The 144,179-nt window shown below is 44.0% G+C and overlaps 2 protein-coding genes across 10 annotated transcripts in view; one reads left to right on the top strand and one right to left on the bottom strand.

Annotated features, from left to right (window-relative positions):
* ECT2L (epithelial cell transforming 2 like) overlaps positions 1–47,220 on the top strand; it is a 65,599-nt gene extending 18,379 nt beyond the window's left edge. Inside the window, exons 10-23 of one of the 4 annotated variants that reach the window (XM_066605497.1) lie at positions 3,489–3,617; positions 15,165–15,257; positions 16,364–16,549; positions 16,664–16,767; positions 17,224–17,346; positions 22,075–22,164; positions 23,813–24,027; positions 25,353–25,500; positions 25,844–25,917; positions 27,875–28,031; positions 28,852–28,917; positions 44,780–44,868; positions 46,693–46,865; positions 46,983–47,220. In XM_066605497.1, coding sequence (XP_066461594.1) covers positions 3,489–3,617; positions 15,165–15,257; positions 16,364–16,549; positions 16,664–16,767; positions 17,224–17,346; positions 22,075–22,164; positions 23,813–24,027; positions 25,353–25,500; positions 25,844–25,917; positions 27,875–28,031; positions 28,852–28,917; positions 44,780–44,868; positions 46,693–46,865; positions 46,983–47,113 — 1,778 coding nt within the window. In that variant the 3' untranslated portion in view covers positions 47,114–47,220. Of the gene's footprint in view, positions 1–3,488; positions 3,618–15,164; positions 15,258–16,363; positions 16,550–16,663; positions 16,768–17,223; positions 17,347–22,074; positions 22,165–23,812; positions 24,028–25,352; positions 25,501–25,843; positions 25,918–27,874; positions 28,032–28,851; positions 28,918–41,586; positions 42,668–44,779; positions 44,869–46,692; positions 46,866–46,982 lie in introns of those variants that run through there. The other 3 variants (XM_066605498.1, XM_066605500.1, XM_066605501.1) reach the window with 3 other exon arrangements.
* Positions 47,221–54,358: 7,138 nt separating this feature from the next.
* REPS1 (RALBP1 associated Eps domain containing 1) lies at positions 54,359–128,843 on the bottom strand. Of its 6 annotated transcripts, none has more exons than XM_066605491.1 (21): positions 128,330–128,843; positions 120,746–120,869; positions 118,672–118,868; positions 117,728–117,881; positions 116,117–116,241; positions 99,816–99,869; positions 98,452–98,614; positions 91,969–92,032; positions 90,937–91,091; positions 87,324–87,442; positions 84,066–84,146; positions 82,550–82,637; positions 80,964–81,056; positions 78,179–78,254; positions 68,041–68,159; positions 66,263–66,327; positions 63,416–63,592; positions 60,539–60,628; positions 57,687–57,835; positions 56,143–56,248; positions 54,359–55,455 (listed from the first exon to the last, which is right to left on the bottom strand). In XM_066605491.1, exons 1-21 carry the CDS (start codon positions 128,480–128,482, stop codon positions 55,387–55,389), a joined length of 2,421 nt encoding a protein of 806 aa, XP_066461588.1. In that variant the 5' UTR covers positions 128,483–128,843; the 3' UTR covers positions 54,359–55,386. The 6 variants fall into 6 exon arrangements, with proteins under 6 accessions (XP_066461588.1, XP_066461590.1, XP_066461592.1 ...); XM_066605493.1 differs by having other exon boundaries at positions 116,180–116,241; XM_066605495.1 differs by lacking the exon at positions 99,816–99,869 and having other exon boundaries at positions 116,180–116,241.
* Positions 128,844–144,179: the final 15,336 nt, after the last annotated feature.

The following is a 144,179-nucleotide window of genomic DNA, read 5'->3' as shown; positions in this document are numbered from 1 at the left end:
TTTCAGGTGTGAGTGGCCCAATGCAAATGAATGGGCTATTGGCATTGTGTGTAGGAAATTGCACACATGAGCGAAATGGCGCACATGACCGCATGTGAGACTGGCCTCAGTAGACTAGGAATCCTCAAATGAGGTCAACAATTAACCATGTACCACAAAATGACTTTTGTTAAGACATAACCTTTAGGCGGAGTTCACATGAGCGAGTTTCTTTGCATACCGTTCACACAGAAATTCCACAGCAGTAACAGTAGCAGAAAAACGGATGAAAGTTTGAAAATCTCGTCCACAAACTGCAGAAATAACCCGCACAAAACCTGTGTGGAAATTGACAGCATGTCAATTATATTGCCGTTTCCACTGCAGAATTCTCAATGAAGGGCTGAATTTCACACAGGGATTTGCGATAAAACCCACTTCAAAACATGCATGCACGGTGCTAATTTGGAGGCACGCTTTCCGCAGCTGACCTGCAGCGGAATGCGCTCTGCAGACATTCCGCTGGAAATCAGCCCAGCCTAAGGCTGCCTGCACACGGACAGGTCGGATTCCCGCAGTGGAAACCAACCCTGTACCCTGACGGTGACCTCCACATACCCTGTCCAGCATCTTCTATTCTGTTCTGAGGATATGCCGGACAGGGCTCTGACACACATGCACAGTTAAGAGTAGTCCGCGCAGTCTGTAGGCGATGATGTGAATCCCACGACCTTTCTGCAATGATGATTATGGAAGGGCTGCGGGACGGACAGCTTCCATTGACTTCAATGGAAGCCGTACATGCAGAGCCCACATAAAATCACAGCATACTGCGATTTCTGCAAGTGTAAAATCGCAATCGATTTCCGCTTGTGGACATGAAATTGCATATTGCCAATGCATGCTATTGGCGGTATCTTCTGCTGAATCTGGAGGCAGATGCCCGTCTCGGCTTACGCAATGTAAATTCGCCTGTTCGCAGGCGGCCTAACTATATTATCTCTAAAAAAGAAAAAAAACAACTATTATATAAATCTTACAGACCTCCAGATAGAAGGGTTAATGGTGAGCTTAAGTATCACCCTATGACACTCTCTACTAAGAGACTGACTATACACAATTGGATTGCCTCCCTAACCAGAGTGATCCCAATATGAACCTTACTAACCGGTATTAGTGTAGTATGTCTCCACCGGAAGTATGGGTTGGACGGACTTACCTACAGGTAACGCCCAGATCACGCCCAGTTTCACGCCCCAGTGTAGACATACTACAGTATTGCTGCCTTACTAACAGAGCAGACAGCAGGGAGGGGGGGCTGTAGGAGATTTCTCTCTCCACTCTCCCTTTTCCCCCGCCCCTCTCCATTCACTTTAGCAGCGGCCTTTCAGTACTGAACGGCTACTGCTTACATTGAACAATCATCGTTCAGGATTTTCTGCAGCTTAAAATCAGTTCAGAACTGAACGGCCACTGCTAAAGTGAATGGAGAGGGGTAGAGGGAAGGGAGAGCAGAGAGAGAAATCTCCTACAGCTGCCCCTCCCTACAGCTCCCTCTGTGAAGTTGCCGGGCTCTCGCGATATAATCACAGAGAGCCTGGCGTGTCGCCATGGCAACAGGACGTCAGAGCCTATGATCGCTGTATAAGTAGCCCTGCCATGCCTTATCACAGCGATCATCAGTACAGTGTTGTAAGTCCCTCAGAGGGACACAAGTTGTGTAAAAAAAAAGAAAAGAAAAATGTAAAAAAAAACCCTTTTTTGTGCTTTTTCTAATATTAGCATAAAAAAGGTAAAAAAAAATTAAAATAGCACATACTTGGTATTGACGCGTCCATAACGACGTGTACAAAAAGTTGAACACGCTTTTTATTTTGTACGGCAAAACGTGTTAAAAAAACGCTAAAAAACAGAGGCAAAATGCTAATTTTTTGCGTTTTGCCTCCCAAAAAATGCAATAAAAGTGATCAAAAAAGCCATATATTCCCCAAAATGGTACCAATAAAAACTACAGCTTGTCTCGCAATAAAATAAGCCCTCATAGAGCTCCGTATGTAGAAAAATACAAATGTTACAGGACTTTGAATGCAGTGATATAGAAAAAAAAAAGATTTCCCAAAAAAGGGTTTTTATTGCAAAAAAGTGGAAAAACCTAAAAAAATATAAGAATTTTGATATCGTTGTAATCACACCGAACCACAGAAAAAACGTATTGTGTTATTTCTGCTGCATGATTAACGCTTTAAAAAGAAAACCCCAAAATCTATGGCAGAATTGATGCATTTTTCCCCCCGTTTATCATAAAAAAAATAATAAAAGTTTTACAATATAGTCTATGTACCCAAAAATGGCACCATTAAAAACTACAGTTCGCCATGCAAAAAACAAGCCTTTATACGGCCGCGTCGACGGAAAAATAAAAAAGTTATGGCTTTTGAAAAATGGAGATGAAAATCTGCCAAAAATCGTTGCGTCCTTAAGCCCAAAATAGGCCTTGTCCTTGAGGGGTTAAACTTCTTAATAAAGTCAATAACAGTTGCAGAAAACACAGCATGGCAGAATTATATCTCGGTAAAGCTCACGGGGCATTTGTACAATCCACAGTCCAAGTTATCTGCAGGCTCTTTCACTCTTGGAAATCACTGTCTCCACCAGCAAAACACTCACACTTTCTTCCTTATCTTCTCACTAATAAGGGGTTCCTTTCTCAGTACTCAGCAGTAGTACAAAGGATTTCTGGGTTGAACTGGCCCAGGCTGAGCAGCAGACAATCGCTCAGCCTCCTCTATACTCCACACACAGGCCCACCTGGCAGCCTCTCTGTGGTGTCTCAGACTCTCTCCTCTCTTCTCTGCACTTTCTCTTGCATTGCATTCCGCAAACATGTATATCAAGCATCATCACATGACCACAAACAATATTTACAAAACGATACATTTTACAGACAGGACAGGACATACGAGACATTAACCCTTTCAGTCCTGCAAACAGCAATACACATAAATCTGATGCACTCTACAAACAAGATACTGACAAGACAGTGACACGAGACAGAGATAGAACATTCTGGAGGGGACGCCATTAACTCTAGGCCACTACAAGTGATTTGTAAGTAAGAAAAGGTCAGTTTTGGTAAATAAAGTGAATTGCAATGTTCTTAGTTATTACATTGCCTATTTTATTAGCAATATAATTAATTAATAAATTATGTTTATTGAAACAACAGTAACCATGTAACCCTTCTATCTGGAGTCCTGCTTTAGGATATTTATATGTTTCTATTTACACTGATATGCCAAACGTCATGGACAGGAAGTAATACTGTGTAGGACTCCCTCTAGCCTGGCGTAGTGCAGCAACTAGATGTGGCATTGATTCCATAAGTGGACGGAAGACGTATGGAGGGATGTTGAGTCATGCCTTCTTGATAGTCACCCACAGCTCTATGGTATTTGCAGAGCGTATTTATGATAAAGTTTTAATTATTTCTTTGTGATTTCTATTTCCAGGTATAAGAATCTGTTCTCAAAGTGTTCTGAGTTCTGACATTAGGAACTTTTGGGAAAAACTAGGGAGCTGCGTGCAGGCAGAAAACAATGGTGGCCATATTGACATATTTGTTCCACTGGCAGCTTCAGGTATGACAGAATCAATAGGACCATTATATAGTTATTAATATTGGTAATATTTCTGAATCTGCAAATCAAGGTCCTCAGTGAACTACGTATGGCCCAAGAAATAATAACAAGACCTCAGTAATGTGTGATGAGGGTAGGTACTCACAAGTACAGTAAGTGCTTACACAAGACAACATATACTTATACTGTACATGCACTCACATTGTGGATCACAAGAGCATTGCTTTTGGAAAAATTATACTACAGATGTAGCAGAGCTTAACTTGGGATTTATCACGTTATGATACTGTAGGGGGTCTTTCAAGGGAGACCACTGCTGATGTTGCCCGGGTCCGAATCAATATATCCGGTTAGCGAGTACTCGGAGAAGACATAAAATGACACCACATGCAGTGTAGTGTAATCAGAATGAATTCTACTTTATTGAAGCAAACACATCAGATTATATAGACCATAGACCATCGCCCATGCAGGAGGCGGTTATTTTACAGTCAGCATATTATTGCATAAACACATTCTTTCTTAATGAACTATTGTTTCGAAACTTAGAGACAGAACATCATGTTAGTCTAGCACAGATGTCCGTGGTCCGCTGCATCCAGTTACAGGAGATAAGCAAGACCTTAAGAAGCTCAGAGAAATCAGTTCTCAACCAGCTGGTTCCTGTCTCCACTAACCAAAGCATACTTTGTTTTTCAACTATTTATTCTTATTTTGATAGCTTAGCAACAAAATTAACCCCTTACATAATCCCCCATTTGGACATGGAGTCAAGGCAAGCAGGACTCCTAGTCCATAAACATGTACTTCATATTGGCGCAGAGAAAGCTTTTTTCAGTACATTTGGTGACACATGAGATTACAATTTTTATAGCTATATACATGCATAATAAAATCATCACAACTTGTAATATACTTTGTAGGATCCCCATAAACCAACCTCCTAACCCCGAGAACCAATTTGCAGGATTGAGGAAACTAAACCACCCCTGATCTTTATCTTGTTTTATGCTGGCAGCTATTTTCCCTAAGTTATTGATTTTTTGGTGTATGGATTCTGAGTGATCAGAGAGGTTAAAACAACACATCCCCTCAAATTCCTCACATCCGTGGTTTAGCGCAAGTAGCAAGTAATCTATGGTGGCCCTGTTCTGTAGGGCTGCTTTTCTAACTCCCTGTATATCTAATAGAAGAAGATCTAAAGCCTGAGATGTGGCATTCAGACCTTTTACCATATCACATGCTAGGCCATTAATTACTCTTGCGTTATATTGGGCCAGCCCGGGAACACCCACAATACTGACAGCAAGTGCCGTGTGTTTCTGACAGTAAAGTGGGTGGTCCTTCACACTTGCTATCTAGCCCCTTCACCTCCCGTCTTCGTCTATTCATGGATCCCGGACTGTTAGGTTTTTGGTACATTAGTATACTTAGTCTGGACAATTCACGGGGTCCACCTGAAATATTACCAGGGATGTATGTATAAGTCAAGTTGCCGCAGGACAGGACCCATCCTAACGGCAGCTTGACATGTCTAAAATGACTGGGACTTCGGACCGTGTAGTTGCAGAGCATAGGGGTCTGTATTCTCCTGCATTGCTCCTTTTGTACGGTTACAGAGTATCTGGGAATCATTAGTTACTGTATGCCCTGGCGCACACCCTCCAATATACCTTTTATCACATGTGAAGTCATAACACACCTCAGGCGGAGCAACATTCCTTACCTGAAACCGAGTCATATTTGACCAAAGTGTGTGTTCGATGGCATCGCAATGGGGACAATATTCATATACATAAAGGAAGGTATTTTCTTGAACAACATTACCATCTCCCACATCACTATCATTATGCACTATTGAATATATATCGCGAAGTGTTTTTACAGGAGTGGGGACAGACAGTAGACAAGTCCGCAAAATATCTTCCCCACTCCGAAGGTTGGGCATACACATGTGGGAAATATTTAATACATCTTTTGCGAGGTATTCCCACATATTGGGGTGTTCTTCTGCCCATCCAGTCCATCTTCTTTCAATATGGATTGTTGATGGGGGTGCATCCCGATAAAAGGACAGTCCAAGAGGACAAACTGCAGATATCAGGGTCAAAGTACCCAGTATTGCCCACCCTGGCATAAGTGCCGCATCCCACCCTGGTCTCCTGACCGCAACCCTCCCTTTCATTCAGTGACAGGCTTGGGCACTTTCTTGCAGTGGGAGGCGTGAATCCAAGTGGCTTTTCCTTCGAGTTTAACTGAAGTGGGAGTGGTCAGCAGCACTTGATATGGTCCGTCAAAGCGAGGTTCCAAAGCCTTTCTCACGTGTCTTTTTACGACCACCTAATCTCCAGGCTGCAAGAAGTGAGTTCCTTCTAGGTTATCAGGGTCTGGAATTGAAGAAAACACTAGATCGTGTGTTATTTTCAGCTTACGGCACAGTTCTTGTACATATTCAGTAACTTTATCACATCCTTGCTAAGAGCCTGTGGATGGTACAGGCCTAATCTTGGCACTGAGCCAAACAGTACTTCATATGGAGAAAGTCCTGTCTTTTGATTGGGGGTGGTACGTACAGAGTAAAGGGCCATCGGGAGACACTCTGGCCATGGCTTCCCTGTCTCAGCCATGGCTTTTTGTAACTTCAATTTCAGGGTACCATTTAGTCTCTCAACTTTCCCTGAACTTTGTGGATGGTAGGGGGTGTGGAAAGCTTGCTCTACCCCCAAAGCAGCCATTACCTGCTGCATTATTTCACCAGTGAAGTGAGTTCCTCTGTCACTTTCAATTGTTTCTGGCACCCCAAATCTACACACCAATTCCATCACCAGTTTCTTGGCGGTGGCTTGAGCGGTGGCACTCCCCACTGCGTAAGCCTCAGACCACCCAGAGAAGAGGTCCATGCAGATGAGCACGTACTCATACCTTCCTGACCTGGGCAGTTGGATGTAGTCTATCTGTAGTCTCTGAAAGGGGTACAAGGGCCGAGGTGTACATTTCTTAGGAGTTTTGACAACCTGCCCTGGGTTGTGTAGTGCACACACTTCACATGCCCTGACATATGCCTTTGCCATCCTGTCAAACCCTGGAGCATACCAAACCTTGTCCACAAGAGCTACCATGGCATTGCAAGAGGCGTGGACCTTTCCATGGGCTAGTGACGCCAAACTAGGATAGGCAGCAGCCGGTAAACACACTCTCTCTCTCATCATCCACACATCCTTTACTTTCTCCCCTCCTGCCATGGCCCATCTCTCCTCTTCCCTTCTGGTGGGCTTCAGTACCACCTCGGTAGAATTGGCTAAAAAAGAAAGGCCGACAGGTACCCCGGTGTCCTCCTTAGGCAGGCAGGATCTTTGCCGGGTACTAACCCTGCACACTCGGTCCTTTTTGTCCAGCAGGGCTGCAGCCTTGGCTGCTCTATCGGCCTTCTCGTTGCCCTTGCTCTCCATGGACTGACCCTGGGTGTGTGCTTAAACTTTTACTATACCTACCTGTTCTGGTAACATGATAGCTTCCATTAGTGAACTTACAGCTTTTCCATTCTTGATCGGCTTGCCTTGAGCTGTGAGGAAGCTCCGCGCGTGCCAGATAGGCCCATAGTCATGTGCCACACCAAACGCGTACCTGGAGTCAGTGTAGATGTTGGCAGTTACGCCCTCGGCTAGTTTACAGGCTTCAGTCAAAGCGCACAGTTCCGCTTCTTGTGCTGACACAAGTGGGGACAGTGGTTGACTTACCAGTACCTCATGCAGAGTTACTACAGCAAATCCTGTCACGAAACCGCCTTTCTCATTCAGGTATCTAGATCCATCCACAAACATTTCAAGGTGGGGGTTTAGGAGGGGGTTTGTCAGTGACATGTGCGAACCCAGCTGTCTCCTGCTCCATGAGCGCTGCACAATCATGCTGGTGTTCTGTGTCAAAGGCCTCCTCCTCATCAGTCAGGGAATTTGCAAAAAGCTGATCCCCTGTACTTACTCCCCCATTTGAATCAGTGTCACCTAATGGTAATAAGGTGGCCGGATTCAAAGTGGTACAACGTTGAAATGAGATATTGGATGAAGAGTGTACCACAAGTTCCATTTTAATCTGTCTAGCAAGAGACAGATGTCTACGGCTTACCTGGGTCAGAATTCCATGTACATCATGGGGTGTCAGAACCACCAGAGGGTAGTCTAGGACTACCTCAGAGGCTTTCTCAAGTAGTGTTTGTACTGCCAGAACTGCTCTTACACAGGAGGGTGAACCCCTGGCTACTGCGTCAAGATGTGCACTGTAGTATGCTACAGGGCGCTTTTTGTCTCCATGCTCTTGTGTGAGGACGGCAGTAGCATGTCCTGCCACCTCAGTCACGAACATTTGAAAGGGTTTGTCATAGTCTGGCAGGCCCAGTGCCGGAGCACTGGTAATCTGTATTTTCAGCTGATGGAAAGCTGACTCGGCTTCCGGGGTCAAAGCAAATGGCTTAGAACCCAGGCAGTCGTACAGAGGCTGCATGGTCATGGAGGCAGAGCGAATCCACAGCCGACAATATGAAACTAACCCCAGAAATGTCCGCAACTGAGCATGGGAGGTAGGGAGTAGCATGTCCTCCACCACCTTGGTACATTCTGGCGTGAGGTGTTTTGTACCAGGACCTAGGCAGTGACCAGGAAACACAACATGAGATTTGCAAAACTGCAATTTGTCTTTACTGGCTTTACACCCGCTATCTATGCATATAGACCTGTCCGGTGCACAGAGCAGTAAGTCATCAACATACTGTAGGAGGGCCACTCTGGGCGGGGCAGCCCAAGCGTCAAGCACTAACATCATACATCTGGTAAACTGATTGGGGCTATTCTGCACCCCTTGAGGTAGAACGGTCCAGCAATACTGTTTCCCTCGGAACGTGAATGCAAACAGATACTGGCAGTCAGGGTGCAATGGAACAGAAAAGAAGGCGTTAGCAAGGTCCAACACTGTATACCAGCAAGTTCCGTAAGGTATAGTTGACAACAAAGTATGCTGGTTGGGAAACCTACGGTGTTTCTAAAACAGTTACTTTGTTAATTTCTCTTAAATCGTGAACCATACGGTAGGTGTCGGGCTCGTCTTCTTCCCTTTCTTTTTCACTGGGAAGAGTGGCGTGTTAGCGGAGGAGACACAAGGTTTTAAAGCATTTAAGGCACATAACTCTGTGACGGTGGAGGCTATTGCATCTTCTTGTGCCATGGCAAGAGGATACTGGCGAATCATGGGGGCTTTTTCCCCATCTTTGAGGTACACCATGACCGGGGGTACTTGGAGACGCCCCAAGTCTGTCTTCCCCCTTGCCCATAGAGTCTCTGGAACTGCTGAAAGAACCTGTGCATCTTCTGGGGTTAACATATAGACAGCACAAGAAGGAGGCAGAGTGACCAAGTCTGCTGCCATGAGACAGAATACCTGGTGGTCGGCCGCAGTGGTGCTGACATGAGCCTCACCCGAAGGGTGAAGCTGTATGCAGCACCCCAGGGGTCCCATCACTTCAGTTCCCATGATGCAATCCCCAGCAGGTGACACCAGGAAGCGAGTGAGGACTCGTGACCCTTGAAAGCAGACTTCCACGGGCTCCGTCTCTCTCATCGGGGTGGGATCGCCAGAAATACCAAATGCCACATGTAAAGTGTCAGATAATGGCAGCTGAAGGTCCTGGACTTTCTTTCTACTTATACAAGACTTAGTAGCCCCAGTGTCTATCAAAAAGGGCACCTCCTCCCCCGCTAAAGCTGGAGGTTGAAAAACCTGTATTCCACATTCAGCCGCTGCCATAAGGGCTATGGGGGCAGGATTGCCGGACCTTCATTGATAATTTACATAACCTCCTGGGGCTGGCGGAGGTGGTGGCATGTCTGGTGGCTGGGGTGTGGCGACGGGCGGTTGCTGATTTCGCGGGCGTTTAGGGGCTCTACAGTTGCGTGCCAGGTGACCGGGTTTCCCGCAATTGAAGCATTTACGGGTCTCTCTGTTGGGGCCGGTCACTTATGCGTACTCGGTCACCATTCGTGGTATAATTTTTAACAGCCACACCACTGGATCGTTTATCATCCATGGCGAAGCCCACCGCTTTCTTGTAAAGGTCGCGAGGCTTGGCCTGATGCCAATCAGGGGTGCAAGCTTTGATTTTGTCGGCCAGGCTCTTTTCTATGCCTTGCATAAAGGCTTCCGTGAACAAGGTGTCATGTATGTTATCAGGACAATTTTGTAGATTCATGTCTCTAGCACACTGTTCTAGCCGCCCATAATAACAGTCAATAGTCTCATTTTTCTCTTTCTTACAGGTGGTTAAGGCTACCTGTCTGTCTCTTGATTGTTTTTCTAGCCAGGGACTTAAGTGGTCTAGGAATGCTCTGCCGCTGTCAAGGGTGCGTGTATCCCGTGGCGGCCTGTCCAGTTTACAATGGGTGGAAATGTTAGCATATAACCCATCAGGATATTTAGTGCGCATTAGACAGTCCATGTCTGTCCCCGCGGCATTGTAATTTTTCTGTATTACTTCTATTTTTCTACGGAAGGCTGCTGGTTCAGTCTCAGGGTCTGGTAACTGTTGGCATAAGGCCATTTGGTCCGTGACTGACCAGGGATGCCATGACGAGACAGTTTTAGTCTGTTCAGTCTGTGTAAAGGAGGGGGGGGCGCTCCCCCTGCAGCTCCTTCTTCAGCAGTAGTAACATCTACGTTAGCCGTGACACCTTTTCCCGTGGTAGTTGTGGAGGTTACGGGGAACATTTGGTGGGTAACATTAGAAGGGGGCCTATTGCCGGGGACACATTATCCGCGGGGTCTGGGGCCCCCACAAGCAAGACAATCTTCCCGATAGCAGGGATTCTGCTGCCCACATCTGGGACAATCCCAAGCCGGACCCCTGAAAGGATTATTGTCCGGTGCTGGGGGAGCCGTAGAAGATGCGGGAGTTGGGTAGGCAGGTGGAAGCTCTTCTGCAAGGTTTGGATAAAGACCCGTAGGAATTGACGGGGTTGGTGGACGGGCCAGAGGACAATAAACAACTATGCCTTCCCTGGCCTCAGTGTCCCAGTGTTCGTCTTGGGCTTTCCTAGATAAGTCTATTATGGCCTCGATACCTTTTTCCAGCTTTAAGTCACGTAGCATTTTCGCATTTTTATCTTTAAATTGGGACCAAAATTCATAATTGAAGGTTCCTGCCTTTTTAAGTCCTATTTGTCTGTATATCTTATAGGCTTGTTTACTGATATCCTCCCCCTCCCTCTCTCTTATTATTTCGATAGGGGTAAGATAGGTTTTAGACTGTTCTGCCCCCATCTTAATATGCTCACTATTCTTCACTAAGTATTCAGGACACTATATCACACAGTACTTTTTAGGAGGACACACAGTCTTCCTTGTCCTGGAATAGTTTTACAGCGTCTTCCAGCAATCACATAGATTACTTCGGAGGGTTCAGGGGAGACCACACTTCGCCTCTCAGGGAACTTTTGGTGATATAACAAAGCCAACAAAAACAGATAATTGCCAGCGTGATACAAACAATCAGTACAGAAACTTCAAGAATTCCCTCAGGCAACATGGCATAAAACAACAGGGTATGACTTCTTCCGTCTATTACAGTTTTATGAACATCATACGTTAAAACATGGCGGAGTATTCTTAAAAATACATGCAGCGACTAACCTTCTGTCAACAATGAGCCCAAAGCCAGGGGAACCCAGAATCAAAGTGGCAAGTCAAGGGCCTACCTTTCACTGGTGATTTTTGGAGTCTGGGGTCCCGTGATCCTGGTCCCGTGGCGTTGGCAGTTGGCATCGTCCGATATCAGCTGCAGATAAAGAATAAACTCCGCCCCACGTTGGGCGCCAAGTAAACAGTAGGGGGTCTTTCAAGGGAGACCACTGCTGATGTTGCCCGGGTCCGAATCAATATATCCAGTCAGCGAGTACTCGGAGAAGACATAAAATGACACCACAAGCAGTGTAGTGTAATCAGAATGAATTCTACTTTATTGAAGCAAACACATCAGATTATATAGACCATAGACCATCGCCCATGCAGGAGGCGGTTATCTTACAGTCAGCATATTATTGCATAAACACATTCTTTCTTAACGAACTATTGTTTCAAAACTTAGAGACAGAACATCCTGTTAGTCTAGCACAGATGTCCGTGGTCCGCTGCGTCCAGTTACAGGAGATAAGCAAGACCTTGAGAAGCTCAGAGAAATCAGTTCTCAACCAGCTGGTTCCTGTCTCCACTAACCAAAGCATACTTTGTTTTTCAACTATTTATTCTTATTTTGATAGCTTAGCAACAAAATTAACCCCTTACAATACCTTTCTGTGCCACAGTTTCTCTACCCTCCCAACAATGGGTTTTGTTGTGTTAAAATAACAGTACAATAGTTTTTAATGGCTTAAGATAAGGTAACTTGTTGCAGAAAGGTAAAATACAAGTTAAACTTTGCTATTTTGGTATATGGTGCTCCCTGGCATATCGACGTATTGATTCATTTTATGGCCCTCTTACACAGGATGATGGTCGTTTAAAGGGCTGCACGAGCACTGATGTTTGCACAGAAAGACTTCACCGCTGGATCTCGGGCTTCTTGTCTGATTCTTACTCAGCGCTTCATCTTCTATGAGAAGCGCTGAGCGGGGATCAATAACACAGGACAAGAAACCAGCGATCCAACAATGGTTTTTAATCTGACTGAAAAGTCACCTTAATAACCTGTGAACGATTTTTTTTGCATTCACACCGAACAATTATTGCTCAAATTCGTTTGTTTGAACAAATTTTTAATGATAATTGATACGTGTAAATGGGTCTTTAGAAAGCAGGAGCTTCACATCTTCTGGCAGGTCCAGTTTTAGAGAAGACAGAGCTCCAAGTAATAAGCAGAATAGGCGCACCGTACCGTTAACCATTACATCACTACTCTAATCGCCTCACTATCCAATAACTCAAAAAGTCTCTTTGAGACATTTACTCCCTTCTTTGACTAAAGTACAGTTGCCTATGATGTATCCATGGGCTGAGGACTTGGCCACTTATTTCAAAGAGAAAATTGACAATACCCAGCAGGAAATAATGTCCAAAACCCCTAATAACTTTTCTCAACTTCCCTCCCAAACTACGTCTAGTTCACTCCCAACATTTGACCCAATGATGGCAGAAGTCATCTCCAGGCTCATTTTTTCTTCTCTCACCCTACTTCCTGCATTAGTGACCCCATTCCATCTCATCTCATCCAGTCTCTCTCCCCGGCTGTCATCGATCACCTCACTACAATATTTAACCTCTCTCTTTCTGCTGGTAACTTTCTCTCCATCTACAAACATGCAGCCATTTCCCAATTACTAAAAAATCCAACTTTTGACCCATCCTGTGCTGCCAACTACAGACATGTCTCCAATCTCCAAACTCCTGGAATACCTGGTATTCTCTCTACCTCTCTGCAAACTCTCTTTTTGACTCCTTACATTCTACAGAAACTGCCCTTAGAAAAGTGTCAAATACCTCCTAACTGTTAAATCTAATGTTGTCTATTCCCTACTGTTTCTCCTGGATCTCTCTGCATAATTTGACACTGTAGATCACCAGCTCCTTCTCAGTATGCTCCAATCAATAAACCCAAAGGACACTGCTACTTCTGTTTCTCCTCCTACCTCTCTGATGTCTCATTCAGTGTATTATTCTCAGGTTCTACTTATTCTCCCCTTTCTCTTGCTGTGGGGGTTTCTTGGGGTTTGGTCCTAGGCCACCTCCTTTTTTTTCATCTATACAGACCCAAAAGGACAAACTATCAGCTTATTTGGCATTCAGTACCATCTCTACTCTGATGACATCCCAATTATACACCTCTTCCCGAGACATAACCCTTTCACTACTATAAAATGCCAGCGATTGTCTGCTTGCTGTCTCGAACATTATGTTATCTCTCTATTTGAAACTAAATCTTTCAAAGACCGAACTTCTTGTGTTTCCACCATCTTTTTTACTTAATCCTAATGCGTGGTATCCCCATAACTCCTCAGGAGCACACCTGCTGTCTTGGGGTCATATTTGATTCTGACCTCTCTCTCTTCTTATATTCAATTGCTTATATGCTCATGTCCTCCACCGCGTTTGTGTCCTAAAAATAGTATATTACATGTTATCGTCACATTGCTATGTTCCCCCTTGCTTCACCGTCTGTACATTCTGTATCACCCCACCCCCTTTGTTTCCAAATAATTGAATATCACATGTAACGTTTGTAATTTCTGTAATTTTCACATTATTTTTGTTCCCCATGTGCCTTAAAAGAATACGATGGCACTATACAAATAAAGATTATTATTATGATGTCATCTCCACCTCAAAAACATCTCCTTATATGACAGTAGAAACAGCCGAAACTCTTATTGTTGCCTTGATTTACTCTTGGCTTGATTACTGAAACTCACTACTATCGGTCTTCCCTTCATTAACTCTCTTCTCTGTAATCCATCCTGAACACAGCAGCAAGGCTCATCTTTTTCTTTAAATACTACACTGATGGCTTCACCCTGTGCCAATCATTGTCCATCCACTATAGAATTCAACTTCAACTTCTCACCCTCATCCACAAAACACTCCACAGTGCTGCACTCTGCCCTACATATCCTCCCTTATTTCTGTCTATTGCCCTCCCATGCACTGTGTTCTGTCAATGACTAAGTTCTGCCGTAGTCTGAACCTCACACTCCCGACATCAAAACTTTTCCTTAGCTGCTCAAGTTCTCTGTAATGCACTACCCCAGGCAATCAGGATCATTCCCAACTCCAACAATTTTAAGTGTGCCCTAAAAACTCAACTTTTTAGGGAGGCATATCTCCTAATCTAACTCTTCCCCATCTATCCTGTTTCTACACTCTCCATCCAAACATGGTCACAGCATTCTCCTTACCCCATACATATGAACTCACTTAGGTAGATATTGGCTGGTGACCAGCTCACATAGCATTATTTATACCATCCTATTTATATAAGATGGCCTATCCATTGTACAGAACAAGCACTTGTTTCTCAAATGTCACCCCTTTTCCTCATAGTTTGTACGCTTTTCACGCTTAGAATTGAATATTGAAGTTGCGGACCCTTTACTTTTTCTATTTACAACCTAAGGAATGGTCGTGCCAAATTTCAGGTTTGTGCAGTACAGATGCATCTTATTAGTTACATTACATAGGGAGGGTCATTTACTTTGGTGCTTAGAATTGAATAATCAAGTTGCAACCCCTTTACTTTTCCTATTTATGACCTAAAGAATTCTCCTGTCAAATTTAAAGCTCATATGCCATCGGGAAGTTAGAGAATTAGGGGTGTGTCAGTTAGTCAGTGAGGGCTTTTGCCTTTTTAATATAGAGATGTAATGTCTGACTTTTTTTCTATGTATAACTTCTGATTTAGAGTATGGAATATTTGGAAAGGAATATGTTGGGGCTATATAAAGATATATATATTTTTTATATTACTGGTATTATTACATACATATGAAGTGTCTTCATATTTCATTTCTTGTATTTCAGAATGTGGAATGGAAATTCTTGGGCACCTTTCTCAGATTGCTGGGATCCCATTTTGTTCCCCAACTGGAATTGCTACAGGCTCCTTCAATCACAGTATGTTCAGGGCTGAGATATTCAATTATTCGTGGGATTTTAAAAGCAAACGTACCTGAAAATATTTAAATCACTTAGTTGCATAGAATGCAACTCCACAGATAAAATGTTGATGTAAAATTTGTAATACTCCATTACTTAATATCTTGGATGTTCTGTCTTCTGTTCTCCAGAGTTGAGTTCAATTTCAATATTCTTCCAGCCACAATTATGTAAAAAAATGTAAACCTAGGAAAAGATTTACATTTTCAGGGCAATTCAAAACCACCTATACATAGGAAAAAGGTCCTGTGAGTGGCTCATTAAGTGCTAGCAGTGATTGGCTGCGGTGCTGAGCCAATCACAGCATTCTCTTGCTGGAGGCGGGGTATTCAATCCACGTTACCAGGAAGAGAATGCTCTTTCAGTGCTGAGGGCGACAAGGAAGAATGGCGGTGCGCCTAGAAAACACCGAGAGGGACCGGGACGCCGCCTACGAGGTGAGTATTAAGACACCCCCAGAAAATAAGACACTGTGCCTCTTTTGGGGCAAAAATTAATATGACAGTGTCTTTTTGGAGAAAACATGGTAGTTTGGCTGAGTTATGTGCCAGTTGGGCTCTGTCTTTTTCCTCCTCTCCTGGCTAGCTGTGTATGGGGCTATAGACTTTCTGTGACTCTGCACACTGCTCCGTAAATTTCTCAGAGATGTGGATATATGGGTTCTAAGGACTTTTTTTTCCTTATCTCTGTATTTTTACACACATTTGGTGCTAGTCTAATATTTAACATCATATATAGAACCGTCATGGGATATATGTTATAGGATCCCGTGACCAGTTAGTTGTGTTCCTTGTGTTTATCTTGTATAATGAGGTCTTTGAACAATAACCATATAAAATAGTGTTTGTTTGAACATGAATTATGGCATCTGACAAGATGCATTTTAATAGAGCAATTGCATTTAAATTAGTATCCCCATCAGTGGTTCAAGAGCCCTTATTAAACCAATAGTTAAAGAGAATAGGCAGAGAAACTATTACATCTGGTCAAATCTAATTCTACAAATGTTTTGCTACTATATTCTGCTGACATAAGCATGGTATCAATAACATCAATCTCATCAGTCCTTAGTGAATGGCTGCCCGCACCCCCAAGCAGTGGATCTCCTCCATTTTCATACTTCATTGATATAAAACTGCAAGCCTGGTGTAGACTGGCTGGTGTAATGGAAGAGGCGCTGCATGCGGTCAGGAAGCAGATGAAGAAGTATCTATCTGATCTCCAGAGGAACGTCTCTGGGAGGATAATAGGTAACCAGCTTGTGGTATGAGGTCATTTCTATATGATATCAAACCTAAATGTTAATGACTGAACCCTTTCACTGGCTCTAGGCATAATGAATATACCGTTTCCTTTTTATGTAGGGCAGTTCATGTATGATTCAATTCCCATGGTAAAGGTGTTGACCAATTATGAGGTTGGTGAAGCTTTAACTGAGGCTTTGGTGGAACTTGGTAAGGAGAAAAATGTACGTAGATGAAATGAACTACCTTGTAGGGTGTGTTCCTATGGTGGGAAATGCTGCGTAATTTACACAATGCAATTAGCATTTACAGTACAAGTATTGTGAACAGTATTGTAAAATCCCATCGACATTCCAAGGACTAAATCCACAGCGTAAATTGACCTGCATTGCAAATTTTAAATCTACAGCATGTCAATTTATGCTTTGTATTATGAGGGGCTGATTCCACCTCTTTAACTGAGGAGATGATATCTGCACCAAAATGATGGGAATTTGGTGCAGATTTTCTGTTGCGGAAATTCCACATCTTTTCCGAACTATGGGAACATACCCCTAAAGCTGAGAGCTCTGTCTGTCTATCTGTGTAATTTTGGTCCCGCCAGCGTCTTTATGAGGCTGGGGTTTATGCTTTATGATATTGTAACTCTGCTGTCAGTTACTTTGCCTCATTTATTACAGGATCATCCTCTGGAGTTCCTATCTGTTTGTCTATTGAAGAAATGTAGCAAGTACAAGCAAATCAGGCATCAACTACTGATATCGGAGGGAAATACAGATGATGCACTGTCAGCATTTTTGAAGGTAAAGACAATTGTGACTAAAGGTAGACATCAACAACGGAGAACTTCTGTACAAGAACAGTTCATGAGCCACCTGATTGCTGACTCCTGTTTTGATGGCAGATATGGTATGAGTTTAGCCGATTAAAAAGACTACAATTAGTGATGTGACACTGGTTTTCCTTAACCCTTTCCAATCCACTGTCTGACCTCTGAAGACATTATAATTTAAGGCCGTACAGCTCCGATGTTGGAAGACGTCCGTCGGGGTTCTCTTACTGTATATTGCCAGCCTCTCTGCTGTCGGAGCCTATCCAACGTGTCACCTCATACAGTACTGGTTTTAGCCAGCAGATAGCGCTGTTGTATAACGGCAGAAAAAGAGTAAGACCCCTGAAGAAAACCAGGATATAAATTGGATTGGAAAGGGTTAAGGAAACCCCGATTGCGATGTCACAGCAGCTCACTTTAGTGATAATCACTTGTGATGTCACAACTGCTTAATTGTCCTGAACACATTTGTGATGTTATAATAGCTAACCCGATTCAAACACAGCATACTCCTTGACTGAAACACACTGCGATGTAACAGCAGCTTATCAGACTAAAACCTACATGTGATGTCATAGCAGGTGGCCTGATGGAAACAAAATTAAGTTACAGCAGCTTACCTGGCTTGGGCCGGTTTCAAATCTGTGTTGGCACCTCCGGTTGGAGGTTCTGTCGCAGATCTGGCACATAATACCGGAAGAAAAAGCATGCAGCGTTTTTTTCTTCCGTCCAAAAGCTGGACAGCTTTTCAGAACCCGAACAGACCCCATTATAGTCAATGGGGTCCATTTTACACTGTTTGCCCGCCCGTACAACAGAGGATCACTTGGCTTCCTTGCTGCTCCCCCGCCCCCAGCAATCAGCTGTTGTACAGGCCGCTCTGCTCTTCTGCCTCTCTACTTCTATTCTTTCCATGGTCATTATGTGAGTGAGTTGGACCACCACTTCTGCTACCTCGGGAACATCTGTGATAGCTGTGCGTTTTAGGATTGTACATTTGGCAGCTTGGAGGAATACATGCACGAAGGGCGGGATGGGTGGTTGTTTGGTCATGGCTGTCGTCTGTTGCGGTTCGACATGGAAAAGTAGGGAGAACCTGTTTACACCTAATAATATAATAATAATCTTTATTTGTATAGCGCCAACATATTCCGCAGCGCTTACATAGACAGGGGGAATACAGTAAGACAAAAGTACAAACATTACAGAACCACGGTTACATAGTAATCAGTTGATGGAAACAATAGGGGTGCGGGTTCTGCTCCAACGAGCTTACATTCTACGAATGGTGGGGTGATACAGAAGGTAAAGGGGCTGGAGATGTGCCCGGTATGGTGAAGTGGAGAGTGAGGGATGCTATACACATAGACAATGGTCAGACATTAAGCTGTGTGACGGCAGAATCGTTATGACTGCAGGGGCAGTTTATGATGGCTAGCAGGGATTGCAGTCAATAAGTCAGGGAGCATGTTATCAGGCGGAGTACAGAGGGGTTTGTTTAGGGAATGCCGTATGCCTTCTGGAAGAGGTGCGTTTTTAGAGCACGCCTGAAGTTCTGCGAGTCCTGGATTGCACGGGTAGCCTTTGGTAGTGCGTTCCAGAGGACCGGTGCTGCTCTGGAGAAGTCTTGGAGACGGGAGTGAGAAGATCGAATTAGAGGGGTCCGCAGTCTAGTTTCGTTAGCAAAGCGGAGAGCCGGGGCTGGGTGATGGATTAAAGATCAGGGAGGCGATATAGGGGGTCGCTGCGCTGTGGAGGGCTTTGTGGATGAAAGTAGCGAGTTTAAATTGAATTCTGTATTTAACGGACAGCCAGTGCAGTGACCGGCACAGGGTAGAGGCGTCCGAGTAGCAGCTGGACAGGAAGATGAGCCTGGCTGCTGCATTCAGGATGGATTGGAGATGGTAGAGTCTGGTGCAGGGGAAGCCGATCAGCAGAAAGTTGCAATAATTGAGTTGTGAGTGGATGAGGGCAACACCTATTTTTATCTTTATCATATGCCATGCCCAAAGTCTGTGCCGGGAAGGCCACATTTTGGGCACTTTGCGAGTTGGTCAGGGTTTGCTGCCATGTTTGGGATGTTAAAACCATAAATGGCATAGTGCATTATTTTGAAAAAGGACTCTCTCCATACCTCGCTCTGTACATGTTTGCGTACAGTATTGTAGCTTCGAATTCGTCCTTTTGTATGCCTTTTTTCCACTTATAAAGAGTTTATGTCTACCTGGGCCATTGAATTTGCCTCTCTTGGTTTTCTGTATTGTTGATAGCGATGGTGTTGTGTGCGTCTGCTCAATGAAGATGTCAAACTCAGTGACAATGGCTTCTTTTGCTATGTTAGTTGACCTGCTTTTACAGAAGGAAAGGGCCTGTTTAGTTTGTAAGAATTGTGTGGGAGGTAAGTGGAATTTATGCTGTAGTTCTAGTTGGGTGAGCCATCTTTGCTCTGTGTCATGCATGAAGTGGGCAACTAGGTTTGGGCCATTTGTGTGCCATGTCTTGTATACCTTGTCCCCTGCTAAAGTTGGGGGTAACCTATCTGGAGCATAATCTTAGACATGAGGAAGGGGAGGCCGTAGGCCTTTCTCAGTTCCCTTCAAGTGATTATGGTGTCTCTTAGTGCCTGGGATTTCTTTGTCTGCTGGGAGGGTTGCATAGGCTGTATGCAGGCAAGCAACTAAGTCCCAGGGTGCAGCTAAGTTGAATTCCGTTTCTCTGCAGTAATATGCATCAGTCTTCTTTATCCAGTCTACATGTGGCTGGTTAGGCAAGCTATGTTGTAGCTTCTTAGATTTGGAAAGTTTATTCTTCCCTTCTCCTTGTCCAGCATTAGCTTTTTGAGTGAGATGCAGGTTTTTTTTGTCTTCCCAGGTAAATTTAGTGAATACAAGTTTAGGTGGGTCATGTCTCGGTGTTTGAGCAGTTGGGGGATCATTTGCATTGGTTTGCATATAATAGGTTTGAGAAGCTCATCATTTTTATGAGGTGGCATCATCCCAATAGGGATAGCGGCAGGTGTAGCCATTGTCTTGGTTCTTTCTTTATTTTGTCAAATAGCGGTGGGTAGTTTAGTGTGTAGATAGAGCTTGGCGTTTTTCCTATTTTGATGCCTAAGTATAGCTTCGTGGGAGCCTATATTTATGGCCTTATACACATTTGAGTCTGTCAATCTTTTAAGTGAAGCAGCAACTGTGATGACATCACCGTCATGTGATCAGGGGTGGAGCTAAGAGCAGGTAACTAATTACATGACGGTGACCTCATCACAGGTGTTGTCAGCACATGGCTGCTTTCAGGCTCTGCATGTTTTATGCTCTAGGACATGTGAAGACGTCACTGTCATGTGATATGGGGCGGAGCATGTAACTCATACAATCACACATGGACTCACAGACAAGTGGTTGTTAGCACTGTTGTGGCCTCTGTGGATTTTGTGTGAGTGGTCTTGTTCTCAGACCCGATGGTTCACTGGATGGTGTGTATCACCAGGACACTATGCTGCCATATCTGTCTAATTCATGAATGGTAGAACACGTCTTGCCCCACAGGATTGTGCCGGTTTTGATATAAAAGGTGGAGTGTAGCACGCAAATTGATGCGTTTAGCTGTGATGGTGAAGTTCACAAGCAAGAGTAAGGTGGGAGCAAGCTTGGGTGTGGCTGTATTGTGAGCCACAAGTGGAAACCTGGCAGCATCCTGAATGTACGAGCTGTGAGAGAATCCCTAGAGTCTACAAATTGGAACTAGCCAACCCAGGATCCTACTCTACACTGATGAGGGGCAAAACCCTGAAACATCTTTCTATGTATGGATTCTGGCTTGGTTTTGAATTCCCAATCATTGGTAAGACCTGTATACAGACATTGATTTGCAGAAATGCTGCCATCCAATAGGTGGCGCTGCAGAGGAATTGTTCCATCTTCCTTATTTGCATATATCCCCCAGAGAAGCATGCATGGCCTTATAAGTCTCCTCACTCACCTTCTAGGTGCTCTCCTTAAGAAGAGACGCTACCCCTCTCAGTTAAAGTGACTGTATCGCTAATTCAGATGTCAAGTAAAGACTGTTAAGGTTTACTGCAATATGTGCTCTGTCACTTAAACCATTCACATTGTGCACTTGACAACACTATTACTATTGATGAATCACCCCTATTTTATTTATTCACATTTATTCTCATTCTTAGATATGTTGGGAAGACATACATGCTCAATACACAGTGATAGGGCCACACCATTTTCCTGCAGGTGTTTCCTAATTTCCACAGGCACAAAGAAATTGTGCAGCTTTTAATACAATTATATACTACAGGTCTTTTAAGTAAAACATTAATTTCCGCTTGCAATGAAAAATCATTTTTGGATGGGGACTTAGCAAAGAGTAACTTGGTACAAGGGGATAATCGATATTGTGGTGATCTCATAGATTGGAATTTTTGTATCTTCATCTCTAAAAGCTATAAATGGGGTTTTCTTGCAGAATACACTTATTTAATATCGATTTGATATGTCTTAATCCGAAATGTGGGGTTCTACCAATAGACCCCTATTGATCTCCAAAACGGAGAGCTGAGATAGGTGAAAATAGAGGGTTACTGAGGGTCCCAGTATCAGGTTGATGTGCCATTAATTTATTTTATAAGACCCCTTTTAATTGTTGCCTAAAGGTGAGAATAAATCTGTTGTAATGTCTTTTGCAGCAGGAAGATGATCAGGAGGTTGACCAAACCGATAAACCTCCTCAATCCCAATATCATTCTAAACTCCGATTCCAACAGCTGGCATTACTGGTAACTATTATCACTATGCTGTAGGCTGTGCACAGTTCTACATATTGACACATGATCACTAAAAACCTAATCACCTACTGGACTTTTTTTTGTTGCTTTACAAAATTGATTTGCCTCGGAAAATGAAAAAAACATTCATATTTGAAAAGGAAAGCGTGGAAACGTCTGGAATCCCCTAAGTGTCAAACTCCTAGTAATTTTCTTTTTGCTTGGAATTCCTACTGATATCTTTAAGGCTAAGTTCCCATGGGATGAAAACTCGCAGAATGTCCACAGCAGGAAATTCCGCAAGATTTTCACAGTGGAAGGCTGCTTCAAAACCCACGCCATTTGACACGGGTTTTGAAGCGGTTTTATTCTGCTGCGGAAATCTCTCCCCATGGAGAGAAGAGAGCCAGCAGCGGAAACGGCGATACAATTGACATGTCGCGGATTTGAATTCTGCGCCGCGTGTCAATTTCAGCGTGGTTTGCGGGTGGGCGAGATTTTTGCAAATCTCGTCCACTTTGCTGCTTAGTCTCAGGCTTCAGAATGCATGCTGAATTTCCGTGCGGAAAGTCCACACGGAAATACCGCCCCATGTGAATCCAGCCTAAAGTCTTTGCTGTTGTTTCAGTTACTATTCTTTTAATATGGAGAAGAGACAATTTTAGCTTTTTTCAATGCATTTAATTAACCAATTCTGGACGTTTTTAATGAAAAAATTTCTAAAGCCTGCACTTATCCTATTTCCAAGGAAAGTCCGCCGTCAGCTGCATAGCTGAATACAGCAACTGACTACAGGGATGGCTCTTTCACTGTACTATTCTGGGGACATTTTGTAATAATGCTGCTTTATACACCTGTAATAGCTTTATTTCACTCCTGCAGTTTTATCTTCTTATGTTCCTGGCTGGTTGCGCTGCTTTCAGCTTCTCTTCACAGTGCACTTTCTCCAACGGTGCCAGGTACACTATGTCATATGTACAAATGTGTGCCAGATGCAGGACAGATTTTCCCTAGCAACAGTCAGCAGCTGGATAGCTGAATGGTACGGGGCAGGCTCTGAAGAGAGATTTTGTTTATTAAAAGCATCCTAAATTTTTAAATGAAATATATTGAAAAAAAGGCTTACAATCGCCTCTTCTTTACACTAAAAAAAATGAAATGACATACTTTTTAAGAGTAATTCTAAAGCTAAGCAGGAAGCTGAGGGGTTTCAAATTCCCAGGGACTTGCCTTCAGCAGTATGCAAGCTACATACTAGAGACAGCTTTTAATCCCAGTTTTTAGGCTGTTGAAGGAAACCCAAGAAAACTATGGAGAATCTGAGATACCCCTGGTAGTGTATGTAACTAATAAGAGTAATTTACTGATTGATGTTTAAACAGTTCCATAAGTTAGGGAATGTTGTTAGGAATGAGCAGGGCATTCTTGCTACTTGATAACATTATGGTGGTTTCACATACAGGTTTTTGTGGCAGTTTTTGATGCAGTTTTTTGACTCAAAGCTAAAAGTAGATTCAAAAGATAAGGAGACTATAAAAGAAGGACTTCTACTTCTCCTTCCTGCTGGATCTACTGGAATTGCATCAAAAGCCTGTCCGTGAAACCAACCTTAATGAATCTTGATGACGTTGATAAAATAATGCATCTCTTACGTATACAGGATAAGAAGCTACAAGGAGATCCAGGAGACAAGCGTTCAAAGTTTGCTCGAGAAATTTTGACGAGCGAGAGACAATATGTCCAAATACTAGAAATAGTAAGAGATGTGTATGCTGCTCCACTGAAAGCTGCGCTGTCATCTAACCGAGCCATCCTCAGCATCGCTAATGTGCAAATCATCTTCTCTGATATCCTTGATATTTTACAGGTCAACAAGTATGTAATCTGTATATTATGCACATATACTATGGCTTAGATAGACCACACCATTGTTATGAGGCCTGTGGTGAGCGAAGCCCAGCTCCATTGGTCATAGAGCTAAATAATAAAATCACTATTGGTGGTTGCTCATTGCATATCAGGGTTGCAAAATCTCTGCAAATTCCCTGACAGACTGGGAAAAAAAATCCCCTATGTTTATGGAGCCTATGATTCGGTTTGATGCTGGTGGTGCTTGTGCAGGTTATTGATTATCATAATTTACAGTTCAAAGTAAATACTAGTAATGTGTTGATATTGGTATTCTGATATGATCACAAATTGCAATTCTAATCTTTATCAATTATTATAGTTTTTCAACATTTGTAAAAAAAAAATAATATATATATATATATGTGTGTATATATATATATATATATATATATATATATATATATATATATATATATATATATAACTGTGATTTTTGGAATCTAAAACACTCATTCCAGGCTGTAATCACATCCATTCTGCCTTTACTGATGCCCCACTTGGCTGAGCCAACGATGATATTGCACGCCTAGTAGGACCTCAATCAAGTCAGATGTGTGTGATTACAAGCTGGATTGAGTGGCTCTTCATTGGCACTAACCAGGTGACTCTTCATGTTCCATTTACACACAGTAATGCTATGTTATAACTTCTTTTTATATAGAGTACTAAAACAGGTGATTTTGATAGGAACATGTTTCCAAAGGTATCACTTAACTGTATAAGATGTAAGCAGTTTAATCTTTTAAAATCTAGTGACAGGTTCCCTTTAAAGGGGTTGTATCAAGATTTAAAGATTTACAGGACAGGGTATAAATTATCAGATTCATGGGATTCGAACCGCTAGATGTCCCACCAATCACAAGAACAGAAGTCCTGTATGTTGCTGTTCCATTCATTTCAATGGGAATGCCATTCAAGAGAAATGAATTGAATGGAAAGGTAGCACACATGCTTGGCCACCACTATATTCACAGAGGGGAACATGACACACCCGTATTATGATCTGTGGGGGTCCCAGCAGTCAAATCTCCACCAATCAGATAGTTTTTCCCTATCCTGTGCATATGGGATAACCTTAAACTTTGGCACAACTCACTGCATGAAGGTGAGGGGGATTTGGAGCTGTTCGTCAGAAAATGCTCAAAGGTGGACTTAAAATTGCTCTTCGGTTCACAGTAAAAATGTCACTTTACAGTTGCAAGAAAAAGTAAGTGAACCCTTTGAAATTACACTTCCTTATTATGTGGCATCCAATATAGCATCATATCACAATATCATTATTTATTCAGGCAGCTGTTAGATGAGTTGACGGAACGCCTTCAGGAATGGGGTCCTGCACAGTGCTTGGGTGATGTTCTTGTCAAGTTTGCATCACGGCTGAAGACCTATACAAATTTTTTCAACAATTACACAGTGATCCTTAAAACTATTGACAAGGTAAAGTTCTCTGCAGTTGTTTCACCACAGACAACCCCTTTAATATCGTATTCATTGCTCCTGACACTTCTGGCAAGCAACTGATCTTACCAGGGGAGCCAGGACTAGTCAGACGTTTGTGACCACTGCAAGGACTACAAATTAGTGACCATGAGAGAATGTTTGTTATCTACTCTTTGTCTCAACTCACTGAGGAGGTCCTAAGGCTTAATAGTGGATACAGACAGAGATGATCTTTCAAGGCCATATAGAAATGTACTTGTATATAACATTTCTGGCATGTTTACTGAATTGAATTCACTATATACAGACATATGAAATAATGATCTTTCCTTCTCCGTAGTGCAGAGAAGCCATGCCAACATTCCGAGCCTTCTTAAGAAGACATGATCAAACGGTTTTAACTAAAATGATGAGGTAAGTATTGGGACTGTGTCAGCACCTGTGAAACCCATGCATATGCCGGGCCTCAATGATCCTAAAGGGGACCCCAATCGGTGGTAGAATCAATCTGGTCCTTGTTCTTTGAAATTGATTCTATATCCACGTCTTTAAGATGTGGATACATTTGACTATGACTGCAGTAAGCCAAGTGCTTCATGCCCCTGTCTTCTGTCACACAGATAATATCATTGTGCTGTCTGCGTAATTTTGCAAGAAACTGGCTAAGGGAAAAGGACACTGTAGGGTTATGATGGAGGCAATTGAGTTGATTATTTTATTGACGGGGCACAGTGGGGCTTTAATAATTTCTCAGGAGACACAGTAGGTCCTATAAGTGACTCAGGGGTATAGTGGTGTCTAGACCTTATTAAGGGGACACAGCAGGGCCTAATTATTACTAAGGAGGCCCACGGTGACTCCATCGCCCAAGGGCCAATGTAAACCTAGAGCTGGCCCTGGGTAAGTATACTCCAGGGAATAGAGATTTGTATATGGCACTATGTACTGGTCGTCTCTAAAAGGAGACATTGTATAATGTATGGGCACCATGGGAACAAAGCAATAGGTAAACTGGACACCATAGGTAAGACAGGGTGTTATATATACAAGTAGCACTTAGTGGTCATCCATGGATCTATGTTCACTCTTATAATTCTAGGCATTAAAAGAATACTCTAGTCAAACTGATATGATGCTATTAATATATCTCCCCTGATGTAAGATGCAGAGTCCCTCTCTGGCAGGATTCACGCTGGCAAATGTATGTTATGTTTGAGAAACTCAGGCACAACTCACATCGTACAGCACATAGACATCCATCCATATGCTGGCCGATCTCCACATTGTTTTCATGGACAAGAACAGGGTGTGCAGCAATTTGGGGCCGAATGTATAGACCACACATGGATCAAATATACATAGTAAGAATAGGTGCTATGGGCCTGTTCAGACAAGTGATTCCAATTTTGGTTAGTAAAAATGGACTTTTGACATTGCCTGTGACTGTTTTTTACTCTCCATCTGTTATTTTTCTTGTATGCAAAAAATAAAATGAAGGAGGCCAATTTTTTTCTAGCATTGTTTAACACACAGATGCTACAAGAGGACATGCTGCGATTTTTTTTTTTTTTTACGTAGACCATTGGTCCATGTACAACCCTCCCCCCCCCCCCCCAAAAAAACCGCATGTTGGCATAAACCCATTGAATGTAATAGGTCAGTCAGTGTGCTTTCTGTGTGCAGTCAGTCCCAAACATGGACATCACACTGATGTGAAAATGACCCTTGTGAATACACCTTTAAAGAATGGAGTGGCAGTGACCACCTATCCATTCATTTCTATGAGACTGAAGGAGATAGTTGAGCGCAACAGTCAGCTATCTGCATAAACAGTAAATGGAGCGGGGGTCACCTATGCCCACCACCTCACTAATAGGACTTGGGGTGCAAATAATCTGGGGGTCTTAGAACAATTAAACATTTATCACCTATCCTACAGTTAGGTGATAAGTGATGTTGGTTTGATAACCCCTTTTAGGGTATGTTCACATGTAGCGGATTTGATGCAGATTTTCAACAGCAGAGAATCCGAATCAAAATCTGCCCTGTTGGTAAAGATTTTAATGCGGATCTACAGAGGACTTCACCTCCTAAATTGAAAGGATAAGATCTGCTGCGAAACCATATGACGCGGATTTTGGAGCAGATCCTCACGAAAATCTAACACACCCTAATGAAGGAGCCCAAAGTCCCTCATAAATCATTACAATGAAACATTTTCTGATGGAGACGATCGGGTTAGTAGAGTATATTAATAATGAAAACTATTATGCTAACAGCCATTCTGTCTCGATTTGTCTACCACTTTCAGTAGTACGAATTAGTAGAGGTGAACACCTATTACAATAACTCAGTGCTTCTCCATTGATAGTTTACAGGAGCTACTTCTTTTTCCATCTACCCGCTTTGAAGAATATGTCAATCTCTTGTATGCTCTCCGTCTACATACTCCTCCAGAACATTCGGATCGTAAAGACTTAAATTCTGCTATTCTGCAGCTGAAGCAATACAAGGACTATATTGGACAGGTTAGCCTTCAACATATTATATGTCATTATGATCTTAAAGGAAACTTGTTACACTCCCATAGCACCACAATCTAAGCTATGGTGCTCTTATGGAATGTGACAGGGAGCCGTGAGATGTATGTTTTATACCCACCCGCTCCCGTGATCCAGCAGTGTCCTCCTATAAAGTCGGCATGTGGTACAAAAATCGGACTCTTTTCAGAATCCTGTGCGTGCGCTCTCCTATACAAGTCTATGGCAGAGCGCCCGTACAGGACTCTGAAAAGAGTCAGATTTTCATGCCGCGCTCCAACTTCAGAGAGGGGGACAGCACTGGATCGCAGGAATGGGTAAGTATAAAAAATACATCACCGGCTCTCTGTCATGTCCCTTAACTTAGCTTATGGTGCTGTGGGGACATGACAGGTTCCCTTTAACCCCTTCAGTGGCAGGTTTATAATTGCCATGTCATGCCTCACAGGACAGGTATTTTAAAGAAGAGTCAACAATGCAATTTAATCTCGCAAGTACTTATCAAGGAATTACAAACATTTTTTTTGTAATGAGAGAATACATTATAACAATTTTGGAAAATAATTTCCAAATTTTGGAGGAAGGAGATTTTCTGGGCGTGCCACTAAAGGGGTTAAAGGAAACTTGTATAAAATGTATTTTACCATCTGTACATAACTGAAGGAGCTATTTGTAATGATCTGAGAGGGAAGGTGGGCATGAAGACTTCTACTACTTATAAGCTGCACTCCCATAAGTGATTCTATCAATTTACTAAGGAAATCATTATATTTCAACGTGTATATTAACATTGAAACGTCTTTACCAGCTGAAGGCGAGTCTGGAGAAGGACACTGAGCTGACAAGTATACAGAAGATGATTCAGGGATGCCCGGTAAGTAGTTAACAGATTAGATATTCCTTGTCAATCACTCTTGTGTCTGACTTCTTTGTGGACTACAGGTGATAAATAGCAGCAGCAGATGGAAACTTGGCTTTGGCTGGGTTCAAATCAGCCATCTTTGTCTGGTATTAACAGATCCGTATAGTTTCTTAGAATAAAGCAAAAAAACCTGGATGTCTTACTGATACAAAAAGATTGGTCAAGAAATGGTTAGTTTCTAGAGATGAGCGAGCACCAAAATGCTCGGGTGCTCGTTACTCGGAACGACCTTTTCGCGATGCTCGAGGGTTCGTTTCGAATAATGAACCCCATTGAAGTCAATGGGCGACCCGAGCATTTTTGTATTTCGCCGATGCTCGCTAAGGTTTTCATGTGTGAAAATCTGGGCAATTCAAGAAAGTGATGGGAACGACACAGCAACGGATAGGGCAGGCGAGGGGCTACGTGTTGGGCTGCATCTCAAGTTCACAGGTCCCACTATTAAGCTACAATAGCGGCAAGAGTGGGCCCCCCCCCCCCCCCCAACAACTTTTACTTCTGAAAAGCCCTCATTAGCATGGCATACCTTAGCTAAGCACCACACTACCTCCAACAAAGCACAATCACTGCCTGCATGACACTCCACTGCCACTTCTCCTGGGTTACATGCTGACCAACCGCCCCCCCTCCCCCCCACAGCGCACACCAAAGTGTCCCTGCGCAGTCTTCAGCTGCCCTCATGCCACACCACCCTCATGTCTATTTAGAAGTGTGTCTGCCATGACAAGGAACCGCAGGCACACACTGCAGAGGGGTTGGCACGGCTAGGCAGCGACCCTCTTTAAAAGTGGTGGGGCGATAGCCCACAATGCTGTACAGAAGCAATGAGAAATAGAATCCTGTGCCACCGCCATCAGGAGCTGCACACGTGGGCATAGCAATGGGGAACCTATGTGCCACACACTATTCATTCTGTCAAGGTGTCTCTGCATGCCCCAGTCAGACTGGTAATATGTACCTTAACAGTAACCGCATTGGTGGTAATGTGGTGGTGACTGCGGACCTAGTAGCGCGGTTTTATTTTGTTGGTTTTCGGAATGTGGCCAGGATTAAGTGGGCCGTGGCGGGGGGATGGTGGGGGGGCTCTCTTGTAGTGTCGGTAAAGGTGAAATTCTTGGACTGCCACCAGACGAACCAATGCAAAGGCATTTGCCAAGAATGTTTTCCCTGTTGGAGGAGGTGGGGGATGTTTTTGAGGCACTACGTGTCCTCTCCATGTGTCCGTGGTTATATGCACCTTAACAGTAACCGCGTTGGTGGGAAATGGCCTCGCCGCCATCATGTCTTTGGGAAGCCTCTGTTTCCACACCCCAGAGACATACCATTAGCAGCGGTATAGGCAGAGCCCAGAATTCGTAACATTTCTGCCGTAGCATTAGGACAGGCCCCACTAACATATCACTAGCAGCATTATAGCGGGAGCGCAGTCTTCGTTCCATGTCAGCAATAGTAGCACTCAAGACAGGCCCCAGTAACAATTCCGAAGCAGCATTATAGCGGGAGCGCAGTCTTCGTTCCATGTCAGCAATAGTAACACTCAAGACAGGCCCCACTAACATATCACTAGCAGCATTATAGCGGGAGCGCAGTCTTCGTTCCATGTCAGCAATAGTAGCACTCAAGACAGGCCGCAGTAACAATTCCGAAGCAGCAGTATAGCGGGAGCGCAGTCTTCGTTCCATGTCAGCAATAGTAGCACTCAAGACAGGCCCCACTAACATATCACTAGCAGCATTATAGCGGGAGCGCAGTCTTCGTTCCATGTCAGCAATAGTAGCACTCAAGACAGGCCCCAGTAACAATTCCGAAGCAGCAGTATAGCGGGAGCGCAGTCTTCGTTCCATGTCAGCAATAGTAGCACTCAAGACAGGCCCCAGTAACAATTCCGAAGCAGCAGTATAGCGGGAGCGCAGTCTTCGTTCCATGTCAGTAATAGTAGCAGTCCAGACAGGCCCCAGTAACAATTCCGAAGCAGCAGTATAGTGGGAGCGCAGTCTTAGTTCCATTTCAGTAGCTGCAGTATAGCCAAGGCCCAAGTTACATTTATGTAGCTAAAGTGTAGGCCAACCCCACACACACTTCTGTACCATGAGTGCAGGCGAAGAACATACAAATTGCTATGATTACACTGTAGGTGAGGGCCCCAAAAAATTGGTGTACCAACAGTACTAATGTACCTCAGTAAAAATTGGCCATGCCCAACCAAGATGGCAGGTGAAACCCATTAATCGCTTTGGTTAATGTGGCTTAAGTGGTAACTAGGCCTGGAGGCAGCCCAGTTTAACGAAAAATTGGTTCAAGTTAAAGTTTCAACGCTTTTAAGAGCATTGAAACATATAAAAATTGTTTCGAAAAATTAGATGAGTGAGCCTTGTGGCCCTAAGAAAAATTGCCCGTTCAGCGTGATTACGTGAGGTTTCAGGAGGAGGAGCAGGAGGAGGAGGAGGAATATTAGACACAGATTGATGAAGCAGAAATGTCCCCGTTTTGGATGGTGAGAGAGAACGTAGCTTCCATCCGCGGGTGCAGCCTACGTATTGCTTACGTATCGCTGCTGTCCGCTGGTGGAGAAGAGAAGTCTGGGGAAATCCAGGCTTTGTTCATCTTGATGAGTGTTAGCCTGTCGGCACTGTCGGTTGACAGGCGGGTACGCTTATCTGTGATGATTCCCCCAGCCGCACTAAACACCCTCTCCAACAAGACGCTAGCCGCAGGACAAGCAAGCACCTCCAGGGCATACAGCGCTAGTTCAGGCCACGTGTCCAGCTTCGACACCCAGTAGTTGTAGGGGGCAGAGGCGTCACCGAGGATGGTCGTGCGATCGGCTACGTACTCCCTCACCATCCTTTTACAGTGCTCCCGCCGACTCAGCCTTGACTGGGAGCGGTGACACAGTCTTGCTGGGGAGCCATAAAGCTGGCCAGGCCCTTAAAGACTGTTGCACTGTCTGGGCTGTACATGCTGCTCGATCTACGCACCTCCCCTGCTACCTGGCCCTCGGAACTGCGCCTTCTGCCACTAGCGCTGTCGGATGGGAATTTTACTATCAGCTTGTCCTCCAGGGTCCTGTGGTATAGCAACACTCTCGAACCCCTTTCCTCTTCGGGAATGAGACTGGGAAGGTTCTCCTTATAGCGTGGGTCGAGCAGTGTGTACACCCAGTAATCCGTAGTGGCCAGAATGCGTTGAATGCGAGGGTCACGAGAAAGGCATCCTAACATGAAGTCAGCCATGTGTGCCAGGGTACCTGTACGCAACACATGGCTGTCCGCACTAGGAAGATCACTTTCAGGATCCTCCTCCTCCTCCTCAGGCCATACACGCTGAAATGATGACAGGCAAGCAGCATGGGTACCGTCAGCAGTGGGCCAAGCTGTCTCTTCCCCCTCCTCCTCATCCTCCTCATCCTCCTCCTCCTCCTGAACGCGCTGAGATATAGACAGGAGGGTGCTCTGACTATCCAGCGACATACTGTCTTCCCCCGGCTCTGTTTCCGAGCGCAAAGCGGCTGCCTTTATGGTTTGCAGGGAACTTCTCAAGATGCATAGCAGAGGAATGGTGACGCTAATGATTGCAGCATCGCCGCTCACCACCTGGGTAGACTGATCAAAGTTTCGAAGGACCTGGCAGATGTCTGCCAACCAGGCCCACTCTTCTGAAAAGAATTGAGGAGGCTGACTCCCACTGCGCCGCCCATGTTGGAGTTGGTATTCCACTATAGCTCTACGCTGCTCATAGAGCCTAGCCAACATGTAGAGCGTAGAGTTCCACCGTGTGGGCACGTCGCACAGCAGTCGGTGCACTGGCAGATTAAAGCGATGTTGCAGGGTGCGCAGGGTGGCAGCTTCCGTGTGGGACTTGCGGAAATGTGCGCAGAGCCGGCGCACCTTTACGAGCAGGTCTGACAAGCGTAGGTAGCTTTTCAGAAAGCGCTGAACCACCAAATTAAAGACGTGGGCCAGGCATGGCACGTGCGTGAGGCTGCCGAGCTGCAGAGCCGCCACCAGGTTACGGCCGTTGTCACACACGACCATGCCCGGTTGGAGGCTCAGCGGCGCAAGCCAACGGTCGGTCTGCTCTGTCAGACCCTGCAGCAGTTCGTGGGCTGTGTGCCTCCTATCTCCTAAGCTGAGTAGTTTCAGCACGGCCTGCTGACGCTTGCCCACCGCTGTGCTGCCACGCCGCGCGACACCGACTGCTGGCGACGTCCTGCTGCTGCTGACACATCTAGATTGCGAGACAGAGGTTGAGGAGGAGGAGGAGGAGGGTGCTTTAGTGGAGGAAGCATACACCGCCGAACATACCACCACCGAGCTGGGGCCCGCAATTCTGGGGGTGGGTAGGACGTGAGCGGTCCCAGGCTCTGACTCTGTCCCAGCCTCCACTAAATTCACCCAATGTGCCGTCAGGGAGATGTAGTGGCCCTGCCCGCCTGTGCTTGTCCACGTGTCCGTAGTTAAGTGGACCTTGCCACTAACCGCATTGGTGAGGGCGCGTACAATGTTGCGGGAGACATGGTCGTGCAGGGCTGGGACGGCACATCGGGAAAAGTAGTGGCGACTGGGAACTGAGTAGCGCGGGGCCGCCGCCGCCATCATAGCTTTGAAGGACTCGATTTCCACAACCCTATACGGCAGCATCTCAAGGCTGATAAATTTGGCTATGTGGACGGTTAACGATTGAGCGTGCGGGTGCGTGGCGGCGTACTTGCGCTTGCGCTCCAACACTTGCGCTAGCGACGGCTGGACTGTGCGGTGCGAGACATAGCTGGATGGGGCCGAGGACAGCGGAGGTGAGGGTGTGGGTGCAGGCCATGAGACGGTTGTGCCTGTGTCCTGAGAGGGAGGTTGGATCTCAGTGGCAGGTTGGGGCACAGGGGGAGAGGCAGCGGTGCAAACCGGAGGCGGTGAACGGCCTTCGTCCCACCTTGTGGGGTGCTTGGCCATCATATGTCTGTGCATGCTGGTGGTGGTGAGGCTGTTGGTGGTGGCTCCCCGGCTGATCTTGGCGCGACAAAGGTTGCACACCACTGTTCGTCGGTCGTCAGGCGTCTCTGTGAAAAACTGCCAGACCTTAGAGCACCTCGGCCTCTGCAGGGTGGCATGGCGCGAGGGTGTGCTTTGGGAAACACTTGGTGGATTATTCGGTCTGGCCCTGCCTCTACCCCTGGCCACCGCACTGCCTCTTGCAACCTGCCCTGCTGATGCCCTTGCCTCCCCCTCTGAAGACCTGTCCTGAGTAGGCGTTGCACACCAGGTGGGGTCAGTCACCTCATCGTCCTGCTGCTCTTCCTCCGAATCCTCTGTGCGCTGCTCCCTTGGACTTACTGCCCTTACTACTACCTCACTGCAAGACAACTGTGTCTCATCGTCATCGTCCTCCTCACCCACAGAAAGTTCTTGAGACAGTTGGCGGAAGTCCCCAGCCTCTTCCCCCGGACCCCGGGAACTTTCGAATGGTTGGGCATCAGTGACGATAAACTCCTCTGGTGGGAGAGGAACCACTGCTGCCCAATCTGAGTAGGGGCCCGAGAACAGTTCCTGGGAGTGTTCCCGCTCCTGAGCATGTGTCGTAGTGGAGTGAGGAGGCTGGGAGGAAGGAGGAGCAGCAGACAGAGGATTCGGATTTGCAGCAGTGGACGGCGCAGAACTGTGGCTGGACGATAGGTTGCTCGAAGCACTTTCTGCCATCCAGGACAGGACCTGCTCACACTGCTCATTTTCTAATAAAGGTCTCCCGCGTGGACCCATTAATTGGGCGATGAATGTGGGGACGCCAGAAACGTGCCTCTCTCCTAATCGCGCAGCAGTCGGCTGCGACACACCTGGATCAGGAGCTCGGCCTGTGCCCACACCCTCACTTGGGCCTACACGTCCTCGGCCACGTCCACGTCCTCTAGGCTTACCCCTACCCCTCAGCATGCTGTATTACCAGTGATTTGATTTCCCAGGCAGGAAATAAATTGGCGCAAGCCTGCAGGCCAAATATAATGTTTTCGCTTTTTTGCAAAGGGAAGGACCCACTGCGTATATTCAATGAACAATAACTTTTAGAACTGTAGTGTGGCCCTGAAAAAGTCACACACAACTTTAGTGTAGCAGAGTTATTAACTCTAGCAGAGCAGGTATTTGCCAGTCAGGAAAGACAATGGCGCAAGTCTGCAGTAAACTGTAGCTGGTTGCGTCTGATTTTTGTACGTTGTCCACGCAGCACACACGTACACGGAGACCTTAGGACTGACACAGGCAGGCCAAATATAATTTCTTTTCCTTTTTTGCAAAGGGAAGGACCCACTGCGTATATTCAATGAACAATAACTTTTAGAACTGTAGTGTGGCCCTGAAAAAGTCACACACAACTTTAGTGTAGCAGAGTTATTAACTCTAGCAGAGCAGGTATTTGCCAGTCAGGAAAGACAATGGCGCAAGACTGCAGTAAACCGTAGCTGGTTGCGTCTGATTTTTGTACGTTGTCCACGCAGCACACACGTACACGGAGACCTTAGGACTGACACAGGCTGGCCAAATATAATTTATTTTCCTTTTTTGCAAAGGGAAGGACCCACTGCGTATATTCAATGAACAATAACTGTGTTGTGGCCCTGCCTACACAATTCTGTCCCTGTAGTATCAATGGAGGGTGCAATGCTCTGCACAGACGATTTTTAGAAAAAAAAAATTATGCAACACTGCTAACAGCAGCCAGCACAGTACTGCACACGCTTAAATTTGGCCCTAGAAAGGACCGTTGAGGTTCTTGAAGGCTACACTCACTCCTAACACTCTCCCTGCCTATGCACCACTTCTGTCCCTAATGCCGAGTGCAATGCTCTGCACTGCCGATTTTGAGAAAAAAAAAAAAAAACACTGCTAGCAGCAGCCTGCACACAGGTAGATGTGGCCCTAAGAAGGACCTTTGGGGTTCTTGAAGCCTACACTGACTCCTAACTCTCTCCCTACAGCAGCACCAGCAGCAGCACTTTCCCTCAGCTAAGTCACAAGGCATGTGTGGCGAGCCGCGGGAGGGGACGATTTTTATACTCGGGTGACATCTGATCTCCCCAGCCACTCACAGCAGGGGGGTGGTATAGGGCTTGAACGTCACAGGGGGAAGTTGTAATGCCTTCCCTGTCTTTCAATTGGCCAGAAAAGCGCGCTAACGTCTCAGAGAGGAAACTGAAAGTAACCAGAACACCGCGTGGTACTCGTTACGAGTAACGAGCATCCCTAACACCCTAATATTCGCACGAATATCAAGCTCGGACGAGTACGTTCGCTCATCTCTATTAGTTTCCATTTGCATCAGCTAGTTCTGTTCTGGTCAGTTTTTAGAGGATTCTTGTTTGAAATGTAGCTGTATATTCCGAATGCACAGTTGTATCACACGGATTGGTTAAACAGAATAGCTTCTCTTTGTGTAGCCCCCCTCTTAACCCCCAAAGAGTACAGAGGACAATATAAAAAATAAAATGTCCATTCTGTGTAGTTTCCTTCTTTTTGAATTGGAAAAAAAATCCTGCAATTCAGTCTTTTTTTCCCCATTAAAGGAAAGGAAACCAGATGAAACGGAAGCAAACTGAAATAACACAAGTCCTATTGAAATTAGTGGAAACTTTACTGCATTCGTTTCTTTCTGTCCTTAGGACTGAACAGAAAAGTGCAAAACAAGGCCTGCTTTGGGCCTTTTATTATGGTTTCAGTACAGAATGTACATCTGAGGTGCTGTTCTTGTGTTTTTATATATTTCCTTGATCATACCATTCTCCGTATACTCTCCACGTTACTGCACAAGTAAACCCCCCAAGATGGAAAACCCCTCCATCTTGCATATGGGGAGCAGTTTCATTGGACACGTGCATCACATAACCTAGCCATATATAACATAGGCACAGTGTAACCAGTGGCCATTTTACAGCTGCGCACAGGACAGAGAAGCTGCATCAGGTTTATCTATATATATATAAAGACGAAAGCCCTCACTGACTGACTCACTGACTGACTGACTCACTGACTCGCCAAAAGTTCTCCAACTTCCCGATGTCGTAGAAACATGAATTTTGGCACGAGCAAAGATTATCTCCAAAATAGGAAAAGTTAATGGGTCCCAACTCGATTATTCAATTCTAGCGCAAAAGAATTAGCGTCGAAATTTAACGTACATAATCTAAATCACTCACTTCCCTGTGTCATAGAAACTTAAAATTTGGCACGGGCATTGAATATGTCATAAATAGGAAAAGCTAATGGGTCCCAACTCGATTATTCAATTCTATGCGCAAAAGAATTAGCGTCCAAATTTTACGTACGGAATGTAATTTTCTCACATAGAAACTTAAAATTTGGCACGGGCATTGATTATGTCATAAATAGGAAAAGCTAATGGGTCCCAACTCGATTATTCAATTCTATGCGCAAAAGAATTAGCGTCCAAATTTTACGTACGGAATGTAATTTCTTCACTTTCCGGTGTCATAGAAATGGGAAATTTGGCACGAGCCTTGATTATGTCATAAATAGGAAAAGTTAATGGGTCCCCACTCCATTATTCAATTCTATGCGCAAAAGAATTAGCGTCCAAATTTTACGTACGGAATGTAATTTTCTCACATAGAAACTTAAAATTTGGCACGGGCATTGAATATGTCATAAATAGGAAAAGTTAATGGGTCCCAACTAGAGATGAGCGAACGTACTTGTTTCGATTAATTACTCGATCGAGTACCGCCATTTTCGAGTACTTCAGTACTTGAGTGAAAAGTACTTGGGGTTGCCGGGGGGCGGGGGGTGCCGTGGGCGCGGTGGGTGAGTGGGGGGTAGCAGCGGGGAACAGGGGGGAGCCCTCTCTCTCTCCCCCCCACTCCCCGCTGCAACCCCCCACTCACCGACGGCACCCCCCGAATTTTTTCGCCCGAGTACGGAAGTACTCGAAAATCGCGGTATTCGGGCTGAAAAGGGGCATGGCCGAGCACGTTCGCTCATCTCTAGTCCCAACTCAATTGTTCAATTCTATGCGCAAAAGAATTAGCGTCAAAATTTTACGTACGGAATATATTTTTCTCACTTTACAGTGTCATAAAAACGTGAAATTTGGCAGGAGCATTGATTATGTCATAAATAGGAAATGTTAATGGGTCCCAACTCGATTATTCAATTCTATGCGCAAAAGAATTAGCGTCAAAATTTTTACGTACGGAATGTAATTTTCTCACATAGAAACTTAAAATTTGGCACGGGCATTGATTATGTCATAAATAGGAAAAGCTAATGGGTCCCAACTCGATTATTCAATTCTATGCGCAAAAGAATTAGCATCAAAATTTTACGTACGGAATGTAATTTCTTCACTTTCCGGTGTCATAGAAATGTGAAATTTGGCACGAGCCTTGATTATGTCATAAATAGGAAAAGCTAATGGGTCCCCACTCCATTATTCAATTCTATGCGCAAAAGTATTAGTGTCCAAATTTTACGTACGGAATGTAATTTTCTCACATAGAAATTTAAAATTTGGCACGGGCATTGAATATGTCATAAATAGGAAAAACTAATAGGTCCCAACTCGATTATTCAATTCTATGCACAAAAGAATTAGCGTCCAAATTTTACATACGGAGTGTATTTTTCTCACTTTCTGGTGTCATAGAAATGTGAAATTTGGCCCAAGCATTGATTATGTCATAAATAGGAAAAGCTAATTGGTCCTAACTCGAATATTCAATTCTAGCGCAAAAGAATTAGCGTCCAAATTTTACGTACGGAATTTAATTCTCTCACTTCTTGGTGTCATACAAACATGAAATTTGGCACGAGCATTGATTATGTCATAAATAGGAAAAGCTAATGGGTCCCACCTCGATTGTTCAATTCTAAGCACAAAAGAATTAGCGTCCACATTTTACGTATGAAATCTAATTCTCTCACTTCCTGATGTCATTTTATATAAAGGAAACGTCGCATGGTTACCTCCCATGGTGTTTCCTGCGTAACGCAGAGAACTATGCAAAATGGTGAACATATGTTTTTCCGGTATCTCTAAAGTAACCACGACTTCATAAGATTTCCGTGTGACCACCAGATAAACACCAGTACCAAATTAACTCGGGCGAAGCCGGGTATATCAGCTAGTACATTTATATATCACATGGACCTTCTGGAGAGCAAATTAGTAAATCAGATTTTTACTCCCACTGACTTTAATGGGCGTTGGAATTCACAAAGATTTTGGTGAAATTAGCCTGATCCTGACACCAACCAATTATTTCACTAATCGTTCATCACTAGTGTCGAAACGGCTCTAATTAATATACAGTCAGTAGCATCAACCCAAGAGGATGTCTGTTACATAATACACATACCATTTTTCCTGCTAAACCACATCATTCTTTAATAATTTGGGATTCAAGGTGCTTTTCAAACCTCTAGGTGTACTTTGAACCTTTAAAGTATTTGTTCAAGTCAATTCATGCAGCAATAAAGTAATTTCCTTTTTCTTAAATTGTTCTAACTTTCTAGGATAATCGCTCAGCCATCGTCTCACAGCCCCTATAGAATGATAATCCGGCTATCTCAGCCTGTTGTAGAATTGTATTCCTCTCAGCCTCCATAAATATAAATGTGTCAGCTCTGTTTTCCTTTACCTTAGATATCTCTGAAAATGTCTAGTGGCTATTGTTCAGAATGAACAAACCCTTTGGTTCATGAGAAAATCAGTCCAAGTCACCATATAGCAGTACAAGTGAGCTCCTCAGCAGAAACACGCAGTAGAAGGATCTCACTATCTTCAAGAGCTCCATACACATCGCAAAATATGTAGACATTGACAAATATAATTCATCAAAAAGTAGAAAAATTCACTCAACTGTATGACTCGTGAGCTTCAATAGCCTTAGGGCTCCTGCACACGGGCGGATATTTGCTGCGGAATCCGCAGTCGACATCTGCACCGCGAATAAGCAGCAAATATCACAAATTACTTCCTATGGAGATCCGCTGCTTCCTACATATAAGCAGAAATCAACAGTGATTTCTGCTCATGGAGGAAAAATCGCAGCAAGCTCCATTTTCATGTGGGATCTGCACGAACGGCTTCCATTGAAGTCAATGGAGGCCTTCTGTCCCGCACCCCTTCTGCAATGAACACGTATTGGGCATGTGCGACAGCGACCTGCTGAGCACATCCACAGTACAGAAAAGACAGTGACCGTGCAGGTACGCATCGACGCCCCTGCTGCCAGAGCCAGATTCCGCTGCGGGATTTCACATGCGGAATCTGGTTCTGCCGTGTGCAGCTTAATTCATAGTAATTTGTCATGTTATCAAATTGACCCCTTAGTGACCAGCCTATCGTGTTTTTCCGTCATGCAGCTGCAGGACATGTGTAAAGAGATCGCGGGGTGATCTTCCTTCATATATCGCGGCTGCCAGCTGTTTCCCGTAGCCGACACCCGGCGGCCACAGTTATGATAAGCTACGCAGCTCATCGGAGCTGTTAACTCTTTAAACTTCTGACAGTGGCATTTGAACCCGTACGACCCCCTGCGGTGAGATCGCAGAGAGCTGTGTGGGTGTCATGGCAGCCTCTTGAAAGGACCCAGGTCTGTCATGGCAGAATGCCTATCAAGCCATGCCTGACATGCCTGGCTATGACATTACATTATACTGCAGGAGCGATCAAAGCATCGTAAGTTGTTGTCTCCTCTGGGGACTAAAAAAATTAGTAAAAATAAGATGAATAAAGTTTTATTAATTATAAAAAAAAAAAGGTAATAAAAGTTGAAAAAACAAAATCTTTTTCCATATTTATAATAAAAGAATCTAAATAGTAAAACAAAAATACATATTTAGTATCGCTGCATCTGTAAAAGTCTGATCAATCAAAGTTACACATTATTTACCCCACACGATGAATGTCGTTAGAAAAAAAAAATACAGAATGCCAGAAATGCGCTTTTTTGGTCACCCTGTCTCCAAGAAAAATGCAATAAAAAGCGATGAAAAAGTCGAATGTATTCCAAAATGATACCAATGCAAACTACAGGACGTCCCACAAAAAATGAGCCCTTGCACAACTATGTCAACGAAAAAATTAAAATGATGTTGCGTGCAGAAGATGGCGGCAGAAAAATATATATATATCTTTGAAAAAAAATACAAGTAGTACTGCAAAAAAACAAAACAAAAAAAAAACTATATGTTTTGGTATCGTAGTAATCGTACTGGCCCATAGAATAAAGTTATGTCATTTTTGTTACAGTTTGTGCGCTATAGAAACAAGACGCACCAAATGATGGCGGAATTTTTTTTTCTTCCATTTCTCTCCTCTTAGAATTTTTGGTACATTAAATAGGACCATTGAAAAATACAACTCGTCCTGCAAAAAACAAGCCCTTATACAGCAATGTCGATAGATAAATAAAGGAGTTACGATTTTTTTTTTTAAAAGGGGGAGGAAAAAACAAAAAAAAGTTTGTTTACTAAGGGGTTAACAATTCAGCCACCATATTCTCTCTAATGTGGGTTCTTTTTTTACTGTGGACAAAGTTACCACTTTGGAAATATCAAGTGTCTGAATTGCCACTTGCTGATTAATTATATTTGTCGTTATATACATAAAATATTGCAGAGCAAGAGCCTAACATCACAGAAGCAGAAATCGAATGGGCATTAACACAACTTCCAAACCGCAAAGCACCAAGAGCTGACAGAGACCAAGAAAGGATACTACTAGCTCTATGTCAGAAGGTCTGGCAAACAAAAGCTTGGCCAAAAGAGTGGGCAAGAACTGTTTTCATCCCAATGTCCCCAAAATATGATGCACATGACTGCTCCATTTACCGAACAATTGCACTGATATCATATGCAAGCAAAGTTCTGCTGAAGATTATTCAGAAACGATTAACAGCAATCGTGAAATGCAAAATGCCTGATGTGCAAGCTGGTTTTTGAAAAGGCAGAGGCACTTGTGATTATATCTTAAGCCTGAGACTAAACATGGAGAAAGCAAGAGAATACCAAGAAGACCTCTACCATTGTTGTATTGACTACACCAAGGCTTTTAAATGTGTAGACCATGAGAGGCTCTGGATTTGCCTCAAACAAATGGGTGACCCTACACAACTCATTGAGCTCATAAGATCACTCTATATCAACTCAGGAAGCAACGGTTGGGACATCAGTTGGGGACACAGACTGTTTAAAAATCAGAAAAGGAGTGTACAAGGGTGCGTTCTATCAAACATTTCTTTTCAACATGTATGCTAATGCAGTTATGTGGAATATCAGCTTGGCTGAGTTAGAAATTGGTATGAACATCCGAGCGCGGAATATAAACAATCTGCAATATGCTGATGATACCACCCTTCTTACAGAATGTCAAGCTGATCTAGAACAGTTAATAATGGGAATCAAAGAAAGAAGTGAGCTTGAAGGTCTCTTCTTACACATCAAAAAGACAAAGATAATGACAACTGCTGGAAATGGTCCAACCACCTTCACAATTAACACTGAAGAGATTGATGCTTTACCGGAGTACATATTCCTCAGGTCCAATATGAATATCAATGGAGAATGCAGTTCAGAAATTAAATGAAGAATAGCACTGGGTCGTGTGGCTTTACTAAGAATGGACAAGATCTGGAAAAGTAGAGACATCAGTCTCAGATCCAATTATTGTCTGGTAAATGCAACTTATGCTTATGAAAGCTGGACACTTAAGGCTGCCTGTCCACGGGCGTTTTTGCATTGCATTCCCTGTGGCGATAAACCGGCCACGTTGCTATGGAAAGCGCAGACCCTTTGTCCATGAGTGGAGAATCATAGCAATTCACCGCTCGCGGGCGGCAAATCGCAGCATGCCGCGATTCTCAGCGGTGAGTCTATCTGTCAGATAGGCTCACCGCGGAGATCTGTCAGCTGGCTCCTGGGCAGCGGAGATCCACCGCAGGATATCACAACGCCCATGGACAGGCAGCCTAAAAAGGATGAGAGGAGAAAGTTAGATGCTTTTGAATTATGGTGCTGGAGAAGAGTGCTTCAGATCCTGTAGATAGCGAGAATCACTAACAAAGAAAAGCTGTCTTATTTTGGACACATCATGAGAGCAAATGGACTGGAGAAGGATATAATGCTGGGATTTGTCAGTAGTTCACAAAGACGAGGTTGTCAAAGAACTCACTGGTTAGACACAATCATGGCACACACTGGTGTAACTATTTGCTAGTTAAAAGAAGCTGTTCTTGATAGACAAAAATGGTGAGAGTTGATCCATAGGATGACCCAGAGTCAACAACGACTGGTTAATCTTCATCACATGTAAAATGAATATATAGTAGATTTTCTTCTAAACCATTTTGATCGTGTGGAGCATTTGCGGACGATACTTTTGCCGTGTGTTTCCAATGAGAAGTTCCCTTTGGACTGCTATATTGTGACGTGTGAGCTTCCAACGGCCACAAATGTTTTTATAGTCTTAAAAATGTTAAGCCTAGTAATTGAACAGCACTGGGGTGTTGTACACTTTGGATAGCACGTTATTTCCATGTGGATGAGATTTGTTACAATTTCATCCACATGGCTTTTAAATACTTTAAATTCCATGTGGAAAAATAACTTAACATGCCAACCAAAGTACTAACGACCACTTGTCTGTGAGTTACTGAGTGAGCTACATGCTCCGCCCCTGATTGATCACATGACGATGACGTCGTTACAGGTCCTTCATTCCAGCCACGATTTCACCTCAGTGAGCAGGTGAATCACTGGAGCTCTGCCCCTGATCACATGATGGTGATGTCATCACAGGTCCTTCATCTCAGCGAGCACCTGAATCACTGGAGCTCTGAGCTCCGCCCCTGATCACATGATGGTGACATAATCACGGGTCCTTCAATATTTTGCCCAACTTCAACCGTCATCAGAGATCCATCAGTGAGTTACATGTGATGATGCCATTCACTATATTATAAGTGGTGCATTGCGCCACCAGAAACACTGGTATTATAAATAATACTAATAACTACAGTAGTATAATACTACATGGGACAGGTTATGTCAGTCACGCTGGTTGATAGAGAAGGGTCCTATGATTAGATAGATAGATAGATTTATATATTGATATACAGTGATCCCTCGTCTATTGCGGGGGTTACGTTCCAGAGACCCCCGCGATACGAGAAAATCCGCAAAGTAGCAGCGTTATATTTACACTAATGAATCTGTCGGGTGAACTGCCAAACAATCGCAAAAGTGAACAAACAGACCGATGCTACGATCCGTGAGCCAATCAGCGCCCAATACAGAACACATTCCATCAGTCAATACTGTGCCGTGTACAATCTCGCATTTGCAAGCGCTAGTGGCGTACTGTATTTCCTGTATGTACCGCAAAATTCCACGATATAGCGAAAAACGAAGCCAAAACAGAATTATATATGGTCCATCTAAAATCCGTGATGCACCGAAGCCACAATCATTGAACCGCGATATAGCGAGGGATCACTGTACACACACACATTATATATATATATATATATATATATATATATTTATATATATATATATATATATATTCCCTAATAAAGCATTTGGTAAGGGGTTATTTTCATCAGACAATCCCTATCAAGTGTTTCTAGCAGATATATATTGTTCAATGAGTGCAAACTTGATTGGTAACTACAATTAACAGACTAACAATGAACTGTCTTTACGTTCAGGAACCTCTCACCATCTGCAGTATAGTTTCATTTTCAAACATTCAGGTAATTTAGAGTCTATTGTGTTGTGTTGTGTGGCTCTAATAATTATTCTTCCCCCTCCAGAACATAATTGAAGCAAATAGACATCTGATAAAAATTCAAGATGTGGCTCTACTGAGAGGTGGCAATGAAGACATAAGTGCATCCCTGAGGTAGTGTACCAAGACCAAGGTTAACTCAGATTGTGGCACTGCACTACAATTCACCTATGTAAAGGCTCATTTACACTCAAAGACAATCTTTCAAATGATTGAAAGATTGACAGTTTAAGCGATCGTTTTACATAAAGTACTAATGGGCACTAATGCCCATTAGCACTTTATCAGCTTCATTTGCGTGCAAATGAGCCTCCGGCAGCTGTTTGCAAATTCCAGCATGTGGTCTGGATTTGCACTCAGCTGCATTGTCTTCGCATAGCTGTTAGTTGAATACAATGTAATCAGCTGCTCCCGTGGAGAACACAACATGCGGTCACTGCTATCTTTGGATTTATGCTCACCTAAAAATCTTTGTTCAGCCGAAGAGTGAAAGATGGAAGCATTTACACTCAACAATTATCCCTCAAAAGCAATCGATTGAACAAATTTTGAGTGATAATCGTTGCGTGTAAATGGGGCTTAACTGGAAGGGTTATGTCATCCCCTCAAGTAATGGTAGTTGATATCTTGTGTGATATCTTGTGATTAAGGCCATTGTCATAAAATGGTTAGGGCAATTATCTGTGTGTAATCTGACCACCACAGGAAGGAAAACAGTGACAGACTCGCTACCAAATTGGTTTATTAGTAAGCATTGATCTAGTGTTAAACTTTAGTTAAGGAAGTGAAAACTGCTGACTGCTCCTAACCCAACGGGCAGCAAATAAAGCAAAATGGGCAACAAGGTGGTTCAATTAATAAGCTCTTGGTGGATGAGTCACAAAAAGGAGATAAAAGCAGCTCTCTCTGTAAACAATCCCATAGCAATGAGTGCATCAACAGATCATTGACTGTTGCCTTCATCTCCTTCTGGTAACTAGGGCAGAACTTATCAAGTACAGGTTCTCTACAGTGCCAAATACCACAAAAAACATGCAGCTGATATCCCAAAATCACACTAATTACAGAAGACTCATCCTTAAATATCTAATGTATTCATGAGAAGGCTATATTCCTTTCAGTGCAAAATTATGCAGTGTACTTCTGTATCATGTTTCACATGCACTATAGTATAAGTGAAAGCCCCACATTAAAGGGCTGTCTAACTTATTCAATTCTTATCTAAACAGGCTCCCCTTGTGTAAAAATAACAAGCAAGCCAATACTCGCCTCTTGTGGCTCCCCACTGTGCCAACTCTGCAGCTTTGGTTCTCCCTTGTAATATATTATTCACAGGCTGCAGCAGCCTTTCGTAGGGGATGTCACAGGCTGCGGCAGCCAATGACAGAGCTCAGCAATCAATTGCTGCGTTGGTGCCGAGCACAGCAGGGGCCTGGAGAGGCGAGTATCAGCTTGTTTGTTATTTTTATACAGGGGAAGGCTGTTTAGTTAAAAATTGAATAAGCTAAGACAACCCCTTTTAAGTTTCTATGTGATCAAGCTTTCACTAAGGCCTCTTTCACATGGGCTACAAAGAAGCTCTTTTGTTCGTAGTGTCAGCAACCTGTAAACATGGTTCCCGTGTCCCCCAATGAAGCAACTGAAAACTATTGTTGTTCTAGTACACATTTATGATGTTAAATTGACCTTTCACCTTCAAAAATCCAATTAGAATCAAATAGGAGGTAACACTTTGGAAATGGTTTCTTAGTGCATAGGAGTACCCCCCCCACCCCCCTAAACACGACCTTTGTCCCATAATGGTCAGGAAGTCATTTGAATTGTGGAGGATGGTGAGTCCTTGTTACTGATTATTTAATTATGCGGTCCATTAAGATTACAATGCCACCACCAAACATTTGGACTAGGTTCTGACACCATTCCCCCTTGTTTACACAGGATCTATGAGCAAATAAGTGATCTTAGACTCTTTCTCTTCAACGACGCGTTGGTGATTTCAAGTCGACACATATTCTATACACCTTTCAAGCGTACATCAGATACGTCCTGCCAGTTCATGGCCTCAGTATCCTTATCAAGATTACTTGTGGAAGACATTCCAGATACAAAATGTAAGTTGAGGTGAATCTCTCTTCTCTAAACTCTGTTCTATAACTGGGTGTGATGGGTTCTGGTAAACAAAAACAATAGATTAAAGGATCATCTAAAATAAAACTCTTTGCCTACAGATGTGAAGAATGCATTTAGTCTTCAGGGACCAAAGCGGCAGTGGATCTGTTCTACTACCACAGAAGACGACAAGTTCACTTGGCTTTCTGCGTGTCAAAGTGCTATCCATGCCAGTATTGGGAAGCGATAAATCCACCATGTCATTGTGCAAATACCATTTTCATATTGTCACTTGGTTAAAACAATATATTAAGAACACTGATTATCATATATAAAAGAAACTAGTGTAGACATCTATTCATGCTCTGGACTTGACAACTAAAATAATGCATCCATTGTTAGCACTGCTTGCTATACAATAGTGCAAGAAGTGTTTCATTACAAGTTTACTTATATAAGTAAATACCCCTTTAATAAAAATGCTTAGAGAACTTTAAAAGGAGAACATATCAGCATGTTACTGTAATCTGTAGTAGAATTGGTTTCTGTAGAAAGAATGATCCAACACACAAATGTCCCGCTCGACCTCCCTCCTCCGACAGCATCGCTTCAGACTGATTGTTGTAGTGATTATCCCTAAAGTTTGCTGGAGCTTGTAAAAGTGTTCATAGACTAGCAGCATGGCCCGCACATGTACTTTTGATTTTACTGTGACCAAGTCAAAAATCCTTGGTTGAACGTGTTGTGCAGTGGTTAATCATATGGAACCACAATACGAGAGAAAGGACAGAGTTCTGGATTAAAACAGTTAAAATATATCAAGTGTAATACTGCAAGTTATGCTGAATCCTCCTTCTCTGCTGTCTGGATTGTCAGCGCCAATCCATCTTACGGTGTTTACACGGAACAATTATTGTTCAGATTCCCCCGATCCAGCGAGAATCTGAAGGATTACCGTTCGGCGTAATCGCATGCAGTGTTTAGACGGACAAAGACTTGTTGGCTTCTCGTTCAGGGGAAAACTAAACGATACATCATTCAGTGCACATAGGCACTTATGAACGACCACCTCCTCCTTACTTACACCTCCATAGCTGCGTTATGCGGGAAAGTCCAGTGGATGGGAAGACACTTCCAGTGGCCCAAACAAGTAGCCAGCCCTATGTAGGTCAACAGCTGTAATTTAGATGAACTTTACAATTAATAGTACAGCTACAATATTCACAGATTCTGCGGTTCTACTGAACCGAACTCAGGCTGGTTTCAGACTATCAATGTACAAAACTTCCATGGTCAAACAAGTCAATATGTAGAGCAGCCCGTTAAGACTTGGGTGGGAGTTATGCGAAGAAAGTATATCTTAGATGACTCAATTATTCTCCTCATGGCAAAATAGCCAAAGTTTCAAGGAAGGTAGTCCTGTACTTTATAAGGCAGCATAAAGATACACACTGAGCACAACAGTGTCACTTCTGGGCCAATGTTCTGTGGTTCTAGGAGACTTACATGATCACCCAGCAAGAAATAGGGCTAGCACTGCACTAGAAGCCCTGTGTGGGTCTCCCATGCCAGGGGGAGCGGGGGTGTAGGACAACAGCCAGACACTTGCTCTGACACTAGGGACCAAAGAGACTTTGGATCTCGGGGATTCTACCCTTTACACGCTACAGTCAGTGCAACCGAAGCATGTAAAATGCTGATGGAGGTTGGAGGCTCCCTCTGTCTCCTATCCAGATGGGTTGATGGGTTGCTGTGGCGACTTGGTTATAGCCTTCGGGTTTGGCCTATAGGGCTCAGCTTCATTAGCTTTCTAATGTACTACTCTACTGATGTACAGTAGTGTATTAGAAGAGTGATAAAAGATCCAGTTCCCTAGTAGGACAAAGTAAAAAAAACCAAACGGCAATACCTCCCATTTACTATATAAAAACATTTTAAAAAAAATTATGAACACAGTAATACCAAGTTGGTTTTATTTTTTAATGTAGTATTTAACTCGCCCAGTGCACACCCTGAGAAGAAAAAAAAGGGCAAAAATTATTAATTTACAAAAAGTAGAATAGAAAGCGATCAAAATGTTGCATGGATCAACAAATGGTACCATTTAAAAAGTACAACTCATGCCAAGAAAAAAAAACAAACCCTTTCACAGCATAGTCTTTAATGAAGCGATAAACAAGACAAAGCAACTTTCTCACACAGCTATAAATTGGGTATGGACATAAGTTAATTCTGCAGGCCAGTATAATTAGCATACTCATACTGCACGGTGAAAATCTAAATTAAAAAACATGCCAAAATTGCAGATAGCCTTTTATTCTAGATGCAAGATTAACAATCAATTTTATATGTTCCCAAAAATTGGATAAAGACTGGAGTTCATCCCGCAAAAAAAACAAGTCCCCCCCCCCCCTAAAGAGCTCCGTCGATTAAATAAGGCCCAATGCACATGCGCGTATTTGTACTGCGGAATCTGGAGCGGGAGTCCGCCTGCCTTTGGATTCCACAGCAAATACTGCACATAAACATGCTATTTAAAAAAAATCGCTTTTCCATGTCCGTGAGCAGAAATAAATTGCGAGTTTCTACGAGGGGGGAGAGAAAAACAAAATTATTTACATATATTATAAAAATCGCAGCACGTTCTATTTTGGCACGGATAGCTTCCGTTGAAGTTAATGGAAGCCATACAATCTGTGGCTGACACTGGAGACGGGCTGTGGAATCAGTGTCATTGTCTAGTGACGGCACAACAACCTGTACTGTACATGTGCGCTGGCCGGCACATCCGCAGCACAGATAAGACGACAGCAGACAGGTACGTGGGGGTCACCGGCCGGGCACAGGGTCAGATTCCGCTGTGTAATCCCACATGCGGAATCCAACCAGGTCGTGTGTATTCGGCCTAAAACTGCTATGGTAGCTGGAGAACAATAAAACTGCTATGGCTCTTGGAATGCAGCAACACAAAAGCAAAATTTATTTATAAGTGTTTGTGTACAAAAACAGCAAAACATAACGCTTTAAAAACTTGGGTGTGAGCTGGAATTGTGCCAAGGCTTCCTGCACACATCCGCTCGTACCTGGCATTCAGCCGTCTTTTCTGTACTGTGCATGGACCCGGCGCCTCGCTGTCACACATGTGCAGTACTGATTTTTTTTTCCTTCAAAAAAAATTTTCGCTGTTGTGCGGCGATGGCACGGAATCCGCAAACTGTCCAAATGTTTATTGCAGACAGGCTGCGGTGGTTGGATAGCTTCCACTGACTTCAATGGAAGCAGTCCGCACAGAAATGGAGCATGCTGCCATTTTCCCCCCACGAGCGAAAAATCACAATTGAGCCCGATATCATACTCACCTGTGCAAAATAATCCTTACACCTATTTTCTTTTGTGGACTTGAACACAGTAGAGTGGTGCTGTCATGGAAAACGGATTACCGGTTATTAGTCTTGTTGTTTCCCTTATACCTATACCAGAACTCAGGAGAGATTAAACTAGATAAATAACTGGGATGGATGGGGGATGGGAGTTATTATAGGCTGAAGTACTGTTCTACTGACAGCCAATAGTTCATTGGATTGGAGAATCCACAACTAGCGCTAGCAAAACTCCAAGAAGCTGTCTTACAAATTTGATTAAAATATTGGTACTGAACTCCTGAGGCCAAAACTGTGCTGCACGACCAGATGGATGCTTCAACCCTACAGACATATCAGATACAACATATCTCTTAAAACAGCCATCCAGACTAAGGCTGGGACATCGGCACAAAAATATCAATAGTCGATAGTATCGACTATCGCTGAACAAACTATCGATTATTGTAAAATATCGGTGGGAAACTATCGATATCGACTTTTATTTTTATACAGCATTTAGAAAACAGGTCCGGGGTTAATAAAGCAACAATCAACAAAAAAAAATAGTTTTCTTTTAAAACTTTAAACTGTTGAATTTATTAATAACTTCTAACTATTATAACATGAAAATATATTAAAGTTACAAATGAAAATAAAAAATTACAGATGAAACATAGAACCAAAATGAGGTATATGAAAAAAAAGAAGTTTATCATTGGCCCCAATAATCGTTATCTAATGAGCCAAGAAATATTAATTTCCTCGCATGATCTCCCTTCACAATGCTCCTTCGAGCAGACATTTCACCAGCTTTTGAAAACATTCTTTCTGCAGGAACCGAAGTAGCGACTACAGGAAGATATTTTCTACTAAGCTGGTACAAATTGAAGTAGGGTTGGCATATTTCCCTCCATATTTTAAAAGGATTGTCTCCTAAACGAACTGGGGGGGGGGGGGGGGGGCATTTTTAGTACAAAGAAAGTTCTGGTGTTGTTTCATCTAACGTTCTTAGTTTTTTTTTTGAGGTTCCAGGTCTCCTCTACAACCTTCTGATGAGAGCTCCATAAAGAAAACTCAGCATTTCAAGTTGCCGCTGAGGGACCAACAGTCTCCATGGCAACTTGTAAACAATGCAGGGCCTGGTAACGCAAACGCAGTGCCCTGGATGCAATTGTAATTGTGTTAGATGGGTCTCCTATCTTTTCTATGGGCAATGCGTTCACGTTAGACGCTGAATGCACGACATGTTGCGTCTCCTTTTCTGGATGTGACCTTCGTGCGTTCAGTGCATGTGGAAATGTTTTTATTTAGAAAGCATTGCCCACGGCCATCGCATTAGATGCAAGCCTTCGGAGCCTGCGTCTAACGCGATGAACAAACGCATGTGAAAAATGGGCCTAAGACCCCACTTTTTCTGAGAGTCGTTTGCCTGGAGCAAACCTTATTGGTGACAGAGTCACTTCACACTTTCCAAAAGTTTCTAGAACTTGTTTATAAGTTCATTAGTGCCTTGAGCAAAACTACATCCTGTACAACACAAAGGAAAGGGCAGAATGTAAAGAAAGAAAATATGGTCACCGGACATGTTGCTTCTTTACAAAAATCAATATTATATCGCCTTAAACTATCGATGTTACCCATATATTGGACATATTGATGAAAAGAATTGCCAAAGCATTAGCGATATATCGGTTTTCGATGTCCCAACCCTAATCCAGACTATGGCACTCGCTTCTTCATCATTCCTAGGATCTCGATAAAAGAGGGAATGCAGATAACAAGAAAAACATAATATTCACATCAGGACAGTGTGTGGGGTAATACATCCTTTATAACCAGTCCAAACAGAGGTTTAACCTTTTAACTCTCCAGGGCATACATTTACATCCTGGAGCTTCAGAGTTTGTATTGAGGAGGATCGATGGTCGATCCCGCTCTATACAATGTGGGCGTCAGATGTTTCTTACAGCCAAAAGCCCACCTGCAACAGCGGCAGAGCTGATCAGAGCTGTTAACGCTTTACATTCTAAATGCAGCATTTAAATGCCCCAATCGGTCCCTTGTGAGGAGATTGTGGGGTACCCCATTTGGTTGCCATAGCACATGGTATGGCTTGATAAATTATATACTGTGATCTGACAGTCAATGTAATGCTATGGCATTACATCACACTGCAGGAGCGATCAAACCATCACAAGTTCTTGTTCCCTATGGGGACTAGAAAAATAAAAAGCAGTTTAAGAAAATTTTAATAAAAATGGAAATATGGCAAAAGCGTTTTAACTGATCACCTTTTTATTTTTAGAATGAAAAAAAATATAAACCAAAAAACCCCAAAACACATAGTTGTATAGATATATATGTATTGCTGTGTCCATAAAAGTAATGCATTTACCGAACACCATGAACATCGTCGTAAGAAAAAACAAGCGCAGTTTTTTTTTATGTCACTCATCTTTAAGAAAAAATACTATCAAAAAGTCGTATCTACTCCAAGATGGTATCAGTAGGAAACCATAGGATTTTATTTTTTATAAGATTTTAGATTTTAAAAAGTAGTGCATCGAAAAAACCCACGCAAAACACTATATACATTTGCAGTGTCTTAATGGCCAAGCCTAAACTGGAAATTAGGAGGATTTGTGAAGATAGCTTATTGCACAAGAACTTCCAACTACATTCCAAGTATATGATCACAACAACATGATTTGACTCGACAGGTAAGAGTGTAAAGGGCAACTTACGACTACTCTTTACATAAGGATGTGAATTCTGAAAGTTTCTTGTTCAAACTTGAGAGGTAAATATTCACCTGGTCTTACCAAATGTAATCTACATATTCCTAAAACTGCAGTAGAACAGTCTTACCTTAGTCCTTCAAAGGTGACCTTACTGGAAAAACAATGGTGAAGAAAGAGGCTTCCGCTAGTGACCATTTTGTTGAAGACCACAGGCGAGCAGCTGAGCGCAGAGACCACAAAGTAAAAAACCCAGAGGCTTATAGAGGCCAATTTAAAGCTTAAAAGGCTATACCAGCCAGGCCATTAAACCACAGAGCTTTATTGGCCATCTGCAAACCACGCAGGGCAGGGGCACTGAGGACATTCAGCCATATGCAGATCACTGAGGCTATCAGGATGCTAAGTCCAGAGAGACATACCTTATACTTTCCATTCTTGTGGTGTTAAGGCAAAGATGGAATACAAGCCACCTACTTATGCAAGGTTATTCCACTAAGTACTGGCTGAAAATTCTCTTAGAAGGCGCTCATTTATCTCTCCTGCTCCAGTGGCGATACTAGGTTTTCGCTCAGATTAGTGCACACCTAAGATCCGTCTACTGATGGAAGCATCAGATCATACAGGTCACATACAGCAGCAACACAGGGAGCCCTCCACCATGGAGCGGTTCTCCCACACCGGCAGAAGGGTCCATGAGGCCCGAAGATAACCTTCCGTTCCTGACCTCCAGAGACAAGAGAGTACAGCATCCACCATTAAGCAAGAGGGCGATTCTTGGATTACCCAGTGGAGACTTACACAGGACAGGAAAACCCCCTTTCATGCCATCTAGTATGGGAGCGAAGTCCGGCAGGTCATACCTTTAGATATATGGAGAAATCCTTGAAAGAGCCGAAACAGCCAAGCAGCAGCTATCTCAGTACTTTCTAGCCTGTCCTATGGACAGGAAATGGGAATTGATGTTCCCACCTTAAAAGAGATCTGCAAGGTTTGTTTGTCTGGATGGAGGTGGGCACTCTCATAAGTGCCTTCATGAACTAAGGGAAAAACTATCAATCATGGTGGGTAGGCAAAGTTGAACATATCTCAAACAAGCTTCAGGCACTGTGAGAGGAGTGTGTAAGTGCCCAAAAACTACAAAGCATTGGCCCATAATTGACAGACCACTGCGATCAGTGTGTCTCCCTACTTTATATTGCCTTCAGAAAGACAGCATAAAGTACATGACAGGCTCACTTTAAGTGGAGAACCTCATTAAGATACAAAAAAAAAAAAAAATGTACAAAGTGATGCCAATGACAAGCAAAGTTAAACTGCCCTGGTGTGTACAGCTGACATTTACATTTTAAGATGCTACAACAATCTGCAAGATAAAAGAAGAGATCAGAATGGTTAAAATATTGTGCGGTTTTATTGGTGTAAAAATCACACTTTTGCTAGTTCTGATTCTGCTGAGATACATCCATGCACTTTAACATCTATGATCCCACAGCCAGAATAAGCTATTAAATACAATAATTGCTGTTAGTCAGCTTACAATTCAAATTTACATATGAGATCAAAAGGTGTTTATTATACAATATAGAACAAAACCCTATTACAGTACATCAACCCGAAGAGCAGGAAAAACACTCAGGGAGATTGTTGCAATTAGTAAAGCCTGTCTTAGTTCAAAGTAGTAAGGCCTTCAGGCGAGATGGAAGAGAACCCAGAAATACACTGCTCTGGAAAGAACTGAATTGTCAGGATAAAACGAGGGCCATGTCGGATCCGTGTATCCAAGGGACGTAGGCTTGGTCAAAGCCACCGTTTAAAGGAGGTGCAAATTAAGGAAAGTAGTGAGAAACCCAATGCTATTTTAGTGCATCTGATATGACGTGAATGGTGAATCATCTTTGTACTAGGTTTAGCAGGTTACACTTTGATTGGGTAATGAGTTAGTAAACTTCCATGTACGACTGAATCAAACCCTCTTGTACATTATTATAAAAAGCGATGGTCATCTTCATGTTTGGTGCATTTCATGACTCCGTACCAAACACATAGCCATCACATTAGCTGTAACAGTCTCACATGATTACAATTCATAGTGCTTCAAAAGAAAAAAACTGAATATATCTGACAGGAAGGTGCAATCATAAATACTTTGTAAAGTATAGCAGCCGGGAATATATTTTGCATTTGCCTGGCTGCTATGTAATACAGACCACGTTGCCTCTCCAACGTATTTAAAGTGTCTACATGAATAGCTAGGTAGGTCTTGATGTGCATGCTAAGGTGGTAAAAAGGAAGGGAGGTTGGCGTGATATAAATCAAGGACATATGGAGATGGCAGAGGAATGGAGTTGCATTGTTCCAAAGAGCTGGGATTCCGGATTGATTATAGAACAGGCCAGCTTTCATGGATAGTCATAGTTTATTTAAAGGTGAGAAAATGGCCGCAGTTGTTCCAGTTGAACTTCCAAAGATATTCTTTCTTCAAGAACGTCCTGAAAGAGGCAAAACAGAATTGCGTTACTGGGCTTGTTGCTACATTGCATTACAGATGCTGAGACTTTGTTTATACCTACATTCTATGTAAGCGAGTCTGAATTCTCAGATTAAGGCTTTATTCACACAAGCGTCTATATGCAGCTATTTACCCGCGTAAATACGCTGGGCCAGCTGAATGAATGAATTGAATCAAATGCATTCTTTCTGATGGCTGGCATATTTACGTGGGTAAATAGCTGCATATAGACGCTTGTGTGAATAAAGCCCAAGATGTATACTAATGTAAAACAAAAGCCATCATTCCGATTACTTCAGCTGACAGATGCATGTCTGCATCTAAGCCATTATTACTCCTGGGACTAACATCTACAACAAAAGCTTGCCACAGACATGAGCAGTGTTCTCCCATTGACAAATATGTCATATCTTTGGTCCTGCAGAAATCTGCTGGCAAGAGAAATAATGATCGGACTGGATTTTAACACTGTTTCTCAGAAAGATATATCCAGCCCCTGCATGAACTGTCTTGGGAGCATCAGTGAGGAAAGCTGTGGGCTGACAATCTTATGTCTATGGCCACACATTCTCTTCTAATAAGGTCGTTAAAGTCTTTCTGCATTCGCATCATGGAAGTAAAAAGTCTTGAAAGTGTTAACAGAAGTGCTCATCGATGTATGCGTTACCTTTAACTGCTGCTGTAATTCACTGTTCAGCCGTGCAAGGACTGTGTTTGTTTCTTTATTGCGTCGAATTGAGGCCTGAATTGCTTTTTTGTCCTTCCCAGCTGATCTAGAAACCAGAAAACATAACACATACCTGTGAGATTTATATCCAATTTCAAAGTTCAGACAAGATCTTCATAGAAGAATTATCCAGGTAAAGGAATTAAAATTCAGCACGACAAAAACAGGCGTATAAAGCTTAAAAGGGCTGTTCACTGGAATAATCCCTGTTCAGGGACAACCCCACCTCCCCCCTTCCCAATCACTTAGGTGATTTGGGGGTGTAAGGGGGGTCCTGGTTGTTAAGTCTGCACCAGGGTCAGTGGGTACTAAGCATTAATTTGGAAGGGACATTGCATAGCTTCCACTGAAATAGAAGTATACCGCATGTGTCAGATCCTCCATAGTCAAAGGCGCTATAAAGAGTGGATCTTCCTAATATTACTTTCTTCTTTAATTCAAGTTTCAAGATCTTTGCTAGTTGTAACGGAAAAAAAGCTCCTATACAGACCTAATTTCCCACAGTTGAAAAATGGAAAGCCCACTTCCCCCAAAACAACACCCCCCACACAATTCAAATGAATTTCCACTCTAGGTTGTGTGGATGACCCATCCTCAGGATAACTGGGTTCTGTGGCTCAAGACCTTGACTAATCATCTGATTGGGCGTTCGCTGTCAGAGCCAAAACACACAGGGGCATAGAGCAGAAGCAGATTGCTCCAACCCCTCTGTAGTGGCCAACGCTTGTAATTGCAGGTGCAACGGACAGATTTTAAAGGGAGCTGCACATGCGATTACCAGCACCAGCCACTACACAGGGGTTCATAGCCATCTGCATCCGCTCCTTACCCAGTGTACTGTGGCGCTGACAGTGGCTGCCTGAACAGCTAAGCAGTCAGAGTCCCGAGCCACAGAAATCAGCACCAACCAGTTATTGAAGACCCATCTTGGGGACAGGTCATCAATAAAAATAGCCTGGAGAAATTTTTTTTAATTTTTTTTAAGAGAGTGTAGCTGTACTTTTTACAAACTTTTAAAAAAACATCTGAACGACCTGTCAACAGTTTTGACCAGTGAGGCTCCCACTGCTGAGATCTGTGCTGATCACTGAAACAAAAGGGTCTGCAGCTCACCAGAGCACTGTGCCTCTTGTTGTTTGCCAGCTCCTCCCACTAGCTGAAGGAGGACTCGGAGGTCTACAGAAGATGACTATAGACCCCAGAGCATCAGTCTTCAGTCGCTGAGGAGCGCCAAAGAAAAAGGGCATAGCACTCGAGTGCTCGCTGCAGTCCTCTTGTTTCAGCGTTCAGCAGGAGTCTCAGCAGCCGGACCCTCACTGATCAAAACTTTTGACAGGTCGTTCAGACGTGTCAAAAGTTTGTAAAAAGTGCAGCTACTCTTCAAATCCAGGCAAACATTTCAATTGAACACAATACCACATACTTCTGTACTTTGTACAATGTTGCAGTGTAGAAAAAAAGTGCATGAAGGCTACATAAATTACCTTGGGATAGATTGCTGTGATGCAAGTACAGAAGGTACACTACTCTGCTTCTGACTGGATTCCTCTGCTTCTGGTCTCAGTTCATCTTCAGATTTTAACCGCCTACGGACAGGTTTAGGTGGTGGTGCAAGAGGTGTGCTGACTTTTCCCTGGTTAAAGGGTTAAAAAAATATATATTTTAAATATATGCAATCTACACATCTAGGAAATTGCTGTTCTGTTGGCTCAACTTGTACGAGTATAAGAAACGCTACCAAAGCATACTTTCCCCTTATATCACATGTAGGACTAAATTGGTTACTATACACCGTCAAAAAAAATTAAAACTTGGCACGCAGTTACATCTACAACAGATGAAGTAGCGGTATGAGGGACAATGACAGCTCAGCGATATGTTCAGGACATCCTGTAGCCACATGTGTTCCTCTCATGGCGGCTTCCAAAATGCGTTTTCCAGCAGGAGAATATTGCTCGGCCGCACACAGCAAGGGTGGGGGAGGTGTCACAGGTCGCCAGATTTATCGCCAGTAGAACATATATGGGACCACCTGAGATTGCAACTTCGACAGCCTAAAAGCTTGCATGATCTGGAGGCTCAGTTACAGCAAATGTGGACAGATATGCTTCAGGATATCATACAGAACCTGTATGCCCATCCGTATCACATCTTACATCCAAGCTAGAGGCGGTCCAGCAGGGTACTAGAGCCTCCCTTCAAGGGGTCAGTTTTCCACAATTATCCTTTTGCTCCAATATTGTAATCACTTCTCTCAATGTTACAAATTACACATACAAAGCCTTATTCAATTCTGACAACTCCTTCTAGGGGCTAGATTTCTTTGACAAATGTGCGCACAATATACAGTTAGTCCCCGACTTGCGAACAGGTTCCGTTCCAGGAGCCCGTTCGCAAGTCCGTTTTGTTCGCAAGTCGAACAAATGGTTGGATGGAGGGGATCGCGGGTGGATCCCACTCCATACAACGTCGGGTGCCGGCTGTTCTTACAGCAGGCACTAGGCGGCAGCAGTTCCGACGAGCCGCGCCGCTCGTCAGAACTGTTAACACTTTAAATACTGCAGCGGTATTTAAAGTGTTAACAGTTCTGATGAGCGGCGCGGCTCGTTGGAACTGCTGCCGCCGGGTGCCCGCTGTAAGAAACAGCCTGCACCCGACGTTCAGGGGGCCCGTACAGCGTCCCATGATGAGATCGCGGGACGCTGTGTGGTTGCTAGGCAGCCGGGGACCTCCTGAAAGGCCCCAGGGCTGCCTATGCAGAGTGCCCATCAAGCGCACGGCTTGCTAGGCGCTCTGCATAGACAGCCCTAGGGCCTTTTCAGAAGGCCCCCGGCTGCCCAGCAACCGCGATGTGACTGGACAGGCTTCTATCAGGCTTGATAGAAGCCTGTCCGGCCCCTGCACAGTATGCTGTAATGCTATAGCATTACATCATACTGTGCAGGACAGATAGTTCGTATCTAGCGAAATTCGTAAGTCGAATGTTCGCAAGTCGGGGACTATCTGTATAATCATAGACACACTCTAGTGCAAAGCTCTGATGCTCTATTGGCGTATGACAGGTAAATGTGGTTCTAGATAGAGATATATTTGTCACATGTGACTGGAGCTTTCACTGCACATGCACCAAATGCATTGCTAATGCAGGGTGAACATAGCCTTAAGTGGTCATTGTTCTTTCAACCAACTTTTATTGGCTATAACAGTTTGTTGTTCACATGTTCTACCAATGCAAACAAAATGCTTTTTTCCTTACTGATCAATCTTAAACTGGTGGCCGATTACTAGTCTCCAACCACCAGCTCAGTGATAACTGAATTAGAGAACAAGGAGCATACAAAAGGGAAAACTGGTGCAAGAATTCAGGATACAAGTCGTATACATGTAGACATGATGAAGTCACCTTCAGTAACAGTTAGACGCTTATGATACTCCCCCACCACTTAGTGAGCCCTAAATCATCTATGCATATGCACCAATGTCATTAATATCTTGCTTCTGTTCTGACATTATAACAAAAAGTATTCTGACCAATTATATCTTGGTTTTCAACACTGTAAACTACTTTAACCCCCTCAAGACCCGAGTTTTGTACCCTACTGAGGGAAACCAGGGTTTCCACCAACTTTCCTACCTCCCAAAAGCAAGGTGGCATAGAAAAGCTCTAACTCTGTGATCTGCAAGCGAAGATCTTCTAACTTGGATCCCTGGGCTCCCCCACCAAAGAGAGGAGAGATATGGTCGAGGATCAGGTGAGAGTTGATGCTAAGACATGGTGCCCTTCTCCAGAGAAGATATGGGAAACCCCTATTCATGGGCTCCCTCTCTGTGACCGGATTCCTTGCAGGCCCCAGGTGGAGGTGGCTCATGCGGTATCCTGCCAGGGTGGGGTGGGGAGTCATTTTCCTAATGCGGTTTTTCTTGGGCTGCAGTGCATTATGGGGACTTCCGATCACTTCTTTGGGCCCAGCAATCCCTCAAATCACTTCCGATCACAACGACCACATATTTAGTTTTGGTGGCAAGGTGTCAGTTTCCGCGCTAATTCAATGACCTCCCCTTCCTTTGCCCTTTTTAGTACGACTTTGCCGCCTGCTTCCACTTGCAAACCACTTTGGTGTCGCGCCCTTTTGGTTGTCTCGCCACTTTTGGCACTTGCTCTTCCAGCCTATCCTCACTTGAGCACAAGGAAGAGATGTTCTCTTCACTTTTATGTGGGAATGCACATGCTGCTGATAGGAGCTTGAATTCAGCCTGCCTACAATTGGCCGAGACTTGTTCTACCTGGCTTATGTGCCCATTTCTGGCTTTCAGGTTTAAAATCTATCATACTTACTGGATTGGCAGGAACAGCAGTGACTGCTTTGTCTTCAACACGTCCATTTAACTTGGCATTACGGATTCCATCACTTAATGGCTTCTCAGGCTATGAAAATATAATTTCAACTGTTTTACAAGAATAAAATTTAGAAAAGACCTAACTCAATCGTCCTCCAAGAATTGTATTTTAACCCCTTAACATCACAGTACATAAGCTTACATTCTGGCATGGTGGTAATTAGCGCACTAGGACGTAAACTTACATCCTGTGAATGGTGCTGGCTCACTTCTGACCAGCAGCTGGCATCTTACTGCAGCAGCGTGGATCAAGAACAACAGCGATCCCTGCTGTTAACCTCCTACATGCCGCGGATCCATGTATATTGTGGCATATGAAGAGTTCACTGATGTCCTGGCCTGCATTGGCCTCTGATCACTTTTGTAAGCGATAAGGCATTAGCATAGCGATCATAGCTTTCATGGTTTAATTCTCCCTACATGGACATAGAACACTTAAAAATCGTGATTACAAAAAAAAAAAAAAAAAAGGGAAAAAAAAACCCAACTATTTTTGCACACTTTCTTGTTGTAATAATTTAATTTTTTTTCTTTTTTAAATACCAGCTGCATATTTGGCTTCACCTTAACTGTAATGACCAGTACAATAAATTGATTATGCATGGCAAAAACAGTAACATTAAAAAGAAAATATAAAAAAGGCAAAAAGCTTGTTTTGTTTATTTTGCCTCTCAAATAACGCCTTAAGGTATCAAAAAAGCTGTATGTACCTCAAAATGGTTAAAAAAAAATATAAATACAGCTAGTCGCACTAAAATCAAGCCCTCAAAGTCGTTCAAAAAAGAATAATTTTTTTAGTGTGGAAAACTGAATCAGTAACGTAATTGCATTGACCCGTAGAAGAATAAAAAATAAAATGAAAAGGAGTACACAAAAATGGTATCACTAAAAACGACATTCCTCATACGGCCACGTGAACAAAAACGTAAAAAAGTTATGGCTTTTGAAAAGTGGAGATGAAAATTTTTCCAGGTGCACAAAAAAGAAAAAAAAAAGCCGTACAGGCGTATTTGCTGTGTATATTAAGACCCCGGTGTCTAAAAAAAGGACATGCAAATGTGAGTGGCCTAATAGAAAGCAGGGCAGGTATGGTTTGTGCGAGTTAGCCCTTACCAGGATAATATGGCACTTACATAAAAGGTTAAACCCTTACTAACCATCTGCTTTTCGTTTTTTCATTTCTGCATTCCAGAGTGGTGATAACCATTTCACATTTCCAGCAAAGAGCTGTATGAGCTCTTTGCAAGAAGATTTATAATTTTTAAGGTGATTAACCATTTATTTTTTCTCATCCATTCTCCCCAGCTCCAAATAAATTGGAGCTGGGGAGAATGGATGGGAAAAAAAAATTAATAAATTTTCCCTTCACCCTCCTGAACTGACAGAGTTCAGGAGAGTGCAGGTGTTCACTGCATCGTGGGGGGACCTGTTTACCTGTCCGGCGTCTTCCACATTCTCCTTCTGCCTCCCGGCTCGGCGTCACATGATCGCCGGGCCGGGAGGCAGAAGGAGAATGCAGAAGACGCCGGACAGTTAAGCAGGTCCCCCCACGGTGCAGGCTCCTGGCTCGGCGTTAATGTGACCGCTGTGGGTCAGGTGACACCGGCGGTCACATGATCACCGGCCGGAATCTTTGTGCATTACATAGCGCTAAATGAGCGCTATGTAATGTGTAAAGGAGAAGGCAGAAAGGGTTAAAACCCTTTCTGCCTTCTCCTCGGGGGTCCTTGATGAGGTTCAGTGCAGGAGTGCACCTGCACCCGATGTGTGATGATCGGGTGCAGATGCACTCCTGCTCTGCAGTGTCGGACCGGTCCAGACTTCGGAGTTGTGTAGGGAAATGATTATGTCGGGGCAGGCCCGACATTGGATTGGAAAGGGTTAATATGCTATGCAATATACTAAGAAAGTTAGAAACTTCTAAGTAGGGTGAAATGGAAAATGTAATTGTGCTTTTCAGATGGGGTGGAAGGGGGCTCTTGCTTTTAACGATGTTTGTACTGCAGTAAAACTGGCATGTTAAATTAATTCTGTTAGGCAGTATTAAGAAGAAAGTTTAATTGTATAAAAATATTGTAAGGACAAACATTTTTCTGGGTTTTGACATTAAAATCAAATAAGGAAATAACTTATCACGCCCATAGAAGATCGAAATATAAAAATATAGTTCTTGACGCACAGTGAATGCCGGAATTGCAGTTTTTTGTCATCCTACCACTCAAAAAACAAGAGAAATGGAAGAGGAAAAGAAAAAAAAATAGGGAAGATCAAAAACTCATATATGCCCATATTGGTAAAAATAACTACAGTTCACCCACTCTCACAGCTCCATCAGAAAAATAGTTACCAAACCTTATGGGGGTCAGATTGTGATGGCAAAATGCAATTTTTAATTATCTGTAAAAATAAAGGTTTTCCAATCTCCATAGATTTGAACTTGTACAATGTACTGCAATACTTCTATATTTCTAAGTGATCAAACTGTTGTGTTTTGTAGTATATTGTATCAATAGCATAATAAGCAGTTTAAGCAGTTAAACAGCTGTGATCAGAGCTAGCTTTACCGGCGGCAACAGCTGATAGCTGCCGTGTATGGAACAAGCTTTGCTAACCAGTATGCTTCATATCCCTTCCTGGCAACCCATGATGGATGTAACTGTCAAAGGGTCAATAAGACTTTATACCAGAATGCTAGTATTTTTCTGCTATATTAAAGTTTAAAATGACATTGTAACTAGTTACGTATAACATACTTTTGGGTAATCCTGGTACTTGATCCCACGTGTGACCATAGTACATGCTAAGGTCTACAAACCTGCACAGCCTCTGGTTTTTCAGGATCCTCTACTTGCTGTTCTGTCACACATGATGCAAACGCTTCAAATTGGCTAAAGTCTGCAAAGTTTGGCTGCTCTGGCATTTGCTGAGGAGATGTGCTAGGATGAGATAGACCATCAGCATCCACGGAGCGGTGCACGTGCGAGCCTGAAGTCTGGCAGGAAGATGGATAAAAAGGTCATGAAGCAAAGGGCTTTGTGCTCGATGCATCCTACTCACATGCTATAGTAGAACAGAATTAGCAGCTGAATTTACGTGGAATCCGTATTCATTCCACATCAAGTGTCCCATTCCTTTAGATGGGAATCTGTGCCGCAATCTACAAGATGCAGATTTTAAATCCATGTTAGGAGGAAAAGAGGGGAAAAAAAAGTATAACATGAAGCTTCTTGACATGGAATCCACAAGAGAAGCTTAGGCCCATTGTATCAGGCCAACGTATGTGCTGATCCAGGGCAGTTGTAAAGCAATTCCATAAAAAAAACCCAAAAAAACAAACAAAAAACGGAAAGTTAGATATACACTGAAATTAGTGTAAGATTTTTTTCCCCCAATGGATTTGGCTCTGTGAACACGACTGAAGATGTACAAGGAATTTATTAATGCACTTGTCCTCCAATATGTCAGTAGCCTTTAGGACTATCAGTATAGGCTTGATTCATTCAGTTTTGATGTAGCTTTTGTTGTACTCTACCCCTTAAGGACCAAGCGCGGTAAATATTCGGCGCTTAGTCCTGGGCTTTAATCTCCGCCCATAGCAGATGTACGACGCAGGATTAGAGGCCTCTGCTCCTGCAATGAAGCAGAGAGCCCAGAGAACATAGTAATATAGTATGTAAGGCCGAATGAAGACAATGTCCATCTAGTTCAGTCTGTTTATCCTTTTATGTTGTTGATCCAGAGGAAGGCAAAAACCCCAAGAGGGAGAAGTGTTTTTTCTCCTTTCCTAGGTACATAGGGCTCAATGAGTACTAGAAAGGGGAAGTATTACATGCCCAGTGTTACAGCAGAGCTGCAGGGTCCTAGCACCCCCTGATCAACTCTGCCACTGACTGTCGTAACTACAGGGGAGGTTTTTCCCTGTAACTGGGGCCACTATGAAATCCCCAGCTACAGTGGAAAAGTATGAAATAAAACAAAAACAAAAAAAAACAACAAATTAATGACTCCCAGGGGTCTCATATGAGGTCATGGGGAACATAAATGGTAAAAAAAATATAGTTACAAAAATAAGTTAAAAAAGAATAAAAAAAAAATATGCATAAAAAAATAAAAACGACCCAACCAAAACAGCCGTACGTGCCATAATCCAAATTTTATATCAAAATGTCCAAAACAAGATGAGGAACCCATTTCCGTACTTTTAGCGCAAGTATACCAACTTTAAAAAAGCGCAACTATAACATTTGTCATTTTTATTTTTTACCCCCAATAAAACTTCAGTAAAAGAAAGACGGTAAAAAAATAGCCATATATGTCACGGGAAACAGCAAAAATAATTTTGGTAGCTGAAGGGGAAAAAAAATAAAAAAATAAATAAATAGGGCAGTAAAGAAAAAACAAAAGCCACATGGATAAAATGCCCAAAAATTGTCTGGTCCTTTAGGACCAAAATAGCTGGTCCTTAAGGGGTTAATGAAAGCAGCAGGTCAGCACCACTGGAAAAAGAAAACTCGGCCACCTTACTAAGAGTCCAACTGTTTGAAATCTGTCCAGGAATATTGAACCAAAACATCTTGCTTGTGGATTGCCTAGTCAATAAAACACAGGGATGCAGTTACGAGCTCTTTCATCAAGTTGGCCATTAGGACTGCTATCCTACTGCACCACTGACTGCAGGTTTCTGTGGATATAGTTTTTAATACAGATAGGCCAAGCTACAAGTGGATGCAAAAGAACTATTGGGTCATTCTTCTATTGTTTTCCTTCCCTTTGTATCCACTCCTGGCTTTGGAGCACACACACACACAGAAAATACAGCATGAAGACTTAACATGTCAATCCAGCCTGACTAGAGTTCGGTCTTACAAATTATGGATGGGCTACCATATCCATTTGCCAAGGGACAACTTTTAACCTGCTTGTTATAGTTTTAAAGGGGTTTCCAGTGAGAATACTACTGATTACCTATCCTTAGGATAGGTAATCAATAGTTGATTGACTGGGGTCCGTCACTCGCTGAAATCAACGCAAGCCGTGCCTGCAGTTACAAGCACTGGCCACTACACAGAGGTCAATGGGGACACTTCCGCTTCAACCTCTGTATTTGCGATGCTGATAGCCTGCGCCTGCTCAACTGAACAATCGGGGTCCCGAGTGACGGACCCCAGCTTATCAACTATTGATGACCTATCCAAAGGATAGGTAATCAGTAGTATTCTCCCTGGAAAACTTCTTTAACTTTATTCAGTAATTGAAATGGATAGGGAGCTGTGTTCTGCTGGATGAAAAGGCAACAGCTGTAGTGTTTGATGTAAATGGTCATATTGACCCGCTCTTTCTGACCTAAATCAAGATTTCCAATATCACAAGTGATCATATGAAATAGCAGGGCATTATTTAGTTAGAACAGCAGGTTATATATGCTAACTAAGCACATAATTGCTTCTAAACAACCGTTCAGCAAAGCAGGAGCAGGAAAGAGAAATGTGACAAATATGCTGGGTTATATTTAGCCTCTGCTAAAATTAGGATGTTCTACTGCATCGTAATTGTGAGCTCTAATTTATACAATGCATGCCAGTATATCTCTGTTGACAATAGAGATAACACGCAAAGAAAAAAGAAATCTAAACACAAACCCATATTCTATAATGTGACATACCTGTGTAGGCAAGGGCCGGGGAGGGACTGCCGGAGGGTGTGTGACTGCTGCAGACTGGGGCTGGCCTGTTATAGAATAGATGGCAAACATATAATACCAAGTACATGACATCACATACATTATTGTGCAGTCATTGGTGGGGAATGTTACATCAAAAGTACATAAATTACATGCACTGTACAACAAACAGCAGCAGGGGGCAGTTCTATATCATTCTGAAGCCCATTAGTTTGGTCTGTATTTCAAGAAAAGGGTTTTTCTCATGGGACAACCCCTGCCCTGTAATGATCTGCACAGTGAATTACAACCCAAGTTTTGTGAAAGTCGCCCGTGCTGCAGCACTTCTTTCCATAGCGTAGTAGAAGATCCAAGAGAAAAAAAAAAGTCTGACCATGGTTGCAGCTTCCCTTCCCACATACAATAAAGGGTAGCCCTTACCCTTGTGACACATTTTAATTTGGTACTTTGATTAATGATAGTTCAGGATTATGAAAAAATAAATAAAAAGGCATTTTGGATTTTTTTTTAAATGGTCCCCTACATGACTAGTAATGGTGGTCCTATACAAATTTGTGTCAAAAGAGAAAAAAAAAAAAAAAAAATTTCAGTAGATGTGAAGCACAAAGCTCCCAAAATGCATGCACACGTTTAGTATGTTCTCATCACTACTTGCTCACACATTTCTAGTTCAGAGAAGGGCAGATCTTCACTGGGATGAGAGAGAATACTTCAGCCATCCCCTCGGCCTGTGAATACCGTAGGCAGGACACATTAGCATCATCTCAGCAAGTGTGCTTGGGGGGGGGAGGATCAGCATGCTATACAACTAGACACATACTGATGATCCCTCAAGCTCAGCCTGCGATATATAGTACAGGACGCAGAGGAAACTATATCACCTAAATGTGCCCTTGTTTTGAGAGACGTACAGCCAAGTCACCATATTTCGTCATCATAAACTGAATATGATGCAAAATAACAAATTGAGGAAAGCAGTAGAAGGATGAAATGTATAATAAAACTTGTGCTGTAGTTCTAAACTACTTGTGTAACCAAGGACCCCAGCAGATGATGAAGGGAAGCCTTTCCAAAGAAGAGGTTCTCCGTCTTCTGACCCAATCACATTTAGGTAATGGAATATAATAATGTGAACATGTGCTAATGGCACTGCTCATAAAACAGCCAATAGAGACCACACGAGCTTCTCTGAAGTCTTTCCGGGGAACAGCAGTCCGAACTATAGTTGAACAGAACATTGCTGTTTTGTACTCTACCTACACACCTAAAAGCCTTACCTCTGCTTTAGGCCAGGCTCACACGGCCGTAAGCATAAGACACTGTGGGGGTACTGCCACGTCTGGCGGCAAAATTGTACTGCGTATGGCAGCATATTTCAAGCACGCAGTCGCGCGGAGTACACCTGTGTTTGTTTATGTTTCCTGCACCGTCAATAGACTCTCTCGTGTATATATGCGGCAAAAATAGAACGTGTTTTTTTTAACTCTCGCTCATTACACAATTATGACACCAATGTGATCGGAACTGCGCAAGCCAATGTAATTGATTGCCTGCGACTTACCGCGCATTACACAGCCGTACAGCGCCATGCGTAATACATGGTAATCGTGCACCGTGTGAGCCCAGAAATTTGTAATGATAAACTAATTGTAGTTCACATTTATTGTTCTTCAGCAGACTCGGGGGAAGAAAAAGGCAATAAAAACTTTACTACAAAACTTTTTCTAAAATCTACAGCCAGTGAAAAACTCAGTGCTCACCTGTTGTAGCAGCAAATGTTCTATTCATATCTAAGGATGAGGAGCGAGAATGGGAGGCGTGAGGTCTTGGTGGAGGGGGTGGTGGTGCGGTACTGTCAGGAGAAGTGCCAGAATGGGACCTGCAATTTAAGAGAGGATACTTCAAAACAAGAAAATATCTCCCGAGTTGAGGCATTCACAATACCAGTAACTCACCATTCCAATCACCTCTTCAGTTTGTACATTTCTTCCCTTTATAAAAACAGAAATCCTGCTTTGTGCTAATGAACCCACAAGTGACAATCGAGCCCCCCCAGCAGCGCTGAAGAGATGCAAGTCACAGAATTGACAGAACGGGAGGTGGGCTGCTGCACACTGCAGATTACTCTGCATCATCTAGTTAAACTACATAGTAGGTGGAACAGACTTTACAGAGCCAAGTTGCCATAGAAACAAGTGTCTTGTAGGGCGTTGGTTAAATATCACATAGGACACAGGTAGGGAAATTATTTCAACATCTGATTCTTAGGCAACACCTCTGTTTACTAGCTACAAAGCTTGGGCCTTTCAGGTTTTTATTTATTGGTTTTATAGCCCTCATACCTGCACTGTGATAGCAGGGCAGCGGTTAGATATTAATGGGTTAAAGGGAGAAGCTGACCAACAGGTACAGCGACCGTCCATACCAGTGGCTTGCCTGGAAAGTGTGTGGGTTAGGAGACATTACAAAATGTATGGCGGGTGGTCTGCTATGAGTAACAGGCTTTTCTACGCTGAAATGGGTGGGTTCATACAGCATACAGTGTTAAAACGCCACAGTTTTCACCATTTTTGTGTTTTTTTTTTTACTTTCACATGCGACATGTGGTGGAGTTACAGTTTTTTCAGACAGTTTCCTATAGACTTCTCTATAGAAAAGAAAGGGTCAAGAAAAAACCCTGACAAACGTGTGTAAAATGAAAGTAGGTGTATGTCCAGAAATTTTTCTTTGCTTGTAGGCCAAAAGAAAGTTCAGAATGTGATGTAAACGGAGCCGTAAAACAAAAAACTAAATTATGAATTACATAAAATAAAGCCATTTCACTTACTGTATATACTCGAGTATAAGCCGACTTTTTCAGCACATTTTTTATGCTGATAAAGCCCCCCCATAGCTTATACTCAAGTGACGGTTTCATGCACCATTGCTTTCAATGGGGCCACGGCTGCTGCTGGCGGCCCCATTTAACGCTTTCCAATCCACTGTCTGACGTCTAAAAACATTCTGGTTGAAGGCTGTGCAGCTCTGATGTTGAAAGACATCCGGCAGGGTATTCTTACTGTATATTACTGGCCGCTCTGCTGTCGGGGGCCTCTCCAGCATGTCCCATACCGCAGTATTGTCTCTAGTCAGCAGATGGCGCCATGGTATAATGTCAGAAAGAGAAAGCCCACCAGGAAACCCCGAATCCAAAATTGGATTGCAAAGGGTTAAAACAATGGCCTGCTGGCAACACCTGCAGTGATTTTCGGGGAAGAGCTTTAAATTTAAGCCCTTCCCTGAAAATAATCCCCAGCTGTAGTAAAAAAAATCTATACTCACCTGTCCACTGCTGCCAGGGGCTCGGTGCGTCTAGCCGCTTGTCATCCGACACTGTAATGAAATTCTTTCAGCAGGCGGGGGATTTAAAATCCTCGTTTGTTGAAAGGGCGGCGTCTGATTGGCTGAGTGCTCAGCCATTGACCGGCAGCGCTCAGCCATTCATTGAATGACAGCTGAGCGCTGCCTGTGATTGGCTGAGGGCTGTGACCATCTCACAGGCAGTGCTCGGCCATTCAGACACAGCCCTTTCAGTAGGCGGAAATTTAAAATTCCCACCTGCTGAAAGAACTTCATTACAGTGCTGAGATGACAAGCAGCTACACGCGCCGAGCCCCCAGCAGCGGCGGACAGGTGAGCATATATATTTTTTTTATTTTTTACTTCAGCTAGGGATGATTTTTAGGGAAGGGCTTATATTTAAAGCCCTTGCCTGAAAATCACTGTAGTGGTTGCCGGCAGACCATTGCTTTCAAGCCACGGCCCCATTGAAAGCAATGGAGAGCTTTGCAATCCTCTGCCACAGCTGTGACAGGGGATTCTTTACTCCCCGCAGGAGCCAAGTGGACCCCGAAACTTGACAAGAGAACAGAAGAGGAGATGTGTGGAGACATCGGTGGCTGTTTAGGAGCACTTCGCAAGAAATTAGTCAGATTGTTAACTGGTAACAGGTGATGACATGGACCTACTGCTATGATCCAGAGTCAAAGGAAGTCTAAGGAATGGAGGCACAGTGGTTCCCCCAGGCCAAAGACTTCCGTGTGCAAAGATCAGCGCAGAAGCAAAGGGCAACCATTTTTGGGAATAAGAAGGGAGTTCTGCTCGTGGACTACCTCCCAAAGGGTTCAACCATCAGTGCAACATATTACTGGTAGTTATTGACAAAGCTGAGGAAAAATATTAAGGAAAAACTTTGAGGTAAGCTCTACAAAAGGTGTTATCCTGTTGCATGACAATGCCCCGTCACACACTGCAGGTGCAGGATTGCAAAAAATGACCTCCTTAGGATTCTAGCTGATGCCCTATCCACCCTATTTGCGTGGCCTGGCTTTGTCTGACTACCATCTGTCCCCCAATCTCAAAAAAACACCTAAAGGGACAACAGCAAGGGAGTGTTTTGTAGGCAACTAATGCTGCAAATGAGTGGCTTGACCAGCAGTCGGAAGAATTCCATTGCAGGGACTTAAAAAGCTGCAGGAGAGATGTCATATGTGCATTGGCATCCTGGGGGAATATGTAGAATAGTGGGGCAGTTTCAGCTTCCTAGCTCAATTTTTTCTGGGTAAGGCTCAATACTTATCTGCACCCCCTCAAATTATATGGCACGGTAAATAGTACCACGAAGAAAATACAACTTGTCTTTCGCAAAAAACAAGCCCTCATATGGCTTATCCAGGAGGAGAAAGAGAGAAGTCTGGGAAAATGAGGGTGGAAAAATAAGGAAAAAAAACAAAACAAAAGCAAGTTGCAGCAGAAAGGAGTTAACAATCATGAGTTTTTTAAATTCTTCCCTAATTTATATTCTACAAGCGCAGAACTGCAGCCAATCTGTGGTGTGGACAAGTGTCAGCATCTTCCATACTACTGAAGAACTGCAATGACAGCAAGCCCTTTCCCCACTAGCACACAAAATTTTAGTATTTAAGACAAAAACAAAACGCCACTTTAATTGTGTGGACACATTTGAAAAATAAATGCATAAATTTGGCTGGGCCCACATGGGTGGATTCCAGTTGTGGAATCCGCGATCGGCATCTGTGGCACAACGCGGGCATTGAAAAGCATGTAAATTCGCTTTTCTGCTCACATTCACAGATACAAATTGCATAATTCGCAAAATAAATCAATTGCAGTATGCTCTATTTTGCTGCAGATTCCATGCGGATGGCCGCCATTAAAGTCAATGGAGGCTGTCTGATCCGCAGCCTATATGCAATTAACATTGCATATGGCCTGCATGTACCCACGTCGCCGCTAAGTGATGGCGCAGGAAATACAAACATTCAAAGGAAAAAAACAAACAAACACAAACTGTACAGTGAATGTCCAACGGCAAGTCCACGGTGGTCATCCACAATACAGCAAAATAAAGGACGCAGGATCACTAGCTGGGCTCACAGCCAGAATCCGCTACAGCCTCTCACATGCGGTCTGCCCATGGAAGCCCGGCCTTTGAAGAAAATGAAAATGTCGTAAATACCAGCAATTGTAAATACCAGTAATTGTTTTCTTTTGGCATGTCCTAATTACATGGCAGGAGTCCCAATTTCCAACCCTTCATTAAGTCACACGGGCGATTTTCACTTGCGAAAAATAGGAAAAGAACCCAATTTTTCACTTGTACCAATAAACGTTTGAAAACAAGCTGCAAGCCCTATTTTTGTGCAATTCTTGTTCATAAATCGCCCATTTTCTATGGGAGTATAAAAATATTTAAAAAATTTCCCTTGCATGATTTCAAATTGTATGTAAAAAAACAAACATGCATATAAAAAAGCCTGAAAATTTCAAATAAAAAAAAAAAGAATCAAGTTTTACACTGAACAAAATCAAACTCGCCTGCATGAATATAGCCCTACTATAAAGAGAGGCTAGAATGTCATAGCTATACATTAGCTTAACAGCTAGAATAGTAACAAATGTACCAACAAAAAGGTGGAAAGATGTAAAAATGTCTTCCAGTAGCGATGAACTGCTAACCCGTTATCACAGTGATGTGCGCTATGTCATCTTGCATTAGACCAATGCTGTAATCAGCAGTCTCTGAATTACTGGTTTTGCAGCTCTGAAATATAATTGCTCTGAAAAACAGAATCCCATTTCTTACTATGAATGCCTTGGTGATTAAGGGCCCTTTTACATGGCATGACTTGCTGGGCACAGATGCCCGACAAGTCGCCCCAGCGATAATCGTTCACAGTAGACAGGCAGTCGTTCATACGTGAACGGCTGTTTGCTCAGATGGGCCGATCCCTCATTTGGTTTTCTGCATGCAGAAACTGAACCACGAATTACAAGCAAACAAACTCTCATTCAGTCAGGGCATTCACAGTGAATGCTGATCGTTCAGATTCCTGCTGGATGCGAGAATCTGAACAATTTATTGGCCCATATAAAAGGCCAATAAAACCAGACTTCCACCCATCCAGCAGCAGGGCTGGTTTTAGACAAGGTGGTTCTAAAATGATAATATGACCCTCACAAGCGGAAATATTGTACTTACATTCAATTAGTTCAAAGCTGTAGCACTGGTCTATATAGCATTTCCAGGGGCATGTGCTACTGCTCTTTAGGCGCTAGCAAAGTGCCAAGGCATACACGCCAGCACACAAAATGTATGTATGTATGTATGTATGTATGTATGTATGTATGTATGTATGTATGTATGTATGTATGTATGTATAGTTATCAAATAATTCCACTATACCAGCCCCGAATATTATCCTCATACAGTGATTATCCATTATACAAGTGTGGCGGACTCTGCAGTACATCGCAGTTACAACACATGTATACAGGCTTTAGGCCTCATGTCCACTAGCAAAATTGAATTGCGGATTCCACTGCGGAATCCGCATTCAATTTTGCCCATAGGGAATCATTGGCCATCTGCGGTCAATTAAATTAAATTTTGCACCCGTGGATGGCATTTTTAATAGATTTGCATTTTTCACGTGCGGGAGAAAAAACGCGACATGCTCCATTTCACTGCAGATTCTGCGCGGATCGGCCCCATTGCTATCAATAGGTGCGGATATCCGCATGAAAACAAAAAAAAAAACATTTAAAGCAAATCCGTGCTGATTGTATTTTTCTAGTGGACATGAGGCGTTAGAAAACTCAATGCACATGTAGTGGTCAAATTTGTGGCTCATATTTCTTCTGCCATGTCTGAACGCACTCTTAGGCCTCATGTCCACGGGCAAAATATGATTTTAAATCCGCAGTGAATCACCTGCATGCGGATCCACATCCCATAGGGATGCATTGACCACCCACGGGTAGATAAATACCCGCGGATGGTTAGTAAAAGGGAATTTTAAAAAATGGAGCATGACCTGCTCCATTTTAGACCTAAAATAAGAATAACTTACCCGCAGCGGACCGGGCAGGTCTTTTCTTCACGGCCGGATCTTCTTTCTTCGGCCCGGTGGATGTGCCCGACACGCTTCCGGCGTGCCGAGTACATCCGCCGGCCGAAGAAAGAAGATCCGGCCGTGAAGTAAAAAGAAGACCTGCCCGGTCCGCTGCGGGTAAGTTTATTCTTATTTTCAGCGCTCATGTCCGCGGGGCAGGAGGGACCCGCTGCGGATTCTCCATGGAGAATCCGTAGCGGGCCTGATTTTCCCCATGGACACGAGGCCACTAGAAAAATACAATCCGCGCAGATTTCTGCAAGATTCCGCGCGGATTTACTTTAAATGTTTTTCTTTTCATGCGGATATCCGCACCTAATAATAGCAATGTGATAGCAATGTGGCAGATCTGCGCGGAATCCGCACTAAAATGGAGCATACTGCATTTTTTTTCCGCGTGTGAAAAACGCAAATCAATTAAAATGCCATTTGTAGCTGCAAAATTCAACTTAATTGACTGCAGATGGCCAATGATATTCCTATGGGCAAAATTTCATCCGCGGAATCTGCACGCAGAATCTGCAATTCAATTTTGCTAGTGGACATGAGGCCTTATAGCCCGCTTTTTAGCCGGGCATTTCAAATGGCGCGCTAAATTGCAGAACAAGGCTTCACCCACAGTCCAATGCAAAACCCATTCCATTTGTCTCCAGCAGTTACATGTAAAAACTTTAGTGCCCGCCCTGTTCCCGCCAACATACCGTTTCATGGTCACCGTGTCACTCCCCCTCCCTTCAGCCCACTTTTACTGCAGCTACATCCTGTATTGAGCCTTCTGCTATCTCAGGAGGCCCCACCCCTTCTACCAAGAACCCCGTCCCTCCTGTGTCGCCACACTTACCAGCAGTAGCCTTCCGGACACCTGAGGGACGGAGCTGAAGGAGGCGGCAGAACCAAAACAGCAGTGCTGAAGCAGGAGGTCCCAGTGGAGAGGAGGCCCTGGACAGCAGCCCAGTTTGCCACCCCTAATGTCAGCCCTGTCTAGCAGTATATGTCTGACAAAGTGCACAAATAAGTCATCCATATCTAAAAATAGTAAGATTTTTTTTAAAATTGCAAGTCCTCCAAGTGGATGTCCGGTTCCCCACTAATGGCACATGAATCAAGATTTTATTTTTTTTTTTAAACTTAAACAAAATATGTTTTAACCCCCCTTCAAGGCTACCTACACACATGTGAGCGCAAAGGAACTTGGCCAGATATTGTGCTTGCCAACATGAGGTTTCACACTGATGTGAGGCCTTTTTCTGGCAAAGAGGCCTCCCATTACTTCTGTGAAGTACTGACCCTCCAGCACGGCTTTTAACCGCGTTAGAGGATCGGCAAGTGTTTCCCATTGTTTTCAATGAGTAGCCTCACATCACACGGCATGCAATGTGTTTTACTGTTCAATTGAAAACAATGCGTCCAAGGACCGCGAAAAGTAAGGACATGCAATGATTTTTTTCTGCACTGTGATGCGGGAAGACGTCGCTCATGTATATGACTCCATTCAAAAGAATAGGGTTCACACTCTCGCCAGATTTTTGAGTTTCAGAATGCACAAATCTTATGAGAGTTTCTCGGCCGTGTGAAAGCAGCCTTACAGTCACAGTAAAATTGGAAAATTGTTTCTGAAAAGTTTCCTGTACTGTAGATATTGAATTGGTCTCCTAGCGCTGCAGTGGTTTTTAAAAAAAACATTTTTAAAACACATTCATTATTTAGCTATTCCTCCAGTATATATAAGTGGGCTAGTGTTACCTTGGTTAGTGGAATACATAGAGGAGATCTCCAGTGTGTGACAGGCAATCAAATGAGGGGGTCAGGGATGGAAAAACGTGTTTTCACCAGAATGGCCCTTTAAGTTCATTAACCCCTTAGTGGCATGGATAGTTTTAAGAACTAGCAAATAGTTTCCCCTTTTGGCTTCCAGCAGTAAGAACTTTATTTTTGTCAATGTAGCTGTATGATCTCGTATTTTGCAGGACTAGTCTTTATAGAAGCCAAATTTGGGGTAAATATATAATGTATGGAATAACACATTTTTTTGCTGCGAGAAGGGAAAAAGAAAAAAGCAACTTCATTGTTTTTTGGGATTTTTACAGCATTTACAAAGTGGTATAAATCTTCTGTTAACGCTAAGCTACAGGTCAACATGATTGGGACATATCATCAATTATATTACACACCATTCCAAAACCACAGCATTTTTGTTTTTCTGCTGTCAGAGCTATACAAGGACTTGTTTTTTTTTGCAGAATGACTTGTTTTTATTGGTACCATTTAAGGAATCTACAACTTTTTAACGACCGACTGTTCATTAGGGATAACAGCAGAGATTTTACGATAACTAAAGACCCTTCATGCAGAGGAAAATTTAGACAGAGGGCTTGGGTGCCTGTGGTTGGGGGCACCAGGAAGGGAGTGGTTTGATGGATGGCCTCTTCTCATTTGGTCGAGTGGACTGCTGCGACCCGGACATGTGCGATCTTAAATGACGAGGAGCAAATGTTTGTACGGCCATTCGGACCCATTTTATGGGAGGTGAGAGCTTTTGCCACCTATGACCTGGGAAATAATTTTTTCAGGTGGCTGCCAAAAAGACTAGATCTAGTAAAAAGATGGTTTGTTAATGCCTATTTGGGGATGTGCTGCTGACCAACACCTAAGCCATAAGGTGAAGCGAAAGGGCACGGAAAGTAGACCAAGAGTCCAGCAGCATCTAAGGAGGCCTCACAGATGAACTTCCCAGCCTGAGTGAACTGTTGAGCAATCTCAGCCAACTCTTTCTTGGAGAGTTCCTGACCAAATTCTGCAGCAGTTTCCCCCATTCGGGTGAGGCCCTGCTAACCCATGAGAAAGAAAAGAGGGTAAAGGGCTGACCTGGCCACTCTAAAGGAAGACTTGGCAAAAGATTCCAGTCTCTTGTTGTGTTGGTCCTGGAAAGATGATGCATCGGACAAAAACGAAAGGTGATTCGCTTGCCAGGACGAAAAACAGGATCCATAGAGAGGGCAATCAACCACTTCTTAATAGAGTCCTCAGGAAAGAGATACATTGCGTTGAGAATATAGTAGCCCCTGAAGTCCCGCCCCCAAAAGATGTGCTACAATTGCATGAGCACAGGCCCCAAAAACTAGGCCTACTAGTTGCCCTGGGGTTTTGCTCCCAGATGTACAAAGGATACTCTCCCTGTAGAGACACCAGGCTGGCGGGATTGGGATGCCTTGGGAAGAAGGCGCGAGATCCGGCAGGAAAAAACGCTGACACGTGTCTGTATGCGTGGCTCGATACCGGGATAAAGGTGGGGGCAGGTCGTGGTGTGAATAGACAGGAAAGTACTACGGATGGAAGTGTTGGGGGTGGTTTGGGCTCAACAGGGGTACCAGCAGGACACCATGCCCGAGAGCTGACTTCCCAAACAACCAGTCCAGCAGTGCAGAAGGAACAGCATAACACAGAAAATCCCCCACAAGCAGTTATGCGTAGTTTGTTTTTATTATTTGTTTTTAATTTAAAGCATTGTATAAGGTGGAAACTCAATTTTTCCAGTAAAAACTTTTAGATGCAATGGTCAGCAATGGCTGCAGTATCTGCAGGGTTAAGTAGCATAGAAGACTGATTAGATGAACAAGTGCTCATCTTTTCACTCCTATTCTGAGAGGTGGGGTTGAGGGGTTTCTTGCACACAGACATGACAGCTGTAAATACGGTATTCCCAACCCCACTTCACACAGCTGTAGCTCTGGTTCTTATCAGTTTTACAGACATGATTTTGGTATCAATTTAAAGACAAAAAATGATGCCAAAAGCATTTGGTAGCAACGATAAAACTAGAGCTATAGGCATGTGAAGTAGAACAAGCTCAGTTTGTCCAAAACTGTAGTGTCTCTTTTCCTGTAAATTGAGCTCATTTCAGAGTAAAACTCTAGGAGGGGTGGTAGTGGGGAAAGGGGCGGTTAAGGGGAGTCTGTCAGCCTAACAAAAGCCACAGGACTGTCCTGTGTATTCACTTAAGGCCTTCCTGAGGTATGCCGATGATTTGCGGCAGTGCCATGCAAGAGATTTAATTTAAGTTTTTGCTGATACTAAAATCCTGGACAAAGTTCGGTATAATCCCCTCCTCTTTGCTCCTACCTAAAGCTGTCAGCTTTTCATTAGCATACCTCAGGAATGGCTTAATAAGGGAATACACTGGACAGTCCATGAGCCCGAGGTACTTAAACAGACCTGCAGCACCACAAAGGTTCATGGCTGAGGCTTTTCATTGTAGTCCAACTGCCAATCACAAGTGATTATGCCTCCTCCAAGTGCAGTGCTGCCAGGATCACAAAGCTATGGTGATGGGCAGTAAATCATAACTCCCAACGCTGGATCCAAACCTGCTTTTTTAATTCAAGGAAGTGAACATATCAGATTTGCAAGTCATTCCAAACACCATGAACAGGACAAGACTACTCACCGCTGCCTTGTAACCACATTTCCAATCTCTTCAGGTTCAGAATTATAACTGTCTGAACTGCTATACCCATCTGCTGCTGCAAAAAAACAAAAAACACATACCAGAAGTGAGGTGGTGGAAACTGATCAACAAAAAATGGTAGAAATATTCAATCAGAACAGCAGGACAGACATTAATGGTTACAGCTTTTCCCAGGAAAAGAACCCAGGTGACATCAGGTTGCTTACAGGGCTGTGAAAGTGTGGATTTATTCCTCTTCACTGTTTGATTATTCTTCCAATAGCCAAGTTAACCAATTCGTAACTGGCTATGTGCTTTTTCCAACAGTCACCACACACAGGACTTTTTATAGTGTTGCAGGTTTGACCTAGCATTGGTTTCCCATGCCAGGAATTGACTGCCCATTAGCCCGGAGCAGTGGGTTTTAAATCTGCAGAGGTGTAAATCAGACACAGATTCCACATGTGAAAATATCCTTGGTCTCAACAGAAGATCAGTCAACGAAGCAGGACTGACTGCTCAGTTTCCCTCTGCGCTCCCCTCTACTGAATGTATGTTGTTCTAATTAATGACTGCAGCAAAGTTTCTTTGTTGTGTTCAGAAATCAGTTGATAAAAAGTGCAGAAAAAAAAAAGAAAAGAAATAAAGGCTTAAAACCAAGCAGTCAGTCCAGTTGCCCTGACCGATGTCCCACAAATATTTCGGCTGCAGTAAAAGATGCCAAAAATAAATGAGCATTGGGCACTTGGGAATCTCTCTCTTTTAGGTGCCTACACACGGGTGGATTTGCATTGCAGGATCCTGGAGCAGGTGTCCACCTCCGAGTTCCACAGCAAATACCGTCCATTACATGCTATGGAAAAGTGATTTTTTTCTGCACACAAGCGGAAACCAATTGCAGTTTCCGCTTGCGGAGGAAAATCGCAGCATGCTCCATTTTTGTGTGGATGGCTTCCATCGAAGTCTATGGAGGCTGTCAATCTGCAGCCCTTATGCAACTGACATTGCAGAAAGGTAGCGGGAAAAGCACGAGTTTAAAATAAATAAATAAAAATCTGTACTGCACATACCCGACGGCGAGCCGTCTGGACCATCCACAGTACAGAAAAAGCAAAGAAACAGGTACGCATGGACACTGCTGCTGCTATGGCCGGATTCTGCTGCGAGATTCCAAAGGCAGAATCAGACGCCACCCGTGTGCAGGCGGCCTTACTCAGACAATCATGGTTCGTCAGCAGCACATGAGATTTGATTGATATAATTAAATCCAACTAAGCCTGAGTGCACAGTATTTTTCAAAACTCCTGCTTTACTGTGGATCCGTGGCCCATCTGAAGTCTGCTGCGAGTGTGTCGCGGATCGGACAGCTTGCCTTGACTTCAACGGAAGTTGTCCGTGCAGGATTCGCAGCAAAATGGAGCATGCTGCCATGTTTTCCGGACCAAATGGTCCACAAATCGAATCTGTATGCTTCAATGCATTTGCGGACGCCCATGCATTCCTATGGGCGGCTTGATTTGTGGGTGCCCCGCAAAACAAACCCGCCCGTGGACATTGGGCCTTAAAAAAAAAAAAAAAGCACCTATCGAATTTCGATTAGCTTTTGTTCCAGGCAGATAATCTGGTTGTGTAAACGGACCCTTAGGCTTGGTTCCCACGGGACAGAAATCTCACGGAATGTGCACAGCGGGACCGCACGGAAAGTCCACTTCAAAATCTGCACCATTTTCAGCCTGTATGCCATTGTGGAAATCTCTCCCCACAGAGAAAAAAAAAAAAGAGCCCACTGCAAACACTGCAATAAAAATTGACATGTCACTGATTTGAATTCTGTGCCGCATGTCAGTTTCTGAGTGGCTTGTCCACAGCGCGTGAACGAGATTTTTGCAAGGCTCGTCCACTTTGCTGCTTAGTCTAAGGTGTGGAATTTCGGCCCCGAGGTAACCCAGCCTTACACTTTTAGCAGTGTGGTGCTGATCATTACATTCCACTTGTATAAATTCTTTATCTTAGAGCATTAAAGGGGTTGTCCCGCGGCAGCAAGTGGGTCTATACACTTCTGTATGGCCATAATAATGCACTTTGTAATGTACATTGCGCATTAATTATGAGCCATACAGAAGTTATCAAAAGTTTTATACTTACCTGCTCCGTTGCTGGCGTCCTCGTCTCCATGGTGCCGACTAATTTTCGGCCTCCGATGGCCAAATTAGCCGCGCTTGCGCAGTCCGGGTCTTCTTTTATGAATGGGATCGCTCGTGCAGGATGCCGGCTCCGTGTAGCTCCACCCCGTCACGTGCCGATTCCAGCCAATCAGAAGGCTGGAATCGGCAATGGACCGCACAGAAGAGCTGCGGTCCACGGAGGGAGCAGACCCCGGCGGCCATCTTCAGCAGGTGAGTATGAAGACGCCGGACCGCCGGGATTCAGGTAAGCGCTGTGCTGTTTGTTTTTTTAACCCCTGCATCGGGGTTGTATCGCGCCGAACCGGGGGGGGGGGGGGGGGGGGGGTTTAAAAAAAACAAAAAAACGTTTCGGCGCGGGACAACCCCTTTAAGCATTGCTCACTGAGTGCTGTCATGAATATTCGTTCTTAGTGGACCATTTTAATGTAATCAGCAGCAAACATAGAAGCCAATTATTCAATGTAAAACTATGATCAAAAAAAGGGCTCAAAATCAGTAAGCAATTATGGACTAAAAAGAGGGGGGAAAAAAAATCTACATTTGATAACGGAATGGCTGATAGTATATTGTAAATGAATAAAACACTAACTACTACTTACCAGCTGGATTCCCAGGAACAAACTTAACTGAAGAGCTTTCCTCTGGAAGTTCTTGTGGCTTTACATGTATAGGACTTGTGGGGTTGGCAGAATCTAGAAAACATGTATAGACCATATAAACAATCTAAAAGATTTCGGCAGATACCTTAAAGTAACCTTCTGACCCTGGGACAAAAATTGTCCTGGGACTTAGGGCGAGCAGCATTACTACCGGACACTCACCCTTTGCACCATTGTCCTCCCACATCCACCGGATCCCAGCCCCCTCCCCCCCTTCAGTCTTAGAAAATGCTGCTGCACTTTTCAAACCCCCTGTTGTACACTGAGCACTGGTAGAGAATCTGTAGTCTAAGACACTACATGCTGCTCTGATTGGCCAATACTGCGTCTGTCAGCAACGCGGGGCAATCAGAGCAGTGTGTTCTGTCCACTACCGATGTACAATGTGGGTAGTGACAGGAGAGGTGCCTAAATCTCCTGGGTCCTAGGAACCGGGAAATCTGGGTAGACAATGGTAGATATTACTCCCTCCCACCTGTCCCAAAACAATATTTCCACCCCGGCATCAGAGCATTGCTTCAAAGAAGTTGCCCATGATTAGAAAAAAAAACAAAACATTGCTGCTTCCTTCCTAAAACAGCGCCACACCTCTCCACAGATTGTCTGTAAAAATGCAACTAAGTCTCATTCACTTCAATGGAGCAATATCAGACAAAACCTATGGACATTTGTGCTGCTGTAGGCCTCCTGTTCACGGGTGAATTTTCACTGCGCTGCCTGCAGAGATAATACGGCCGCAGGGAACGCAGTTAATGCTTTCCATACTGTTGCTATGGAAAGCGCAGCCCCACTGTCCACGAGTGGAGAATCATAGCGATTTTCTGCTCTCAAGATTTAAATCGCAGCATGCTGCAATTTGCCGTGGTGAGCCTGTCAGATAGGCTCAGCGGAGCGCGCCACCAGCTCCCACCTGCTCTCTGGCGGCGGATCCCACAGCGGAGATCTGCTGAAGGATATCGCTATGTCCATGGACAGAAGCCCGTAGAAGGAAGAAAGGGTAGTATACTGGAATGGCAATGATTTTCACCCTTTCCAATCCGGTGTCAGACCTTGCCCGACATTGAGATTTCCCTGCATAGCTCCCATGTCGTTTGATGTCTCACATTGGAGTTCTCTTCTGCATAGTGTAATACATATAAGGGGGTTTTCTGGGACTTTACTACTGTTAACCCATCTTGAGGTTAGGTCATCAATAGCTGATCGTTGAGGATCCACCATTCCATAACGCTGGAGATTAGCAGATACTGGGTCAGCTGTCAGTGCCAGTGGAGCTGGAAGCGGACAGAAACATTCATATTGCAAACCTGGGCTGCTGCAATGTGGATTAAGCTGTCAGCTTTCAGCTCCATCCGCACTGACAATGGGGCTGAGAAGAGCTGATCTTCGGGGGTCCCAAGCGACAAACCTCCTGCCAATCAACTATTGATGACCTATCCTGAGGATAGGTCTGCAGTAGTAAAGTCCTGGAAAAAGAAAAAAAATATACATATTCTAAATATGAAATGCACCATGTGAAGCTTTCTCACCACTTCCAGTTCTTTTCAGCTCCATCTCCTGCAGGTGAATTTTACTTGGAGTCATCCGTATGGGGACTGGGTGGACTATAGCTGTATCCTGTTAATGAAAGGGAAAGACCTTCAGACTTAGAATAGAGCTCATCAGAAGCACTAGAATAAATGTACTTTTGTGTTTTCTGAGTTTTCATATTTGTGACAGATTTAAAGGACAACATTGGGGAATATATTAGAAGCATGCTCCCACTGATTAAAGGAATAATTACTAGTTATATATGTGCAGTAAGGTAAAACATGTTCAATAAATGTGACTACACATGAGTATAAAAATGGTTGCCCTATTCAAACAACCTAGTAAGCACGCCACAATCTTGAGTTTTTGGTCATCACTGCACCACAATGGAACTGCAGGCAGCATCAAGCATTAAACAAATGATAGCAACATATACCAAACAGCATGAAGCTGGACTGAAGGCTCATGGTCCTTTTACACAAGGGGACTGTGGGGCGCTTAAGTGCCTGACAGTCGTCCCAATGATCACCTCTGTGCTTTCACATAGGAGCGATCTTCCTTCACTTAATGAGGGCAGAGCGACAGATCACTTCCAGCCACCCTCCTCCATTCAGAGTAAACAGTCGTTTATATATGGACTGCCTGTTGCCAAGTTTGATTTTATTTATTTTTTTATGCTTGCCTAAACTGAACAATGAATAAGTGAACGATTTATCATTTATCGAACGATACAGCAGTAAACCGAACGATAATTGTTCCATGTAAAAGGGCCCTTAAAACTGCAGTTTCCATGTACAGTGATATGTAGGAGCTGCAGAAGACAAAATAGTGAAAATTTTTTGACACCCTATTGCAAAATTGATTCTCAGCCAGCAATACAAACATTTAATTGAAATTTTTTTAAATCCCTAATAAGTGTCCAAAGCCTTTAAAGGCCACGAGCACTTTCAAACTTTTTTGTCCTCCCAAAAAAGTTTATAATCAGTGTAGATGCAAAATAGTAGAACATTTTTAATTGACATCTCCTAAGCAGTGTAATTCTGCAGTCTTGCATTGGACCCCTACTTTGTGCTACTGCAGATTTGGTAGGTCAGCCAGAATTAGAGGACAGATATAGGGAAACAACTGCAGAATCAGATTGCACAGAGTTTGTTGTCTTTTACCATGGGGATGCATACTTTATAGGGGCTGTAGAAACAGGAATTTAAGCAAGACCTATTGCAAAGATGCTTTTTCATTTTAGAAGTATGGGGTGCAAATATATATAATATTTTCTCTCTCTCTCTGAAGGCCTTTAAAGCACACATGAGAAAGGCTCATCTGGTGATATCCTGTAGTTTTATAGAAGACTACATCACTCCTAGCAGAAATACAAGTCATTTTCTACAGAGCAGACTTATCTACCACGAGAAAGCAGTCATTGAATCATGCAAAAAGAATTTGAGTTCCACTGTACTGAATTACGTGTTAATACATTGATTAATATCAAACAAGCAAGCTATGTGATTGACTTACAGGATCAGCTGGTGCAATGTTAGAATCAAATTGGGTCAGAGTTTGTGAGCTTGAGGAGCGTTCGCTAAATGTCTCCCACTGCTGAACAGACAGAGGAGACACAAGTCAGCATGATAAGAGGAGAGGAAAAGATCTGAGCAGAAATAAACCCTCATTCATGGCTTACACCGCCAGGTCTGTGCCAATTATACAGCCACTGTGGGATTACTACATAATCAGGCAATAAGCTCCCACATTTGGGGAGGTAAAATTGGATCTTAATTGGCAAAAGATACCTGTCAGTGCAATCCATTTTTCTGCAAAGATTAAACTGATCGATATCATATTGATTAATGATACTGGTTAACAAGAACAGTGCTATAAAATGAAGACAAGTAGAATAAGATGTAAACGGAGCTTTCTTCCGCATGTGCAGAAGAAGAGCTGAAAGACTGGCCTCCAGCCAGGACAGGGGTTATGTATCATGCAATACATAGGATATATGATATGATCAGAGCACTTACAAAAGCAAACCAACCAAATGTACAAAAATAATGAAACATGCTTGTCAAGAAAACATTTCATGTGAACGGTGTGACATTAAGGAGGTGGGCCTGCCTTTATGAGATACTGCACGCTCTTTCCAGTTGTAGGCAAAGGCCATCACTGCTACATTGTATCAGCAATCTAAAGCAGGGGTCCCCAACTCCAGTCCTCAGGGACCACCAACAGGTCATGCTTTCAGTATATCCTATAGTACGAACACCTGTGGCAATATCTGAGGCACTGACAATAATTACATCACCTGTGCAACACTGAGGAAATCTTGAAAACATGGCCTGTTGGTGGTCCCTGAGGACTGGAGTTGGGAAACGCTGATCTAAAGGATGCAAGTTTAGGAAATCCAGGTTCACATTGGAATGAAGGAAAGATTGGTGATGTGAAACATATTTCATTATTTTAGTGAAGAAGTGGGAAGCATGCACAATCACCCAGTACAGAGTCATTAGGAGTGGAAAGCGGAAGCACACCCAGGGACACTACAATATTTCTCAACAAGCAAGCACACGGTTAGGTCTCGAGTTTTGGTGGACCAATTCTTTTTGGGATGATAAACAGTAAAAATGATGATCTAACTTACTTTTCACAAGTTCTTTATCAAAAACATGAGATAAATCCCTTTACCACAACAGGCTGTATTCATCATCTCATCTAAAACTAATTTCTCCATTATCCGCTGACAGTTCCAGGTACCTTACTTAGGAGAGGCCAACACTGACCATCCTGAGCTGCGCACTTCATCTCATCCACAAAACCTACCGAAACTATGGTGTTACTAAGGGTGAGCCCACACGTCACACAATATTTTGCTGTGATTTGCACAAGGGAAAACCTGCATGTTAGGCTGCAAATTTTCACTAACCGTGGCACAAACCGCAATTTGATGATGACACGTGGACTCCCCCTTACAATAGAGATCCATAGACGAGAGGAACTGGGATTTGTGACCCTGCGTATAACTATTTTAAACCATTTAGGATCTTAGTAAGTTTTAGTGAATGTCGTGTATTTTAGCTTCATTAATAAAAAAGTGCAAGTCTCCGTTCACATCCAAGTTGGAGACTCACTTAGGCACCTCCATTGCAGATTTCATCTATTTATTATGCAGCACAGGTTGCAATTTCTTTCTAATAAAATGACAAGACCCAATGGTAGGTCAATGGGAACAGTCAGGCATGGTCGGTGTCCGTTATGTGACGGATCCATCATAGTGTGAATTCAACCCTTATGATACAACAGAAAATAAAAATTCCCATGGCACTCTTGTATGTACTTCAAAATGCTCCGGTTTGGATTCCATCACGCTTTTTTTTTTATTTTTTATTTTTAAACTTCATACAGTATTTAGGAGTTTATTGTGGAATAAGAAAGCTGCTAGAATTAAATTGGAGACCCTTCAAAAGGGATAAACTGCCTTGAGAGTTGGCAATGCCAAATGTTTGGGTATATTTTTTGGTGTCTCAATGCAATAGCTGAAGGGGTGAGGGCGAATGGTAAAGAGACAGGTTGCAGAACCCCTATTAAAAACCCCCTATAGAAAGGACTAGATGCAATAATCAATTTAAATAATTAAATTATGGAATAAATTTAAGCAGATATTGCAACTAGGTAAATGATTTACCTTATACACCCCCCTCTGGAGGAACCCTACATTGGCAGAGTTAGTTTTATTTATTTTTTGAACAATTTAGAGAGCTTTAGGAAGTTCCCCATAGTTATTTTTTCCAGTTCCTTCAGTTACGACATGTGTTTGCTGCTAAGGCCCTAAGGGCGCATTCAGACGATCGTATATCGGCTGGGTTTTCAACCCGGCCGATATACGGCGTCCCTCTCTGCAGGTGGAGGAGGCAGGCCAGGCTGGGGGCAGTGCACGGAGCTCCCGCCCCCTCTGCCCCTTGCCACTATTTGCAATGGGAGGTGCAGGACAGGGGCGGAGCCAAGTTCGAGACGTAGCCCCGCCCCCATGAAAACCCAGACTATATACGGTCATCTGAATGCGCCCTAAGAATGTAATATCTTATTTACATAGACAGGTGCTTTCTTCTTAGCATTTACAGCAATTCTCAATAAAAAGGTAAAAGAAAAAAAATGGGAATAAGATTTAGGCCATATTACCGAAGATAAATGGGCCGTTATGTTGCGTACGATTGCAATGATATCCTTATCGGAAAATCAATGAGTATCACAGTTGTATTAAGCGCAGAGAGTTTATCGTACTCTGTTAAATTAACATGGGTATAAGATTAAACTCATTGTCTGAAATGTTACATGGATGGTGCAGGTATAATCCATATGGTCATTTTGGGATGGAGCACTACAGAGATCTCGCTCTCTCATTAATGGCAAACTCTTGGGAATTCAGAGAGCACTGTATCAAGCGCAGAAACTGATTACTGCTAGTTGGATGCAACACGAGACAAAATAGTCAGCGTAGTCACTGCTAGCAGTGGTAACACTGCAATAAGAAAAAATAAATAAATGGTGGTAGTGAACATTAAAAAAAAAAAAGTTTTTTAACATAGTGAAAAAATCTATTAATTCAAAAGTGCCTCCCGATTAGTAGGCTGTACTTTCTGGGTGGGATATGACGCTACTTACTAATGAACTATAATTTACCGCTACTGTACATTCTGATGTCTACAGCAGATAAGGGTTTCACTGAAAAGGAAGTAAAGCAGACTATGAATATCAGGATCCATGCATGATGCATAATCTTACCTCACTACTTTGGTTCATCTCTGGCCATGTCTGATTCAAAGATGGCATAGAGGGCGATTTACTTGGTGGAGGTTCAGTCGGGGAACTTGAAAATCCAACCTCACTGGATTGATCTCCAGCTGCAATGAGAAAAAAAAAAAAAAAAAGCTTGTGCTCTCAAAAGCAATTGGAAAGTGGGCAATTCATAGCTTTTCATTGATCTAAATCTCCGGTTTGGGAGATGCATGCCACTCCCCAGCTGGCAGCACCTCTCAGTACTACTGTGCCCTAGATGTAGCATAGGGGTGTCAATAGTAATGAAACATGGTACTGGACAAGGTTTCTAAACGAGGATTCCATGGAACATGGTCATATCCCCAGATGACAGCAGTAGCCAGAACTGCCACTTTAATTGCTAAAATAGCCACGATGCCTTGTTTTATGCAGAACAAGCTGTATTTATTTTTAAAAATGACATCACTTTGGAATAAATACAGCGTATTGTTTTAGCTTGGTTAAAGGACTTTTTAATGGAGTTCACTATACAGTATAAAATGTTACCTTTTCACTATGAATATGGTCTTGTCAAATGTATTTATTTTTCATGCGTTACTACTTTTCTACAATTTTATTTTATTTGCTTTACTGAATTCCAAGACCTATAAGATTTTTACTTTTTCACCAACAGAGTGGTGTGTTTGGTGCCTTGTTTCTCATAAGATGCATGGTTTCCATTGGTACCATTTCGGGGTACATGTGACTTTTTGATCACTTATTATATTTTTTGGGAGGTGGAAGAAAGATAGCAATACTAGCAATGTTATTTTTGTTGAGTGTAATGCTTAAGTCATAGAACGTCCCATAACTGGTTTAGGATTTTTCACTTGTTTTACATTGCACCTTACCAGAATCACATTAGGGAGCATACTGTGATTTTACTGTACATTAAGGGCCCATTCACACTAGTGGTCCGTTTAGGCTTTTTGTCTCTCTGTTCAGTTTTTGGAGCATACAGATGGTAAAAAGGAACTGATGAATTCCATTGTAATTCCACCATTAATTTAAGTGACAAATAACTGATGCAAAAGGAGTTGGTACGTATTTAGGCCCTATTCACAGGCCCAAGATTATAAACTTTATTAACTATTATGTCAGTTTCCATTGCCTCTGCTTTCAGTTTAGTCTAGATCAAATAGGTGGAAATGGACATCTATTAAACCCATTATCGCATGCAGTATAATTGGTCATTGATTTTGAGCCAAAATTGTTTCCATGCTAGGTGCTATAACTATGCACCCAAGACAATTGCTCTTTTTTTGAGGATCTACAGCATGTTAGAAGTCCATGTGCGCGGCCATTCACATTGAGAGCAGCTGACTCAAGAGTACGGAGAGATAAGGATTCCTCAAACAAATGTCTGTCATGCGCTTCTGGATGTTACATTATCCTGCACGCCAGAAAATCACTTTACTGTGAAAAAAAATACAATTTGCTCTACTACATTTAGCCCTTTAATAGTTGTTAAAGTTTATAATTTTAGGAGTCGTCTGAATAGGGCATTAATTTAAGTGGGATTTAAAATTAAAAAATAAATAAATAAATCTAAATGGAAAACTTGCTCTGTTAGGTTATTCATTTTTAAAAAATTTTCCCCCAGATAGTGCTGCAGACCGCCCTATTTGTTCCAGTTAAACAATGGAAACCTAACTGAGCAGAAGAAAACTGAAAAAGTTTTCTGTAAGATGTAAATTTTTTTTCCCCTAAACTCCCTAAAGAAACTGTGAGGTAAAAACACAAATGGATAATTTAAAAAATGGAACAGTGAAACTGAAAGTCTGAACAGAGACTAAATGCTGGTTGGAACGAGCCGTTAGCCTGAATATCTTGAAAGCACCTGACATGGAGGGGAACTGTATCCATACGCTTCTTTTGTCAGAGGCCGAAAGAGTGCCCTGCCTGTCTGGCAGGTAAAGGTCAGTATGTGGCAGAGGAAAAAAAAAAAAGATAGGATGAATAGCGTAGACGACTATACTATTCCACCCTAGAGTCCTGTAAAAATGGATATATTTAACGGACGTCATAACAGGATATGAGTGACCGCTGTGGCTGCATGGTATATAGCACGTCACTTTCCATATATACGGTAGACATTGCATTGGAGCCTCACTGTTGGTGGCACAACACTTTGCTTATTTCTGCTGAGGACCTAGACAGTACAGTTTCCTGCTGCAGCAGTATTAAGTGGTTAAACATTTAGGGCTCACTCACGCAGTACTATTGTCATTGCGCATTACATGTGTAATACACAGTACAAAGCAAATGCCCGTGTACCATAAATATTTGCTGCGTATGTTAAATCCCCAAGGCCTATATGGGTGTGTAATACGCACCAACATAAGACCTGATGCGTTATTTTTTCATGCGTATGAGCTCGCCCAATATACCAATTGGCGTGTAGACTAGAGTCATGACTTCTCTTCTGCCTTTATCAGTGTGCAGCCTACAGAGATAGATTGGACTGTCCTGATGAATGGAGCCTGCAAGTGATGAGTGACCTGATTATAAACACTGCTGTAGGAAAAGGGATGGGTCAACGTGGGTTTCCATCAGAAGTATATATCAGGAGTCCTCTTGCCATATACCTCTGACTGAAGGCTAAGTTGCTGTGTGAACATTGCTGAACCTTCTGTATTGCTGAGTATATGTGCCAGGCAGCTAACAGTTACAGTTAATGTAAGAAATTAACTGGTGCCACTCATGCTGTCCAATGCCTGGCACATTTACCAATGCGAGCGACAGGCAGGGCTGGTCAACAGTTACACACTAGTTAGTGACCTGTGTCACCCCCGCAAAACTAACTGGGTTGGTGAAAACACTTGTAGAGCTGCGGGAGACAGTAAAAGCGCCAAAGTTCAGCCCTATTGGCTCCTATCGGTCTGCCACCAGAGGTGCCCAATCAGTGCAAACAAGCAAAACACGGCCATTAAAATGGGCAAATTAACTGAATTCATTCGATTACTCACCCAGCCCTAGTTAAACCTCAGCCAAAAATCTATTCACACTTCGACACTGTTAAAGAGAACTCGTCACACCTTTTGACTGAAAGGACGGGCTGCATACCCTCACAGCCATGTCACCGCTAAGTCATCAGGCATATGCGCCCGTCACTAGTTCAGGCTACTCTCAGAGAGGAAATTAGGTGGGAAATTCGCTTTAGTGTGCGCAGTCACACGTTGTGGAGTCGCTATTTCCATAGTAAATCCACAGGTTAGAGTTGCAGTAGGAAGTCCACAGCTTTTTTATCCTACATGTGAATGGAATTTGATAAGAGTAAGCTTTTTGCTGCAGATTTTCTGCAAGGTGTGAACACACCCTAAAAGAGGTTTTATGGAAAATCCTGTGCAGCTGGACACAAACATGGGCTAGTTTTTTCTCTGTCCTATTGAGGAACAAGATCCAGACAGAGGATCCTATACAACTGATGTCAATGGCAAAAGAATAGACCTCCCATTCCAAACTTGGGAAAAAATACATTGTACCTGCAAAAAAGTGGTATGAACAGTGGTGTGTGGAGTGGGAGAGGCCTTCAACAGCCATTTTTTCTTTTTTTATAAAAGACTAACACCAAATGTACCTGCAGTGTCATCCAAGTCTATGAGTTTAGGCATTAAACTTTCAGGTAGTTTTTCAGGCAAATCATATCCATTTTTCCTAGCCACGACAAGATGAAAAGCAGCACAGAATTCATCCAATGTCAATGCTCCGTCCTTATCAAAATCTGAGAGCTCCCTACAACGATAAACACATCATTGTAAGTACATACAAGTCATGTGTGCATATGGAGATATTTATGGTTCAATATTTACAAGACCCACTAGAATCTTAGATTTTATATGTAAAATCCAAGCAGTTATACATTAAAGGGATTGTTACCAGACTTTATACGCTATTCACAGGATAAGAGGATAAAGGTCTTGATTGATAGTAGTCCGAACACTGGGACTCCCAGCAGTCTTGAGAATAACTCCTGAATTTAATAGCAGCGCTCATGCTCAACAACTGGATAGGTGGAAATCTGTGTGACAAATTCATCTGTCCCACAGAAGTGAATGGAGCAGCGGTCACACATACAAACCACTTCTCCCATTTACATTGGTCATTAGTGGGTTTCTTTCTACGAATTGCTGGAGTTACCAGCAGTTGGTCTCCCAGTGACCAAACATTTATGCCTTATCCTGTGAATAGAGAGTAAATGCCTTTGGCGGTAAAATCCCTTTTAAAGGGAACCTGTCACCTACTTAAAGCACCATAAACTAACCTATTGTACTGTTAGGCGAGGTGGCAGGGAGCCGGGTGCTGTATTTTTTTTTTATAATCACCCACTTCCTGTATCCGATGGTGTCCGCCGCTGAAGTCCACCTGCCTGATGAAAATTTGACTCCTTTCAGAGTCCTGTGCATGTGCCCTCCCATAGAACTGTATAGGCGAACGCATGCACGGTGAGCAGACTTCAGTGGCAGGCATCGCGGGATCAAGAGCCGGGAAATCTAAAAAAAAAATAAAAAAACCATCATCCGGCTCCCTGTCTTGGTTTATGATGCTTCAGAGAGGTGACAGTTTTCCTATAAGATACACAAACCAGACAGTGTACAATGTAAGAACGTACCATATATGAGAAAGCTCTGGAATTGGAAGCTTAGATTTTGTAAAGAATTCTTTTGCAGACGATCCTATAAAATGTGAAAACTTGTCAGTATAAGAAATTGTAAATTGTTTTAGATTTTAAACTACATTTATAGCAAGAAATAAGTGCTTTTCAAAAGAAAAAGAAATGAAGGCTCTACTTAGGCCACCTGCAGATGGGCGGGTCGGGACCGGCGGCGAGGATTCTCGCCACCGGACCCGACCCGAGCGCCTGCAGGGACCAGCGCGTATTCACCCGTGCCCGCCAGCTCCTTGATGTGCTGGCTTGCCGCACAGCCCGGAGCCGGCGGCAGGTGAGTGACATTTCTGTGCGGGGCTCGTAGAGCATGTTGTGATTTGTTTGCTGCGCGATATTTCACGCGGCCAAATCACGGCTATCTGCATAGGATTGCGTTTGTTAACGCAATCCTAAGCAGGCTTTGAGCAGCGGAAATCCCGCCGCAGAATTTCCGCTCGTGTGCAGGCGGCGTAACAGAGAGATGTAGTAAACATTTATTTATTGTTATGGTCATCTACCTGTAACTTAAAGGAGATGTCCCGCGCCGAAACGGGTTTTTTTTTTTTTCAACCCCCCCCCCCGTTCGGCGCGAGACAACCCCGATGCAGGGAAGTAAAGGAAGCTTACCGGAGCGCTTACCTTAATCCCCGCGCTCCGGTGACTTCAATACTTACCGCTGAAGATGGCCGCCGGGATCCTCTGTCTTCGTGGACCGCAGCTCTTCTGTGCGGTCCACTGCCGATTCCAGCCTCCTGATTGGCTGGAATCGGCACGTGACGGGGCGGAGCTACACGGAGCCGCTCTCTGGCACGAGCGGCTCCATAGAAGACTACAGAAGACCCGGACTGCGCAAGCGCGGCTAATTTGGCCATCGGAGGGCGAAAATTAGTCGGCACCATGGAGACGAGGACGCTAGCAACGGAGCAGGTAAGTATAAAACTTTTTATAACTTCTGTATGGCTCATAATTAATGCACAATGTATATTACAAAGTGCATTATTATGGCCATACAGAAGTGTATAGACCCACTTGCTGCCTCGGGACAACCCCTTTAATAACATGTTCTTTATCCCAACAGGTCTGTGCCCCTCACCCCCGTCTCTGGTATTCATCTAGTGCAAATTAAGTTCACCATGTTCCTGCCTCCCATGTTATCATGTGCATTTATTAAATAAGTCTGTAGTTTTGTTCCATTATAAGGCCTTATGCCCACAGCCGGGTCAGAGTCCAAAAAAAAAAAAAAATCAGACCCGGCGCCCCTCTCAGAGACCCCATACTCACCTCTCCGGAAAAAAAAAAAACCACTGATCACACATGTATGCTAAGAACAGACACACAACACATTGATGTCACATGGACATACATTTGCATAAAAAAATAAATAAAAAAAATAAATAAAAAAATAAATAAAAAATCAGTTTTTCATACCCCAAAATCTGACACATTTGTGGGAACAAGGGCTTATTCTAATGAACACCATGCTATGCCTACAACTGGGCAGATAAAATGTGGAGGATTCTGTTTAGCTGGAAATTCAGGTTTGCCTGCTAATAAATCCATTAATTAGTAACTGATCGGCACAATGACGTTCTATTATTAAAATCTAGATAAGATTATGAAAACGATGAAAACAGCTTAACTCCTTGTGACTTAAAGGGTAGTTTATAGATGGGGAACATAAAACAAAAAATAAATATCGCCATGGATTACATTTACACCAGATACACCCCAATAATGATACTATTGTTTCAGCTGTATCCCGCTCCCTGAAGACAGCCTGGGTTTGAAGAACACAGCAGTCGAGCTCTGTTCTCCATACCCCGTTCGGAGTGCTCTGCTGTATAACAGCCGGGCGCTCCAAGCTTGACACCCCGCTTGTCTTCTGAATCTTCTGCTTTGAGCAATCAACTTGTGCTGTTAAAGAACACAACGATTATCGCTCGAAAAATCGCTCAAAAGATTTTTTGAGCGATATTCGTTGTGTCTAAACCAGGCTTAACACGGCACCAAACCTTTGTTTTCATTTTAGCATATGTTTCTAACACTATGCAGGACAGAGCTCTGATGTCAGAGGCGATTCTGCATATGCATGTTGTAACCAATACTTGAATTAGTCATTAAATTCTGGATCATGTTTATCTATAACTCTGTGTTGTGACATTTCTCTTATTCCTTCTAGAACAATTACAGATACATATAGGAGACTCAAGGCCCTTTTACACAGAAGAATTATTGTTCAAACAAGTGAACACGATCATTGTGTAAACGCAGTTAATGATCGAACGATGGATGATAAATCGTGCTCATCATTGACTTATACAGTGAGTGTGAACGACTGAACGATTGCTGATTTGAAAGAGCCGACGATGTATCCGCTTGAATAAACAGGCATCATTCCTTCGTCCAAATGAGAAATCGGCAGATCTAAACTGGACCCTTACTAGCGCAGTTTCTGCCATAGCTGATAACCGTCCTCTCAAGTCTCAGAGGATCGTTATCCAGCATTAAGGCCAAGTGCCTACCCCTTTCACTTTGATAGTAGTGCCAGTATTAGTACTCTGCACGATTCACACGGGGAGGATGTCCGTTTCATGCATCTATCCTGCTGGAGTAGAGTTGTGCCAATACTTTTTAGGCATAATTTTATAGCGGTGCAGCAGAGAAACACCCATGTGATTTTACTATATTAGGCATTTTTATATACATGTTCTACCAGCACAGAAGAGAAGGCAGCAAGGGTGTTCAATATGTCTAATAGAGTAAACGCAGAAAAAGGACTTGTCATGTCCTCATGCCAAAGGGGCCAGCTGCATAGCTTAGCATTTATGCCCCACTGACAATGTCTCTTTTCCCTCTACTCCCTCCCATTCCCCCATACAGGCCACTCTTTCAGTTCCCAGAGCCAAGATTATGTCACATGAGTGACGTCAGATCTGATTGGCAACGAGGCAGTGCCCACCTGACAGTCCCACTGAAACTAAAAGCCCATACAGGGGGATGGGAGGAAGTAGAGGGAAGAGAGACATTGTTGAATCAGTGGGGCTGTGGCTGCTAAAGCTATGCAGCTGGCCTTGCAGATATAAAGACACCACAGGTCCTATTTAATGGATGGGACAAAAAGCAGTTGCATGTTTAAAAACCATACTACTTAACGAGCTTTTTTGCAGCTTTTTGCAGCAGATACATCTCTAGTGAAATAAAACGCATTTGTTTGTAGTGCTTTCAAAATGCAGCATGCTTTTGGCATATCCCCCCAAAGGCTTCTCTAAAGGGCTTGGAAATACACCAGAAAAACAAACAAAAAATACGCGAGCTTTAAATATTAACCGCTTAGTGACAGAGCCAAATTTTAAAAATCTCACACGTCACTAACCCCTTAGTGACCAGCCCCATTGCCTTTCTACGTCCTGGCCTGCTGGGCTTAATTCCCAGAGAACGTAAAAACATGCATCCTCTGGGAATGACAGCCCTGCAGGCTCTGGACGTGACAGCTCCATGCTGCTGGCTGCCGGAGGTGGCCGACAGCATGGAGCTGTCATCCCGGGCCACGGGACCGCACCCCCGGTCACGCGATCGCTGGTATCCACCGGATACCGGCGATTGCTTTAAAGTTAATGAAAAGTTTTAAAAAGTCAAGATTTCAGCTCCCCTTACGGATCAGATCCGTAAAGGGAGCTGAGAATACTCACCCATCGTCCTCCGCGCTGTCCGGCATCTTCTTCACTCTCCGCGGCGTCGCAGACGTACAAATTTAACATGGATTATTAACATTTTGAGGAACACGTTACTTTCCGGCACCAAGCAAAGATTGCAAAGGCGCATAGGTGTCACAATGATAGATGCCCCCGCAAATGACCCTATTTAAAACTACATCCCTTAATATATTCACTGAGGGGGGGGGGGGGGGGGGGGTCAGGAGTATTTTGACCCCGTAGTTTTTTTTTCTTCCAGGAGTTAAAGCAATTCAGAGAAGGAAAAAGAAAATTTCATATTTGTGCAAATATGTCATTTTAAAGACAGTTTTTTTTTCTATATTGCACATGAAAATGAGGATTTGCACCCCAAAATGGATACCCCTGTTTGTCCTGTGTTCAGAGACATACCCATTGTGGCCCTAATCCAATATCTGTATGGACAACAGGGCCCAAACCAAAAGCAGCAGCCGGTGGCTTCCAGAACAGACATTTTGCTTGAAGGTGTTTTAGGCCCCATAGCACACTTGTAGAGCCCTTGAGCGGCAAAACGAGAGAGAACCCCCACAATACACTCCATTTTGAAAACTAAACCCATTAACAAATTCATCTAGGGGTGTACTGTGTATTTTGACCACAAAGTTTTTGAATTAATCTAAGCAAAGCAGAAGGAAGAAAATATTACGATTTTCATTTTTTTGGCAATTGTGTCATTTTTAAAAGTGGTTTTTGTGCAGCACACACATGAATGAAGACTTTTCACCCCAAAATAGATACCTTTGTTTGTCCTGTGTTCAGAAACATATCCATTGTAGCCCCAATCTACTTATAGGACAGATGGCTAGGCCTATAATGAAGGAAGACCCATTAGATTTCAGGGCACAACTGAATAAATTCCAGGCCCCATTGCCCACTTCTGCAGGGGGGGAAAAAATGGACTCCCTAAAAAAAACAACAACAAAAAAAAAAAACAGAAAAACCCCCTCCCCTCTTTAGCATTCTCTAAATCTCAGATAGACGTAATAAAGTAAACTGTGTGGTATATCCGAAGACAGGGGTAATTACGGAGGCTGGTTGGGATGGGCACATGGAGCAATAAAACTGGGTATCCCTCCTGCTCCCATGCTTTTTGGGGGGGTATTTCTTAACCCCAGAGGCAGGGATGGGGTGTAAAAAGTGGCGCTCTGTGAGGCTTCATAATCCTGCTGAGGTGTGGTGGTCTCACACAGAAGACACTCAACAGGCTGCTCCTGGAACTGCAGGAAGGCGAGCATTCTTGGGGCTTCTGGAAAATTAGGTTATACACATAGCGGTCTAAAAATGCCGGACTAGCGCGGCTGTAGGTGGAATCTGCTTGTGGATGCCCACAGCGGATCCCAGTTTTGACCCGGCTGTGGCCCTGCGTATGGGGCCGTAATGTACTGCGCATAACTGCATACTCACATAGGCAGTCATGCGCAGTACACCTTTGTTTATATTTCCCGCGCTGTGGCTCAGCGATGACGCGGGTACTCGTGGCTCGTACACAATTATATCCACGACCATAGAGCACAATGGGCTCTATATTGCGAATATCCGTGATAAAATATAACATGGTGCGTTCTGTTTTCTGCAAGTGGAATACGTAATTTCCACCCGCTAATGTAGATTGCTACCTTTTTATCACCTGACCAGAGACCGCTCAACGAGGCCCCTGGTCACTGCTCCAGGCGACCTTTGGTTGCTGGAGATTTTCAATTTCCCGGGCCCTCCCTAGCTTTTGTGCATGTGTCTGGCATTTTGCCAAAGGGCGCATGTGCAGAAGCTTTTTCATTTTTCCATGATCACCATTATCCATTGGATAACAGCGATCACGTGACTAGGGACCACGATCACCTGTGAAATCTCCAGGCTCCAGACTACGTTTGGTAGACTTTAAATTACCCCGGTAATCTGTGGCTTTTGCACATGCATCCGCCATCTTGGCGACGAGCGTGTGCGCAAAAGCCGGGGTAAGGTCCGTGAATAAAACCGGAGGGCTTAGATACGTAATTTCATCTCCCCTCAGTGATATGATTCATGAGGGGAGATGAAACTTAAGAAAAAATATTTTTAAAAAGTTTTAAAAGCTTTTTACATTACATGATCGCTGTTATCCATTGGGTAACAGCAATCATGTAACCAGCAACCGCATACAGCAGTTCCCAGTGACATTTCCCTGCTCTCGGATACTCAAGCTAGCCTGTAGCAGCGAGTTCTTAAATCTGCCGGGCTTCCCGGCCTTCTGTGCGTGCTACGTTTTTTCCATCTGGCGTTTATAGATAACGTGACCGCAGCTCTCAGTGTGTGCTCCTACCTCTGGTAAGTGAGAGCCTGCAGCTGTGACACTCTCCCACCCCGGACTACACATGCCTCCATCCCAATATATGGGACTATATTCACATGAACAATGTTTCACGGATTAGAATAGAACACGCAACATGGAGAGTCCGTGAAGATCAGACAGGTGTCCAATGTGAGTTACGCTTGAGTTTCTGGGTAGCAGCTAGCATATGGCCATGTGAATCCAGCTTTAGGTTAAGGTTCCTTTTAGAAAGGCGAAATCCTTACTAAAGGGATCCTGAGCCATTTCTTTGCAACATCCATCTCTGAAGACCTAATTGGACAATTTCATATTAAACGGGTAAGAGTAATTGTAATCTCAATAGGTGGCCCTACAAAGGTGTTGTACGGTCGCCAGTTTGAAAGCATTATTTCATGAAATAAGTGTTCTTACCTGGAATGAACCCGTTTAGGTCAGGCTGAATATTTTTGAACTGATTGACATAATACTGCCTTTGTTCATCAGTTATCTTCCAGGGATCGTCATAACTGCTGGATTGTCTTCGAATTTCCTTGGTGGTGGCAGCTGAAGCCACCGTGCGTACAGTTGTCTGGTCCTGGAATTACAAGTTAATTCTTCCTTACTAATGATTCAGACTAATAAAGGAGGGAGAGGGGCCTACTTGTCTGGAGAAAGCACAAAGGTTAGTAACAAATTCTGTATGCATATAGCATCCCAGGAAAAAGGATCCTTAAAAGTAGTGGCCACTTGCCCTTTTACACAGATCATTCAGTAATGGTCCATTTACATGCAACGATTAATGCTCAAATTTCGTTGGTTCAGCGAGTTTCAGCCTGCATAAAAATAGTCGCTTGTCAGGTTTAAACAGCAGATCAAACAACTCGAGGGGAGGGGTGATTTTTTGCCCAGCTAAACGATCTAGTCAAAAGCCAATCCCCGTACTGCCGCAGTAGACAAAGGCTTTTTCTTCGCAATTAAAAGCCGCCCACCTAGATTGTGCAGATAAATACGTGCCCATCTGAGCAATCAACCCTCCACTTATCTTTACATACGAAACACTACCAAACCACCCAGCAAGCAGGCTGATCTGCATGGACATTTTTCTTTATATAGCATAGCATGCTAGGTTACTATGTTTACGTGTAAATGCTCAGTTTGAATGAACAACTCAATGACTTTGTTTTCAAACGAGAATTATTGCGTGTAACTGGGCCTTTATTCATTGGATGGTGCGAAAGTGAATGATAATAGTTCATGGTAAACACGACCCATGAAAGCGTTTGTTTGTTTTCTGCAAGCATAATAACCAAACGACTATCAGCCTGTCCTAACAGGTAGTTCATTTAGGAATGACTGCCCGTTTACCATAAAGGGAGGCGGGCGGCCGGAAGAGCTCTCCCCGACGCGCTCCACCTCCATTCAGTGAGTGACAGCTGTTGGGGTTTTAAACGCTCAATAGTCGTTCTGTGTAAAAGGGCGCCAAGCGGAACTGAATAAAATACAGGTTTATAAAAGGAAGGAGAGTCCTTGATGAGAAAGCACACAGAGCATACAATGTATTACACAAGCCATACAATACATGTACTCGTTACACATGCTTTTACATAGAATGGACAGTTGGGAAAAAATAAAAATGAGAAGCAGGATGAACCCAGGCAGCATAAATGTCTACAATCTTATGGGACATTGGAAAGTAAGATAAGTAAAGACCATGTACTGTCAGGATGAGTTCACGAGGGACAGATTTGTTGCAGATTTTTCTGTGGCAAATCTGAGTGGGATTTGCAGAAATCTACCTCATTCAGATGTATGGAACATATAGATTCACCCTGAATATTCTCAGTTTGGACCTACACAAAATAAAATATACAAATATTTTCAGAAAGTGAACACCTGCCACGGTCTGAAAACACCATTCAGCTTCCAATCAATCAATGGTGCCTTCATTTAGGTTTGTATCAATTACCAAAAATAAATAAAATAAATAAATGAATAAATATCACCACATTTTTTGGCTAAAAGACTCTTGCACAACCCCAGATGCACAACTCCTCAAAATGATAAAAACAGCAAAATGTGTTAAGTGAATGGAGAGGGGCAGGGGAGAGCGAGGAGTGAACTCTGTTCTAGCCACCCCGCTGCGAGCCAATGATACTCCCTCCTGTGCAACAGCAGGGACGCATCTCACATGGACTCGCAGATTAAGCAAGTCTGCGATTAGGAACGCAGGATTGTACTGGGTGACACAATGACGTCTCCTCGGTATCGCGCGCGGTCACACGGCCACTTTCAAGGAGCTTTATCAAAATTACATTATAAGAGCAAACAGCCTACTGACAAAACCAATATAAATATCGCTAAACTATTCCCATTCTTCAGTGTGTAGAATGAATATATATCACTAAACATAAAGTAAAATACATAGTGCAGGTCAATTATTCTAAAAATGTATGGTGCTATAAATCTGCCTGTAAAAAATATGAGAATTTAAAATATACATAGAATATTCAATAAATAAGGCTAGAACTATATAAAACAATCCAATACTCGTATCATGAAATATATGAAGACAGACAGAATTCTTATTACCAGAGTGCTAAATGTTCTCTAATACTTCATTCAATATGTTGGGAACTAGTGTGTTCAACCTAAATATCCAGAACATTTCCCTAGCTCTAAGCCATGAAAAAGACCATGAGTTTTATACTCTAGTTGTTACCCGAAGATTTGAGATATCCTTGTTATGTTTAGTTAAAAATTCTCACGACACTATTTCATGGAGCCTGTTGCAATATTAAATCTATCGTTATTCATATGAGATGTCAAAGTGTTTATAGACCGCCCTATGTACTTCAAGCCACATGGGCATTCTATAAGGTATACAACAAACTGAACCACAATTCAAAGATGGTTTTATTTTAAAGGTGATTTGTTCGTGTACAGGTGCTGTCGTGGAGACTCCCTAAAAACCCGATCGGTAAGTATAACCTACCTTTTCCCCATCATCTCCATGACAGCACACCTGAGACGTACCAACTAAATTTTGTTAGGGTGGGAGTACGGCCAAGTGTCAGATCCTCATCCGCCTGCACATCTAACGTATAGGGTTTGGTAAATGTATGTATTTTCTTCCAATCTGCTGCTCTACTAATCTGTACTACTGATGCAGATGCTCTCTCCGCCCAGGATGTAGACACAGCCCTCGTTGAGTGAGCTCTAAGACTTTTCAGGGCTGTTTTATCGCATAGCTAATTTAATCCACCTAGCTATGGGAGTTTTTGCCCTTTGTTTGGGCCAAAAAAATTGTGCAAAAAGGTTGTCTCCACTGGCTTGTGGTGTTAATATATTGGAGTACTGCCCTTCTAACATCTAGGCAGTGGAATTCCTTCTCATTTTTAGGGTTACTACAAAACAAGGGGGGTGATTATGTCGAGATCTATGGAAAGATGATATGACGTTTGGAAGGAAGAACGGATCTAGTTTAAAGACTATTTTATTACCCGTCACTCTATAAAGTGGATAACTATGCACAGGGCCTGTAGCTCGCTTATTCTCCTCGCTGAGGTAATGGCCACTAACACCACAGGTTTTAGGGTTAGATTTCTAATGGAGACCGAATCTATGGGTTCAAACAGGGACCTGGACAGACCCATAAGAACCCAATTTAGGTTCCATTCGGGCAGTATGTTACGGATACTAGGCTTCAGCCTGTCTGCTGCCCTAAGGAATCTTGCTATCCAGGGGTTCTCTGAAAGCAGAGTATCCAAAAAGGCACAGAGTGCTGCCATCTGGACTCTCAGGGTGTTTGGAGAGGTTCTTGTCCAGACCCTTCTGAAAAAACTCCAGGATCATGAGGATGTCGGGAGAGAAAAAACTGATTTCCCTTTCCCTACACCAAGCTACAAATTTATCCCAGCTCTTTTGGCAAGTTGTTTGTCGATTCCTTCCTACTGAGTAATAGCGTGTTAACTACCCTGTTGAGAAACCTCATCCTAGTAACACGGATTTCTCAAAATCCAAGCTGATAGATGAAGGTTTGTCAGGTCTAGGTGCTTCAGAGGACCCAGAGTTAGGAAGTCTGAATTTACTGGCAATTGGACTGGAACCTGCCAACTTAAAAACTTTAGAAACCTAAACCAGCTCCTTCTTGGCCAAAAGGGAGCATTTCTGGGAGTGAAACTTCTGCAGAACCCTCGGAATCAATGGAACTGGAGGGAAAGCGTTGACCAGTTCTAGACCCAAATCCAGTGTCAGGGCATCTATTGCTGCGGAGTGGTCTCCTGGACTGAGTGAGAAGAATCTTTAGTTTGCGATTCTTCCTTGTCGCGAAGAAGTCTGTGTGCAGAGTCCCCCATCTGGTTGCTAGTGCATTGAAGACCTCCTGTGAAAGAGACAATTCTCCGGGATAAATTTGTTGTCTGCTTGGAACTCCTCTTAGATGGACTGCAGAAAGATTGACAAGACCTTTGTCTTTGCCCACAGGAAGATTTTTTTCTGCTATACTCTGTAGGGCCCCGCATCTTGTCCCACCCCGATGTCTGATGTGGGCTACTGCTGTGGTGTTGTCGGATAGGATCTTCAGATGTCTGCCTCGGACTATCCACTATTTTCTCAAATGACTTCAGGATCGCTAAAAGCTCTCCGTCATTTGAGGACTGTTGCCTTATCCTCTCGGACCAGGTCCCCTGAAAAAAATAGTTCTACATGCGCTCCCCAGTCTGGCATCCGTTGTGATGCATAGCACTGGGTCCTGTGACCAGTCAACACCTCATGAAAGATTCTGGGTTGAGAGCCACCAGGTCAGAGAGACTCTTACTGGCTATGTGCATCCTTGTTTACTGTCCTATGACACCAAGATTTCTGCTTGTAAAACTCTTGCCCGAGCCTGGGCCCATGCCACCGCAGGCATGCATGACATGAGTTTCGCTAATAGCTTTATTGCTGACCTGATAGGAAACTTCTAAAACACAAAACATGCACTGACTAGACAGCGTAATTCCTGCGCCTTTGTTGAGGGAAGGAAGGGACATTTTCTGAACCCAGCAGAAAAAAAAACTTCTGACAATCATATCTTTTTTTCCCCAATTGATTATCCACCCTAGATATTGGAGGAGGTGGATAATTGTTGTCAGATCTTCTAGACACTCCTTGGAGTCCGCCACTACCAATATGGTATGATTAAGATTGATTTTTCCCCCCCAAGATAGCTACTTGGATATCCCCCATGATATTGAAGATGCGGGGAGCAGAGGATATCCCTGGTAAACTGGAAATGGCTTTTTCTTCCCTTCATGCATAATGCAAACCTTAGATACCTTTGGGAGGCCTCATGGATCGGCATGTGAAAATATGCGTCTTTTAGGTCTACTGACGCCACGAATGCTCCCTTTTTTATTAGCTTTGTAACTGAATTTATCGACTCTCGAATTTTTAGTAATTTATATGGATATTAAATGGTTTTAGGTTTATTATCGTCCTTGATTTTCCACATTGTTTCTTTACTAGAAATAAAGAAGAGTAGTGGCCCCCTAGTCCTTGAGAAACTGTTATTACTGCCCTTATTTGTAGTAGTTCCCTTACTGCTTGTTGAAGTGGTTTTAACTGTCTGGCTGAGCCTGTTAATAAATTTTCTCTTGGGCGAGACAAGAATTGTATTTGGAAACTGTGTCTTAGGATCCTGGGAATCCAAGTATCCCCACAGATTTGGGCTCACTGGCTCGCTCCCACAGAGATTGAGTCAGGGCCTGGGCCTAGAGGCCTTCCCGTGGTGAGAGTTAAAGAGAAAGCCTCTTCCCTTACCCTCTTTGGGGCAGCTCCAATGACCCATCTTTCCTTTACCCCTATTGGGTTCTGCCTGCTGCATCGGCGTGCGAAAAGGGGGGGGGGGTGTCTCTTTGGCTGTTTCTCTTCGGGAAACCCCTTTCTTTTACCCACTGCCTTTTCCAGTATCCTATCAAAATCCAGTCCGAACAGGAATCAGCCATGGAAGGGCAGGGAACATAGCTTGCTCTTGGACACCAGGTCCCCTGACCATGACTTCAGCCATAGAGAGCCTCTTTCTGGCCTGCTACATTCCTTTTCATGTTAATATGAACAGGAAAGGTATGCCTGTGCCTCTCCACTAAGCCCCCAAAGATGTTGTCCTGTATTGTGAGTCTTTCTGGGCTCCTCCATGTTTAATGTGGCTCTGATAGCTTTAATTAAACTCCACAATATCCTAGGGGTTAAACTAAAAATTTTTATAGTCATCCTTGTCAGACTATTCTGTGGGATCTGCTCGTTCTTCTGAGTCCCATAGGGACTGCTTGTTCTCTGCCATTTCTAAGAAGAGCCCGCAGCTGGACTTGTCTCCTGTGACGCCAAGGCCGAGCAGTCGTCTTCCCTAATCAAGATTTTAATATCGTACATAAATCCCTGTTTCTTCCTTAATTTTAGTGATACAAAATTTACGGAGGGATTTATCGGACGGCAGCTTCTTTATGCAAGCCACGCATTTTTTCAAACAGACTTTTTTGGTTGCTTTAACCCTCTGTGTGTTCCTGTCCTATCAGGCAGCGGCGATCTCAGGTGTGCTGCCCTGGAGACAATAGGGGGGGGGGAATACATTTTATTGATCACAAACAAATCACCATTAAAATGAAACAATCCGTGAATTGCGGTTCACAGTTTTGGAATACGTGAATTTTTAAATGTTTTCTCAATTGAAAAAAAAACAAAACAAAAAAAACAGGGGGGGGGGGGGGGTTGTCCTCCAAAAAATGCAATTCGGATACTGTTTTTCCTTGACATTTACCAAATAAACCGTGGTCATAAATCAAACTGATAAGATAACTTAGGAGAGCAGAGGGAGACTAAACTGTCAGTCCAGCCTCACTGACAGATCTGTTGAGATTCAGACTGCAGTGTCTGTTTTCTGCAGCTTTTATGTATCAAATCAAGCTTAGCTGGGTGAGAACCACTCCGAGTACACAGTTTCCTGTGCCTACTGTTTTCTCTGAAATGCTGCAGTGCTCTAGAGTAAACCAGAGTGCCTTGCAGAAGTATTTATGCCCTTGGTGGTTTTCTTGTTTTATTGATTACAACCTGGAATAAAAATGGATTGTGGACAGGTTTGCACCACTTTACATAACAGGTTTACCACTCTAAGGGCTGCAGCAGACCTCTCCCTGGAGTAAAAAAAATAAAAAAAATTTATATTAGTTTTTTTTTTTTTAAACACTAAACACTAACACACACAGTAGAGGCTCCGGCACATCTTATCGCTTTGCCCCCGGCAATCCTCTGAAGCACTTTCTGCTGACCACCTTCATAAAGTGCTGGTCTAATTGGCTGAGTGCTCCGCCAATCACAGGCAGCGCTCAGCCATTCATTGAATGACAGCTGAGTGCTGCCTGTGATTGGTCACAGCGCTCAGCCAAAAAAAAACTGCTCGTCTGACTGAGCCCTGAAAGTGCAAAATATTTTTACTAATATTTTTACAAATAAGGCAAAAACAAAGAACTTTTTGTGCACATGTATTCACCCCTACACTTTGTAGATCCTTCTTTTGTGGAAATTACAGATCTCTTGGGGTGTCTATTAGCTTAGCACATGTAAACACTGGGACTTTTTGGCATATTCTTCCAACTCCAACATGTTAAATGGTTTTTGTTGATGTACAGAAGACTTCAAGTTTGACATCTCCAGAGTAGCTTTAGCAGTATGTTTATGGTCAATTATTGCGTGCATAATACGCAGTAAATTGAACCCATTTGCGCGAAAGCTCGCTTATGCCCGCATATTTCATCTGCTCCAGCAAGTTTGCTTTCTGGAGTACATGGCTTATAATGGTCCTATGGTCCTACGGTCCAATACTTCCATCTCTTCTGTGGATCTTTGGAGCTCCTTCAGTTATTGTTGGTGTCTGTGTTGACTCTCTGAATAATGCTCTGCTTGCCTGATCTGCAGGTTTAGGGAAGCAGACTTCGTCAGGTTTGTAGTTGTGCCATATTCTTTCCATTTTGTTAACATGGATTTGTTAGAGCTCTGTTGGGTGTTCCAAGTTTTTTTTTTTAACTTCTCTACAATTTTGTCTCTGACCCGTTTGGGGAGCTCCTTGTTCTTCATGCTGTTGCTTAGTAGTGTTGCAGACACTGACTTTCAGAACAGGTGTATTTATTCTGACATTATGTAACACTGATTGAACACAGGGTAATCTTATTTAACTAATTGTGACTTTTGACGTTAACTGGTTGGACCAGACCTTACTAAGGGCGCCTTCACATTGGCGATAAAGTCGTGCGAAATTTGTGGCAGCTGCAGCAGGGGATTCCTTCAGCGATCTTCTCCCACTGAAAACAATGCCGAGCACATCCGCCGGGCCGAAGAAAGAAGATCCGGCCGCGGAGAAGAGAAGATCTGCACGGACCGCTGCGGGTAAGTTTATTTTTATTTAATGCCTCATGTCCGCGGGGCAGGAGGGACCCGCTACGGATTCTCCATGGAGAAACCGTAGCGGGCCCGATTTTCCCCGTGGACATGAGGCCTAACAATTTTGGACCATGTTTTCAAGTTCATTATATAAAATTCAAATTAAAATTCACTTAATGGCAGGTTGTGGTGCAGCAAATATTAAAAGCAAGAGGGTGAATACTGTTGCAAGGCACTATATTTCAGTGTAACCAGGAGACATTTTCCTATTTAGGGTAGTACGAACCTGCTAATATGTTCCCTTTAAAGAATCCCCCATGTCTCATAACTGTTTCTAATTAGCAGATAACAGATCAGCCAGGATTTAGCTCTGCTGCAGAGCAAGAGTCTGAACTAGTCTTTACCTACTTCAATGAATGGGAATGAGCCTATGTAACAGATACGGGCATGACTCTTCATGTATGGTGAAATTACATGGACTGTTTGACTGCGGTGTTATTGAAGCAAAGGGAAAGGAGAAAAAAATAAACACAAATAAACAAAGATTCCAGATCTGTCAGTTTTCCCTCAAGAATCACATTTTTACCTAGTGTCATGTCTACACCAGTCTCCGGGGCAGATGTGAATATAGCCCAATACCTATACATTCACACTAGAAGAAAGTACAATTTATATAAATGTCCTCCAAAGTTTGTCGAGAAAATACTGAATGATTATTCAGCCATTTTAATTACAATTTTAAGCCTTTTTACTAGAATATACTAAGCCATCATTGTTCTGGACAGAGAACCAAATAAATAGTTTTGTGCCTATACCAATCAAATGTGCATATCAAAAAGGGCCCTTTTACATGCAACGATTATCGCTCAAAATTCGTCCAAACAGCCGAATAGGAGCGATAATCGTTACATGTAAACGCGGGCAGCGTGCACTTTTCATTTGAACTATGGATTTTAGTTCACAAAAAATCCATCCTACGGCTGCTGAAAGGCTGAGCAAATACATTCCATTTGAATGTATTTCGCTCATCTTTCAATAGAGTTCAGGATGTTCTCTCTACATGTTTATACTAGCTGTGAGGAGAACAATGGAATGTGCGGCAGCTGTTTGCAAAGCTGGGAGTGTGTTTAACACAGGCTGGGCTCCGCAAACAACTCCTAGAGATCCCTTTACACGCAAATGAAGATGATAAAGTGTTAATGGCCATTAAAGCTTTATGAAAATAGAAAGATTTGTTTGAAAGATTTTCTTTGCATGTAAAAAGGCTAAGTAAATCAAGTCTGCATATCAAAAAGGAGGGGAAGTCAACATGATGGACTTGAGATATAGCTTATTTTGGGTAGGCAGTGAGGTTTAAAATACTACTTGGGGGGGGCGTGGCCAAGCAGCCGAGCTGACCGGTCGCATGTGAGGAGGGCTCCTCCGCTTACCGGCGTTTTCATCATCCTGCGGTTATCCTGAGGGTCCCCCGACCCAGAGCAACACCACCGGAGGGAGAGAGAAGGGGTCCGTACCCCCGACGACGCTCCTGAACGGCCACAGCACAGGCACCATCAGCGGTGGAAGCAGAGACCCGCGACCGCCGCAGCTATACAGGGAGAGGCACCGGCCGCCGGCGAGGACTTCGAGCCCGGCACAGCACCACGCAGGGCGAGAGGTGAGGAGAGTAGACCCCCGGAGGAGCGCCCGCGGCGCTGAGATAGAAGGCGCCGCCGGCGAAAAAAGCCCGCGAAATCGCGGCCGCGGCGGCCATCTTGCGAGGGGCACTAACAAGTGTACAGGCCGGCAGTGTGAGTTGGAGGACCGCAGCCCTGCACGGCAACGCGCACCAGCCCCCCCCCCCACCAGTATATCAGTAAAAACTCACCGGGGACGCTGCCTCCCGCCGAGCCGAGTCCCCAGACACAACACAGCAGGCAGGCACAGCTGAGGACCGGGGCTCAGACCCTGTTCTTGTGTAGAGCGGCGGCCATCTTGCTTCCCTCAGGACAACAACCAGTTAACTTGCTGCAGGCCAGCAGGGTCCTACAGTCTCTCCATCATCAGTGTGAGAAGTAGGAAAGAGCAGGAATCGAAGCCAGCACCTCCATATAAATCACAAGGGAAAACTGGGGTGAAACTCTCCCCATCGATCCTCCACAGTTACTAACACCGTCCATTTGCAGCCACAGATCTCCCCCGGCTTCAGATCTATGCACAACAGCACCACCTAGTGGTCAAAATTCATATTTGCAGGACCTGATCACTCATTCATCCCTTCTATAAAGTGAACCATCACAATAAATGGTCAAATAATCATAAAAGGAAACAAGCTTCCAGAAGGATCACCCTCCTTCAAGATATACAGTGGTCACTTCTTCTGCTTTTAAAAAAAAAATAGACTACATTACTGACCCACGCCAAAAACTGTAGCCAATATACCCTTTACCCAGTAGACGCATATCAGGAGGCTCCATGACACTATTCTGACCTCCGACCGCTAGGTGGAAAGTGATTATCTCAAGCTGCAACAAACAAAACTGAAAAACACCAGACCTTTTCTACTATAACTGACCTCTAATATGCCAAAATACGGGAAATACACCAAGACAACACCACAACGAGCGCTATCCAAGACAATACCGAAAATCTTCCGTTCCTCACAAACCTTGGAGATGGAGTCCCAGGATCAAGACCATCCAACCACATCACAAAATAATGACCAGTTACCACCTAACCCTCCCCAAAACAACCCCCGCTTTTCAAGTCAAGATATTAAAGACTTATACGAAAATATACAGCACCTATTTAAAAAAGAATTGCTGGATGCAATAGCAGAATTTTCCAAACAAACCCAAGAATTAGGCCAAAGAGTAGACGAGATAGAGAACAAAACAGACGAAATTATAGAAGCACTCGATCTCGACAGAAACCTTATTAAGGAGAACCAAGAAAAAATAGAACAATTGGAACTGAAACTAGAAGACCAAGAGAATAGATCAAGAAGAGCGAACCTTCGCATAAGAGGGCTACCAGAACGCTTCACCTCGCTGAAAGAAACAGCATTAAATATATTCCAAGCCCTAATACCTCAAGCAGACCCAAACCTCTTCAGAATGGATCGCATACACAGAGCCCTAAACAAACCCCGCAACCCAAATCAACCCCGCGATATAATTCTAAAACTCCACTACCCAGAAGCACGGGATATGATCCTGGCGGCCGCCAGGAATGTTTCCTCAATCCCAGGAACTGAACAAGGTGTACAGCTGTTTGCAGACCTAGCTCCCTCTACACTTGAGCGCAGACGAAGACTACGCCCTGTCACCCTAGCACTACAAAAAGCCCAACTACGATATAGATGGGGTTTCCCATTTATGCTATCCTTCAAAATTGAAGATCAAGTCCACATCATTCGCACATTGGAAGAAGGTCAGGAAATTCTCCAAGCAGCAAATATCCCATTGGAAGACCCCACAACTTCAAGGCAACAACCTGAACTCCCCCACCGCCCGGAAAGACTCTGGGAAAACAGACGCCGAAGACCCAGCGCCAGATCCACACAGGGACCAGGTACATAAACGCTTGGAACCCGACAAGAACATCTTGGAACTGTAATGTATATTCTTCTCATTACTACATTATGTTTGACAAGACCCCAGATACATTGCAGTTCTTCATCAATAACCAAAGATTAGACTAACCTGTCAGTTAGAACGTTAAATTAATAATAATTAAAAAGTTAATGTTGATATTGTGTTGCAAAATAGGCGGCAGTTAAGCCGCAACCTAGTTCTTAAAAATATCACTTTCTCCACCACGGACAATATGCTGTCCAACTGGATTATGCGATCCCGGATGGTCCCCTACAAGGACCCCTATCGCATCTTAGTTATGTTAATGACGTTTATATCATATTCTATTGTTACTAACCAAGTTTTTTTGAATGTTATGATGTCACAGGATACTACTACCGACTCTCAAACCAATGTCTCTAATCTCACAAAAATCCCAAAACACACCTTACCCCTAAAAAACAGACCTCACAATCCACGCGCCTACGTCAGCTTACTTTCCCCAACAAATAACCATGTGTAGGATACTAAGTCATAACGTCCGAGGACTCAACTCCCCAAATAAACGCAGAAAAGCATTCACAGATTACGAACGACATAAACCAGATATAATATGTATTCAAGAATCCCACTTCTCAACTTCTTCTAGCCCAAACTTTTTCAACCCCCGTTACCAATCCCATTACCATGCAAAATATACCACCAAAAGCAGAGGAGTCTCTATTTTTGTCCGCAACTCCCTCCCATTTAAATTAAAAAACTCTATAATAGATGACCAAGGAAGGTATCTAATCCTCATAGGCGAACTTTATAACGATAAACTATGTATCATTAACACCTACGCACCGAACGAAACCCCAATTGATTTTTTCCTAACAATATGTGACATTCTCATCCCCCTGGAATATACTAGATTAATATGGAGTGGAGACTTCAATTTCACGTTAGACCCTAAAATCGATTCTACATCCCAAACACCGCCCCTAAGAGAAAAAAGATTAAGACGCAAGCTCAAGGAAGCTTTCCAGACACTATCCCTATCTGATACATGGAGAGAATTTAACCAACACAGAAGAGGCTACACTTACTTCTCACCAGCCCACAAACAGCATTATAGACTAGACTGGATTCTCACAAACTCACTGACTCTACCACTGATGTCCTTCTCACGCCACCTGGTAATGGCATGGTCGGACCACGATGCGGTCCTATCCGAATTCCTATTTTCCCCCCAAACCCGTATTCCCTATACATGGAGGCTAAATGAAGCCCTTCTCACCAACCCTACCCTGGTCACCAGTATCCAGCAAAAATTAGATGACTACTTTCAACATAACGGCCCGGAGGACACAGAGGTAGATATAAGATGGTTAGCACACAAACCAGTAATAAGGGGAGCCCTAATTTCCATAGCATCACAAAGAAAAAGGGAAAAAAACAGAGCCCAGACATCATTAGAACACAAGATCCGAAAACTTGAAATAGCGTACACACAACATCCCTCATACTACTTAAGAAAAGCCATCCAAGACACCCGACTGGAACTAAACACACTCTTAACCCACAGAACAGAAAAAGCACTAGCTTGGACGCAAGCTACTTACTATCAACTGGCCAATAAACCAGACAAACTACTAGCAAGACGACTTAGGGAAAAACAAACAATCAACGTAATCCACAAAATCCAAACAAAACGTGGACAACTAACATCTAATCCCGACAAAATTTACGAAACATTCCACCAGTATTACCAAAAACTATACAACAATAAACAAACCGCCCCCGAAGCACAAATTTCAGAATTTCTAGATCAGCTTAAACTACCACGCTTATCGGAATCGGGCCTTCAAAAACTTAACACCACGATTACTGAAGATGATGTAGATTGGGCGATTAAACGCCTCAAACGAGGAAAAGCCCCAGGCCCAGATGGCTTCACAGCTTTATACTATAAAAAATTTGCCCACACCCTAAAGCCACACTTAGTAAACCTATTCAATCACATTCTCCAAAATGGCCACATACACCCAGACTTCTTACAAGCCCTTATCACAACTATACCCAAACCAGGAAAAGATCAAACCCTCCCACCCAACTATAGACCAATCTCACTTCTGAATGTAGATCTAAAATTATTTACATCTATCATAGCAAATAAAGTAAATAACTTACTCCCTACAATAATACACCGAGACCAAGTAGGTTTTATTCCAGGCAGACAAGCACCAGATAATGTAAGAAAAATCCTTAATCTGATAAACCACGCAAACATAAATAAAACCCCCATGTCACTACTGGCACTGGATATCGAGAAAGCCTTTGACTCCCTATCCTGGACCTACCTTCGAATAGCCCTTCGGAAAATGGGGTTCACGGGACCGTTCCTGAATGTTCTACTTGCACTCTATTCCAAACCCGCAGCATATCTCAAAATCCCCTCAACCCATCCCACCTCAATACAAATCCAAAGAGGAACGCGACAAGGCTGCCCACTCTCACCAGCTCTATTCGCCCTGGCAATAGAACCACTAGCAATAGCTATACGAGAAAACAGCAATATTACAGGAATACAAATCGGTATCACTGACAACAAATTAAGCCTTTTCGCGGATGACCTACTCTTAACCCTAACTAATCCACTGACCTCACTTCCCAACTTAATGGCAACACTAGACAAATTTAGCCACATATCAGGCCTCAGCATAAATCAGTCAAAATCAGAAATACTACACTGCAATACCCCTTCAAACACTCAAAAACTAATCGATATAAACTTCCAATTTAAAACACAAAAGCATTACATATCCTATCTAGGGACTAAACTCACCAACTCACCAGAAACACTGTACAAATGGAACTATGAACCATTATTCAGACAATTGACCGCGGATCTAGCAAGATGGGAAACTCCAACCCTCTCATGGATCGGACGCATACACAGCATCAAAATGACCCTACTTCCAAAATTACTATATTTATTCAGAACTCTCCCTATCCCAGTCCCAGTCTCGGAATTACGAGCATTCCAAAAGAAACTTTTTATATTTATATGGGCAAATAAACGTCCTAGAATCTCCAAATCTTTGATGTGCCTACATAAGAAATTTGGGGGACTCTCAGTACCTTGCATTATAAAATACTATAAAGCTGCCAGGCTAGCCCAAATACCCCCGATATATGCAGGCCCCCGAGCTCCACTGTGGACCGCTATTGAAGAAACCAAACTCACACCACTCACCTGGCCAACACTCCTATGGACAAGGGCTCCCTTACCAACTAACTTAAAAACCATCTCACCATTCTCATTTCACTCCATCCTGCTCTGGAGACAAACTAAATTTAAGTTAAACCCGCTCCCCACTCCATCACCACTGACACCCTTACTTTATAACCCTGATTTCCCACCTGGGCTGGTAGAGTCCCAATTCACATGGTGGAAAGCAAATAAATTGACCTCACTCTATGACTTCTTGATACATGGTAAACTCATGTCGATGCCTACATTTAACAACCGCCATAACCCACCACCTCTAGAAGAATGGAGAAAACTACAAGTCTTCCACTTTTGGTCCTCAATGCTACCCCCATCGATAAAGATTGAATTAAGTCGCATGGAAGCCATATGCAAATTTTGCCCAACACACCCAGGCACTCTCTCCCACTTTTATGCTATGTTGAACGGTGCAATGGCGGACACCAAATTACCATACATGTTACGGTGGGAAGCTGATTTCAATACCACCCTATCGTTAAGCCGCTGGCACCACTGCTGCGAGACTTTAAGCAAAAACAGCTGGCAAGTGTCATTAACCGAAACTGCATTAAAGGTGTTACATAGAGCATACCTGGTACCGGAGAGATTGAATGTCATCTATCCAGAAGTCTCCAACCAATGTTTCAGAGGATGTAGCGATACTGGCTCACACAGCCATATATGGTGGACATGCCCGGTGGCACAAGCCTTCTGGAGAAAGATATCCCACCTCATAGCCTTGGTAACGAGGTTAGGTCTTGGGTTAGATCCACTCATATTCCTACTGGGAAATAAACCCTCTGGAATACGCAATCCAACCTTCAAACTACTCCAGTACATCACTATGGCAGCTCGCATTGTAATAGCTCAACAATGGCGGAAGCCCACACTGCCCTTTGACTATTGTATAACTCGCATTAATAGAATCTTCGTGAATGAAAAACTCATCGCCATACGACAAGATACAATAATCCAATTTGAAAAGGTATGGAACCCCTGGATTGAATATATAAACATCCCCAACCTGTTCAACCATACGAGAACATAAGTGGAAGACTGAAGCACAGTACCCAAAACCACCATAACTTTAAAGCTAGACTACGATAGATCAACCCACACCACAATAACGGTACGAGTTCGGGCATAGAAAACATTGAGATCTGGTCCATTCCCTATCCCCCCCCCCTCCACCAAAAATTACGTGAGATTTACTATTATAATAATCTATAATAATTTGAAACAACCCTACAATACGCAAAATCGGTATATACCCTGTTGTGTTTTGTTCTATCAAGTTACATTATTGCTATGTTAATAAAGTGTTAAAAATTTCAATAACTCTGTTCTACAACCAAATGTTTAAACCCTATCCCCCTGCGAGGGGTAAATGCGGCAGAGTGTTGCCAACACTACATTTATAATTCAATAAAAACCGTTGAAACATAAAATACTACTTGGCAGAAATAGTTTGCATGCAGACAGAGGACTTAACACTTATGACTTATAGAAAGATATGCAGCCATTTGATTTCCACTTCAAATACAAATGTGCTGGCACCTTTCTGTTTAGAAGGCTTTGGAATGTGGACACGTAGTCACCTGTGTAAGGCCACCTGCACACAATGGGTTGGATTCCACATACGGAGCCCGCAGCTGAATCAGACTGACAACAGCTGGTGTCCACGCGTACCTGTATTTTCTTTATCAGTACTGCAGATGGCTGCGGCGAGCCGCCTTCGGACTTGTGCAGTACAGATTTTTTTAAATTTTTTTTCCCTCACATGTTTATTTTTCCCGCACAGTCGCGAGGCGACTTCAATGGAAGCTATCCATGCAGAATCCGGACTAAAATAGAGCATGCTGCGCTTTTTACTACACTCCCATAAATCCCAATTCAATTTCGCGAGTGTGCAGGAAGAAGCGATTTTCCATAGCATGCAACGAATGGTATTTGCCGCGGATCCGCAGTGCCAACGCTGACCGCGGATCCCTTAATACAAATCCGTTTGTGTGCAGGCGGCCTAAGAGATCCCATTTTCTCAAGTCAAACTGGAAGAATTGGGAGACAGAATGAGGGCATGTCACATCTGCTGAACTCCTAGAAAGTGAGGGAAACCTTTGGCGACGGGATGAGGAAGTGTCATGCCTGTCTGTCTCCTGGAGAAGATACTGTCTTAGCACTGCTTGGCTTCCCTGGTTGCTGGTCAGAGTCCACTTCCCATTGGAGTACCTGGTAACATGTAAGCTGTAACCTCTTAGTTAATAATGTGATCTAAGTTGCAAACTTTATACTATGTGATGTCTGAAACATTTATGCTTTGTAAATAGATATAATTTACAAAAGGACAATTATTCACCACTATGCTCAATCATCTCCTAATCTGAACCAATTCTTATTGTTAAACCCCACATATTGTTCTACTCTTTAAAAGCGTAATCTGAACTTTAGTCGTGCTCCTTGCAGCAATACAGAGTTTGCTAGACAGGCTGGGAGTGACATGAGGAAACCTGTGTTTCCCCAGAGGTCAATATAGTAATGGCATCGCTCATATACATTACAGGTCTACTGAACTCCAGGGAAATGTTAAGAGCTTGAGATATGGAGATAATGTACGTCAAAGGTCAAATCAGTTTAGTAGCACAATATGGACCCATTCATTATGGTTACTGGTAGGGCTTTAGAGCCATGCCAACTATACTCCCCACCATTGAAAACCAGACGTTGTAGCCCTTGCACCATAAGTGGGTGTGCACTCCTGACCCCATAACGGACAACATAAGACAAATGGTGAGAAATAAAAAGAAAAAGATGGAAAATAAAGCCATTCCAGTGCAGCAAATCAAACAAAGCAAATGAATATGCAACTGATAAAATGTCACACCTGGACAGAGGCGGGATGCATGGCTAAAAGAGCACTGCCCGGTGGAGTATCTGCAAAACTGACCCAGTTTTCCTGATGTGGAAGTGGAGAGTGTGCAGGCCATGATCCTTCACCTGAAGAACCACCTGGACAGAAAGGACATACAAAGCAAGAACATTTCATTTCAGTAGTTGTGAACCAACACAAGCACACACACAATTTGTGACAATTGCAGTCATTTACACGCTTCTGATGTAATGAAAGTTTAAGTCTTCTTATCTGGCAGTCAACTAATATACCTTACAACTAAATGCCAATACCAACTATGCCATTCTGTGAACTAATGGTAGCAGCCAATTCCAAAAAACTTAGATATCCCCTTAAGGAGAGAACACTGTGTTCCAGCAGTTTGAAAGGAGTGACAGCACACATGCTTCACCACCACGCCATCCAAACAAGGGCTATGAAACCCATTTTCATGGTCAGTGCAGCTCCCAGTGGTCAGATCCTACCCTACCATACACTTAGAACCCATCCTATGGATAGAGAAGTTGCAATCCTGGGAACACCCTGGACCGGGTACAGTGACATCATGCAATGGGAACAAAAAAGGTTTGGTACAGTGTTAGCCAGTAGAGTAAAATTTGATTGTTCTCAGTAAGAGACGCCAAGTAATCCTGTAGATATGATACCTTTTAATGGCTAACAAAAATACATGATGTTATAGCACCTTTTGGATGCTGAGATGATTCTGAGAGGAATCCTGAAAGCTCGCTGTAACATCATGTATTTTTGTTAGCCATTAAAAGGTATCATATCTACAAGATTACGTGGTTTCTGTTGCTGGGAACAATCACAATGAGGCATGCTGTAAATGTGAAATCTTTAGTGTATACGGCATCTTCATAAATAAAGGTTATATGCAACACCTGATACGGCAGTAAATCTGTTAACAAGGCCTCAAACCAATGTATGATTGATATATTTACAGCTACAAATGGAAATTATTTTATTCAATGAAAACCAACTATTTTACTGGTTCTCCAGGATGTTGATACTTTAGGCTCATTTACACAGGCCTATGGAATTTCAGTCTGTGAAACACGCAGGAGGATATATATATACATATATATATATATTTATTTAGTTTTGCGTGCAAATTTGCTGCACTCTCTTCATGAGTGCATACCACCCCCAAGACTATCTAATTGATGGCAAGAAGCAGAGGGTAAATACTGACATATGGCAGTAAATATGCATGCAACTGTGCATTTGCTGTGTTTTTAATGCAATCCAATAGACTTTAAAAAGCTGGTAATTACAGGCGCAGCTTCCATTGATTTCTATGAGATCTCAGTATGTGAAACAACCCAACATAGGACATGCTGCGTTTTTTTTTTTTAAAATTCACAAGCCTAAAATCCACACCTCTGAATAACCTAAACGCACATCAATGGGGTTTATGCTGTGTGTATTACTTGTGTAAAAAAAAAAAAAGAAGAGAGTGTAATAAGGACCAAAATATGCCTATGTGAATCTGGCAGCTATGCCTGGCACTGACATTTCTGCAGCTCAGCCATGCCATTGCCAGTCTTTAAAAATACAAAAAAACCTAGCAGTTTATAACCATACCTGTTTGCGCTTCATTGTAAGGTGTCCAAAATGGACCAGAACCAGTCACAGCCCGTTCACTGTTTCCTCCACTAGCATGTCGGCTGTGCTTCCTCCAAGAATGTGGAGAAGATGGCGGAGACTGCTGAGGAGATACTACGGGTGAAGTGGACTCCTTGATAAAGAAAGAGAAAATATTCTTAGTGGTAGTAGATACCTAAGGCTGGGCTTACAGGGGCGGACCAGATTCCGCATGCGGGAGGCCCACAGTGGATTCCGGCTGTGAGCCTGGCCAGTGACCCTGCGTATTTGAATTTACTGTAATGCAGACGACTGTGGCACCTCGCCAGCAGTCATGCACAGTACAGGTTTTCTCCCCCATCAATATTTGTATTCCCTGCTCCGTCGCTTGGCGATGATGTGGGTACCCGTGGCCCATACACAATGTCAATTGTGTATGGGCTGTGGGTCACACGGCCTCCATTGCCATCAATGGAGGCTGTCCGCAGCAAAATAGAGCATGCTGTGATTTTTCCTCCACTCACAGAATACCCAATTCATATCCTAAAGTGTGACTGAAAAAGCAGAAGTACATGCTTTTCAATGCTCGTGTTTTGCCGTGGATCCTCAGCGCAGACGCTGATCATGGATTCTGCCATTGGAATCCGCCCGTGTGAGCCCAGCCTTATGTAAATGGATTTGTTAGTTCTTAATATATCAAGGTCAACATAGGTGCTTCATACACGTCACATTGGAGACAGAGATCAGGATCACAACAAGGTTGCAGTGCTGGTTCCCTGCGGCAGCAGAGGGGGAAGTACTGATCAGTTTGTCATTTCACTAAAGTGAGCGCTATTGAAGGGATGCTGTCCAGTTACCAGACAAGCCCTTCAAGAGTATAACACATCCTGACAATTGCTGCATCTGAATGCACAACAACCACCTGTCACAATGGGGAATTTTACCTGCTGTTCTGCTGGTCCACGTGACTGATTAACATCATGACTAACTGAGCTTTTCTTGACCTGTGTTCTGCCAGGAGGTGGTGGAATAACTCCTGAGTAAGAAGAAGAGTTATCGCCTTCTGAAAGGTGGCCGACTGGATGTCTTGAATCCTGTTCGTTTTTTGACACCAAAAATCTTGGCAAAGGCAGATCCTTAACTTAAAAAAAACAAAAAACAAATTATTGAAGTTTTTTTTAATTTTTATTTTCTTTCATGCAGGTTTGTCACATGTGGCCATCACATTCAGTCTGCAAGTGATAGTTTGCTGTCAAGTGTAGCAGTCTGCAAGAAGGCTGCAGCCTGTGAAAAGTTTTTTTTCCGTTTTATACAAGTATAAGAACTTGCAGATTAAGTATTTTTAATCCACAGCTGATAAATGTTCTGTGGACCATAACATTGAGCTAATGAAAATCTATGTATCTATTTACATGGAGGCAGTTTTCAGACGTGTTTGCTGAAAACGTCCTCCAATTTAGTCTAAAGTGATTAAAACAAGGATGCATCTGTACTTCATCAGTACTTGATTTGTATCTGCATTCGTTGGTATTTTCTATTAGGCAAATAAAAAAATTATATGCATTTTCCCAAAAGAAAATAAAACCTTATGAATGCAAATCAAGTTCAAACACTGATGAAATGCTGATGCAATTTCATGTGTTAACACATCTGTATTATGGAAGTGTTAGAATGCCTTCATGTGAAACTGGCCTGGGAGAGAAGAGATCTACAAAAAGCTGTGGAAAGTAGATCTACTGTTTGGCTGGGTTCATACGGGGCAGAGTTGCCACGGAATTTCCACATCCATTCTAAAGCCTAAGCCTGAGCAGCTAAGTGGACGAGATTTGCTAAAATCTCGTCCGCAAACTGCGGGCAAGCGGTGTGGAAACGGACATGCGGTGCAGAATTCAAATCCATGACACGTCAATCAAATCGCCGCTTCGCTGCAGGCTCTCCTCTCTATGCAGACAGATTGCTGCAGTCGAATACAGACAGACAAGCTGCTTCAAACCCGTGATGAACAGTACACGTTTTGAAGCTGCCTTTTCGCTGAGGAAACCTTGCAAAATTTCTGTGTGGTCCCACTGCAGATATTCTGCGAGATTTCTGTCCCGTGGGAACCCGGTCTAAATGCCCAAAGTAGAAAAAAAACAAAAAAAACAAACCCATTGATTTCATTTATCAATCAATCCTAAAAAACTGAAGTTGTAATCTGATTGTTATGTGCAGATTCGTAAAAGCCTCATTCATTCCAGATTTGGCCACTATTTTGTATCAATATTTGTCAAGGCCCTTTTACACGGGACACTTGTCCCCACACATACTTGCTCTCGTGCACCTGCATGGGAGTTAGTATCATTAGCTCTCAGCGAGGCGGCTACAGGAGATTTTTCTTCTCGCTCTCCCCCGCTCCTCTCCATTGACATAAAACAGCGGCCGTTCAATACTGAACGGCTGCCATTTGATCAGCTCGTCGTACATTGTTTATGCAGCATAAACGATGGACGATGAGCTGATCGCGCATTGTTCAGTGTAAATAGCAGCTATTTAGTACTGAACGGCCGCTGTATTAAGTGAATGGGGAAGGGTGGAGGAGCGTGAGGAGAGAAATCTCCTCCAGCCGCCCCGCCTCCCCTGCTGGCCGCTCTGTGAGTCAGCCAGCACTACTAGATCCTGTGCAGGAGCACGGGAGTGAGGACACACAAGGACGAGTGTTGGGCATCGTTTGCCTGACATTCGTCCCGTCAAAATGGACCCCAAGCCAGAAATAGCAACAAAAGGTAAATATATTGGAAAGATTTATACTTCTCTTTGCTTACCAATGCTAAATATTGATCAAATCTACAATTTGTGCATGTGGCATAAAAACCTCCTGAAAAAGCCAGAGATACACAGGAATTGCACAAAGCCTTTAAATATAAATCACTTAGAGGATATCAAACAATGCCAGCCACGAGTTTTGAATATCTTTGCCCTCTGTGTTTTTTAGTTTTTGCTCAAAAATGCTTTCAAATGTACCTTACAATGGCCACTTACCAGTGTTTAAGCTTTCAACCCGCAAAGGTAAGCCAGACTGTGCAACTGCTACAAGCTTCAATGCGATATAGAACTGGCTTCTTCCGAAGTAACCAAGTCTCGTTGCTCCACACAGCTCCATGATCTGCAAGACATTGGAGAACATTTCTGTAAATATATTCCATTGGACACAACTAAAGCAGCACTTCATGACATATGCTCGTTTGAATACTATATCTTCAACATATGAAGGGACTTTTGGTCAGATGGTGTGGAAGTGGGATCACCTGACCAGCGGCGCTGCGCTCACTAGAGGCCACCGGGCATCAAGGAATGCAGAAGCCTTGAGGTGGGGAGCGCCGTATCTTCTGAAATCAGCTCCCGATATGCAGCTAATTTTGATTACACAATTTGGTGTGGATTTTGACTCTGTTTTGGATGCGGGAATGCTGCGGAATTTGCAGCTGCATGTAAAACCTACTCCTGGGCTCTTGTTATTCACGTACCTAACAGACCATCATGGTGACAGGCTGCTGTGTAAGGGTCACATACATAATTCTAGAGGTATTTATCACAAGGAGGAAAAAAAACTATTTTGTAAGAGTATTCAAAGTGTGGGCAAAGTTTTAGTACATTAGGTAAGAGGTCAAGTCCCCTGGTGCAAGCACCGAGTCGTGACTAACTCCTAGGGTAACATCACATTGTGACGTTTTCGGGGATGGTTTGCCATTGCCTCCCCCAGTCATCTTTACGCCGCAGCAAGCTGGGTACTCATGTTACCGAACTCGTAAGGATGGAAGGCTGAGTCAACCTTGAGCTGGCTACCTGAACCATGCAGGGATTGAACTTGCAACCTTCAGGTCATGAGCGAGCGCTTAGGACTGCATTTCTGCTGCCTGAACTCTCTGCGTGACATGAGGCTTATTACATTACCCTGCACTAACTATACTCACCATGACCCACCCCAAATCAATGAATTCATTCACTTAGTTATGAAAGACATCCTAATAAACAGGCTCAAGAAGTGACAGGGCAAGTTCCTCTACCTCAGCGTCGCTTGCAAGATAGATCACACCCAAAAATACAAGCTAAACTGAATGCAGTCATGTAATCCTTACCCTGTGAGTAACGCCAATTAGGGCATGATGCATCCGTGACCATACAACGCACTGACACAAATCAGGATAATGTGCGCTAACACTACAGAGGTTATGGCTATAAACAGCTGCCTTTTTGGGAATCCGACATAGCAAACATTCAGAGATGTCCGTAAGACTTGTCATCCACTTGATATGCACAACTTCTAATTACATGGAATATATATGTAGATTTGTATTAGCAATGCATAGCATTACCATAAGCAACACAAGTTGTTTATGGGCTTTTCCAGCAATGTAGTTTTATAATACGCTTATATGTGTGAGGCACCAACATACAATTATATGATAAAACCGCAGACATTTTCTTTAGGCAATAAAAGGATTTTAAGAATTTGGAAAACCCCCCTTCAAAATTGGGACTTTCTGGACGCCACTTAAAAGTTTGGCTTTGGGCAGAAAACAGTGGGAGGTCAGGCTGACATGAAGGACAACGCAAGGAAACTTTTTATTTTTATATAAAAACAATAACGGAGCATGAGGTCAGTTTCAGTGCCTGCACCGCTGCCCGTACCAGAAGGCATGGCGAGGAACAACTGAAAGGGGTATCTGACGGACTCTGAACCGCCAGCACAGATGAACACTAAGGCCTCATGTCTACGGGCAGATCAGATTTCGCATGTGGGAGCTCGCAGCGGAATCAGACCCTGCCCATGGCCACCGTGGGTCTTCTACTTACCTGTCTGGGTCTTCATTTTCTTCACTGCAGATGTGTGCGGAAGCGCTGGTCGGTGCTCCGCCACACACGCGCAATGAAGTTTTGTTCTTAAACTCCTGCTTTCCTGCGGAACCCGACTGAATTGCGGACGAGCGGCAGATCGAACATTTTTCATTGGACTTCAATGGTAGCCTTCCGTGTGGGAACTGCACTGAAATGGAGCGTGCTGCAATTTGTTTTCTGGACCAAAAGATCCGCAAAACAAATCTGCATGCTTTAATTCATGTGTGGACGCCCATGCTTCCCAATGGGCAGCTTGATCTGCGGATCTTCCGCGCAAATTCCATGAATCGATCCGCCCGTGGACATTGGGCCCAAGTGCCAGTTTTTGCTGGCAATAAATGATATGCTCAACCCCAAGTGATGAAGAAGTGTCCAGTGTGAAAACATGTAAATCCAGTATGTATCAGTGATCAACCACACTACAACAAAACTAGTCTGAACACATCCATATGCAGTTTAAGACTGGGCCAACGCCTTCTCTCCTACTACTAAAGAGAAGCCTGCGAGTATACTGAGCAACTTGACAATTCCCTGTAAAGACATTTCCAAGCTACTCCATGCATTCATGGAGCAATTCTGTAGAAGGCGACAAGTGCAGGCGTCACCGATATACACCGATTTCCTTGTCGTCAGTCACTGGTAAACAATAGATGACCCCTTTAAAATCTCTCAGGTCCAAAGAGCAGCCAGCGATTTCTGTTAATTGCTGCAGTTTAGAAAGCAGCTACTTGTGGGGACATCCTACAGTGCACTTACACCCCAATGGGGACGTGTCCATACACATGCACGCTCTGTGGAAAGTGGGGAAACTCCCAAACATGGCTAGACAACTCCAATTTAACATACCCAATCCATCGGTCAACATTACGTGGGGGGGGGGGGGGGGATGGACACACCATTATACCCAACGCGGGGCCTAAAGCAAGTTTTTTTTCTTTTGTTCTAAACCCATTGAAATCAATGGGAATAATAAAACTGAATCATGCATTTCAGTTTTAATTCAGTTTCTCTGCTCCAAAATCAGAACAGAGGGAAATCCGTAACGCAGATGTAAAGGAGCTCTTGTCTAGTGCAGAAACCATGGAGCTAACTCTAAAGACACTTCATAATTATTTATTATACCCATCACTTCCAACCTCTAAATGTGAAGCTTGGGGCACCTCCAAAACACATGCACCCCGGGGTGCCCTAGCTCCGCCATGCAAAATTTTTTACAATCCACATCACATGCATTTGAATGGAAATTGTTCTGCCATGGACTTGAAATCCACGTTGCAGGGGGAAAAGAAGTAATGTCACTTAACACGGAACTGCACCAGAAATCCTGAGTGCTGAAAACGCAGCCAAAACACTGGCATAACGCATGCCAGCGCTGCTGAAACCGTTGGGGATCTGCAGTCAACACAGCGTTGAAAAATGTGAGGGAATCCTAAGCAACGCTGGGTTCTGCTGTATGAACGCACACTTAGAAGACTCTTTGGGAGTCTCATCTTTGCCCTCCACCCATTCAGTCTTACATTTACATTGTAACTTGTTGCTTAAGTAGTTATCAAATATAAAAGACGACTAACAAACCTTCTTGCTTATTGTTATGATGTACTAGGTTTCTAATGGAGCACATGGAGTCTATGCTGTAAGACTTAAATAAATCCTTAAATATGAATTCAAAAATCTAGTTGCCACTTAGCAGATCTTAGGCACATTGACAACGGTTTTGGTCTCCCTTGCTGTAAAGGAAATTTTGCAAGGCATAAAAGTCTGTTTCCCAGAAATGGAAATCCCAATGCAGTGCTAGATCCACGGTATGATACAACCCCAGACTTCCATTACTGCCTTACATTGGAAGCGCAACTGGACGAAACACAGAAAAGAAGAGCACAGCCTAAGGCTGCATGTCCATGGGCGTGATACCGCCGGCGATAAATCACCAGCGAATCACCCCGTTTGAAGCTTTCCACAGAGTTGCTATGAAAAGCGCAGCCGTGGCATCCACGAACAGAGAATCGTAGCGATTCTCTGCTCACAGGATTCAAATCGCAGCATGCTGCGATTCTCTGTGGTGAGCCTATCAGTGCAGAGAACTGCCAGCTGTCTTCCGCTCCCCGCGCCGGCTCCTGTGGCAGAGATCTGCCGCAGGATAGCACTACGCCCGTGGACAGGCAGCGTAAAATATATCCCTAAGGCTGTCTGCACATGGCAGAGCCGGATTCTGCATGTGGGAACCAGCAGCAGAATCCGCACCTACCTGTCTTTTCTGTTCTTCATCTGTACTGTGGATGGACCAGTCAGTTCGCCGTCAGACATGTGCAGCAGAGATTCTTTTTCAAATGTTTACCTATTTCTGCTCCGTGACTAGGCGATGATGCGAATTACGCGACCTGTCCACAATGTTAATTTTTAATGTTTAGGCCCAATGCCCACGGGCAAGTTTGATTTGTGGGTGTAAGCAAATCAAGCCGCCCATAGAGAAGCACTGGCGTCCGCAATTGGATTAAAGCATGCAGATTTGTTTTGCAGACTTTTGGTCCAGAAAACAAAATCTCAGCATGCTCCATTTTTCTGCGGATCCCACACGGACGGCTTCCATTGAAGCAGTCCAATCCGCGGCAGACCCACAGAAGACACTGCAGATGTGCCGCGGATCCTGCAGTAAAACAAAAGATTTTTTTTTTAAAAGAGACATGTATTGCGCATGTCCGACGGCAAGCTGTGAGGACCATGTGCAGTACAGCGAGCCTAGAAGCAGAGAGGTCCATGCGGATGCCACCGCCGGAATAACACAGGAAAGTAGAGCTCATCGGCCATGGGCAGGGCTGGATAATCCTGCACAGAATCTGACCCTCCCTTGGGCAGCAGGTCTACTAAATATTCCTATGAAATACTGCCCAGCACTGCCATGATTCCACAAAAACCGTGTCTGTAAGGGCAGACTGTGGCCTAAAGACTTGAACAGCCTGGATGGGAAGTTCTGCTCTACATGAACTCCTTCTGCAAGAAGCAGCACCATGGAAAGGGAAAGCTCTGGACATGTAAGACATCCGTTAATATTAGGCTGTATTCACAGACATATCAGTGTCACATCACATTGGTGATGACAAGATCCCTAATAAACTACAAGGTGTCCAAAATGCCACTTTAAAGTGGAGCTGCTATCATATCAGCCTGCCTTGCTAGGGGCCCCTTATAACGGAGACCAGTCCGTGCACTAGCAGCTTCAATGGGCAGCAGCAGACTAACAGAGCCCTCTGGCAGCGTCTTGTCTTCTACGCCATCACCTGTTACCAAGGGGAAATTCGGGACAACTGCAAGCACCCTGGATTGAAGCCAACTGATTCTGACACCAACATTTATCTGGCCAGCTTTACCCTCTGTTTAAAGTGGTAATCCCATATCAGCCAGCGTGATGGGAATACCCCTCCGCTGTACAAGGTGGCCAAGAGGAAGCAAACAGCCGAGAGGGGATTAGCCATGTTGTTCCTGAAGCTACAACAGACAGGAAAATGAGTAAGACTGGCTGCACACGACCAGGTTAGGTGCCACATGCGGGAGCCCGCAGCAGAATCTGACCCTGTGCCCATCTGGCATCCGGGCACACCTGCTTTTCTTTTTTTGTACTACAGATGGTCCGCACGGCGAGCCGTTGGACATGTGCAATAGTTCTTTGCTTTTTTAATCCTGGCTTTTCCCAAGTCGCCGGTGGGCGATGGTGATGAATCCGCAAAGGGCCGCAGATCGGACGGCTTTCACTGACTTCAATGGAAGCAGTGATTCTATTAGAGCATGCTTCGATTTTTCCTCTGTAAGTGGGAGGGAAAAAAAAATGATCACAATTGATTTCCACTCATGTAGAGGAAAAAGCATTTTACCATAGCATGCTATGGGTGGTATTTGCTGTGGAACCCGGAGGTGGACGTCCGCTCCAGATTCTGCAATACAAATCTGGCTGTGTGCAGCTGGCCCTACAGAAACAATATAGGGGAGCTACGCAGTTTCTGTAACCGTGGAGCTGTGCAGACAGGGTAAGCCCAGCACGGATGACATAAGCCTGACCCTATAGAGCCGGACTGGGGGTGCTCCGGCTCCGTTCTACAGACAGATGCATGTTCCGGAGGTAGTGCTCGCACCCATCACACTTACGGTGGACCCTGTGGATATGCTAGAAATGTCCTAGAGAGGAATACCCCTTTAACGTTATGGGAAGTGGAAAAACAAAGTTAATTTGCATTATATCTGCACAACCGGGAGCGTTCCATGGATTTAGGCTGGCCATACACATTAACTGTTGATTGGCCAAACCTGCCAATTCCAGTGGGTTCAGCCGACCATCCTAAGTATTTGGCAGATTCCAGGCACTCAAAGCTCACAATTTCTGGTCCCAATCCATCTATAAGCAAGGAGCAGAGAGAAGATGCAAAAATCAGACTAGCACAAAGATGCCAAATCCAAAGTTTATGGCCCAAGGTTAGAAACAGAAGCGGTACTCCCACTTTACGTGTTTTAACCCCAAGTCCCGTGTTGTTAGTCACAGCTACATAGGCTTCAGCTTACTCCTCTATGACAAGTGCAGGTTACCTCCCTGGGCCGAGGAGTCCTGATGCCCCCAGAGAGCAGCTGGACTGCAACTGCCCAATCCTTCTGTTCTCGAGGGGGTGGGCCACAGTCACACGGGTGAGCGAGAAACCTGGCCAGATATCGCACTTGGTAACATTATTTGACCCGCTGATGCATCCCTTTAGTAAAATGTTTCGCACTTGTTTCACCCGCCTAGGAGGATCGGCAAGGGTTTCCCATTGATTTCAACAGGAAACATCACATGGCACTTATGCGCACATCACACGGCGTGCGATGGGCTTTACTGTCCCATCAAAAACAATGGGCGATGCGTTCCGGGGGACACGAAAAATAAATAGAGGACGTGCAGCAATCTTCTACCGCGCAGCATTGCTGAGGAATAACATTGCTCATGTGTCTGACTTTAATCACAAGAGTTCATAGTCACGCGAGTTGTGTCAACGCACAAAACTGTGCGAGATTCCCGCTGGTGTGGATGTAGTCTTGTCCTCCGCAGCAGCTGACGCATACATGCCAGGCCGAGTGTGTGTGTTGGGGGCGGGGGGTACTGCGCAAGACGGGATGAATTGAGGAAAGCCACGAATATTTCTGATTAGTCTAGAATGACATATTCCAGAGCATTGGTGCATCTGGAAAGTCTTGGAGATGGGAGGTTCGGATTATGGAGGAAGTTATGTCCCTTTTACACGGAACGATTCTCCATTAACTGAGTACGTGAGCGGGCATCAGCGTGGTGGGCAGACGAGGAATAGTTTATAGTGAGGGGAGGACCGATCAGCAGTGACAAGATGGGACTAGGACTATAAGAATTGCTCCTACAGTAGGTAGGGTGGTCACACCTACACCTGGGGATGCCGCTTCCTGCTCCGAGGAGGAGGGAATCCCCACGGCTGAACAGCGCCGTCTCTGGACACAAGGAACAGCGCCGGACTATAATGGGGTCCGCCTGCTTCCCGGCTTTTGGGTGAAAGAATAAGTGCTGCTGCCCAGCTATGGAGGCACCAGTGCAGGATGAGGCGCCAGTCAGTTAGTAGATGGTGGAAACACAGGAGGAAGTACAGAAAGTTATGAGGAGGACCCACCAGAGCAGTGTGCAGCCCTCACACCCCTCCCCAGCCACCGTGTCTACCCTCCTGCACCAGCAGGGGGCATTACCTGCAGGGACACCTCGCTGGGCAGCTGGGCGGCCCGGAAGAGCTCCACCACCCGGCCATTGTTGGCCACCTTCTTGGTGCAGTCCGTGTCACAGTAGGAGAAGAGGTCGGAGTAGTACTTCTGCTCGGCGTCACTCAGGGACAGCCCTTCCATCCTCGGTCCGGGACAGCACGCCAGCACATGAGCCTCAGCACAGCCCGGGACACATGGGGGAAGCCGCTCCTCGGGAGCTGAAGTTCACACTGGCCGGTACCGCCCCTCTCTAATAACTTCCCTCACCACATGGGGCTGCTCCCAGCGGCCGCCCCGACATGTCCCGTCCGCGCTCACGACTCTCACAGCCCGGAAGGGCTCGGGCTCACTGCGCGCCGTCTCGGCGTCCCCTCTCCGCGGCTCCTGCTGGTGCGCCCCGGGGTGACGTCGTCACATATACAAGTCCGAAAAAGACGTGAACTAGGGAGCCGGATGTGGAGCGGGGCACCCTTCGCTCGCCGTACTGACAGATTTGGGAGGAGCAGCAGGAACGGCAGCGCCCCTAGCGGTCGGGAGGGCTAGCCGGCGCGAGAGAGCGCGCTGTACAAAGTCAGTGCCCGAGACGAGAGCGCGCACGCGAGATCTGCTGAAGAGAAGCGTGCTGACGAACACTGATGTCACTTAAGCGCCCCCCAGTGGCACAGTGGGGTTTCACACCCGCAGTCAGCGGTTATAACTTCAGCTAGTTTACTCATTTATATAATGCACTAGGTGATATACCGTGAGTCCTGGAATATACAAAGGGGGCCACAAAGATGAGACCAGCACCGCACTCTTATGAAAGTTACCCAAAAGGAAATCTGTGTTGTCCATAGCAACCAATTACAACGTAGCTTTCATTTTACCTCAGCTGTATAAGAAATAGCAACCAATCACAGCGCAGCTTTCATTTTACCTCAGCTGTATAAAAAAATAGCAACCAATCACAGCGCAGCTTTCATTTTACCTCAGCAGTATAAGAAATGAAAGCTGCGCTGTGATTGGTTGCTATTGGCAACAAAAATTACAGGGGAAGTCAGCAATTTTTCGATTTTTAATTCCGCCAGTATTCGTCGCCTACTGATGAAAAACACCTATGCTAAATGTCACTCCAATCGGACCAGAACTGTGGATGTGTATACGACACAGATTTAGCGTTTTATATATGAGATATAGTGCATACATATACTGCAGCGCTGTACACAGATTGCATCAGGCTCACACGAGCGCATTTGAATTGAGTTTTGCGCGTGAGATGTGCGCGGTACATCGTGTCACTTCAAATACATAGATTTTTTCTGTTACATGGCGTTGAAGTCAATGGAAGCCGTCCAATCCGCGACCCATCTGCAACTGACATTGCGGGCGGGCCGCGGATTCCACGGGAAAAGCAGCAGTTTAAAAAAAACCCTGTACTACGCATGTCCAACGGCGTGGTTACCGCTACATTTGACGGCACCCTAAACGATCAGGGCCTTCTGTAAGGGTGACATGTTTTATGGCGGGGGAGCTATGATATAGGGCGGCTTCACACGGGCATAAGCGCCAATACGCTTGCCTCAGCACAGTGATGAAGGTTGATGAGGTAGATTTGCGTGTCTGCACATAGTACTGTTCTCCGTGCACGCAGGGCCAGCTCACACGTGTGCGACTCTCTTCTGTGGACTAAAAGGCTATGTAGCCTAATAAGGGTCAGATGGGTTCTTTTCGCTGTGGTTTTGCGCAGTGGTTCACACATCCCCTTGCGCATTTGCACAGATTTCATAGACTTCTATGGGGCCCTTGGTGTGCAAATACTCTGGAAATAGAGCAGTTGATATTTTTTGTGTGCGCTCGAAATACACGTGTAACAGGCTCATGAGAAGGAACTCAATGGGTTCTCTTCCCTGTGTTTTGCGCACGCCAAAAATGCACAAATGCAGTTGTGTCAAATGACCGCTTCCTGCTCTGCTCCGTCCGTGAGCCACTTCCGAGATGAACGGACGGGCAGCCCACAGCAAGCACATCACAAGCAGTGCTTGCTGTGGGCGGCCCGTCCGTCCTGGCTGAACTCCGAGATTCTGCGCGTGCGCAGTGGAGACGCGGCCCGTCCTGACTCCTGTTAGAGGGCACCTCTCCATTGCGCATGCGCGCAATCCCGGAGGGGGGCGGCCCGTCCTTGGCTCGTCGGAGGAAGAAGAGTGCCTGCTGGGAGATGACCCCGCTGCACAACAACAACAGAACACAAGGTAAGTATCATGTTTTTATGCTTTAACAGCCAGAAATCATGGGTTCCCTGTGTCCATTAGGCAGACCCAGGAACAATGGCTGCTAACGCATAAAAACATTATTTGTGTCAGAATCCCTTTAAGGACCAGGCTGTTTTGTACCTTAAGGACCAGACACTTTTTAGGGATTTTACCCATGTGGTGGTTTTACTACCCTATTTTTTTCCTTTAGCTACCAAAATTATTTTTGCTCTGTTTTTTTCCCTGACATGTAGGCTGGATTCAGACGACCATATATCAGCTGGGTTTTCACGCTAAGCCGATATACGTGGTACTCATCTGCAGGGGTGGAGGGAGGATGGAAGAGCCAGGAGCAGGAACTGAGCTCCGCCTCCTCTCCACCCCTCTGCACTATTTGCAATGGGGAGAGGCGGGATGGGGGCAGGGCTAATTCGTGGAACTTAGCGCCGCCCCCACCCTGCCTCCTTTCATTGCAAATAGTGCAGAGGGGCGGGGAGGGGGCGGAGAGGGGGCGGGAGCTCAGTTCCTGCTCCTGGCTCTTCCATCCTCCCCCCCCTGCCGATGAGGACGACGTATATCGGCTCGGCGTGAAAACAGAGCCGATATACGTTCGTGTGAATGCACCCATAGGGCTATTTTTTAAATATCTTTTTCACTGACTTTTTTTTCAGTTTTTTAGATTTATTGGGGGTAAAATGCTTAAAAAATTATTTCTTTTAATATTTATAATTATTTTTTTTATTTTGAAAATTTATGCTAAAATAAAATATGGGAACGGGTTCCTCTATTTTTTTCAGGCGTTTTGATATATAATTCGTATGGTTTTGGTTTACAGGGCGCATATGGTGACGTTTTTGATTGGTGTCGGCTTTGTGTTTTCTTTCTTATGTATATATTGTTGTTTACTTCTGTAATATTGTTTTCTTTGTGTATGTAATCATGTTTTTTACTATCTATGTCCCCCATGACGTCATGTAAGACCTCTGGGGGCCTTTTTTTTTTTATTTGACACTTTCCCACTGTAGCTGGGCATCAATAGGGAGCCCCAGTTACAGGGAAAAACAACCCCTGTAGTGACATTAGTCACTGACAGAGCTATCCAGGGTCTAGTCTGACCCTCCAGCTCTGCTGTAGCAGGGAACCCAGGCGGTCACATGACCACCGGGCTCCTGATGTGAAAGTTACATGTTACTTTCACTTTCAGTACACAGTGCTCATTGAGCACTGTGTACTCGGGGAAGCAGAAGGCAGAAAGGGTTAAAACCCCTCCTGCCTTCTTCGTTATCAGCTGTTACTAACAGCTGACAGCCCATCCTGCCTCTGATTGATTGCAGAGACAGGAGACTTAAAGCGCCGGAGGGCTTCAAGCCCAGGACCAGGCGCCATATATTTACAGTGCCTGGTCCTAAACGGGTTAAAAAGAATGCGGCACCATCATTCTTAAAACCCTTTCCAATCCAATTTTGGATTCAGGGCTTCCTAAAAGGCTTTCTCTTTTTGCTGTTATACAACGGTGCCATCTGCTGGCTAAAGCCAGTGTGTGTGCGCCAGAGAGGCTCTGACAGCAGAGTGGCTGGCAAAAGATGGTAAGAATATCCTGCCGGACGTCTTCTGAAATTGGAGCTGTACAAGCTTCAATCAGAATGTAGGAAGACATCAGACTGGATTGGAAAGGGTTAATCTGCATGTTGGATAAGGGGAAAGCCCAATGGGATTGTCAAAAGTTTATGTAATCGTAAGGGTGAAACTGTCTCCACACATCATAATTGTTAATGGCCAGTGTAAATGAAGAAGATCAATGCTAAAGTCAGCCAGGCTGTCACTAGGCATCAATGGTGCTGCCCCTGGAAACTTCCAAACTCACTGATTAGTTTGTTCCTCATCCCTTTCCACATGTAAATGTAGGGAGGAATCCACAGAATGAGCAGTGAGCAGAAGGTATTGGGTTGTGCCAAACCCTACACAGCATGCCACATAAAGCTGCGCTTGCCTTTAGCCTCGGCCTTCCCTGGTAAGGGAACTAGTGAACAGCAAGGAGGAATTCTTGACGTCACAAGCCACAGAAATCTAGTCCACCAGTTGTTATCCCTGGAAGGTGTGGTAATCTAGTCCACCAGTTGTCATCCCTGGAAGGTGTGGTAATCTAGTCCACCAGTTGTCATCCCTGGAAGGTGTGGTAATCTAGTCCACCAGTTGTCATCCCTGGAAGGTGTGGTAATCTAGTCCACCAGTTGTCATCCCTTGAAGGTGTGGTAATCTAGTCCACCAGTTGTCATCCCTTGAAGGTGTGGTAATCTAGTCCACCAGTTGTCATCCCTTGAAGGTGTGGTAATCTAGTCTACCAGTTGTCATCCCTTGAAGGTGTGGTAATCTAGTCCACCAGTTGTCATCCCTGGAAGATGTGGTAATCTAGTCCACCAGTTGTCATCCCTTGAAGGTGTGGTAATCTAGTCCACCAGTTGTCATCCCTGGAAGATGTGGTACTGCGGTCTTCCATCCGCTGTGCTCCTCCGGCTCCTTAGCAGCCAGACTGTTGGGAACTAAGACTTTGTTCGCACTGGTTTCAGAGGCTCTGTTCATAACTCAAATGAAACAATGGAGACCAGAAGGAAACCTTGACAGACCTCATTATAAGTCAGTAGGGTCCACTGGGATCTGGAACAGTGTTGTAGCCCCCACGATGAATGGAGACTATGAAGCATGTGTGAACAGAGCTCAGGCAGCTAGATGTATTTCACACCTAGTGGTGGTACCTCAGCAAGACATGTGTAAAATAGGTAATTACTCTAATGACAATGGATGAGTAGGCTCTGTTACCGATTTGCATTGGGTCTAGTAGCTTCAAATGAAGCCTTTGCATGCAACATATTAAACCCAGCTCGTAAATAGCTAATTGTATGCCGCAGACCTAATTGTAATATGTTTCCTCATCCACTGAATAAAATGTGCTTATCAACAGTCACCCATCTCTCTTACATCGTATGGGGCATACTTTGACAGAACCATAAAGCTACTGCAATAAAGAGAAGAGGAGAGATGAGATTAGTTAAAACTATTTTTGGAGCTCCTCCTGTGCATTTACAGCTGCTGAAACCAGACTAAATCCGGATTTCACCATCTGAAGAATTCGAAACTTTTTTTTTTTTAGAAATCCAGTCTTTCAGTTCATGGAAAAAGTTAAACTGTTGTATAAACCTTTTTTCTGAGGTTTTGTTCAGTTCTTTGACTATAGACCAACAATTGATGTTGTCATTTTGGTACATGTGCATCCACCGCTCTATTCAACCTTCATGTCACTGCTGGTGGGCGTAGTGAGCCGGCACTGACGAGAAGAGGGGAACACGAGACTCCTGTTCTCAGGATCAGAAGCGGTAACAGTGGTGTGACACACCTTCCCCGATCAGACTTTTACTACCTATGCTATGGATAGATGATAAAAGTCAATTTCTAGATAACGCCCTTAAGGGTGCATTCACACGAACGTATATCGGCTCGGTTTTCACGCCGAGCCGATATACGTTGTCCTCATGTGCAGGGGGGGGGAGGCAAAAGAGCCCAGGAGCAGGAACTGAGCTCCCGCCCCCTCTCTGCCTCCTCTCCGCCCCTCTGCACTATTTGCAATGAGAGGAGGCGGAACGGGGGCGGGGCTAAGTTCCGGGAATTAGCCCCGCCCCCATTCCGCCTCTCCCCATTGCAAATAGTGCAGAGGGGTGGAGTGGAGAGGAGGCAGAGAGGGGGCGGGAGCTGAGTCTCTGCTCCTGGGCTCTTCCAGCCTCCCCCCCCCCCTGCACACGAGGACAACGTATATCGGCTCGGCGTGAAAACCGAGCTGATATACGTTCGTGTGACTTCACCCTAAGGCTGTGTCCTTAAGCCCTATTTACACGCAGAGATGATTGCTCAAAATTCATCAGAAACTGACAGCTTTGAGCGATCATTTTGCATTAGGTACTAATGAGCTAATCAGCTCATTAGTAGCTAACTAGCTTCATTTGCATGTATTTAGAGAACAGCAGGTGGTCAGTTCTCTAAACACATCTGCTTTGTTTTTGCACAGGCTGCCGGCTGCATACAATGCTATCAGCGCTGCCTGTGAAGAACAGAGCGTGTGGTCCCTCTTATCAGGGAGGACTGCTTCTATGCTGAGCTGAACTCAGCGATGGATGAAGAGCGCACGCTAAATGCCCATTGGGCACACATTTACACGCAACGGCTATTGCTCAAAAGCAGTGGTTTAGACTAATTTTGAGCGATAACCGTTGAGAGTAAATCAGCCTTTAGTGTGGATTTTGATGTGGATTAGATGTAAAATTCATGCAGAACCCAGGTCAATTCCATGTCCTTTGAGCTGGAATCTGCGCTACAGTCTACACGGTGCAGATTTTCTTGTGTTTTTCAAATCCATGTTGCAAAAAAAAAAAAAAGTTGACATGTTTCTTTATGCTGTGGAATCCAAGTGAAATTATACATATGTGGCAGCTGTCAATGCAAATCTGCAGCACAAGCCCGAAGCTCAGTCTCAGATTTCTGCCAAGGATTATGTGACGGATACATGTTGGGCTTTTGCATTGCAGATTGTAATCGCTTGAACCTGGCCTTACGCTGGAGTTAAAGTCAGGAATTTGCACAGGAGAGTGGCGTATTTCCATACTAAACATGGCAATTAATGCTCTGATTACATCTACGTCAGGCATTCCGTATGTATAGGAGTCTGAGATTTCTTTCTTTTTTTACATTGTAGCAGTTGGACCCTCTGGCTTTCATTAATCAGTTATACTAACGCCCTAGACTTGTTCAGGTGTTAGAAAATCACATTATATACATAGATATGTCTTGGTTTGTACATTGGTATGTTGATTTTCTTTACATGGCTTGAGGGCTGATCCTAAGTCTTCTATCAGCACCTAGTTCCATGGAATGCGAGAATATATATTGTAAGGGATCATCTAATCTTCACCCATAGCCCCCTTATCAGGGTAAGGACTAAGGCCTCGTGTCCGCTGGAAAAATATGGCCTGCGTGGATTTCTGCTGCAGATTTCCGCAGCGGATGCACTTGAAATTGTCATTTTTTTTGCATGCGGGAGATCCATGGAGATAGAGGACAATTGAGCCCACCCATGCATGATCCGCGTTAAAATGGAGCATATAGCGTTTTTCCCCACACCTGAAATCCAGCTATTTAATTAACCGCGGATGGTCAATGCTTTACTATGGGATGCAGGTATGCGGATTTCACGTGCGGGAGAACCGCGTGGATTTGATAAATATGATTTCCGCGTGGACATGAGGCCTCAAGGTGCTTTCAGACGGAACAAATATCGTTCAAAAAGATTGTTCAAACGAGTGAAAGCGAATGATAATCATTCAGTATAAACGCAAACCAACAACGAACGATAATTCATCATTTTTCATTTGTCATTCATTTTATGCAGGCACAAAAATCATTGCTTCCAGGAAGCCATCGCGTCCTGGAGGAGGGATTCATGCATCATCGGATTCATAAGTCCTGCCTCCAGGAAGCAATGGCTGTGATTGGTTCATCGAGCGCTGGTTAGCCAATCAAAGCAGCGCAGGATGAACCAATGCAATGGCTGTGATTGCTTTATCTAGCGCTGCATTGATTGGCTGAGCAGCGGTCGAAGAAGCAATCAACAGCCATCTCGTTGTGGAGGTGGGATATATGAATTGGCTGTGAGCTACGGCCAGCAGCTGACAGCGAAGGACTGCGGGAAGTGCCTGCCAGAGCTATGAAGAGGAGCAAGAGGGACCAGGACTGAGCCTGCTAGGCAAGTATAATAAGACTTCCCCCGAAAATAAGACCTAGCGCCTCTTTTGAGACAAAAATTAATATAAGATAGGGTCTTATTTTGGGGGAAACAAGGTAGTACCTTTGGCAATAGTTGATCTGACGGCTGGCCTCAGATTCGTAGCGCAGATTACAGGAACCAATTTAATGTATTGCTTAGGCAGGAAAGGATTAAACACCCTTGCATGCTCTGACATAGGCAGGAGCCAGCAGAAGTGGAACAGTTAGGAGGACTAGGCATTAGTGGCAGGAAGAATGGCAAATGGCTGATGTCACAATATATTAAGTCTTTTTTTTAGTAAAATTAATGTGCCCATACACATTTGACTAAAGTTAATGTTAAAGGGGTTGTCCCGCGGCAGCAAGTGGGTCTATACACTTCTGTATGGCCATATTAATGCACTTTGTAATGTACATTGTGCATTAATTATGAGCCATACAGAAGTTATAAGAAGTTTTTCACTTACCTGCTCCGTTGCTAGCGTCCTCGTTTCCATGGAGCCGACTAATTTTCGCCGTCTAATGGCCAAATTAGCCGCGCTTGCGCAGTCCGGGTCTTCTTCTTTCCTCAATGGGGCTCCGTGTAGCTCCGCCCCGTCACGTGCCGATTCCACCCAATCAGGAGGCTGGAATCGGCAATGGACCGCACAGAAGCCCTGCGGTCCACCGAGGGTGAAGATCCCGGCGGCCATCTTCAGCAGGTAAGTAAGAAGTCACCGGAGCGCGGGGATTCAGGTAAGCACTCTCCGGTGTTCTTTTTTAACCCCTGCATCGGGGTTGTCTCGCGCCGAACGGGGGGGGGGGGGGGGGTTGAAAAAAAAAAAACCGTTTCGGCGCGGGACAACCCCTTTAAAGTTTTGTCTGTCGCCCGAGAGATCTTTTATTCCCGAAAACTTTTTGTTTTTCTTAAAGAACATTCGCTGAAAGATTGTTCCTCCATTGCCTGTGTCATCGACCATGTATGGTCCGTCTGCACAACTGTAATGGACTAAAATAGGCAAAACGTTCCCCAAATGATTGATTTGTTCAAGAGCTGTTCAACTATCAACCTACTTCTACCTAATGTGTATGCATGCCTTCACAACATTATTCTACGTACTCTAGAAACACTAACTTTCCAGAAATCCCCTATTGTTACAGTACTAGTAGGGTGCATAAATACGCACGATGCGGGACTCCCTGACCCACACCAATGTCCCTTCCTGGAGGTAGCCCTAAAGGTGGACAGGTCCAGGCCGCCAACACTGACCCTACGCTGCCTAGTGGCAGGACAGAAAGGATCCGCCGTACCTTTGCAGATGACAACTTACTAATACCGACATGCTAGCCCGATGGAATAAACCAACACGACAGGAAAACCACAGAAATCAGGCAGAGCTGGATCGAGACAAGGTAACTTTCACTGGAGCAGGACTGAAGTCAGAAACACAGGGAATGGAACCAATAACTGGCAACTGCTATCGGCAGCTGCCAGACTATATTCAGGAGTCTCTGCCCCTTGGGCGGAGACCAATCAAGCTGGAGCTGCCAGCCAGCCACTATAACTCAGAGGTAGGGCGCGCGCGCCTCTCATAGCAGTCACGCGTGCACGCACGTCCGCGCACACCACATGCACCGCCCGCACACTGGAGCACGGTACTGGTGGTCACCGACCTGAACGTTGGCGCAACACCATCCCAGAACGCCGCGGTGAATTGCGCCACTGCCACCTATGGTCCCTGACTGGCCTCATGGTAACACCTATAAGCCCAGCATCACACGAGTGTATGCACATTTGTACGTGCATGAACGGAGCATTTTTATGGAATCAATGAATTCTATTCTCTGCATATTGCCCCCGTGAGTTTTGCGTGTGCAAATACACCCGTGTAATGCCAGCCTAAGGCTAGATTCACACGGACATATTTGCATGGAAGAAATGTACATGCGCATTACGCAGAGAACAGAACGCATTGTTTACAATGAGTTCATTCACATGCGTGTATAAGCCTGCGCATTTTGGTCATGCAAAGAAAAGCACAACATGCTCTATTTTTCTGCGCGTTTGCACCCCAACAGGGGGTGTGCAAATATGTACGCAACATGCAAGAAGATGCGTGATACGCTGAGTAATTCTGTTGGAAAAAGAACACATCTGGTACTCAGACTAATTAGCCATTTCAATCAGTGCATCTTTGTTTGCCACACGCAAATTAACTTGCCTTGTGGACGCAAAAGGCACAGTAAAATACACCGATGCGTGCACAAAAAAGCATCGTTCGTTCTGCAAAAACGTTATGCTCATGCGCACAGATACGATGTGAATCTTGCCTTAATCTTCCCTTTGCTGGAATGTGGCCAGCCGAAATTGTGAAAGAAAGAAACGTATTTCCAGAGCCCATGGTAGTGTGCTGTACACTGCTGTAGCAGGGGCGGTGCTAAAGGCTCATGGACCCTGGTGTGAAAGTTCAGCTGGGGGACACCTGCGCCCACTCTTCTTGGTTGCCCATGGTCTGCCCAGAACTTTCCACTACATCTCTGGGTCGCTTAAAGGGGTGGTCTCGCGAAACCAAGTGGGGTTATACACTTCCGTATGGCCATATTAATGCACTTTGTAATGTACATTGTGCATTAAATATGAGCCATACAGAAGTTATTCCACTTACCTGCTCCGTTGCTAGCGTCCTCGTCTCCATGGTTCCGTCTAAATTCGCCGGCAGCTTGCTTTTTTAGACGCGCTTGCGCAGTCCGGTCTTCTCTATTCAGCACGAGCCGCTTCAGTGTGCTCCCCGCTACAGCTCTTCTGCGCATGCGCAGACGAGCTGTCACTGCTCGGGAGCGCACTGCAGCGGCCATTCTGCACCTTCCTCTGTTAGAGGAAGGTGCAGAAACTGGAGCTGCCCAGCGGAGAAGCCCAGCCCAGCCCAGCAGCCCCGAGAAGCCTCCCAGGTAAGTGATGGGTCGGGGGGGAACTAGCGCTGCGCCGGGGGGGGGGCTGTCGCTGCGATGGGGGAACTAGCGCTAGGCCGGGGGGGCTGTCGCTGCGATGGGGGGGCTGCCGCTGTGATGGGGGAACTAGCGCTAGGCCGGGGGGGCTGTCGCTAGGCCGGGGGGGCTGTCGCTAGGCCGGGGGGGGCTGCCGCTAGGCCGGGGGAACTAGCGCTGGGCTCCGGAACCTAGCGCTGGGCTCCGGGGCCTTCACCTGGGCTGAGGGTCTAGCGCTGGGGAGCCGGGGGCTAGCGCCTTACCTGCTGCCTGGCGGTGGGCGTCTGGTCGGCAGCTGCGGGGCGTCTGGTCGGCGGCTGCGATGCGTCCGGTTGTCATGGAGACACAGCTGGCGGCGTCTCGGGAGCGCGCACGTCGGGCTGCAGCGAGCGACGGGGAAAGAGCCGGCGGCCATCTTGAGAAAACTTTTATAAGTTGCTGAAACGCTGGAACGGTAAGTACGAACCAGCTAGAAATGTCATTTACAGGGGGGCTTAGTAATGTGTACTTAATGGGGGGGACTGGGCAAAAAAAAAATTTAACTGCTTCCTCGAGACAACCCCTTTAAGTAGCCCATTGATGCTGCACTAACAGCTGAAGGAGTTGCTAGAGTCCTAAAAGCTTAGGGACACAAGCCCCAAGACATATTGTATGTCCTCAACCCAAAAAAAGAATATACACATGTATATCCATCTATATATATAAAGACGAAAGCCCTTACTGACTCACTCACTGACTGACTCACTCACTAATTCTCCAACTTCCCGATGTCATAGAAACATGAAATTTGGCGCGAACATAGATTATGTCATAAATAGGAAAAGTAAATGGGTCCCAACTCGATTATTCAAATCTAGCGCAAAAGAACTAGCGTCCAAATTTTATGTACGTAATCTAATTCTCTCACTTCTGTCATTTTATATAAAGGAAGCGTCGCATGGTTACCTCCCTGTGGTGCTTCCTGGGTAACGCAGAGAACTATGCAAAATGATGAACATATTTTTTTCCCGGTATCTCTAAAGTAACCACGACTTCATAAGATTTTCCATGTGAACACAAGATAAACACCAGTACCAAATTAACTCGAGCGAAGCCGGGTATATCAGCTAGTCTGTACATATAATCCAAGAGTACTAGGAACAATATTCCTTACTCACCCAGTATGACATTTCAGTCCACGTACTGGGGCTTTTTCAAGCAGGCTAAAATGTTGCAATGGGTGAATATATGTACATATAGAAATATTCACCCATTGCAACATTTCAGCCTGCTTAAAAAAGCCCCAGTAAGTGGGCTATATATATATATATAGGAAATTCAAAGTGTTATACCCTGAAGGAATTGCAGGAATTTCTTGAAACATGGTAAGAATGTACTGAATCTTACCCAGAATAAATGATAGCAAATGAACCAAAATTTCTTATTGTTTCATTCAGGTTTCAGTACACTCTTGGATCCTTGCAGACAGAGGCGTAACTTGAAGCTCCCGGGCCCCGATGCAAAACTTGTAACAGGGCCCCCAACTATAATGCTTTACTCATAGTACTGGGTTCCCTATATGAAGAAGAGAGGCCTTATGGGCCCTCTAAGGCTCCTGGGCCCGGGTGCAACCGCATCCCCTGCATCCTCTATAGTTATGCCCCTGCTTGCAGACATTGAATCAGTAAGGGTTGGGATATCGTGTTGGGTTCTCCCCATGCCTACATGCTTTGTGCAGTCAGTTTGTGGTGGGCGGCGATGTGACATAATGAGTCTACCTATAGTGTCCTAGACAAGCTCTATTGGGGATAAATCTGGGGACTGTATAGGCCAATCCTTGCAAGGTGTGTCTCGTGATGTCTGCAGTACATGGATGAGCATTATCCTGTTGGAAGATATCATTTTGGATGGTGGTCATGAAGGGTAAGACAACAGGATGTACCACTCTGTTTACATACGGGTGAGCAGTCATCATGCCTTTAATAACCACCAACTCTGTCCTGCTGTCATAACTAATTACGCTCCCCCCCCCCCCCAAAAAAAGTATATATATATATATATATATATATATATATCTCATTCCACGCCCCAGACAGAGAAAGAACTCATCACTAAACACAACTGTTCTCATTCATGTGTCCAGTTGCATCTAGCAACATTCCAAGTTAGTTGTTGCCTGCAGTGAAATTGGGTTAATGGAACATAATGGAACACACTACATGGGGGTCTGCGAATGCAACCCAGCTTCAAGCAATTGGTTTATGGCTGTTTGTGGTGTGACCCTGACTCCAACCACTACTTGAATCAGTAGTGCTGCAGCAGCCTGTCTATCAGCAACTACCATCTGCACAACCTGGTGGTCTTGATGTGGCATTATCCTTCTGCATGGACCTGTGCCAGGTGTGTGAGTAGCTCTGAATGTAGCACTCTGAATTTTCACACACACATTATATATATATACACACACACACACACACATATATATATATATACACAATACACAGCGGCTGTGCGTGCAAAAACAACCCGGGCCACTGCATTATGGATAGAGCTGTTTGCTTCCGACTCCGGTTCTTCCGGTGGGGTTCCCCAGTAGTAGACCTGATCAATTATTGATGATCTACAGTATCCTGAAATAAAGTCATGAACAATCCTATTAAGCATTTTAAATTATGAATCAATGCAATAAGCAAGAACCTTTTACTTTTTAAGTGGAATAGTCTAGAATATCTAAAAATGGACAGATTCCGAACAAAAGTTTCTCTATTTCCCTGTATGAATTCTGTTTATTAAAGTTATCTTGTGACTTTTCCTAGTTCATTTATACTTGTTCTTATGTTATCAAACATATGACCCTATTCAAGGCACAGTTTTAGAATCTTCATACTTTCATATGTTAAGAGGTTGTCTGCCTTGTAGAGCCTCTAATTGTGCAGAGTCCACACTGAAAACAATGGATGTATAAGAAATAGAGATGAGCGAGCGTACTCGGATAAGCACTACTCGCTCGAGTAATTTGCTTTATCTGAGTATCGCTGTGCTCGTCCCTGAAGATTCGGGTGCCGGCACGGAGCGGGGAGCTGCAGGGGAGAGCGTGGAGGAACGGAGGTAAGATCTTTCTCTCCCTCTCTCCCGCCCGCTCTCCCCTGCTCCCCGCTGCGACTCACCTGTCAGCCGCAGCAGCACCCGAATCTTCAGGGACGAGCACAGCGATACTTGGATAAAGCCAATTACTCGAGCGAGTACCGCTTATCCGAGTACGCTCGCTCATCTCTAATAAGAAAGCCATCCTTCGATGTTCATCCTACCATGCTCTATTTTCCCTAAAGGAATTGTTTTCAATGGGAAACCTTGCATTACACTCGCACGCCGTGCCATGTGTTTTTTTTTTTTTGTCCCATTGAAAACAATGGGTGATGCATTTCGAATAACGCGCAAAGATAGAGCAAAAGAATGACGTCTGCCGCGCATGCTCAGAAAGCGCCGTCGGGACCGGAGGCGAGAACACCGAGGGATATCACAGAGGACAGGGGTGAGTACTTTCAGCAGCAGCTGAATCCTTAACTTTTGTTTACTTTTCATTGAGTTTCATATGATCGCCAGCAATCGGTAAATGCTGGCGATCATGTTACCAGGGGTGGGAGGTCCCACGGATAGGATGACAGCTCCAGGTTGTCGGCTACCTTCATGAACCGGCAGCATGGAGCTGTCATGTCCACAGCTTGCAGGGTTTTAGGCCCGAGGTCCACTTGCACACACGGATTCCACTGCTGAATCCCGCAGCCGTATCCGTGTGTGCCTGCGGACATGGAGAGGAAAAGACATTTCCTTACCTCTCCGGATCCAGCGCAGATCTCCTCCATTGCGGCCGGATCTTCTTTCTTCAGCATGGGGGACGTGTCCGGACCACATGTGCAGTGCTGCTTTTTTTTAAAAAAAAATTGGCTTCCATTGACTTCAATGGAGGACATCCGCGCAGGAATATGCAGGATGCTGCGATTTCTTACTGCACGTGGGATCCGCACAGCAGGAGAAAAAAAATCACATCCGCATGCTTTTAGCTGCTTTGTGGATGCTAATGTATCCCTATGGGCGGCTTGATTTGCTCACTGCGGAGAATCACGGCAGATCGCAGCATGCCGCGGTTCGAATCCCGCGAGCAGAGAATCGCTATGATTCTCTGCCCGTGGACGTTGGGCTGCGCTTTCCATAGTTAAGTCTATGGAAAGCGTTTACTGCGTTACTCGCGGCCGGATTATCGCCGTGTTTAACTCAGTGACATATCGCCAGTGGACAGGAGGCCTTAAAGGTCCCTTGTCAGCACCTATGAGCAGCATAAGGGCGCCTTCACACTGGCGAGAAAATCGTGCAATATTTGTGCGTTGCGAAATGTGAAACGGATTCTTTTGAATGGGTTCATTCACATCAGCAATGTTTGCCTGCATGGCACTGTGCTGTGGTCCTATCTTTCTGCCATATGTCCCGGCAGCAGTGCTGGCCCAATTGAAAACAATGGGAGATCTCCGTGATCCTCTGCTGCAGCTGTGACAGCTGCGGCGGTGGAATTCCCTTCATCCCCGCAGTGATGCAAGGCTGTTTCCACGTGGCAACGCCTCGCATTCACAGGTTTCACATGGATTGCGAGGGCGATATTACCCTCGCCAGTGTGAACGAGCCCTAAGCTATGTTATGGTGCTCAAGGGTGATGGGACAGAGTTTAGTGACATGCTCGCCTAGTCCCCTGCTGTGTCTCCGGGACTTGGCACGCACACACAGCGTGACTCTTTTCAGACGCCTCTGTACTCGCTCTTTCCCATTCGTCTTCGGGAGAGCCGTACACAGGGCTGTGTGAAAAGAGT

Source organism: Eleutherodactylus coqui, chromosome 1 (genome assembly GCF_035609145.1).
Source record: "Eleutherodactylus coqui strain aEleCoq1 chromosome 1, aEleCoq1.hap1, whole genome shotgun sequence".
Classification (NCBI taxonomy): domain Eukaryota; kingdom Metazoa; phylum Chordata; class Amphibia; order Anura; family Eleutherodactylidae; genus Eleutherodactylus; species Eleutherodactylus coqui.
This window is presented reverse-complemented; position numbering and strand designations above follow the sequence as displayed.

Bases quoted from the DNA above. Each gene is read 5' to 3' on its own strand.
- REPS1 (XM_066605491.1), bottom strand. From the start codon at position 128,482: ATGGAAGGGCTGTCCCTGAGTGACGCCGAGCAGAAGTACTACTCCGAC. The intron at 118,869-120,745 runs GTAAGTGGCCAT...GTTTTTTTTAAG, and splicing joins GGTTGAAAGCTTAAACACTG to TTAAGGATCTGCCTTTGCCA. The intron at 78,255-80,963 runs GTAAGTAGTAGT...GTTTTTTTGCAG, and splicing joins TGTTCCTGGGAATCCAGCTG to CAGCAGATGGGTATAGCAGT.